The following is a 144179-nucleotide window of genomic DNA, read 5'->3' as shown; positions in this document are numbered from 1 at the left end:
AACGGCACTAATTTTTTTATCGCATTAACGCAAAATAAAAAAAATCACAGCGATTGGCAGGCGGGATGTTGAGGAATATTGGTTCCTGCAATGCACTCCCTTCCCAGACCCCTTGTTAGCCTGTTAGGATGTTTTAACACAAAAAATGCTGGAAACGTATCCATACGCTTTATTAATATCGAACGCCGTACGCGCGAAGCGTATGTATACGTTTTATACGTTTTTTTATTGCTTACTGTACATCAACGTCCTATGCTCCAGGACACCGAGGAAAATAACAGCGATCGTCTCCAGGAAGCTCCAATATGTGATCCGGGAGTAAAAAGCCCCTCCCTCCTGAAAAGAGGTCTGTCTGTGGCGAAGACGCTCCCTCCTCCAATGCCTCCATTACACGTATGGGTCTGCACGGCAACGGCATAGACCAACGCAGATGTCAGGGCATCTAAAATGGAGTTACCCATACTCTAGTATTAGTCTAGTGTCTGTGAATACACTCGATTCCCCCTCCCCTCCTGTTTCTACATGGTTTCTCCCGAGGAATCTTTGTGGGGGGAGTCTGAGTCTCTTCTGCCCGGATCGCATTGCAGTTTGAGTTCCCTGGCCCCAGGCCACACTGCGCCTTGTAATCGCCTTGCACCGCTCTCTCATTCTCGGAAAAAGATATAACGCAGTCGTGTCGATTTGCCCTCTGCCAGTATATAAACCAAGAATAATCTTCAACGATCGCCATTTCATAACGTTTTCAACACGCACACGGCACACGCCATGATCAACTAACTGCCTGGCTACGTCTTCAGTCTTCACCAGCCATCGCTATCCGTTGTGTGGATCGCCATCGCGTCTTCACTTTGTTTGTTTGGGCAAGAAGCACGATCAGCGATGGAAAAGAGCTTTATATCCACGGCAGATAAGTAATGACGTATTATCGAAGGACCGCCATGATCAACTTACTGCCTACGTCTTCGTCAGCCAATGCAGCCATCATCGCTATCCGTTGTGTGATTGTGGATGTAGGCTATATCCACGGTATCGAGAGAGACGCCCGGCTGTGATATAGGTCTTATCACTGCAATTATAATGAATAAAAAGGCTACAATCACACAACGGATAGCGATGGCTGCATTGGCTGGTGACAACGTAGCCTCGGTCCCAGGCAGTTAGTTGATCATGGCGGTCCCTCGATAATACGTCATTACTTATCTGCCGTGGATAAAACTCTTTTCCATCGCTGATCTCTGCTTCTTTGCCCAAACAAAGTGAAGATAGCGTTGTCCAACAAAGCAGCCAGTTATTTGATCATCTCTCTCTCCTGTGCTTCTTTCCTCAAACATGTCCAGACATGTCAACCTCAACCACTAAACTCACCGATCCAGTAACGCATCTCACCGTTATACTATCGTTCTGAAGGCAGATATAAAAATAAACATAAATAAATTATTGTCATATACATACTACACACTGAATGAAAGCCCTAATTGTCTACTTTTAGGAGGAAAACAAATACATAATATTGATCCCATGTACAGTTTGTCAGTAGGATATTGAATGCAGTTGTTCAGGTCCAACTATTATTCACAAAATAAGGCCTATAGCGACATGTACATATTATATACCGTATGAAACAGAAGACCCTCTGCTTTCATAAGAAAAAAACTAATACTGTAATAATAATAAAAATCACACCCCTGTGAAGTGAGCATTTCCTCATGAAGTTATCATAGCGAGTTATAAAGGTTTAAAGTCACAGAGATTGACAGGCAGATATAAACATAAATAAATTATTATCATATACATACTACACACTGAATGAAAGCCCTGAATGTCTACTTTTAGGAGGAAAACAAATATACAAATATATACAAATATAGTTTGTCAGTAATTGGCTATTGAATGCAGCTTGCGCCCACCAGAGAGGATTTCAGAAAATGCATGGACCAGAAGAACTATTATTCACAAAATAAGGCCTATAGCGAAATGTACATACTATATACCGTATGAAACAGAAGACTCTCTGCTTTCATAAGAAAAATACTTCTACTGTAATAATAATGAAAATCACACCCCTGTGAAGTGAGCAGTGCAATGTTGCGCAACATTGCACTGCTCACTTCACAGGGGTGTGATTTTCATTATTATTACAGTAGAAGTATTTTTCTTATGAAAGCAGAGAGTCTTCTGTTTCATACGGTATATAGTATGTACATTTCGCTATAGGCCTTATTTTGTGAATAATAGTTCTTCTGGTCCATGCATTTTCTGAAATCCTCTCTGGTGGGCGCAAGCTGCATTCAATAGCCAATTACTGACAAACTATACATGGGACCATGTGTATTTGTTTTCCTCCTAAAAGTAGACATTCAGGGCTTTCATTCAGTGTGTAGTATGTATATGATATTATTTGTGTTCATTTTTATATCTGTCTGTCAATGTCTGTCAACTTCAACCTTCCATATCTCTGCTGTTTTTTCAAGCGAGCAGCGTGCCTTCAAAAGCAGGTTTTAGAAAAAGGTCAATATCTCCAGAATGGAAGATGGTAGAATCATAATTTTTTTTTAAAATTGAAGTGGACATGTTTGGCCTACTTTTTATTTATGCGATGTGATTCTAGCTATAAGAGGCCCCTCGCTGTGGGCCCCTAAAAAGTTCAAAAGTCCAATGTTAATCGCTTAGCACCAGCAAGCCTGAGCAAATAGAAAACTCTAGCATACAATGTGTTAAGAGGAGTAACAGCCTTCCATTTACATTTCACAAAGGTTTTGCTCGTGTCGTACGCTCCAGTCCAAAAAGAAACCTGTGCAATTCATCCATGCAAAAGCAAAACCCCCGCTGTTAATGTTGCATCGCATTGTAAACAGCTGTGCCTCGTTATAGCCAAACACGTTCTAACTTGCGTTCACAGTCGTGATACTTTTCAGTTGTGTGGTACTTTTAAATGGATTTAACTGTAACAGAAAGTTTTATCCAGACAAGTATCCAGAGTCGGACAGTCCCATCTCCCAGTCACGGAGCTGGGACTGACACACAGAGAGACGAGTCGAGAGCAGCACAGACCAGCTAGCAGTAGCTGCTAGAAGGTGTTGCCAGTATAACTCTATGGCAGAAACAAGCAACCTAGGTCTATACAAAAGAAGCCAAAAAGAAGCAACACCGGTCGTTTCTGGCCAGTGTTGCCACATCTGCTGTTTATAAGCGATTTTGTAGATTGAAAAAATATTGGGGGTCCTTTGCTCTTGGCATGAAAATGTTTGAGAACCACTGCTCTAAAACAATATTAGACAAAGTTTGAGCCACAAACACATTGCTCTCTCTTCTCCTTTTGTATAAATTAAATAGGCCTATTCATGATTCTGCCCATGTTAGTTTGTTTTATGGAAACAGTTGTTTGTGTTGAATGTGCCAATTGCACAGAATTATTCAAAAGAGAGAAAATGGGCAAGCCATAAAATAATGCACATTGCACTTACGTCATTTTGCCATTTTCATAATGTGGCCCACATGTTCAGCTATTTGAGTATCCCTGGTTTACTGTGTCAGAAAAGGACACCAAACTCACAGTTTGCAAGGTGTGTGATTTCACGACGCTGTGATCGGTATCGGCAGTTACTGCTTCCAGTGATCGGTCCCAAAAAACCAGATCGGAGCATCTCTACAATACACCGTTTTCTTTCAGTTCAACATTGAATTTAAAGCAAAAAGGTGTTTGCGATTAATTGTGAGTAATCGCACGATTAACTACACAAATCATGCGATTAATCCCGATTTAAAAATGTAATCACCTGACAGCACTAGTTTTACTACATACTGTACAAGAAAAGGGCATTTCGACTGTATGAGTCATCATGTGTGATTTTATGACTTGTGCTAACAAAGCCTTTATCACAAACTATACAAGAAAAGGGCTTTTCCCCTGTCTGAGTCTCTGTGTGACTCTTCAGCTGTTGCTTTAAATTTAAACTCTTTGCCACACAGTGTACAGCTTAAACTTGTATTAGTTTCTGTGTGACCCCTAATGAAGTCCTTCGGTAAGAAAGATACACTGACACAGAACAAGACAGGAACGCCCAAAAACGTCACATCCGTTTTTTTACCCTGGGCAGAATTTTCTATGGCTTAATCACATACGGACAAACATCTATGCCGATAATATCTATCTTGCGGAGGTAACGTGCCTTGTCCACGGGCAACAGATCTTTCAACGTATGGCATTGCAAATACGTTTGATAATCGCTACTCTGCGCAATATTGTTTTGGAAATGCCGCAAATTGCATTGCAGTGAACGAGAGCAAATCACAACTTACCCTGGGGGTGGTGACGCGTTTTCGTGTCAGTGTATGGGCGGGGTGGAAGTAGGGTGGATTCTGTGAAATAAATAAGCAGTTTCCAGGTCAATAACAAGCTAAATAGCCATGTACATTTATTTCTGTTTTTACCAGATCAGTTTGTAGAATGGGTACAGTTAAACGAAAGTAAAAAAAAACCTGATACGAGGAAAAATAAACAAAAACATTGTTTACATCAGGGTCCATTTTCAATTCACCCGAACATTTAATGACATAAAACTAAAATTGTCTAAATATAAACTACAACTAATCTGGGGAATCTGTAACATGGAAGAAGACAGTAGCCTACATTTGGTCTAACTGGCTACACCTATACTGTTCTTTCCTAGTCATTTATCTGGAAACTATTGACTCAGTGAATAAGTAGTAGTACTAAAAATCACACCCGTGTGAACTGAGTGGTGCATGCTAAGTTTACTTGCAATTATACCAAGGGTCATTTCGAAGAAGCAATATCTGATTGGTTGAAACAGCATATTTCACCAATTACTTTGTAATGTGACTTTAACCAGCATAAATGTACCCATGAACTATTAGTGAAATACAGAATAACAGTAATTATAACTGCACCACTTGTTATTCAGAGTTGTGCATACTAGCATTCAAATCAAATCAAAGCAAATCATCTCAGTTAATATCTTTCCAATAACGTGACCTCTTTTCTGTGAGTGACGTCATCACAAACAGCGACGTGCAGTCTGACATTGGTTGTGCTACACAGTGCTATTAGCTTAGATTAGCTTAGTTTAGCTATACATGTGGTCACAGTTGAGTAAGCACTACAAAGGCTATTAATGTTCTTTCCCCCATTAAAACACACAAAAAAAGAGTGCAGAAATAGCATTAGACTATGTATCTACAGGGTAACGTTTTCCCACATATTTACCTGGAACAGGGGAGAATAGTTTTTTTAAACGATAAGCAGACGTACTGTGGCACTGTGCTGTATTGTTGGGCAGCGTTGTTGAGCTTCTTCTTCTTCTTCTTCTGTTGGGATTTCCGGCAGTGTAGACGCTTTTGCGTATTACTGCCCTCCACCGTTCATGATGATACTCCGCTCTGTGCTCTATATCCTCTTATAGAGGTCTGTATTGTGGAGGAAGGCTAGGACGCTCCTCTCCACAGCATGTTGCTCCTTTCCCCGGCTGAACAGGGTCTTGTACTCCACAGTGGGTATCCCGATATTGGCTAGTTCCTGTTTCTCAAGCCCCTCCTTTGTGGCACAGTAAAACTCAGGTTTGCCCAGCAGGATGCCCACATCTATGTGCTGCCTCTTGAGTGACATTCTGGCCAATTTATCAGCTATTTCGTTCCCCTCTACCCCTGCATGCCCCGGGACCCAAAGGAAACCTATATCCACCCCCACTTTCTGTATCCTATACATGCTTATCATGGCCTCATTCACCAGGTCGGCTCTGGCTCTAGATGTCCCACTCCTCAAGGCCATCAGGGCGGCAGCTGAGTCAGAGCAGATTATAACTTTGCTTGTCTTAACTTGTTCAATCCACCAAAGTGCCCAAATGATTGCCATTAGCTCTGTGGCAAAAACAGATGCTCCGTCTGTGATTCGCAAGCCTTGCTGGACTTGAGGCCCCACCAGGTAGATTCCACACCCTGCCCTTTGGCTATCTGGGTCCTTAGACCCATCTGTGAAGATCTGCATGTGTGTCCCCCATGCCACATTTATGTATCCTTCTACCTGGGAGCTCGTGATGCCCCCCTCCTGCTTCCAGTCTAACAGAGTTAGATCTACAGTGGCCTCTGGGAGTAGCCACACTGGCACCGCTGACCAGAACGCATGCACTAGGCCTACTTTATCTCTATCTACTCCCACTCTTTCAGCCAACTCTCCAGCACCAGCTAGGAAGTTTCCCTTCTTCTTCCCATCGGCAAACTCCCAACTCTTGTTCACTAGACACTTGGCTGACAGACTCAGGCTAGATCCTTTCAGTTTGGCCCAATAGTGCAGTCCTAGCTTGCTGCGTCTAATTCTAAGTGGCCACTCTCCCGTTTCCACCAGCAGGGCTCTTCCTATTCTGAACCCATTTTGGTAGTCAACAAACACTCCTCTTGTTTCTAGAAAGTACACCAGCCTGTTGGTTACCATGCGTTCCATTATTTTGCACACTACTGACGTGAAAGCTATAGGGCGATATGAATCAGGCCTTGATGCATTTTTACCTGGCTTCAGTATTGGTATTATGACTGCGTGCTTCCATTCTGCTGGCAGACTCCCTGCCTCCCATACCACATTAAACAGCGCTAATACCTCATCAAGCACAAGGTCATTTAAATGCTTTAACATGTCATAGCACGGCCCAGGCCGTAGCGTAACGGTCTGGGCACCGGACTGGTAATCCAGTCGCAGTGTGCCGCGGGTTCGACTCCCGGACCCGACACGGCCTTTACTGCATGTCATCCCCCCATCTCTCTCCCGTTTCCTGTCAGCCTACTGTCTGTCCCTTCAAAAAAAATCAATAAAAGGCATAAGCCGCAAAAAAATATCTTAAAAAAATAATAAAAAAAAAAAAAAAACATGTCATAGCACAGCCTATCTCTTCCTGGGGCAGTGTTGGCCCCGTCCTGAATAGCATCTCTCAATTCCTTGAGTGAAAAATGCAAATTAAAAGGGTCACTATTTTCATGGGAGTGGTTAAGCTTCCATTGCTCGTTCCTCAGCACCTCCGCTCTTTCCCTCACCCCTTCTTCTCCCAAGGCTGTTGAGTTGTGCACAGCCTGGAATACTCTGACACACATCGCTCGCCTTCTCTCCGCTGCTTACTGCCTCCCTTAACCCGTCATTCAGAACTGGCATTGTGTACCTCTTAAATTTCCCTGCCATTCTGTGGACTCTTGACCATACTTCCCTCAAGGGGGTGTCCGGGCCTATTGTGCCACAATACTTCCTCCAACAATTCCTCTTGGCTTCCTTAATAACTTTTCTTGCAACTGCTCTCAGCCTTTTGTAATCAATCGCCTTACTTTGCGAATGAAGTTTCCTTAGCTTTCGGTAGGCCCTATTCCTATCCTTTAGGGCTACATCACAGTCCTTGTTCCACCACGGGACAGCTACTCTGTCTTTAGGACTCTGCCTTATGGGGATTGAGTTTTGTGCTGCCGTTAGTATAAATGAGCTTAATGACTCATTAAAGGCGTCAATTGTTCCGTCACTTTCGACTTCCCCCACTAGGGCTGCTGTCTCTGCTTCAAACTTTACCCAATCTGCACGGGCAAAATTAAACACTTTGGGCCTGCCCTCCACTCCTATTGTCAAAGCCCTGCCAAACCCACTCAGTATAGGGAAATGGTCACTGCCCATTGTGTTTTCCTCTATGGTTTCCCACCCCCCAACTCTGGCCAGCAAGTGTTAAATCCAAGCATGTCAGCTTTCCTGTCTCTATCTGGATTCTAGTGGGCCTACCATCGTTCATGACTATCAACCCGTGCCTTTCTAGAAACTCCTCCAACGTGTTTCCATTCCTATCCCTCTTTTCACTCCCCCACAGTGGGTTGTGGGCGTTGAAGTCCTGAATGACTGAATGACTGGGGAGCTGACTTGCTCCATGATAGCGTCTAGCTCCTCAAGTGTTAACACCTTGCATGGGTTGTAGAAGTTGACTACCGTGATTTTCCCCTTAGAGCTCCATATCTCTGTTATAGTCCAGGCAAAATAGCATTTCCAGACAGACTAATTAAAAGAGATTTTTTTTCACCATAGATCATCTCTATGAGGTGTCTAGAACAACATACAAAAAGTCCTAAGAAATCCTAGATGCGGAAATATGTTTAATTCTCATCAATTCAAGATGTGTGCTAATACCTCGAGAAAACTAAACACCCTAATGGGGATTTTTTTTTCTTTTGTCCTATCACAATGAAACTTTCCACAATGAATCTTAACATGAAAACTAAACTTTTTTGTATTACAAGTTTCTCTGAAACTTAATTTGAATATGCAAATTAGCTTAATATATATTGAATATGCCCACATTTGCATATCACGAAAATTACTTTTCCCCAACATGTATAATATTTACATTGTTGTTTGTTAATGATATCAAACACACTGATCAGACGTTCATGAACCATTTCATCGAAATATTGTGACTTCATAGAATAAAAAAAACACCATTCATATGTATGACAAATGCATAAATCCGTCAAATCTTCCTCCAACCATCCTACTGCTAATGGTTGATGGCAATGCTGCTTTTGGACTGGCCTCTAACCTGAAACCTGCCGGGCTTGGTTGTACCTACCGGGGGCATAACCCCCACCAGCAGTGTCTCAGTCCATCCCAGTCTTCTTGTTCCTGTACTCTGCAGACACGCCTGAAGCTGTTGCAGGCCATCTCCCACCCCAGGTACACTCCATCACACAGCTCTGTCTCCTCCAGGTAGACTCCATCACACAGCTCTGTCTCCTCCAGGTAGACTCCATCACACATCTCCCACCTCCAGGTAGACTCCATCACACAGCTGTCTCCTCCAGGTAGACTCCATCACACATCTCCCACCTCCAGGTAGACTCCATCACACAGCTCTGTCTCCTCCAGGTAGACTCCATCACACAGCTCTGTCTCCTCCAGGTAGACTCCATCACACAGCTCTGTCACCTCCAGGTAGACTCCATCACACAGCTCTGTCACCTCCAGGTAGACTCCATCACACAGCTCTGTCTCCTCCAGGTAGACTCCATCACACAGCTCTCCCACCTCCAGGTAGACTCCATCACACAGCTCTGTCTCCTCCAGGTAGACTCCATCACACAGCTCTGTCACCTCCAGGTAGACTCCATCACACAGCTCTCCCACCTCCAGGTAGACTCCATCACACAGCTCTGTCTCCTCCAGGTAGACTCCATCACACAGCTCTGTCACCTCCAGGTAGACTCCATCACACAGCTCTCCCACCTCCAGGTAGACTCCATCACCCAGCTCTGTCACCTACAGGTAGACTCCATCACACAGCTCTCCCACCTCCAGGTAGACTCCATCACACAGCTCTGTCTCCTCCAGGTAGACTCCATCACACAGCTCTGTCACCTCCAGGTAGACTCCATCACACAGCTCTGTCTCACACAGCTCTGTCTCCTCCAGGTAGACTCCATCACACAGCTCTGTCTCCTCCAGGTAGACTCCATCACACAGCTCTGTCACCTCCAGGTAGACTCCATCACACAGCTCTGTCGCTACAATTATGTTGTGTGTTTCCTACTCCTTAAAGGTTTCACATGTGACATTAATTCATTTATTTTTAATGTCACAATGACACAATCCCTTTAATGTTTTGCAAATTCATCCATCCATTCATCTTCATCCGCTCATCCGAAGTCGGGTTGCAGAGAGTTCCAGACTTCTCTTTCCTGGGCCACGTTAGCAGGGGAACCTCCCCTGTTGTTGCTACCTTGTCGTGGTGGTGAGGCTTGTGTGCCTCTGTGACCCTGAGGACTATACCGGTGGGGGTTATGCCCCCGGTAGGTACAACCAAGCCCGGCAGGTTTCAGGTTAGAGGCCAGTCCAAAAGCAGCATTGCCATCAACCATTAGCAGTAGGATGGTTGGAGGAAGATTTGACGGATTTATGCATTTGTCATACATATGAATGGTGTTTTTGATGTTATTCTATGAAGTCACAATATTTAGATGAAATGGTTCATGAAATACTGATCAGTGTGTTTGATATCATTAACAAACAACAATGTAAATATTATACATTTTGGGGAAAAGTAATTTTCGTGATATGCAAATGTGGGCATATTCAATATATATTAAGCTAATTTGCATATTCAAATTAAGTTTCAGAGAAACTTGTAATACAAAAAAGTTTAGTTTTCATGTTAAGATTCATTGTGGAAAGTTTCATTGTGATAGGACAAAAGGAAAAAAAAAGCCTATTAGGGTGTTTAGTTTTCTCGAGGTATTAGCACACATCTTGAATTGATGAGAATTAAACATATTTCCGCATCTAGGATTTCTTAGGACTTTTAGTATGTTATTCTAGACACCTCATAGAAATGATATCTGTTGAAAAAAAATATCTTTTAATTAGTCTGACTTTTGGGTCTAAAATGGGCTAGATTGCCTGGCCTATTAACACACATTCAAGGTTAGACTGTATGTCTACTGCCTTGTCTACACCCTTGTCTACACCCTCCACCTGTTCCTTCTTCCCTATCCTTCCTTACACCTTCATAGCCTGGCATTACGAAGTCAAGACATGGCTTCAGCCAGGTCTCTTGAATGCATATTAAATCAGGCTTATCCTCTCCAATGTCCACACATTTCTTAAGCTCTTGTCCATTTGCAATAAGGCTCCTTGCATTCCATTGCAAAATACTAAACATGATAATTATTTTAATCATCATCTCCATCAACACCACGTAGGAAGCCATCGTCACATTTGGTTGCGTCTTCCACCCACTGACGCGTTTTAGGCGGAGGCTGCACCCTTGCCTGGCTGCCTGTCCTAGGCCTGCTACGGTTGTTACTTTCTGTCATAGGACACCCCCTCTCCTGCATGTATTTATGCAGCGCTAAAGGATCACATAGTTCTCCTCCCAAGTATCTCCCAGCTGCCTCAACCACCGCCCTCAAGATGTCAGACTTGCTTAAATACTTAACTACCTTATCCTTTGTACCCACGGTAGCCACCACCACATCAGTTATAAACGCTATTAGGGTTTCTTTTTTTACCACAATTGAATCCGCAGGTACTGAGGGTTGTGGGGAGCATGGGATTGCTCTCGGGGACATCTGAGCAGAGCCAACATACACGGACGTGTTGTCACCTTTCCCGTCTACCTTCCTTAGCGCCTCCGCATACGAAATATTCTGCTGTTCTTTAATGTCCTGCACACGCTTTGCCCTCTCAGAGTGAGGGCATCCCCTAAAGGATGCCATATGAGTGCCACCGCAGTTGCAACATTTCGGCTCGCCATCCGCTGCTTCGCATTTTAACAGATCATGCCCCCCCCCACATTTTGAGCATCTCTGATTGCCGCGACACGACGCAGCAATGTGGCCAAATCTCTGGCATTTGAAGCATCTTAGCGGGGGCCTCTCATATTTTCTCACTTGGAATGAAAAGCACCCAATAAACACTCTGGGCGGCAGGCTGTCACCTTCAAAAGTTATCATAATCGGGGTGTCCGGATTACCCCCGACCCGTGCTTTAAATCTCTTCACTTCTTTGATTTCGACCCCCTTCATTAGCTTGATCACTTCTTCCTCAGATATGGCAATACTGACATCATAGATCACTCCTTTGATTCCCTCACTTCTGTTTCCGATAGCCGCCTCTACTTTTTGCCCTGCTATCTTTTTGATACTAAGGGCTTTCTTTTGCGTTTCCGCACTTGTGCACGTCGCCATGAGCGTGCCATCACCTAGTATTCTTGCCTCTACTTCAACACCTTTCAGGGATTCTGCAATCTTAAGAGGATGCAATGCTCTAAACCCCCCGTTCCCTTTGGGTCACTCAGTTTAAACACTACTTTAAACTCGGCACTGTCAGTCTTCCTCATTTTCCCTCCAGTTGCGCTCTCTACTGAGGCGCTTCGCTTACTTCCAGTTCTCACCCCCCCCTCCCCTCCCCTGGCCGTAGCCATACAAAATTCTCACACTTGTCCTCCTACAATGCAGCTTATTTCTACCCTGAACAGATATAGAAGCTCCGTTAATGATATCAAACGGCCAGAATACAGTTCATGAAAGGGTTCGACTTAGCGTTCGCTCTCTGACAGCTAGCTGTCAAACCGGCGTCCGACGTCACTCCTTCCTCCAACAACCAGCATGCAGCGCGGCCCCCAGACGTCTCGGAACGTCTATAGTGAGCAGATCTAATGAACAGATTTAAGACTTCCGGTGGACGATCTCTTCAAAATAAGAGTACCCTCTAGAGTATTGAAAAAAGTTTCATTTGCACATTCAAACTACAAATTAAGCATTTAAATGATGCTATATGATGCTATAAGACACACATTATGTTTCTGTCCTTGTTGGGTGATTCTTAACGAAAAGAACACACTTTTACACTAATCATGTATTGTAATAGTTATTTAATTAACGAATTAAAAAACCTTATTTTATTCTGAAGGCAACCGGATGTCTTAAATCTGCTAGCTCTCAGACAGGAAGTTCTAAATTTGCTCATAAGACGGAGCCTGCGTAGAGTACGGCGCAGGCAAGCTGAATGCATGAGCAATCGATCGATCTCACAGACATTACTAGTCAATTATCTTCACTGTAAGCTCAGTTTAAAAATGTATTATTTACAAGCTCACAGTGCCACACACAGCTGCTTGTAAATTGGCTATTTATGTTACTTTTTGACTTTCCCTTTTACACATTCAATATACAATTTATTTTCACCTGATGTTCACATCAGGATGGGGACAATTATTTTAGCACTTGAACAGCTAGTGACTGCTCCTTTATACTGAACAGGACATTCTATTTGAATATGTAGTATAATGAAAGGTCTTTCTACTAGTGATTTCCACAGAGCACCGCACAGAGAGGTGTACAGTATCTAGAGAGATGGCCTCCAAAAGACATTCAACGTTGTCAGAGGAACAGCCAGAGATGGATCAGAGACCTGGACTGTTTGATGCAAGGATGCAACCTGTAGTAAAATTGTACAAGATATGTATGTAGTCTTTTATTTACTGTGGTTTAAACCTGTAGTAAAGTTGAATACAATTTAGGCATTTAGCAGATGCTCTTAATCCAGAGTGATTTACAGTAAGCAAGAAAGAAAACATGGTAATACATCAAATGCAGACAATTGTCATCAAGAATCATACGTAAGCTAAGAACCTAACAGTGGAAAGGGCTGGGGCGGTATGGGATTTTTATTACCGCGTTTATTGCCGGCCCCCATACCGCCGGTATGGCGGTTATTACAAGAGGGCTAATAAAAGTTACAGGTATGGTGTGTGCGATATTAATTGTGAGATTACCATAATGACGGTAATCATTAAAGGACCACTTTTGAACCTATCTTCATATAATAGGTCCTCGACTCCTCACTAATAGTCATGATAAAATGGCACGTTTCTTTCTACTCTGTCTGTGTCACATAGGAGGCCTAATCTAATTGAATACCCCTGCCATAAAGCATTACACTTGTTTACAAGAGGGTCCACCATTTTCAATTCATCATATCATTTTGTACACTATGCACTTCTATAAAACCAAAAACAGGAAATCATCATAAAGGAGGTAAAAAGGGGGAAAACGTATACAGTGAGGGGGGGAAAGGGGTGGGTGGAGTCAAGGGATTTACATCTTAATGACAGTTTGTAGGGCGTTCCACATTTTTGTGGCATAGGAGTGAAATTAATTTAGGTGGACCCTCTTGTAAACAAGTGTCCACTCACAGTTAACAGTCTTTGTATTGAGTTGTGCTTGAAATGTAGTGTAATTCTGCAAACTGTTAATAAATATTTTAATCAATCAATCAATCAATCCTTGTTTGTGCCGAATCTGGGTTGCACATGGTTTTTTGAACTCCCTCTGGTGTTGTTGTGTTGCTGGCATGATTAGACTGACTGAGCGTCACTGTTTATTATGATACACTTTTCATTTCATATTAAAAAAAAAATTACCGCGGTAATGAACCCGATACCGCGGTATGCGTTACATACCGGCGGTATGGCGGTATTGCGGTTATTGCACCCAGCCCTAAGTGGAATACAATACAATGAAACTATGTGATGTGTATACACTAGAGTGCAATGACTACATAAAATGCTAATGCTATCTAAGTTACGTAAGTTTAGCCTTTGCATAGGCCTGTAAGGTTGTTGAGGCTAGGGCAAGTGCCATGGACTAAGATGGAGTCTGAAGTGGTGGTACAGTTTGTCGGGATCGGGACTCGAACCCGCGACACACTGTGATGATGGATTACCAGCCAAGTTGTCTGGACCGCTAAGCCGGCCCAGGCCCATTCCATATTTTTGGAGCCAGAAGGGAGAAGAGTTTGGGACCTGTGGAGCGCTGTCCCGGCGTTTTTAGTGAATGTACTTTCCAGCTTCCCTGCGTTGACTGATCTGAGCATGCAGGAGGGTTTGTAGGGTCCGATAACAAGAATGCAACGCAAACCCCCCAAAAACATGCTCACTCCGGGTGTGGTAGGCTACTTAATTGTGTGTAATCATGAGTCATAATTTGAAAGCAGTAGTTTTTGAAACATCAAAGTCATGCAAGGTAACACACATCACAAAATTCCAGCCACCAGACCACAAACATATCAATAACGCAAAGGCTATAGGCCTACTAGTGCAGCGCCATATCATATCATTCAAAACGAGGCGTTTAAGTGTAAATGATAAATGTGCTACAATCGATAATATGCCTTCTCGTTCTTACAAATTTGTTGCATTACCTCAAACGACAGTCCACAGCGTGTCTCATCACAACGCACTGTGAGGGGTAGCCTATAAGAGAGGACCTACAGAGAAGCTCAGGAGACTGGTGGGGGAGACCACGAACGAGAGATGTACTGGGAGACAATGTTGAGTGATACAGGCTAAGCCTGCTAGACTGAGAGATGTGGTTTGCTTGTTGCTGTTCTTCTGAATAAACTTCTAAGATATACATTCACCCAGATCAGGGGTGAATGGCAGGGGTGAATGGCATGCGGCATGCGGCTCTAGAGCCGCATGCCGCATGCGGCTCTAGAGCACACCCCTAGTGGCTCCCTGTAGCATTAAAAGTAGCAATAAATTATTTTTAATTTATGGTTTCTGTAGGAGGCCAAACGTGACAAGCATTCTTAATATTTATTCTGCACATTTTTACAAAATCGGAAAGCTTAACTAAACTAAAATTTGCGTCATAGCATGCGACACACTCAGTGCCGTGCCAGCCAGGTGTCTATTATAAACAAACCGGTGGGTGTGTGAGGCTGCTGCCTGCTACGCTATGGCTTCTACAGGGAGAGAAATAAAGATAGCCGACGAAAAACAGAGGATTTAACAGTTCGTGGACAGGCTTTTTTGCCTTCACAGCCAATGCAGATTGACTGCCTGTATGTTTAATCTGCAGTGAGAAGCTATCAAACAACAAAAAAAGTAATGTTGAACGACATTTCCAGGGAAAGCATGCTAAATTCTGCTAGTTTCGTTGCAACCCGGGAGATAATAAAGTTTGGCAAGCTGCATTACAATGCGTAATTTTCTTTGCGGCTCCAGATAGATTTTGAATTTATTTTTGGTCGAAAATGGCTCTTTCAACATCTTGGGTTGCCGACCCCTGACCCAGATGGACATATTCCCATAACAGTTCTTAGCTTATGATTTGTGATTACTATTTTTGTGGGATAAGGCGTACTTTCCTGGGATCTCTTGTACAAACTGTATGATCTTCGATGTACCTTCTGCTAAGTCACTCTCGGAAATTGTTTCTTTCAAAAAGCAAAAGATAGCTGCCACCAACAGCAACCAATGCTTTAAGAATGTGGTTGGCAAAATGTTATACAAGACAGGAACACTATAAAAGAGGAACCAACTTCGGCACTCTGCAGCCTTCCATTTCTGAGCAACATTAATGGTTCTTGGCACTCTTGGAACATCAGAGGGGGGTTTTATGGACAGCAATCTCTGGTCCCCCTGGTCTTTGGATGTACCTATGTACCAAGGACTCTTATGGTGCTTACTATTAAACCACAGGTCCAAGAACTGCTTAGTCTTTCCCAATAGAACACAATGCATGTAATCAACAGGAAAACTATTGACCATGTCAAAACCAGTAGAGGGATGCAAAAGGATTAATGGAGACACTGGGTAACCTCAGTCTCAATGGCATGCCCCACATTCTACAACATGTTTGTGAGTTCTTCTCTCTGCCTCTTTAGGTGGATATACTCTTGTGTGTCCATTTCCCTTAGCTACGACCTGTACTTCATTTAGGCAGTGCCCACAGCCATATGCACCATTGAACTGATGTATGCCCTGAACCGTACATCGGGCCACTGCATCACAAGAACAAAGCATGGGGAACACTTTTGAAACTATTTTTTGTTTGAGGATGCAACCATTTCACTCCAATTGTATTTTATACTATGGATGTCATCTACAAACTGCTTGAGGTAGATGGACATGGGTTACACACCGCCATTCAGATGTCAGGTTTGCCCTTCCCAAACCAGTGAAACCACACACCTGCAAGTAGCAGGTGTGCTACGAACATTGGCTGGCAATTCATTTATCACCGCTCTGATTGGCCACATGCAGTGCATATGATGAAGATTTAAACACTGGGACTCCATCAGTGTTCCACAATAGTGACACATCATTATTTACCATGGGGAGTGTCTGGCTAACTGACTGGCTGGCTGGCTGGTTGGACTGAGTGGCTGGCTGGCTGGCTAACTGACTGACAGGCTGGCTGGTTAACAGACTGAGTGGCTGGCTGTCTGTCTGTCATATACCTATTAGGCCTATATAGTATTATCATTATTATTATTATTATTATTAGGCCTATTATTATTAGACCTATTATTATTAATATAGGCCTAATAATAATAATGATAATACTAATAGGCCTAATAGGTATATGACAGACAGACAGACAGACAGACAGACTGTGACTAGATCGGTAAAATGGAGCATAAATTCGTATGTTGGTGAAATATTAACATTTAAAATGGTTCAATAATAATTAGCATGTATTATTATTAACGAAAAACATATACTAGCCTACTATTTTATTGGTCTAGTTGGCTCTGCATGCATGCTGCTTCTGCATCCCGATTAGTTTAAAAAAACTGAACTAGACCAATAAAATAGTAGGCTAGTATATGTTTTTCGTTAATAATAATACATGCTAATTATTATTGAACCATTTTAAATGTTTATATTTCACCAACATACGAATTTATGCTCCATTTTACCGATCTAGTCACAGTCTTGTCTGTCTGTCTGTCTGTCTGTCTGTCACATACCTATTAGGCCTATTAGTATTATCATTATTATTATTAGGCCTATATTAATAATAATAGGTCTAATAATAATAATAATAATAATAATAATGATAATACTATATAGGCCTAATAGGTATATGACAGACAGCCAGCCACTCAGTCTGTTAACCAGCCAGCCAGCCAGCCACTCAGTCCGTTAACCAGCCAGCCAGCCAGTCAGTCAGTTAGCCAGCCAGCCAGCCACTCAGTCCAACCAGCCAGCCAGTCAGTCAGTTAGCCAGCCAGCCACTCAGTCCAACCAGCCAGCCAGCCAGTCAGTTAGCCAGTCAGCTATATAGCCAGTCAGCCAGCCAAATAAAAACATGCATGGCACTTAATTTAAAAGAGGTTGCAGACCCCTGTTATATGCGCTTCTTTTGGGATTATTTTTATAGACCTATTTACTTGTTTCTATGAGACATGGCAACAGCGCTCTCGAAGAGAGAGGAGAGAGGCTTTGAATACTTTGGTAAAATGTTGAGATTAGAAACGACTATAATTCTTTAATTTCTCAACCTTAAAAATAAATAAAAACATTTCCATAATCCTTGGGAAGTTTGCTTTCATTCGCTGTATGATACATTATGCTATCATTGAGTCTCTTTTAAGTGAAGTGCCATGTTTTTATTTGGCTGGCTGACTGACTATATAGCTGACTGGCTAACTGACTGACTGGCGTGCTGGTTAACGGACTGAGTGGCTGGCTGGCTGGTTAACGGACTGAGTGGCTGGCTGATCTGTCTGTCATATAATAATAATAATAATAATAATGGATTTTATTTATAATGCACTTTACATTCTAGTGAACCTCAAAGTGCTACAATGAAATGAAAACAAAACAAAAATCAATAAAAGGAAAACATAACATATAGGCTAAGGCAGAGGGCAGTTAACAACAAATTTATGGAAAAGCTTTACTAAAAAGGTGAGTTTTAAGTCCTCTCTTAAAAGTGTCTGTAGACTGTGGTGCTCTGAGCTGTTCCGGAAGAGCATTCCATAGGTCAGGGGCCACTGAACAAAAGGCCCGGTCGCCCATGGTTCGCAATTTGGTTTTGACGGGTTTGAGGAGGTTGGTGTTCGAAGAGCGGAGGTTGCGTGATGATGACTGAAGGGATATGAGTTCTTTGAGGTAGGGGGGGGCGGTACCATGGATGCACTGATGTGTCAGCAGGGAAATCTTGTACTCGGTCCGGGATGCGATGGGGAGCCAGTGAAGTGATTTGAGGATGGGTGTGATGTGTTCTCTCTTACGCACCCTCATCAGGATCCTGGCAGCGCTGTTTTGTATGTATTGGAGCTTTCTGAGGCTCTTGCCAGGGATCCTGATGAGGAGTGCGTTGCAATAGTCCAGCCTGGAGGAGACAAAGGCATGGACGAGTTTTTCGGAGTCGGCAATGGTGAGTGAGGGGCGGAGTTTGGAGATGTTTCTGAGGTGGTAGAAGGAGGTTTTGTATATGTAGTTGATGTGGGATTCAATATACCTATTAGGCCTATATAGTATCATTAACCCTCGTGCGCTCTGCAAGGCGCACGGGGCTGCGCAGAACCCCTGTGCGCTCTCCGATCTGCCGTTTATAAAACCAATACGTTCGTTGCATGGGAGGTCCCATGCAAGTCCCATTCAACCATAGCGCATATTTTCTGTGTGATCGCCTCTGTTCTGGTTGGGTCACATCTCCTCCCCGCGAACGCTATAGCATGCCAGGCAGCGTTGATTGTGCTGCTGCACCGGACTGACCATTTAAGTGTTGACCATAATGGAATGGAATAATATGGTTATATAGTGGTCTGTGACATGTCAGCGTGCGTGCGTGAAAGACAGACAGAATACCTCGCAATGACATGTCAAATTGTCAAAGCGCTGCAGCACTTTGAGCAGTTGATTGTTATTATTAAAAGTAATATCAATCGACATTTCGGGGACAAATGAAGGCAGCGTCTCCGCAAAGGAGACACACATCTGCAGAAATCCTTCATGTTCCATGTTTATATACATCTGCTGGTGGGGGGTGCTGGGGTGCTGCAGTGCTGCTATATGTTGATTGCCCATTTGTATGCGATAACACATATTATATAATATAGGTGCGTGTATGGTGCGTGTATATATAATAGGCCTACATTTAAATGACCACATTAATCAACAATAGACTACTGTTCATTGAAAATAGCTGCAAGCTCACTATAGTTGTGATGGGATAAAGTAGACCTTTTAAGTAGTTAGTTACCATTACTTATAATTACCATTACCCTATAGCTGTGCATAAGCAAGTTTTCCTATAGTTTTCTATAGATGTCTGACAGACATGACAGCGCTGGCCTGCTTCAATGAATCCGCAAGCTCAACTTGCATCCCGCGATGCTGAGCGTGTGTTCCAGCTAACCCTAAGGGTATAGGTCTATAGATGTTTAGGGTTAATTAGTAGGACCCGATTTTTAATTTCATTCAGAGGGAGATTCATGGTATTTTATATATAGTGAAACATACATTTCATCCAGGGCGTACCCATTTTGACCCGGCCATATGAATAACAATTAAGTGTGACTTTGTGTCAATCATTGCCTTGACGGTATCCTTCATCGTCTTCATTTCTTTCATAGTTAAATCAAGTGCTAAGTGGTCTATTGTCTAAAAAAACACACACACAAGCAACAGTAGACTACATCTATTCATCATTATTTATTTCAAATCAAAATACAATGTAATGCACCACTGTCACCAACTCTCTCGAAGTTCGCACGCACGCATGCGACACACGCACACACACACACACACACACACACAAACACGTGCGCGTTGGCCGATCCCCAGGCACGATGCGCGCGGAAAAAGGCCTGCTGGGACCCCCGAGAACCACTCCACGAGGAAAGGCACCCTTTCAATACCGTGACGAGGCCTAATACGTCGAAGTATTATAATATACGTCGCAACGTATTATAATATACGTCGCAACGTATTATAAAATACGTCGTTAATTCCGACGTACGCCACGACGTATTTAAATCGCCCAGACGAAATTAAACCGTCGGGGCGAATTATTATTTAAGCCGCGACGTATTGAAGAATAAGTCACAACGTAAAATAATACGTCACAACGTACGTCGTCCGCCGTGCCCGGATTTCGCTGTCTCTCCCCTCTGCGCGTCCCTGAATTATAATGTTGGGTTTGATGTTATAATATTAATAATACTGTTATATAATCCCTGAATTATGTTGGGTTTAATGTTATAATAATAATAATAATAATGTTATAATATAATCCCTGAAGTATAATGTTGGGTTTTATGTTATATTAATAATACTGTTATAATATAATCCCTGAATTATGTTGGGTTTGATGTTATAATAATAATAATAATAATGTTATAATATAATCCCTGAATTATGTTGGGTTTGATGTTATAATAATAATAATAATAATAATGTTATAATATAATACCTGAATTATGTTGGGTTTGCTTGACTGAAGGTTTTATTATAATGATATTGTTGCGTTTGATTGACTGAAGGTTTTATTTATTCAGAATGGAGACATTTATAATGTTGGGTTTGATTCACTGAAGGTTTTATTTATTCAGAATGGAGACATTTCATTAGTGTTGGGTTTGATTCACTGAAGGTTTTATTATTATAATGTAGGGTTTGATTCACTGAAGGTTTTATTCAGAATGGAGACATTTCATTTCAAAGGAGGTTAAAAAAATGCTCAGCAGCTCCACCTGGTGGATCATTTATGTAATTACATAAATGATACAGAAACACAGGAGGTCACAGTCAGTCCCTGTTTGATGGACAGGTTGATTATGTGGCTGGCTGGCTGGCTGGCTGGCTGGCTGGCTGGCAGGCAGATATTAACTGTCCACATGATGGAATTAACGGAGAAATGAAGTAGTGACATGAGCATGTTTATTTTATTTAATTATAGGATTATAATGTCACATCAAAGACATCATTTAAATGACATTAATGATTCGATAATAGCTAGGTTTGATAGAGCAATGGTTTTCAAACATTTTCAAATTCCGTTATTTAATCGGCATTTGAGCCACGGACCACCATTTGATGACATTTAGCCTCTCAGACCCATTTGAGCCACGGACCACCATTTGATGACATTTAGCCTCTCAGACCCAAAACTAAAGAATATTTTGTGGATTAGATTTTGTCCACAATTCCATGCTGTATTGATACATTAGGAGAGATAACATGGTGTTGGTACCATTAGGAGAGATAACATGATGTTGTACCAGGAATGCTTGGCTCATCCCTTCTTTTGGTCAAATGAGAGGTACGATAGAAACGATAGAAACAAAATCCTTCCACATTATTGTACATACATTCACTGATATTTACACGTTATTATATTTCATCTTCAATCAGTTTTATCAGTAGGCTACGTATATATTCTACAAATATGTTCAGACTCAGAGTAGCCTAATGTTTTCAGTACTTTTTCCCCCAGGAGAGTAGAGTATACCTGAGAAACATTGGAAGTTGAAAATGAAAGGAAGTTCAGAACTATCGAAATGCTGACAAGGACCTCATCAGTGCATTAGACCAGTATGCTGAGCAGGGACAGTTCAAATAGTGTGAGAAAACCACTATTTCAATTCAACATTTGTCTTTTATTTGTCTAATTTATTTATTCTATATATTTATTTAAATGTTTTTGTATGCATTTAAATTAGTTCATGAAATGTGCTATACTAATAAAACTAGTTTGTCACTGTAACAACATGTTTCCATTTTATCTTTAAGTTGTATGTTTCCAGTTCCCACCTGCGTTGGTCCAGCAGATGAATGGCAAGAAGCCCTACCATGAGCACACATTTGGACTGCTGCGCTTCATACGCAATGCACGTGAGCACAAGTAAGTTGAGTTAAGAACAACACAAAGGAAAGTCACTCTGGTCAATATGTGTAATTAAACACAAATATTTGGTTTCTTTATTGCGACTGAAGGTCGCAGTTAACTATGGAATCGTGCATTTCCCGTCAGTGTGTCGTTTGGTTGGTTGGTGAGAGAGCATGTGACATCACGTGACATGATCAGGCATGGAGATCTCTGATGTCATCAATATTAAGTACATATATGGAGATCCCTGATGTCATCAATATTGGCCAGCAAATCTACATCTGACCTAAAACCTCAAACCCTTAGATCTCCATATACGTATGGATCTGATCTGTTCTGACATTCCATATGTTGATCACCCATCCTTCCTCTTCGATGTCTCCCTTTTGACTGATACCTGTCCATTTATACTCTAGTCGGGCCTGCCCCAAAGTTATTAGTGCAGCCGCCCCCGGCAACCGGCGGCGGCGCCAACCGGCGTATACTAGAGTTCTCAACAGGCCCAAAAATTCACCCCATTCGACCGGTGTCTCCGCATTGGATCGGCGAAATCATCCGTTAATCAGCACCTTCGCCTAGGGCCATTATGGCAATACTGGCATACTCACTGTTTCAGTATGTCATTATCACCTATTGTGACGGTGCGGGTGATAATGTCACTGATGTCCTGACGGAGGCGCGCCGTGTCTGGTGAAGGCCACCAGACCCGACTCAGCGCCGTCCGAGTTACGTCCCGATAGGCAGAGAATAGAGGGTATGCGCATGCTTAAAGTGAATGGCACATCGAGTGGCAAAGCGAGTGGCAAAGCAACATGCAAAGTGAGTTTAACATTGTAATCAGATAGGACTTTTCTGTTTGGATGTATGGGCTGTCAAGGCCAGAAAGTAGTTTTTTGCCACTCGGTAGGCATTCCTGCATAACTTCCGGGGCTTGATGATGATGTCACGTGCATACTCTCTATAGTATACAGGTATATTAGTAGCCCCTAGTTTCCATGCGCTGACAATAGAGTTGGAAATGACACGTCCAGCAGGGGGAGTCCTTGACCTGCAGGCTATGTTCAGCCAAGGGTGAGTATGCCAGTATGGCCATACTGGCCCTATGCGAAGGTGCTGATAACGGATGATTTCGCCCCCATGCCAAAGCGCCAGTGCTCGACTAGCAGTCTGCTGTCACCCAGGCGGATGTGTGCACGCGACCTCAGGGTCTTACTGGTTAATAATAACCAGTAAGTGTGGACTGTGTGGAGCACTCAATCGTCCTGGAGCACTTCCTTTGCTGTCAAAACAAAACGTTCTCTGTTCTCTATTTATCAGTGAATTTTAGAACCATGATACAAAGGTACTTGGCATGTACAGTAAAATATCAATTTACTACCAAGGAATCAATCAACCCATTGTCAGAGTGTTTATTTGCAATTCCTTATACAGGTTTACGTTTACCCCATGCAGTATGTGGCGTTGCAGACAGTGATATTACTGTGTTATTACAGAATATAATGAGACTTACTTGAGTGACCACTGCTCTCTCTGTTTACAGTGCTGCGGAGGTAGCTCATCTCGACCTGATGGAGATGTTTCCTGGTCTGTTTGGACGCGTTTACATGTTTGGCCAAAAACAAGGCTGGCACTCGAGGACCACCCTGAAGGAAATGGTTAAAAGAGAAGATGTCGGCACCGCCAGTGAATCTGGACTGAAAGACTCAGTGACTTGAAGGACTGAGGGAGCGTTTGATATACTGTATATTGACGTATCTGTTGTCTGTTAAAGTTAACTGCATGAATTAACTGAATCAATAGCCTCATGAGCAGAGTTACAGTATGTTCTATATAGTGGCTTTGCCTGCCCTATTTAGGGCTCTACATGGAACACTTTCACCTCTTTTCATAAAAGTTACAGTCTGTCCTGTTTTTACCTTGACGCTTGCAGAAATAACAGGGTTATCATCACAGACATTGTGCTCCATTTCAGTTTGAGTCACTAATGTATGTGCTCCCTCTCCTGCATTGGACTCCCTGTCACTTTCCAGTTCGTTGTCTGTGTTTTGTTCAGTAAATGAGCTACCTGTGGTTCTGTTCACTACATCAGTGTTTTCACTATCTGCTGCTTGGTTCTGTACCATTTGTCTCACTGTTTTTGCCATTGAGAACCTCATCTTGAACACGTGTGTGTACCTTATTAAGCCTTAAATTATGTACTCTAACAAGGATACCACCATGTCTTACAAATACAACAGCCCCATCCTGACCAATAACCACCCATGGTCCCTTCCACTCTGTACTGTCAGCGCGTTTGTAATAGACTTTGTCTCCTGTCTCATACTTTTCATCTGTGGGTCTGAGCTGCTTACGTAGTGCTCTCCTTATCCTCTCTGAACATTAAGCTTCAGTGAAAGCTTTCCTAGAAGCATGCACCGCTGATATGTGTTGCCCTATACCCTTGCACTTACTGTAGTGCCTTCTACTGCAGGTAGTCTATCAATTAATACAGAAGGAACGTTAGGGTTTTGACCAAATACCAGTTGATGAGGGCTATAACCATGACCACTGTGCACACAGTTCTAATACCAGTTGATGAGGGCTATAACCATGAACACTGTGCATACAGTTCTTAGCCATAAGACCCCAGTCTAGGGCAGTGTGCCAGTCACATCCGTTCTCCTGTCTCACCTTCAGGAGGATGTCGATGTGAGTCTGATTATGTCTTTCCAACAGCCCGTTGCTCCAGGAACTGTATCCTGCTGTTGTTTTCCGCCATATCTCTGAACTCTGCGTTATTGAACTCCCCACCATTGTCGCTGTACAGAATCCGAGGGGGACCGTGAACACTTATCCATGTGTGGATGAGGGAGTTGACTATTTCAGAGGCTTTCTTCGTTTTCACAATACTCGTGCAGGTCCACCACCACCGTTTCATTATACTCTGAAGCTAGAGGCAGACCAACAGCTGGCTTCGGCTTCGTTTTGCTGTATCTCTGACATATGTCACAATCATGTACTATTTGTTGCAAAATAGTGAGGCATTCCTTGTCTTTGTTTCCCGAGCTCTGGATTAGCCTCTGCAGCCTCTCTGCAGATGCGTGGCCAAACTGTTTGTGTAGCTTGAGAAGGACTTTGCGCTTTTCGGCTGAAGACATGTTTTCCGTCACAGTCAGGACTTCATCTTCAGCTGTCGCTGCAAGTATCACGTCATCTTTCATTCGCTGTGTTGTGTCGTCTTTGTCTCTTGACTCTCTTATGTCCACACAGTAGTGTCCTGAGCTAGTGAAGTCAAGAGGAATCTGCTGCTTAAACATTACTGCTCTGTCATTCTCCATGTCTAAAACTGTTCCTGCCTTCTTCAGTGAATACTCAGTAACAGTGGAATGTCAGCGTTGACCACTTCTGTCTCAATGTGACATTTTGTGTGTCCTATTTTGGCAGGTAGTTTCACTTTTCTGGTGGAATATACCATCTCCAAAACGAAATGGTCTGGAACTAGAATATTCTGTCTTTATCATTTTGTCTGCCTGCTCTTGACTAAGAGCAAACCATCCTCTGCTACCAATGTTGATCAGGTCTTAATAAACACGACGTTTATTCAGTTGTAGATCACTTTATTCACCGTACACCGGCTCGACATGCAAATGCTGTTCCCTCCACAATTCACATCTGATTACCTGCGCCCACTGCGCATATCCCTCAGAGAGTACATTACCGTAAAGGAGTACTGTCTGAAAGTGGAACACAAGTTAACACAAATGAGTAAAAGTATCAATACTGCAATATATAAATACTCCATTACAAGTAAATGCCCAGAATTCAAAATTTACTTGAGTAAAAAGTACAAAAGTATTGTCATCAAAATGTACTTAAAGTAATCATTGTGCAGAATATGCCCTATCTCAATTCAAATTGTCAAATGTAGCCTATAAAAATATTTTCAAAATAGCAGATCTACAAGCTCGACGCATTGTGAGCTTGTAGATCAGCTATTTTCAAATGACCGAAATATAGTGGATAATGTATGTTTTGTAATAATCAAAATCTAAAAAGTGATATAGTCACTGAAGTTTTCAAATAATAGTAGTGGAGTAAAAGTACAATATTTGCCTCTGAGATGTAGTGGAGTAGAAGTAAAAGTATTGACATTTTGAAATGCTCCAGTAAAGTAAAAGTACCTACAAATTGTACTTAAATGTGATTAGTTACTTTTCACCACTGGCTGAGGAGAATCCCCAAATGAATATTGGAGCATAGAAAAGTTAGAAAACCCTAACAGTTTTCATAATTGTGGTCATTGTTTGCACAATAGTTTTGTACGTAGGGAAATTAAAAAATAGTTTTTTTTCCTCCACAGAGCTTTTAGAGCAGGGATATTCAATTGGCGGCCCGCGGGCCACATGCGGCCCGCGGAGCGCCCCCTTGTGGCCCCTGGAAGATTTTTTTTTTTTTTTGAGAATAATAAGAGGGATAATAAAAGTTACAGGTATGGTGTGTGCGATATTAATTGTTTGATTACCATAATGACGGTAATCATTAAAGGACCACTTTTCAACCTATCTTCATATAATAGGTCCTCACTAATAATCATGATAAAATGACACGTTTTTTTCTACTCGGTCTGTGTCACATAGGAGGGCTGTGGGCAGTTCAGAAACCCACCCAACAGTGACATCAATGGAGAATCCAAGCTAATAGAAACTGCAGGCTTTCTAGTCCTGAAAAGTTGCAATGCGAAAATGGAAGCCATCATTCTCACAATAATAAACCCTGTTAGGGTCCATTTGGTTCCATTTGTACACAGTTACAGTTACAGACCCATAAGGGTCCATTTGGTTCCAAACCATCATTTCCCTGGGGACCCCCTGGAACTGCCTCCAGGACCCTGGGGGTCCCCGGACCCCGAACCCCACTTTGGGAATCACTGCTCTATGTAATCTGATCTTTATAGTCTGATTAACTATTCTCACGTAAATAAATCTTGTTTAAAAAACAATCTGCCTAACGATGATGTCACTGGTGGTCGTGGACGGGTTTCTGAACTGCCCACAGCAGAGTGAGTGTGTGTGTGTCTGTTTGTGTGTGTGTGTGTGTGTGTGTGTGTGTCAGTCCAGTCGTTAATGTCAAAGCAATGCTGTTTATGCACTGTCAAATAGGTCTAGGCCTACATCTATTCTAAGGTGGCATATACCTGTATAGACATATTATCCTGCTCATTACTGTGCGGAAATATACATACATCTTCGTGTTTGAGCACAAAAAGCATTTTGAGAACCCACAAATTTCCGCGCTTCCCGCGCACACTGTGCGGCCCCCCACACACAATAATTCTACAGTTGTGGCCCCCGGCCTAATCTAATTGAATACCCCTGTTTTAGAGCATATCCGTCATCATAGGGCCATACTTAACAATCTATGCCAAAACAATGGGAAATTTTCGATTTTGCTGTATTTTTATATCAAAAGTCCATAAAAAGCCAAGTTAACCAAACTGGAATTTTTTTTATCTTGATTTCATTCACCTGTTTGATTCCCATTGCTGCACGTTCCTCCAAACACAGCTGATGTTGATCACAGAACTACTCAATTTTTTATCTCATTCAAGATGACATCCAGACAGCGTATTACTCGTTAGGAAATCACTCCTTTCGTTCTGTGAATCTGTGAGTTATCAAAAATCTCTGATACAAGTCTGCAAATGTCAGTATTTCTTATGCACTGTATACACACTACAAATATAACTCCATACATGTAAGAATCTAACTTGGGAGGGCTGTCCCCACTTGGGAGGTGTCTCACATACATGTAGAGATAACAGACATGACGTACACATTAACATCCACAATGTTAATTTAACTTAATTTGAATGACTAGCAATCTTTTCGAGTTGGTGATTACTGAAAAATAATTAGCCCCTGTTCAAGGTGAAGCAATGACCATTGTACATTGTCTTGCTTAGTTATCACACGCTTACTTATTTTGTGATTAAAGTTATTAATATTTATTATAAATTATTGATATAAAAAGATTTAATTTCTGTGTGGAGTTTGCATGTTCTCCCCGTGTCCCCTAGGGTAGGTACCCTCACAAAAAACATGCAGTAATCCTGGTCACTAAACTGCCTCCCCCTGGCCAGCCGGGGCGCCTGATGGAGGGGAAAGGAACTGATTGGAATAACGTGTTCCTTCCACGCGCTACGTCCAACCAGGGAAACTCCCCCCTGTCAGGTGTAAAGGAGCAACTTGGACACTCAGGCATGAAGGAAGCATGAGTTCAAGTCCGTTGCTCTCCGCTTGTCCCCCATATATGGGGACTAGGTTGGTGGAGGGTGTGTAGAGCCCAGGATCACATTAGATGATTGACACAGGGGTGAAAAATGGGTTACAAAATCGTGGGATAAAAAATATATAAAAATAATAATAATAATTTTAAATCAAGGTTCAAGTGTGTACTTAAGTCCTGTTTCAGACCACATGGTGCTTCTGGTTGGCTGCTGCTTTGTGTCACTCACCGCACAGCGGCAACGGAACAGTTCAACGTCTCTCACCTCTGTGTTGGCTCCGCCTCCTGCCGCAGCGGCTTTGTGTTGGCACAGGCACAGCGTTGAACCCCACCCCGTTCTCAGCACGTGGAAGCAGAATACCACCGCTGGTGTGAAGGTGTGTGTGTGTGTGTGTGTGTGTGTGTGTGTGTGTGTGTGATCAGTTGTCCAGTGCACAGAAGAGGGCCACTCCCCGTTTGATCCAGTGTCCCGGAGGGAGATCGGTAGGCAGTTCCACAGCCATCACATAGTTGGTGGAATGACCGGTGGTAGACAGCGTCCCTGTTGAAGACAGAATTAGAAACAGCAGTGATGATGTCCCTTTCACCATGTGACGGTTCCCTGGATATCTCACCCAAACACGGCGAAATAACACGGTTTGGCAATGGCAATTACGTACATAAACCACTAGAAAATCCCTAAGTCTGTACATATTACACTGACATTTTCACCACCAGACCACCGTCTCGAGCGAACTTGAGCCACAAGAGCCACCACCGAGCGAGCTAAAGTTCCATTGAGCCGACTCAGCCCCGTCCGAGTTGTAACCCAATAGCACAGAATAGTAAATGATGTCAACCTGGCGTGCGCCTGGGCGTCCACGCCCTATAAAAGCCTGTTTCCCCATCTCTATTAATTTGACCACCACAGAACAGGTCTACTATTAAACTGTAACTGAACGAGTGGTAATAGAACATAATACAACACAAGAGCAAGCACTAAAACCCTCAGCCACACTTGCAAAACCAGAAAATCACACCCGTGTGAACTGAGTGGTGCAATTCCCCCCCCCCCACACCTCTCTCTCTCTCTCTCTCTCTCTCTCTCTCTAGCATGCACTATCCCTCTCTGTTTCTGGCGCCCCCTACTGGTACTAATAAGTCATATACTCTAGTCTACACAGACGTGTGTGCACGCATGCGCACACCACTGGTGCTCATGACCACGGCTACATAGGTACGCACGGACATTGCTGTTCCTTGGACTGGTTGCACCACTCAAAAACAAAACAAAAACGGGCCAGTTGTGTGTTCCGTTTACTGTGTGAGCACTGACCAGCGCGTGTGAGGGTTTTGTAGACAGGGCAGACGTAGGCGCCAGTGGTGGGAGGCTGGCGCAGGGGCTTTGGAATCATCCAGATGACAGACATCTCAGCGTGGAGCTCTTTGGGCCGGGCCTCGGCCAGCCGACCCGTCGCCGCGTCCCAGCGAGCCCCTTCCAGGAACAGCCCGTGGATGTAGCAGCCCACGTTGGGCCGCTCTGTCATCTCGCCTGGCGTCTTCGCCATCACCTGACGGGGGGAGAGAGAGAGAGAACCAGAGGAAGAAACCACTTTGAATCTGCCGTGCCCATTTTTTGGGGGGAAAAAAAAGTAAAACAATGCCCAGGCATGCTGGCTGGCGCAGCGGTCCGGGTGCACCTAGCCTGACGTTTGCAGGTTCGAGTCCCGATCCCGACGGTTTTTGCTGCGTGTCAGTCAACATCTCTCTCTCTCTCCCCCCATTTCCTGTCAACCTACTGTCCTATCAATAAAGACATAAAAAACGTTTTTAATAATAAAAAATCACACCCGTGTGTCTCCCCCTGCCCCCTCACCCTCTCTCTCTCTCTCTCTCTCTCTCTCTCTCTCTCTCTCTCCCATTAGCAGGCAACAGTGCAGCACTTTTACCCCTACTGGTACTCATAGTCACATAGTCACACACATTAACACGGACATTGCTGTTCCTTGGAGTGGTTGCACCACTCAAAAATAAATAAATTGTGATAATAAGAGCTATAAGCTTGTTTGTGAGTTTGTGACCGATATGGCTCCCCCATATCTTACAAGTATGATTGAACCCTACAAACCCTCCCGCGCACTCAGATCAGCCAACGCAGGGAAACTGGAAGTACCCTCACTAAAAACGCCGGGACAACGCTCCACACGTCCCAAACTCTTCTCCCTTCTGGCTCCAAAACTGTGGAATGCACTTCCCATTGCAGTCAGAACTGCAGCATCACTCCCAATCTTCCGCCGTAGCCTGAAAACCCACCTTTTCAGACTCCATCATGGCCCATAGCACTTACCCTAACCCCTTAGATAGCATTTCTGTTGGCTTAGATAGCATTTGACACAGACTTATAGCATGTTATGTAGACAGCACTATAATTGTATTGTATATAGTCATAGCACGCCATGTGTATAGCATAGTAGTAAATATGTATAGTTTATATGTATAGTGTATGTATAGTTTCATTATATAGATATTCCACTGTTACTTTCTTAGCTTACGCATGTTTCATGATATTGATAAATGCTTTTATGTGATGTATTCCCATGCTTTTGTTCTTGCTTAAATGTAAGTCGCTCTGGATTAAGAGCGTCTGCTAAATGCCTAAATTGTAAATTGTAAATTGTATGTCGTTAAAGTCTTTTACAAACAATAAAAATGTCAACATGTTAGCATAACAAAACGTTCATGAGCATAAATATCAGTCTTTAAACCCAGAGCGGGCCACTAAACACCACCGCCGCCCCCATCCCGGGGAGCCCCCATCCGGGGGCGCCGCAGAGTCACAGTGATATCCCCTAGGGGCGGCGGTGGCTCAGGGGTAGAGTGCCTGGATGGTAACCGTAAGGTTGCCAGTTCGAACCCGGGCTCCCCCAGAGTTACTGTCGAAGTGTCCTTGAGCAAGACACTGAACCCCTAATTGCTCCCGATGTGCTAGTTGGTGCCTTGCATGGTTTCCGCTGCCATCGGTGTATGAATGTGTGTGTGAATGGGTGAATGTAATGCACAATCTCTGTAAAGCGCCTTGGATAAAGGCGCTATATAAATGCACCATTTACCATTTATCCCTGTGGCATAGTGGTTAAAATGTTGGCTTTCCACGCGGGATTCCCGGGTGTTACACATGGCTGACCTGGAAGTGGAAGCCGATGGTGTAGACGGACACTGTCCAAGCCCCCAGAACGGTTGGCCAACGTAGAAGTACGTAGAGGTATCACAAGAGCAGCGCGAGGAGCCAACCAATCATATCAACGCTAGAGAGGTACTATAGCCTACCGGAAGACTTTGTCGGTCTTCCATTGAGCAACTTCCATTGAAATGAGGGGCTGTCGCTCCCGGTCCGCTCTCTAGTATTATAATATCAGTGGTTCCCAAACTTTTTCACGTCAAGGACCCCCAAATTGGCACTAATTAGCCCACGGACCCCCATTTGAAGAGATATGCCATAGAACCCCATAAGAGAAGATTTTTACGGCTCTAGCAGTGATTCTCAACCCGTTAAATTTCAAGTTTGACATGCATTAGTCTACGGGCCGCCATTTAATGGCATTTATATCTCTGAGACCAGAGATATAAATGCCATGCCAATGTATATTGTAAAATCAATGTCTGAGAGTGTATACAAAAATGGAACCAAATGGACCGTAACGGGTCCTTTTGGTTCCATTTATACACTTTGAGTTACAGACCCATACGGGTCCATTTGGTTCCAAACTATCATTTAGCTGGGGACTCCCTAAAGGACCCCTGGGGGTCCCCGGACCCCACTTGAACCACTGTTATATAACTCTATCATGACACCGACCTGGAATTGGAAGCCGATGGTGTGGATGGAGACGGCGGCGCTGCGGGCGTAGTTCTGCAGGGTTCCGGTGAGGAAGGCCTGCGGGAAGAAGAAGCCGCTGATCCAGAAGGCGGCGGGGACGCCTCCGGAGACCCACGCCCGCAGGAAGCCCACCCTCCGGAGCAGGTCACACACCCAGGAGGACAGAGGCTTCAGAGACGGATAGGCCTGCAGGAGGGGAGGGCACGCACACGCACGCACGCACGCACGCACGCACGCACGCACACACACACACACACACACACACAAACAAACACAAACACACACACACACACACACACGTCAGGCGTGTGTGTCAGGTGCGTAGCCGACCATTTAAAACAAAGGCGGTTTGCATGCTATGGTTTGCTATACTAAACAGAAATTTGCATGCACAAGGGCTGCCAAAGTAGGCTATCTTTTGTTGTTTTTCTTGTTTATTCGCCCCCTCTCTTCGAAGTTAGACTGGGCCAGCTCTGGTGTGTGTGTGTGTGTGTGTGTGTGTGTGTGTGTGTGTGTGTGTGTGTGCGCGTCCATATCTTGCCTTGCTCTTCCACACATCAGGCACAGCGTTAATGAACAGACTGCTGGTCATCAGCTCCAGTTCTGATGACATCACCACCAAACCCCTCAGAGCCTTGATGATGTCACCGAGACTCTGAGAGATGACCCCCAGCAACCTGTTGTACCTGGAAGACCAGACAGACAGACAGACAGACAGACAGACAGACAGACAGACAGACAGACAGACAGACAGACAGACAGACAGACAGACAGACAGACAGACAGACAGACAGACAGACAGACAGACAGCTTGTAAATGTTCAACATTGGAATGTTTGAATTCTTTCTTTTTAACCCATTAACACAATATGTGCCAAGCCACGAACATGGATGTGCGCATGGAATGTGTTAAGATCTGAGGCTGATTCAAAAAAAATATTCTAGATCAGTTTTCTGAAAAACACATGTAGCTATAATCAGTGGTGGCTCAAACCTTTTCATGTCAAAGACCCCCGAAATATTTTGTTCCAGGGGACCAGAAGCAAAGATGAGTAAAAAAAAAATATATATATAGACCTGAGGCAGATTCTAAAAATGCCTTCTAACACCTAACCTAAGGTTTCTGGAAACCGTCACATTCTTATTCAAAAAATCACACCCGTGTGAAGTGAGGGGCGCTAATATATTAAAGTCTTAACTCATTTTGCTATGATTAGATACATGATGTAATGGTGATGTAAAACAAACATTACATTCTCTTTATTGTTAAATGGTATTTAATGTTTGTGTTAGGGACAAGATGACATACATTTTCCCTTCATTGTCAATGGTGTTTTTAAAACAAACATTGAACTGAAAACAAACATTAAACCTGTAGGGCTAGCGCTCCTCAAACATAAAATAAAATAATTATGTTGCTACGTATAGCAACAACTGATGAGACACAGAGTTAGCATCCGGATTGAAATGTATAACAACAACGTATAGGCTGTTGCAACAGGTATAAATGGGTTAAAACAATCATCTAGTAATAACAAGTGTACAATAAGTTTGGTGTTATACCTGATGACCTCCTGGATCAGTACCGTGTTCATGGACTCTTGGTAGAGGACAGGGTATTTAACCACCACCTCCTGGACATCGAAAGGCCCGGGGATCTGCTCAACGATGCCTTCCACTATCTCCTCCACCATCTACAACATGACATTGAGACCAACCAGGGGGGCAGTCAGACAGATATTCTGTGAAGCCACTAAGGAAATCGGGACTTCCTGAATGTTCATAATTATAATGGCCTGTTGTGGTGCTGTCATTGGGCCCAAAAAAACCCATATCTCCATAGAGCTCCATGTATTTGGGCCCAACTTCACCTAGACTGTATTACATTAATAAACATGGTCATGAATACTTTCTGCTTCCAGTCACTAGTTTAAAGTCTCATTTCATAATATTCTCTTTGGTCCCATTTATTAAAAAGATTACCACCTGGACTGGAGTCATCACCCTGTGAACTCTCAGAAGCCCTCCATATGACACCATATACTGTACTGTACATCCCCATATCCTCTTAGACATACACAACTTCCCTACTTTACTGATCCCAAAATAATATTTGGGAAAAGTTGGACGCAGGTCATTCCACTACAAAGCTCCATCTGGCTGGAACAATCTTCCTCTATCTCTCGGATCTGTTACCTCTCTTGGCCACTTCAGGACTTCCTTGTATTCACCATCTCCAAACAACCTGTTCATGTTATTAACACTGCTCGTACTACTGTTCATTTCTGACTTTTATACGAGTCATTGTGCTGTGTGTGTTCTCCATTTCTTTGTCTAAATGAGTTGAGGGCTGGGGGTGTGGGTGGGAGAGGATGAGCAAGATAAGTATATATGTACATGTACATGTGTGTATTGTGTATAATGTACTGTGTATTTGTATTGGAATTTGTATGTAATGTTTTATCTGCTCCATTTCATCTGCTCCATTCAACCGCTTATCCGTAGTCGGGTTGCGGGGTGTGTATACGACCCCCTCTAAAATGAGATGCTGCATCTCAAGGGGCCATCCCATCCTCTCATTAAATTCTGACCAAATTCTGACCTCAAGCATGTACTCAAGTACTAGTACTTGAGTAAATGTGATGAGTTATACTTTCCACCAGTGTACAACAGGCACACACCTCCTCCCTGGTCCTGCCCCCGCTGGACGCGGCTCGGGGCTGGAGTCGAACCAGAGAGGCCAGCAGGGCGAACGTCTCGTTCTGGGCGAAGCTGATGTCCGCGTTGTCGTGGAGACCAAAGATTTCAGGTGTGTCGTTGATGGGCAGGCCGCGGGTGTACTCCAGGTAGCCCTATGGGGTGACAGGACAGTTACCATGGCAGCAGGCCATGATGTCACGCACATTCAGGTCACACGGAATATAGTCTAAAAGAGGGATCTAATTTCCACTACGAAAGGTAACCCAGAACCTATTACACAAGCTGAAACCTTCCAGAACCAGTGAAATTCAGTGATACGTTATTTTTGTTTTAAGTTTCCAAAACACCATACAGAGCGCCATAAGTAAAGTAAAAATTGCCTTTCTACAAGCTTCTACAACACATCACAATGCAACAATTATTTATATAATAAATAGGGGCTTCTAAATCTGCACCGGGCATAAATTACGGCAGAACTGTATATATCCTAAAGCCTGGAATTCCTAAAGTAACGTAAGTAATTTATGCTTAAATGGTTAAACCTAATCTTATTCCTAACCTTAACCTCAGCGGGGGTGGCACGGCTCAGGGGTAGAGTGACCGGATAGAAACCGCAAGGTTCCCAGTTCGAATCCGGGCTCCCCCAGAGTTAGTGTCCAAGTGTCCTTGAGCAAGACTCTGAACCCCCATTGCTCCCGATGAGCAGGTTGGTGCCTTGCATGGTTTCCTCCGGCATCGGTGTGTGAATGGGTGTATGTATGTACAATCTATGTAAAGCGCCTTGGATAAAGGCGCAATATAAATGCACCATTTACCTTTGATCCAAAACAGTGCCAAAACCTAACCCTATTCCTAAACGTAACCCCGGTGAAACTATGCCTAACCATGAAATTATTTCTAACCTTATTATCAGTAAAACAACTTGTCAACTGGTATTAGAACTGTATGCACAGTGTTCATGGTTATAGCCCACATCAACTGGTATTCCTAATCCTAACCTTCCTTCTGTATTAATTGATAGACTACCTGCAGTAGAAGGCACTACAGTAAGTGCAAGGGTATAGGACAACACATATCAGCGGTGCATGCTTCTAGGAAAGCTTTCACTGAAGCTTAATGTTCAGAGAGGATAAGGAGAGCACTACGTAAGCAGCTCAGACCCACAGATGAAAAATATGAGACAGGAGACAAAGTCTATTACAAACGCGCTGACAGTACAGAGTGGGACCATTGGTGGTTATTGGTCAGGCTGGGGCTGTTGTATTTGTAAGACATGGTGGTATCCTTGTTTTCAATTGGACTTTTCTTCTTTGACCTTGGTTTATGGGATGGCTGAATGTATTTATTTCTATTTTAAAGAAAGAAGAGGGAGATTGTTAACTTGTGTTGCCCTCTATTGTACACTACGACAGTTCTATACAGTTTCCTTTACAGGCAACACACACGAGGACATTGTACGCATGTGCAGTGGGCGCAGGTATTCAGACGTGAATTGTGGAGGGAACAGTGTTTACATGTTCAGCATGTTCAGCGTTCGGTGTACGGTGAATAAATTGAGTCAAAACTAAATGAACGTTGTGTTTATTAAGTCCTAATCAACACCCGTTACCCTGGCTATACGTCTCACCTTCACATCCAGACCAGGGTCTATCTGGCCATACGTCTCACCTTCACATCCAGGCCAGGGTCTATCTGGCCATACGTCTCACCTTCACATCCAGACCAGGGTCTATCTGGCCATACGTCTCACCTTCACATCCAGACCAGGGTCTATCTGGCCATACGTCTCACCTTCACATCCAGGCCAGGGTCTATCTGGCCATACGTCTCACCTTCACATCCAGACCAGGGTCTATCTGGCCATACGTCTCACCTTCACATCCAGGCCAGGTCTATCTGGCCATACGTCTCGCCTTCACATCCAGGCCAGGTCTATCTGGCCATACGTCTCACCTTCACATCCAGGCCAGGGTCTATCTGGCCATACGTCTCACCTTCACATCCAGGCCAGGGTCTATCTGGCCATACGTCTCACCTTCACATCCAGACCAGGGTCTATCTGGCCATACGTCTCACCTTCACATCCAGACCAGGGTCTATCTGGCCATACGTCTCACCTTCACATCCAGGCCAGGGTCTATCTGGCGGTACACTCCAGACGGGGAGTAGACGTGGTGGGCGTGGAGCACCGAGGGACAGTAGAAGTCCTCCAGGATGTTGAGGAGACAGCGTCTGTCCCAGTCGTCAGTGACACGGCCGCCGTAGTTAATCTCTCCCGCAGTGTATTTTAACACCTGTACACACACACGCACGCGGACACACACACACACACACGTTTTAAGGTTGCCTACGCCTGCTCTAAAGCATTCGTCTCCAAGAGTCTTTGTCTCTCTCTCTCCCAACCTTGTAGGGGACGTCCTGGTACTCGTCCAGGAACATTTTCAGCTGGCTGATGCAGATGCGCAGGTCTCCATCGGTGAACTCGTACGGGATGTTGAAGCCCAGAGGGCCAAACTTCCTGCGTTCAATAGCATTCCCATGGAACAGGCACAGAGAGAGCAGCAGGGACCTGAACTGTGCTGCCTGGGAGGGGAGAGGAGAGGAGAGGAGAGGAGAGGAGAGGAGAGGAGAGGAGAGGAGAGGAGAGGAGAGGAGAGGAGAGGAGAGGAGAGGAGAGGAGAGGAGAGGAGAGGAGAGGAGAGGAGAGGAGAGGAGAGGAGAGGAGAGGAGAGGAGAGGAGAGGAGAGGAGAGGAGAGGAGAGGAGAGGAGAGGAGAGGAGAGGAGAGGAGAGGAGAGGAGAGGAGAGGAGAGGAGACAGTATCATACGTTATGATCGACAGTGATTACAGGAAATCGATGATTTAAACCCGGGGACCGTATTTTGGGCATGTGAAAATATACGTGTACATTGTGAGGATACCAGACCTACAATTTACAAACGTACATTTTAGTTTAGGAGACAGAGAGGCAGGCAGGTGCAGTACTTAGTTTAGACCAGTCATTGGTTAGACTAGTCTGACATCAACAACCTATCGCTAACCCTAACCTAAACATAACCGCAAGCACGGGAGCAGCGCAGTCCGACCATTGTTTCTTGCATGTCGGTCTGTAATCTTAACGTATCCGCAGGCAGGCAGGCAGGCAGGCAGGACGGACGGGCGGGCGGGCGGGCGGGCGGGCGGGCGGGCGGGCGGACGGACGGACGGACGGACGGACGGACGGACGGACGGACGGACGGACGGACGGACGGACGGACGGACGGACGGACGGACGGACGGACGGACGGACGGACGGACGGACGGACAGACAGACAGACAGACAGACAGACAGACAGACAGACAGACAGACAGACAGACAGACAGACAGACAGACAGACAGACAGACAGACAGACAGACAGACAGACAGACAGACAGACAGACAGACAGGGCCCACCTTGGTGCAGGACGTGATGAAGTCGTCGTTGAGACTCAGGTAGGTCCTCAGCAGGTTGGCCTTGATGCCTCGGGGAGGCTCGATGGTCATCTTGGAGCCGTTCTGCAGGATGGATGCCGGGAACCTGTTGCTAGGCAGACTGGTGAGCCACAGCCGGAAGTCTCTGTGCACCTGACGAAGAAGGACCGGGTAGGGAGAGCACAGGAGATGATGGTGACGCCGTTAAGTAACCATTATCTCTAATGTTGTATGAAGTGCATTTCTGTGTGTTCATGTGTGTGTGTGTGTGTGTGTGTGTGTGTGTGTGTGTGCGCGTGCGTGCATGCGTGCGTGCATGCGTGCGTGCGTGCGTGCGTGCGTGCGTGCGTGCGTGCGTGCGTGCGTGCGTGCGTGCGTGCGTGCGTGCGTGCGTGTGTGTGTGTGTGTGCGTGTGTGTGTGTGTGTGTGTGTGTGTTCTATACCAGTGGTTACCAAAGTGTGGCCCGGGAACCAAATGGATCCATTTGGTTCCATTTGTACACTCTCAGAGTTAAATTAACATTGATTTTACAATATAAATCAGGGTCTCAGAGATAGAAATGCCATTAAATGGGGGTCCGTAGACTAATGCATGTCAAACTGGGGGTCCTTGAAATGGGTAACAAGACAACTCACCCCGTTTCTGTTTTCCTCACCGAATTTTGAGGGGTGGGAGAAGCTGGACAACAGACAGCTGGACTTTGAATTTCTCTAACTATAAACCTTCATGACAGCAGACAGCCTAAGTACAAATATAATTTATGAAAAGCTACTACAGTGAAGTTTGTCCACAGACGTTGTTGTAGGATATGTGGGGATTATCTGACGAGGTACCATTTGAGTGGGCAAAACCTTAATTAATACTAAATTGTTTATAGGGTCAATATAAGTAAAATAATATAGCCTTTCCACATGAGTATCTTTTTATATTTTTCCAAAAAGAATACAAACAGTCAATAGCATATTACAAAGTTATCCCCCTCATGGTGAAAATTCCGGGAGGAAAAACGGGCAAGCACCGGGGTGAGTTGTCCAGTATTCCTTGAAATGTAACGGGTCTATGGCATATCTCTTCAAATGGGTCCGCGAGCTAATAAGTGCCAATTTGGGGGTCCTTGACGTGAAAAAGTTTTGCAACCACTGTTCTATACCTTATCCACGCTGAGCAAGACCTATGCTGTAGATGCTATCATATTTTGGGGGCGGAAGTAGCAGGATTTTGACGGTAGTACCGCTCAAGGACATTACTAATATGTTTACCTCTCCTTGAATGTGTTGTGATTGCATGGTCCAAACAAATATCGTATCCCGGGGGAAATACATCTGACGGATGTTTCGGCACCCGACAATCCCGCCGATAGCGTTTTTGCCTTAGGTTGTGACCAGGCTTTTGTCTTCGCAGATGAGCTAAGCCTGGGACCGAGGCTATACCTTATCTGGGTCAATGTTCTCGATGAGGCTCTCCAGAGCGGGCATCCAGCTGGGCGCCAGGTGGCAGTTCTGGAAGAATACCCACTTCCCTTCATCCATGGCACTGTGCATCATGGCCTCTGCATAGGGCCCCTGAGTCACACACACACACACACACACACACACACACACACACACACACACACACACACGTACACGCACACAAACACACACGACACATCAGCCAATAATCCCATTGGATTATTTTACACCCTAATACTGTTGCCAGTCCGTCTCCCAATCATAGTTCCACTTTGATTCTTCATAGGGAGGTAAAACAGCACTGGTGGATTTATTTTTCCTTTTCTTTATTTTTAAAGTATCAATACTGCCATGTAGAAATACTCCGTCCAGTAATCACTATGTACTAAGTAAGACTCTAGACTATAGAGTCTAGATGTAACATTTAACAACTCAGCAAAAAACGTGTCGTCCTTTAAGTCTTTAAGCGACAACGCACACTGGTTTTCACAGGTCTTCTCTCTTTTGCATATGAGATCCAGTAGCCTTGAAGTAATTTCTCCCTGACAGCATGTTCACAGCACCATCTACAATTTCATTGCTACAGAATTGAAAAAGAAAGTATAGCCAAACGGAGAGAGAGAGAGAGAGAGAGAGAGAGAGAGAGAGAGACGCGGCCGTATAGAGAAGTGACCTCTGACCTGCCCCTGTCCCAGAGAGATGGCGCTCATCCTGTCGGAGAACGCCATGGCGTCCGCAAACTTGTAGAGGTCAGCGGCGGGGTCGGTGCCCGAGGACAGCACGAAGACGAGGGGGGTGGACGGACACGAGTCCTTGAACACCGCAGACAGATCCCACGTCTGCGCCAGAGAGAGAGAGAGAGAGAGAGAGAGAGAGAGATGGAAAACACCGTCAGTCAGCTATACGCGCTATTCACAAAAGATGTCTAGAACCAGTGGTTCTCTCAACGTCACGGTCCTTTTCTCCACAGTGATGTTGTTTTTTCCTTCTTTGCGACAATAAGTAGGCCTATAATGCAGCGGCCTTTAGAGCTGGCGGTCACGGTGGTGAGATAGAACAACAAACAATGAGACAAAGAGATGAGATGCAGCTTTACGGCCAAGCTACACGTAAGCGCACTGCGCGCACAAAGTATGCATGCTAAATGCCCCGGCTACACCAGATCTGTGGCGTGCGGGAGATTTGTGAGGGACCTTCCGGGAGGATATATAGATACGCGCGCACGTGTAGGATGGCCTGCGGTATACGTGTGTCTGGTGTAGCTGGTATATCTTTGACATATATTGGTCCTATCCAAACGCACTGTACGCGCGCAGTAAACGCATACGCACGTGCGCAAAATTGCCTGGTGTAGCTTGGCCGTTACGAGGAAGGGGTCCAAATAGTCCCTTTACGTTACAGGTCTATAACTAAGAGAATGTACAAATGTACATGTTGTACAATACACAGGATTTTACACCAAGGGTCCTTGGAAGCAAAGTCTTATGCACACCTAATCGGCTCAGAGACAGGTTCGTATATTCAGGGATCAACGTAGAGAATGAAATAAAATGACCTGCAATTGCACTTTTATTTAATACAATAAAAGTGTTCCTATTGTGGGCTTTATTGGCATGAGTTTACATTGCCAAAGCAAAAAGTGGAACAATACAATCAAAACTTATTAAATGTATGTATAATTGAAAGTCAGAATCTTAAAATAAATCGAGTACACTCGATGCAGCGTGCATGCACGCCCGCCCGCCCACACACACAGACACACACACACACACACACACACACACACACACACACACACACACACACACACACACACACACACACACACACACAATTAATTTACTTTTTCCATCGGTTTTCCAAAAAACACGTCCAGTGTGCAACCACCTTAACTGACTGAATTTTTAAAACAGGTCAGCTTGTTCCAACACATCATGTAAATATATATACCCTGGCAAAAAGATAAATTATAATAACAATAAAATGTGTTTCGGGATGGATTTCAGTCAGGGATAGTTAGTTACTTTATTCTTTTAAGCCTTAGTCAATTTTATGTAATGACATGTAATGAATGAATAGAGTAACATCCTCTCCTTGATTATTATTGTAACAGTTGAGCTGCATGTTTTTTATATCCATGTTGTATATTACATGTAGGCCTACAAGTTTTCTAGTAGGCTATCAAACGTAAAATTGATTTACTCACACGCACGCACGCACGCATGCATGCGCATGCGTTTAAAATAATAATAATTGCGCGTGTGCACGCTAATGCACACGAATCTCTCCGATACCTGACAGCCACCTTGAACATGCAGTATTGGAGTATTTTATATTATTTTAACCGGATCAAAACTACGGATCCTCAAAAGGCGCTCAGCGCCTGAAATCTCGATAGATATGGACTCTGATCATTACTCATGGGGGTTATTTATTTTGCTCACAGCCCTATAATCTCCTCCCAAGCTGAGCCATGACCTGGCCCTGAACCTCCAAGCCCTGAAACCTCATTGACTTTAGTGAGGTCAGCTGTAAGTGCTTGAGGCCGAGCGGCTGCAAGGGTCCCAAATTGTTGTGACAGGAATGGGACAGCACTTTGAAGATGAGTCCGCCATTCATGACACTTTGCATCACTTTATACAAACTGTCCTTGTTCACAGCCAGTGCCTACATTACTTGGCCTATTTATACATGTCTATCGTGTCTATTTTAGTATTTAAGCTGATCGTTTTATTATTAGTTTAATAAATACACTTTCCTGTGTGATAGGGGTTGTAATATTATTATTGTTATTAAATATATAGCCTATCCTTCCATTCCGTCTCCCTTTGAGAACAGTGAGAAAGCACTATTGTGTTTGTTGACATTCTAACCGCGATGCATTACTAATTTGCGATATCATCCGCTCCAGACCGGTTCACACGGCACTTTTGGAACAGAGACCAGGCTAGGGGCGGGGCTAAGCCCTCGCAGACTTCACATGAACGCGCAGCTAAGTCAGTGAGGGCTCATTGAGTCAGCAAGGAAGTGGATTGGGATTGTGTGTGTGTGTGTGTGTGTGGTTGGTGTGTGTGTGTGTGTGTGTGTGTGTGTGTGTGTGTGTGTGTTTGTGTGAGTGAGTGAGTGAGTGAGAGAGAGGGGTGAAATAGCTGTAGCCTGGCACAGCCAGACTTCACCCGCCCCTATTGCATATGCATAATGCCTCCACGTATAGCCCAGCTTGGTGGTATATTATAATGCCTCCACGTAGCCCAGGCCAGTGCGGTGGTATATTATAATGCCTCCACGTAGCCCAGGCCAGTGCGGTGGTATATTATAATGCCTCCACGTAGCCCAGGCCAGTGCGGTGGTATATTATAATGCCTCCACGTAGCCCAGCGCGGTGGTATATTAGTATCGCAACGCGGGGCTAGAATAGCTGCACATAAAATAATTGAGCTGTGGGTCATTTGCTGTCACTTCCCATCCATCAGCTCATTTCCACTCTGCTGGCTGGGGGGTGAGTCAGGTGACCAGTATGTCCAGCCCCCTGGATGCTGACCCTGCAGATCTCTATGGGTGTCAAGGAGGTGCAGGCACAAACGCACACACATGCACGCACATACACATGCGACACAGAGTCACACAAGCATGCACCATCGGCTCCTATCAGGGGTAATACTGTATGACTGGGGTATTCACAAAAAAGTAATGTGGGTTCTCACTCAAAATGCATTTTGTGCTTAAAGGAACATTTCCGCCCTAGCCGTTTAAAAATAAATCTAGATTCTGTTGATAATGTGTATATTGAGCAAAAACAAACAAAACATTTCATATAATCTATAGAAACAAATTGCACGATTGAATGAGAGTTCTAGCATTTGACCCGCACGGATGATAGTGGTTTGAGCCCATGAGTCCCTTGATCGTCAAAGTGCTCTTGGGAGGTTCCCTCGTCAGGAAGTGCCCCTCCGGCTGAATCAAGTTCCCTTGATTAGGGTGTTGGGTATAAAAAACATTTTGGAACGCACTCGCCCTCCTTGCATAGCCACACCATTCGTTGCCATGGTTCCACAAGCGTGTTACCTGTTATTTTGTTTGTACCGTTATATTGCATGGTTCCACAAGCGTGTTACCTGTTATTTTGTTTGTACCGTTATATTGCATGGTTCCACAAGCGTGTTACCTGTTATTTTGTTTGTAGTTATATTGCATTCCATCGTGTATTTGATTGTGTGACACGTGGATTTAATTTACAGTATTTCCACGGTGTCTTTGCACTTGGTAAATAAAGAGCCCTTGTGAACATCAGTTGGAGCGTTGTCCAATATTCAGCTATGGCCATCCTTCTTGTGAATGGTAAGGTTTGTTTAATTGTTTTGACTTCTCGGGTTTACATTTAAGTTGCATGTTACATTTGCATGTTACATGAGTGTAATTGATCAATTAATTATACTATCGCTATATGTGGCCAGTGAGGTACATTTTTCCATGTCATCATGTTTGTATGCTGTATCGTTGGTGATTATTCCGATCATGTCTTTATTGTTTTGTGTGTCACCAGTTTGACGTTGGTCTTTAAGTGTTGAAATTGCTTAATAAACCACTAGTAAAGAAAACAACCTGACTCGTCTGTGAGGGGAGTGACTTACCTCATGAGCCACTGTCTGCTGCCCTGTCACAGTTACTCCATTGGATTGGACATGTCATGACATATAGGCACCTCAACTTTAAGGCGTGCAAGGGTTGTGACTTGTGAGTACATGTGGACAATCAATAAATGGACATGGATCCAGATAAATTCCTTGGTTACAAGTTAAAATATGAATATTTCCTGGTTTGGGCCTAATTATTACATACTTTATGCAAATGAGGAAAGGTTGCATAATTTAGTTATGGCAAGAGATTAATGTACGGGGGCGCCTGCTGGCCTATAGGCCCAGATTAACGTACAGGGGCGCCTGCTGGCCTATAGGCCCAGATTAACGTACAGGGGCGCCTGCTGGCCTATAGGCCCAGATTAATGTACGGGGGCGCCTGCTGGCCTATAGGCCCAGGCAAATACCACATATAGGCTTTGGCCTGACAGCGTGTCGCGTGTTCGAGTCCCGTTCATGACGACCGTTGCTGCGTGTCTCTCCCCTTCTCTCCCTCCCACTTTCCTGTCTGTCTTCACTATTAACTATCAATAAAGGCAATAAGCCAAAAAAACTAATCTTAAAAAGAAAGAGATGAATTTATGTATCAACAAAGATGTAGACTCTAAAACAACCTTCATATGTTGACTAAAAGCAATAATATAGCTAATTCCTAATTTGTACCTATGTTTTATATAATTTATGCAAATTATGCTAATGAAGAAATGTTGAATGACTTTACCATAATAGATTCATTTCTGGATATCACAAACATGGACTTTGACTCTTAAGTCACATTAAAAAAATCATAGCCATTTCCAGTTAATTTGCTCATTAAGCAAACAACCTTGATATATATGTTGAAAGCAATAATATAGCTAATACCTAATTTGTACCTATGTTTTACATAATTTATGCAGATTATGCTAATGAAGAAGGGTTGCATGCAGACTTTACCATGATAATAGATGCATTTCTGCATATCACAAACATGGACTTTGACTCTTAAGTCACCTTGAAATAAATAGCCATTTCCAGTTCATTTTCTCATTGCTCATGCGATTTATTTTCTCATTATGCTAATTACACAAATATAACACCAACAGCTGGATATAGGAGGGGCTAACGCCCCTTAAAAAATATAATAAGCCATTTAACATATCATATAGGATCCAACTGTAAAAGATTTAAAGATTCTTTTCTCCTTTTTCATCTCGGGAAGAAAATATATCTCTCTTGTTACGTTGGACGTCTGTACATACAGAAACAACTTTTAACAGTTTTTACGTTTTGTAAGTTATTTCCGTGGGCGATAACCTTCAGCAGTCGTTTCCCGTGGATGTGGAAGTCTTCTCCTTGGATTCCGGACCGGTGTGCGGCGTGTTGACAACGTGGCCCGCTTACGCAGGAGCCACGGACGATGTGGACGAAGCAGCCGAAGAAGACTCCGAAGCCTCTTCCGCCCCTTCGAAGGGGTTCTTTCCGCAGAACATGGTGGTGATCATGCACTCGCGGAACTGCTTGTTCATGCAGACGTAGATCAACGGGTTGTAGATGGCTGAGCTCTTGGCAAAGAAGGCCGGGATTGCCATGGAAACGGGAGTGAACTCGGCGCCCTGGTTGCAGAAGACCCACCAGGCCATGCTGGCATAGGGCACCCAACATACGATGAAGGCGATGCCCATCATGACGCACATGCGGGTGACCTCCCTCTCGGCCCTCTGGGTGGTCTCGGACTCCTGCTGGGCGGCGGCGGCCGCCTTGACCGCGCAGACAAGCTGGCCGTAGCAGAAGAAGATGATGACGAAGGGACAGCAGAAGTGGCAGCTGAACATGTACATCACAAAGGTGTCGTTGTTGAGGCCCTCCGCGCGCGTGTAGTAGTCGATCCCGCACGAGACCTGCATGCCCTCGGGGATGTAGCGGGACCAGCCGAACAGCGGGGGAACGGAACAAGCCGTCGCCATCACCCAGGCAAAGGCCAGGCCCATGATGGAGTGCTCCTCTGTGAAACGGAAGCTGGAGATGGGCTTGCAGACGACCAGCCACCTCTCGACGGACAAGACGACCAGGGACCACAGGGCGACCTGACCGCCGTGTGTGGCCATGAAGCCCTCAATGATGCAGCCCAGTTTCCCAAGGACGAAGTAGCCATGCATGCAGGTGTATATGGTGGTGGTGAAGCCGCCCAATATCATCAGGAGGTCTCCCACCGCCAGGTTGAGCAGGATGTAGTTTAGGGGGGTTCGCAGCTTCTTGTGTTCGATGGTGACGTACAGCGTGAGGAAGTTGACGGGGAAGCCGACGAGGATGAGGAAGAACATGTAGGCGCCCAGGCATGCGAATGCCGCCGGATTGACCAGGTAGTACTGGGGATACTCGTAGGGGCTGCGGACTAGGCCCGATACGTTGGTAATGGGGATGTAGAACGCATCTCCCTCTGTGCCGTTCATGGTTGCGGTCTAGCGGGTGCAATCAATCAGGCCTCTCGGGTGCTCGGCGGTCTCTTCTTGAGCGGAACAGAACCGTGGCGATGTGGACGAGCCTTTGAAAGTGGAAGTGGAAGTGAGTGGATGCATTTTGGCTTTTAAAGGGCCACGTCGGATTAATTTCACTTTCCAAAGCCGTCAGCACAAAGTGATTTAAGCCACGGCTAATATTGTAATCCATATTCTGTCGTACTTACTGTAATCCAGCCATGTCTAGACGCCTATCGAGATATTAAGTCTACCCCATGGTTATACATACCTATGCAATGTTTGCTTAAACAAAAGCTTAAATATTGTTTAGTCGATTAGGTGTGGTGAACCATCTTCAAATTGATTTATTTGTTCATGGCTCATTGGGGAGAAACCTTCCCTCCTTTTTTCCATCATATATTTCGGTTATAATTCTCAGGTCCATAATCTCCTCCGACCTCCAAAAGGCTCGCACATCTCAACCTCATTTTAATATAGGCTTTACAGGGTCTACAACAGTGGTTCTCAAACTTTATCATGTCATGGACGTCCAAATTGACAGCCCACAGATCCCCATTTGAAAATATATGCCAGGGACCCCCAATCCCCATAACTAACAATACATTTACTGCTCTAGCAGTGATCTTAAATCAGTTTAATTTCAAGGACCCCCAGTTTTTTACCTGCATTAGGCTACGGAACGGAACCCCATGCAATGGCATTTCTATCCCTGGGACCCCCATTTATATTGTAAAAATATTAATTTTAATTTAACTCTGAGAGTGTACAAATGGAACCTGTTAGTTAAACACCCATAAGGGTCCATTTGGTTCCTGATTATCTATCATTTAGTTAGGGAGTGGGGACCCCTGGAACTCCCTCAAGGACCCCTGGGGGTCCCCGGATCCCACTTTGAGAACCACTGGGCTAAAATATGGAATTCTCTGCCATTATATCTATGGGAGTTGTCTTCTCACCAATTCAAGAAATCGCTTCTCTTAACCACCAAATACTTCCCATACGGTCTGCCAAATGAACCCGGGCCCATTCAATATTTTCCCTTGTAGTCCGGCAGCCGACAGGCTTCTTTTGTTTAAAGTGGGAAATTTGGCATATAGTCTTTTTTTATTGGTCTAAAATATTGTCTATATACATACATTCGTGAATCCACTTGCTGACTGGCTGTCGGTATTGATAAACTTTTTTATAGGGGTTTCTTGTGACCCTACCATTAACATCCTATGTAAGGCAGTGGTGGCCTAAGGGTTAGAGGAGCGCCCTTGTTGCAGAAAGGTTGCCCGGTTCGATTCCCCAGACGGGCAGGAACAATCTGGGTGGGGAAGTGATTGTCATCACTCGCCCAACACCGCTGAAGTGCCCTTGAGCAAGGCACTAAACCCCCAATTGCTCCCCCTGGAGCTGCTTAGTGGCCAACAGTATAAGACTGTGGTTGTACTGGTCAGCTCCCAGGTTTTAATGTGTGTGTGTGTGTGTGTGTGTGTGTGTGTGTGTGTGTGTGTGTGTGTGTGTGTGTGTGTGTGTGTGTGTGTGTGTGTGTGTGTGTGTGTGTGTGTTTCTATGTTTCTAAGCGCTCTCCCAGCTGTGCTAACGAGGTGTCTATACCTGAGGCTGTATGAAGCGCTCTCCCAGCTGTGCTAACGAGGTGTCTATACCTGAGGCTGTATGAAGCGCTCTCCCAGCTGTGCTGACACGAAGTCCTGCAGGCCCTGGCTGAGTCTGTCTGGCCTCAGGCAGCGAAGGACCAGCAGCTTCTGGAAGGAGTCCAGCCTGCTGGCCAATTCTCCTGGGAGGGGCTCTCTACAGAGACACACGCACGCACACACACTTTCATTTTATACTCTGTTGTCACCACCTTACACTATTTTAATCGTTTCGCTGTGGCTAAACTATAATGACACAATTGTCAATTTAGGCATTTAGCATACACTTTAGCATATACTGCCTACATTGTCAATTTAGGTATTTAGCATACAGCATACACACTATAGTAAGCAAGAACAACAATTACATAGAAATAGTCATCAAGGATCATAAGCAAGCTACAGTAAGATCCTAGCTTCCGTCTTAACAGTAGAATACTATTGAGCTATGGGGCCCAGCCTCCTATTGAGCTATGGGGCCCAGCCTCCTATTGAGCTATTGCGCTGAACAGCACACAAACTGTACTGCCATGACCAGTGTGCTACACTACTACCCACTCGTAACAACGCTCACATGCGATGCCATGCCATGACATAATTACATTTATTACACGGCTTGGTTGAATGCTTGATTCTGGTTGAATTCAGCTGTGCGTTATTTCTTAACACACAATGTCATTCAACTAAACGTTGCTCTCAAGAATGTTTTTACTTTCATTACCATCACTTTTGGGTCAATTCTAATTCATGTATTATGTAGCCGTGAAATAAGCGGCATAATGAATGGCTAGGTGGTCATTGTTAATGTTTATAGATACATCGCCCTGTCGGTGATTTAATCAACAATGACCATGCACCTAGCCATTCATTATCCCTTGCATAATTAGGTGTAATGTGTGCGTTATGAACCTGTGAGGCTGGCTGCTGTCAACGATGTTCTTGAAGGCCGCCAGGTGACCAGGGAAGCCCTCTGCCAGGCCGCTGAAGGCGGGCAGAGTGCTGAGAGCCAGGACGTCCTGCCAGGCGCGCTCTGACAGCCAGCTCACCGCTGGGTTGGTCAGCTGCCTCGCCGCCGGCATCCCCCCGGACAACAAGTAGCGCCACTCGGCCTGGTGCACGCACGCACACACACACGCACACACGCACGCAGGCGCACGCACACACGCACACAGAGAAAACGTTTTCGAGTGGTGCAACCAGTCCTATAGACAGCTATGTGTGTGGCTGAGTCCCTGTGTCCGAGCATGACAATAGCTTTATAGCGTTTGTTCACCACCAAGTGTCACTGTTGCACAGCCTAACACACAGGCCAGGGAGGAGGGCTTGTACAGTACAGTACAGTACAGTACAGTACAGTACAGTACAGTACAGTACAGTACAGTACAGTACAGTACAGTACAGTACAGTACAGTACAGTACAGTACAGTACAGTACAGTACAGTACAGTACTGTAACTGTACCACTCACTTCAGACGGGTCTGATGTTTTCAGCAGTAGCAGCACCCTGACTGTTTGAACTGAATGGAATACAACCTTAATAAATGATAATTGGTAGCAACTGTTCACCATATGTCAAAATGGCTGCTGCATGAACAAGGTCTATTGTCAAGACATGCCATTTCCACATGAATTATGCCGATTATGTATGCCCTTTTGATGCCCTTGATTGTGACCTTGTCCTTTGACCTTTTTGAACCAAAGGTTAGCGTTATTCTGCTAACAGGCAAACAAACAAACTAAAAAACACACACACACAAACTAAAATAAATAAAAATAAACTGACACCATGGCACTTATTAACCTTGTAAAAAATAAAAATAAAAAGCTTTGAAATGCCTTGATATATGTTTGTACTTTAATGTAATATATGTATACATTGTAAAAACCCTGAAACATTTTCAATAAAGTATATATATAAAAAGTGAAAAGGGTAGCCTGATTCGCTGCGTTCCGAGTGACAAAACGGATTCACCGAACGCAGTGATTCTGTCTGGAACACATGCAGGCTAGGAAAAGGAGCCTGTGCGCGTGTGTGTGTGTGTGTGTGTGTGTGTTGTGCGCGTGCGTGCGTGCGTGCGTGCGCGCGTTGTGTCACCATGTGGATCTTGTGTTGGTCCATCATGATGCGAGCGGCCAGGAGGAAGGAGAACATGAGCTTGTGCTTGTCAAACAGGCTGCGACACACGTTGCTGTAGAGGCTGAAGGTGAAGAACCCGCTGATGTTGGCCGTCCTCTGCTCCACCGTGGCTGTCATGATGGGGGACATGGACAGCAAAAAAAAACCAATAATAAGCCCCAAGAGGCCTTGTGTTGTGCCAAGAACCCTGGTCTAAAGGGCAGATTCACACCGAGTCCGTTTGATTCAAACGGTTCCCGAATAGCACTCATGCCTGGTCCCCGCTGGCCATGATTCACATTGGCCTCGATTCTTCCGCACCCGAGTACACTTCGTTCAATTGTACTCTAGTGCTTTCACATTGCAGCGATCCGGATCCAGAGCACACTTCACTCGGTCCCGATGTGGGACCGAGCGATCCGCTCCCGGGAACGCTATGCAGCATTCAACACTATACCACGACATCTGCCAATTGGTCCAGAGTCTAGTCACCTGGGACTATAATGTGAATCTGCCCTAAAATCACTACAAACCTCTGCTTTGTATTGCTTATTGCTTTTTATAAAAATAATTGTCGACGTGGCAACATGAAAGTCATAGACATTTCCCTAAAAAAACAGTTTTTTCAGGACGTCATTTTGTAAAGTATAAATCAGTTTTTTGTTTGGGAAACATGTTTTCACCGATCCTTCTGAACCGTGTCAGTGAAACCCCAGAGTGTGAATTGAACACCAAGAGTGTACAAGTAGAACCAAATGGACCCATGGCGAGGCAGCTGAGCCATAATGGAGACCCATAAGGGTCTCGGTTGCATTATCTGTACACTTTATTTTAGGCGGTCACTCAGACGGGAGCTCACCCGCTCTCTCCGAGTCGCCGACGGCAGCGAGAAAGACGGCCAGGAACCACTCCAGAGAGTACTGGTACATGGGGTCCACGTTGGCCAGGTCCGACACGCAGAAGAAGAGGACGCGCGCGCGCACGGCCACGGGCGCGTACTGCAGGCGCGTGGCGTCGATGTCCCGCTCCGTCTCCTCCGCCGCTGTCACCTTGGCCTGGCGGTGGAACGTTGGCATATCAACGACACATCGACACAAGGGTGTATATATATATATATTATATTTATATATATATATATATACACACGCACATCATGCTGGACGGGGCAATGTCGCACAGAACTAGTTAAAACAATTACTCCGATTCTCAAATCACTTGAACAAAGTTCCACGGTGATAATAGTGGCATTGTGACAATGTTATGTTATGTTATGTTATGTTATGTTATGTTATGTTATGTTATGTTATGTTATGTTACCGTATATTATATTATATTATATTACCGTATATTATATTATATTATATTATATTAATGATACATTTTGTGCTGTGCCAATGAAATCTTTTATCCACACCAATCTGGGATTCTTTTGAAACACATACTAAGCTAAGGGGTCTGCTTTACACCGCTTTGCATATAAACAAAGCTACGATAGGCTCTTGTCTATATATAGTAAAAACATGCTATTTTCAGCAAGTGTAAAAACTAAAAACTAAATCAACTGTATAGATTTAGTCAACTAAAATCTCATGATATTTACTCGACTGAAACTATAGACTAAACACTAAAACATTCCAGGTGACAAAAAAAAAAAAAAACCTGACTAAAACTCAATGAGAACTATTCAAGAGACCTATAATGACTGAACTAAAGATCAGAGCCGCCGACGACGACGGGCCTGACCTTGATCTCCCCGGCCTTGACCTTGGAGGCGGCCAGCACGCGGATGAGCTCCAGGTCGTCCACGGGGTTCCCCTGGGAGGAGCCGAGGCGGAGCAGGATGCGCTCCTCCAGCTCCGCCAGCTGCTGCTTCATCAGAGCCACGCTGACCACCAGCTGGCCCTTGGCCTCCTCCAGGTCCGGACGCTCCTCGGCCACCACGCGGCCCAGGAGCTGCTGCTCCAGACCACTGGAAGCACACAGACACACACACACACACACATACACACACACACAGACGCGCGCGCACACACACACACACACACACACACACACACACGCACACAGACGCGCACACACACACACACACACGCACACACACACGCATGCGTGCACGCACGCATGCGTGCACGCACGCACGCACACACACCACGCGCGCACAAGAGAGAACATTTTAAACCGCTAAATAAAGCGTATAAAATGTGCGTAGTGTATATAAATTATATAATGTTTTTTTTTTTCTTCACATAATCTAAATGTGTTATGGTCATGATTCACCAGGATCCTGGATGGCTTGGTTCTAGGCTTAAAATGATTGCTATAAATATTTTGATAAATCTCTTATGGGGAAAATGACATGTCGTCACAGCAGAGCAGCATGTGACGTCACAGATAGAACCTGTGTGTGTATCATCCATTAAGGCCATTTTGGGCGGGAACCCCTTTTGGTGTTAGCATTATGCTATGCTTTAGCTATTGAAAAATAGCAGATCTACAAGCTCATAGCGCGCCACCGAGTGGCGAGCTACGAGCTACGAGCTATTTTTGAAAAATCGAAGATCGACTGACATAGAAACAGCTTTTTCAGAAAACTGTCAGGATGTAGAAGACATTTTTAGAATCTGATCTCAGGTCAGAATGGGTTAAGACTGTGTCACCTCATAGCTTTCAACCACTTTAACCACTGTTTTAAACTTTAGCTGTTGAAAAACAGCTGATCTAAATCTTGTAGATGTGCCATTTTCTTTTAAAGGTATATTCAGTGATTTCACTCAAAAAACCTTAGGTTTCGTTTTTGGCTGTGGGACCCAGCCTTTCGTCCAATCAGGATAGAGAGTCAAAAACGAAACCTAAGGTTTTTTGGGAGGAACTCCTTATATGGTCAGCACACTCTATAGTAGGGAGGATTATCACAACAAAACAAAAAAATAAGTGATATTTGAATTAAGTGAAATCACTGAATATACCTTTAAATAGTGAACATGTGTACAAAATAAATCTTTGAATATATATTCTTTCACAGTGCACGTTTTTTTAACTAAAATATTTTCTTCTGGGAGGTCTCCCTGGAACGACATATCCTTGTCCTTGACGTAAAAAAAGGTTAGAGAGGCACTGGTACATTATTTTCTCAGAAAACTGTCAGGATTTAGAAGACATTTTGTAGAATCTGGTCTCTCTGGACCCATTCTGACCTGAGATCAGATTCTAAAAATGTCTTCTACATCCTGACAGTTTTCTGAAAAAGCCATGTTTCTATGTCAGTCGTTCTTCAATTTTTCAAAAATAGCAGACCTACAAGGTCGTAGCGCGCCACTCGGTGGAGCGCTATGAGCTTGTAGATCTGCTAATTTTCAATAGCTATAGCATAACATAATTAACCTGACGCTGCCAGATCCAAGAAGCTTGCTACACAAATTTGTTTCACAGCTTATTGGGATCTGGGATCGCGGAAGCAAATTCGATGACGGGGCTGTTCCTTTTTTTCAAGATACTTGGTAGATGATTGGATGGGACCGTCTGTCTATCACCGTGTGGGCGTGCAAACACAACCAATCATATTGACGTGTCTATATAGCTTCACATCCGGTTTCGCACATATCCCGCCCTTAGCTCACGCTGATTGGTTCGGTACGGAACAGATTTTTGTTAGCTCAACTCCCTGAGAGATCCCAGATGAGTGCTGTGTTGGGGAACATGGTTACCCAATACCGCCCCCATCTGGCAGCGTCAGGTTATAACATAATGCTAACAGCAGAAAAATGGGTTAACGTGTGTGCAGGAGGGGCCAGGGGAAGAAGTCAAAGAGACCCTCATTGGACTCGCAGCCACAAACGGAGTGCAATGTAATCAACTTGTCAAGTAGGTCCATTACAGACACATGCTTAGCAGCTCTTAGTAAGGGCTTGTCTTTTGTACCTACTACCCAATGTAATGATTTTGACACTTTAGTAGACTTTCAAAAATTCTTCCGCAATCTTAGACTGAGGGAATTCTTTTCTAATGTAAACGGTAACAGGGTACAGGAGGTTAGCTCAGAAAATACACAGCCTCCATTAGTTAACCCTGATGATATTGCTGAGCCCAATATAGGGCCTTTGAAACAGTTTAAGAAAAGATCTACATTTATTCCACCTAAACATAGGAACTCATCCATAGACACATATTGCAGACTGGTTGAAAGTGAAGTGTCACAACTCTTATCTAAGAAACAACAGTATAAGGTCACTAATAACATGGCCAAGTCACAACGTGATGCTTTGTTAGAATTAAAAAATGATAAATCTGTTGTTGTACAGTCTGCTGACAAAGGGGGTGCTATTGTCCTCTTGGACAGAGTAGCATATGTTGGTGAAATACATAGACAGCTCAATAATGATGTGTTTTACCAAAAATTGAATGGCAACCCCACTATAGAGTTCAGGAACTATATTCACAGAATTCTTGAGCACTATTTAGAAACAGGAGATCTCAATAAGAATGAATTCAACTATATGAAGGTTGACTGCCCTGTTACACCAGTGATATATACCCTGCCCAAAATTCATAAAAACTTTACTGATGTACCTCCAGGCAGACCTATTGTTTCAGGGATAGGCTCTCTTACAGAGAAGATTTCTTCATTTATTGATTATTTCCTTAAGCCACATGTTTTTGCACTACCCTCTTACTTAAGGGACTCAAGTGATTTCATTCAGGTCCTACAAACCATAGAATCAGTTGACAATGAGTCTTTTCTTGTTACACTAGATGTGGAAAGTTTATATACGAACATCCCACACCAAGGTGGTCTAGAGGGAATTGAACACTTTCTCAATCAGAGGGTTGAAGTTATCCCCAGCACTAAATGTTTGAAAGATCTCACTGAAATAGTGCTTACTAAAAACTTTTTCTTGTTTGAAAATGACTTTTACTTACAAAAATGTGGTACAGCTATGGGTAGTAAGATGGCACCCAATTACGCTAACCTTTTCGTTGGGCTCCTTGAAACTGAGTTTATTTTAGATTCCAGTCACAATCCGTTTCTACAACACATTCAGTTGTGGAAACGTTATAGGCCTATAGATGATATATTCCTTATCTGGACTGGTTCTTCTACAGAGTTGACAGCCTTCCACAACTTTTTAAATGACAGCAGTCATTCTTTAAGGTTCACCATGGCCTCTGATCGTTGCCGAATGAATTTTCTTGACATTCTTGTCATTAAAGAAAACAACAGACTAAACATGGATCTGTATAGGAAACCGACAGACCGAAATGCCCTGTTACATGGTGAAAGTTATCATCCGACCCCATTGAAGAGGGGCATCCCTATGGGTCAGTTCAAACGGGTACGTAGGATCTGCAGCTCAGATCAATCATTCACTACACATGCAAATGACCTCCAAAATCGTTTTGAACAACGTGGGTACCCAGATGAATGGATCAAACCTGCCATAGACAAATTCAGTGAATGTACCCAATTAGATTGTCTTAAAACAAAGGAGAAGACTGATAAAGCCCAACAAATTAACTGTTATACACAGTATTCTCCATTAGGGAGACATTTCGAAGCAACGATCAAAAAGCACTGGCATATCTTGAGGTCAGATCCCTCCCTAGGAAGAACCTTTTCTGCCCCTCCTCGCATAGTCTACAAAAGACCACCTAATCTTAAGAACCTCTTGGTTAGGTCACATTTACGTCAGGAGACACCCACACATTTTTTGTCTGATGTTCCAGATGGCAATTACAAGTGTGGCAGATGTGCACAATGTGGTTTCACATCTAAATGTCATACATTTAATCACCCTACTACAGGCAAGACTTTTAAAGTCAAGGGCATTATCAGCTGTACGACAAATAATGTGGTCTATATGCTTAAGTGTGTGTGTGGGCTTGCCTACATAGGCAAAACTCTAAGACCCCTTAAAACCAGAATTTCGGAACATAGGAGTGACATAAGAAACAAAAATTTCAAAAATCCTGTAGCCCTACATTTCCACCAAGCCCAACATTGTATTTCCTCCTTGAGGTATATTGGTATTGAAAGGGTCCAACTGCCACCTAGGGGTGGAGACATTGATGTTCTACTCCTTCAGCGTGAAACTTTTTGGATGTCAACCCTCAATACTGTTAATAAGGGCTTGAATGAGTCTTTCGACATCAGACCATTCCTATAATTGTACATTTATTATGAGTCTCTCAATCCAGTATACCTTTGAGTACATTTGTGGTGAATTTATCCCCCTTTTTACTTGAAGGTTTTTAACATGATTTTAACTCTTGCAGTAGTACAGTGTGCATGCCCCACACTCTATTATGTTTAGGCACTCACCTGTTGTACTATTTGTATCTCACATGTTCTCTTTCTTATCTGTAGGTTGTCGGATGATGTACTCTGATGGAGTGCCCCTCCTGAAGAACTACTAGTCCTCATCCTCATTTGTTCTCAGCATCGGACACAATTGGTGATAATTAAAGTAATGGTCTCAGCTTCCTCACTAGGAGCTTTGGGACTTTATCCCTTTTTTATTTTCAACATCAAACAATTAACAAATGAGTCATCTGGAATTTCAAATAAGATTTTTGTTATCCATGACAATCTTTTTGTGTCCTATCCTGAAATCAATGTGTATTATTGTGCTTAAATATTGCATATTGTGTACACATTCTGTACCTGTTGTATTTTTGTATTTGTGTATATTTAAACCTGTCATGTTTATTATTAGTATTGTGACATTGGAAACTGGCTAATTGGTTTGGGCTTAGGTGGCATGAGTCACCACCCATCGTTAGAGCCAATCAGTTGTACCCCTTCCTGTATATAGGTACACACCCATTCCCTGTCACACTATTCCTGAAGAAGATCCTAAGGGATCGAAACGTTGAATCAAATAAACCAGTGGAGCTGAGTTTTTCATACCAGTGTTGCAGACTCTATTTTTTCTATCTTAACGTGTGTCTTACCTGGGCGAGAGGGTGAAGTTGATGAGGGTGACCTTGGTGCAGATCTCTGGGGAGTAATGTGGGTTGGCCAGCTTGGTGGTGATGTACATCCTGAAGTCAGCGTGGTACGGGACGATGGTGTCGCCAAGCTTCAGCACCACGCCACCCCGCTGCTTGAACGTCTGAGTAGCGCACGCACACACACACACACACACACACACACACAGACACAGACACACACACATGGAGTGCACGGAGTGTGAGTTAAATTAAATGTCTATGTGAGTTAGCCTGGGTTCCGGCCTGATTCGCTTTCATTTTGTGATTTGTCTTGTCACTTCGCTACTCCAGTCTGGCCAGTCTCCTGTTTGCATTTCATAGCGTCACCTGTTGCGTATCCGCGTTGTTGCCGATACGCCACCAGCCAGCGGAGCGGTATCCATGCTTTTCTCACTGCTGAAAATAACAGCGCCAGTTCGAGACTCGAGAGCAAAATCTATAGTTGTCCACGATGTCAGATTCAGTAGTACAAAAAAAAAACCCGGACTGCTGTGTGGGGTGAGTTTAGTGAATAATACATAAGTTGCAGGGCAACAGCATTGGTGCACATTGATACGATGTCACACTAGTGTTTTATAGTAGCGAAGTGACATAACAAATCACGGAACGCAACAAATCAGGGTATATGTGAGATACATCATGAACGGCAGGGGAAAAGTGAAAAAGAAAGACTCAACTATCGACCATCGCAGCAAGAGCGCCGACATTCCGAAGCACTGAAAGAGTGCTAAAACGGTGAAAGACACAGGTGAAGCTTCAAATCCCCGAAGGTTAAGAGTCGACCTCCGAGAGGTCACAGACAAGGCCAGTTATGCTCCACCTCTGTTTCCATATAGCGTTAGGTCTCCTTGACACTATGCGTCTGACTGTACGAGTGTACGTGCAATTTCCTCATTCGAATGCATGCGGGATCACAAATGTACTTTAGTTAAAATAAACAATTTTATCGCTACTCAAAGAAACAGAGACAGGGTTTAAGGTGGCAAATGCCCACTCTCCGCAGTGGGAAGACCTCCACCTTCTTTTCTGTAAAACCTACTTTTCCGTTATAGCGTTGATGAAAAGCTCCCAGCGATATGGACCAGGGCTAGTTATGCTCGAATGCTGGCGAAACCTTCGACACACACACACACACACACACACACACACCACACACACACACACACACCACACACACACACACACACACAGTACAATGTGTGGCCGAGTGTGTAGTACGAATCACCTGTCTCAGTAAGACGGGTTCCAGGGCAGGATCCAAGTCTTCTCCCACGTTCTCCAGTAGGCAGGGTTTGCCGAAACGAATGGCGTTCTCCAGGCTACGGAGGAAGTCACGGTCACTGAGCCTCATGGTGACCAGTCCAGTGTCACGCTCCTTTGGGAGAAAACGGGACACAGGGGAGTCACTTCTCGCCAACGTCAACACGACTGAGTTGACCCCCTTTGCCATCCATGTTCCTATCCTATAGTGCTGGTTTAATAGATCAGGTCATCAGCTGACAACAACAAAAGAACGTATAGTGAGATAATAAAAAAAAATAGAAATCATAGGTGCCGTGCACTATGCAAGTAGTACATGTGTATGTATGTATGTATGTACTGTACTATGTTTATACTACGTATGTATGTACAGTATGTATGTATGTATTATGTATGCATGCACTTATCCGTGTGTATACTGTACATACAGTATGAGTGTATTATGTGTGTGTACAATCATAGATTTAGTGTCGGATCCTTAGTTTTCAGTTTTTCACCATGTTTTTGATCCACTTGTTGGCCTGTCCCTGTGGGTCGATGAACAGAGGCCAGCGCTGACAGTGCTGCGTTATCACGCCATTCTCCACCGACAGGCTGTCTCTGGGCAAGCCTGTTATCTGCACACACGACCAGACAGACAGACGTACGGACAGACACACACAGGCGGACAGACAGACAGACACACAGACAGACTTATACAGATTATACATTTGATATATTTGAGTCGCTGTTGTCCGGCAGAAACCCTGTATCTCTATATTTTAACTTATGTTTTTTTTCTTTCGTAAATTAACAGCCCTCCTCGATTATACTACAGCGTCACACAAAAGTACCAAAAGTAGATCGGCAAGCTGCAAAAACGCGGCACGAAGCGACGCGTTTGGAGCTCGTCGATCTGCTACTTTTTTCATTTGAATCCTGAAAAGTAACTGTTCTGTTTTCCACCCGACAGAGACAAAAGTAACTGTTCTGTTTTCCACCCGACAGAGACAAAAGTAACTGTTCTGTTTCCACCCGACAGAGACACAGTGTTGGCAAAATATTACTTTAACACTAATATACTACTTATTACTTATTACTTTAAAAAAAAGTAATAAAGTTACACTACTTATTACTCCCTGAGAAAAGTAACTAGTTACTTATTACTTTACTTATTACTTTTTTCTCTCGCCCCCAGTAATTGCATATTTTGTCCCCAAAAGTCTTACTTTGCATTTTCAACATTAGCAGGCCCCCCTCCCCTATTCTGCAGTGTTTATTTAACTCATGATGATGGATCCATTTGTACACATAGATTAGAAGTAGATTTCGACGTGGAATATAGCTTCTTCCGTATGCACAACTTGCAGCGGACAATAATGTTCATTTCGTCTTGATCACGGACATACTCAAAATAATGCGAATAGTTCCAAGTATTGAATGTTATATAACGCTTTGTTGTGCCGGTGTTTCTGTCTCCTCCACCTCCTCGATTGTTAGTTTATTTACATCTCTTCTCTCTAACAGTGCAGTCTAACGAGTTACACACACTAGTTTAGGTTGTTGTTCCGTGTTCCGGACGGTTTAAGGTCCGCCGTTCTGCATCCAATACTTCCCTCATACGTACCGACGAGTGTGCATCGTTTCCGTATCCGCTCTAGAGTCTAGATCTAGAGCGGATCAGCAGTCTGCAAAGCAACTTGACTTCAACCCAGTCTACTATTATAAACAAACACTCAAACCCACAGTTCCACCAAGGCTCGTGAAAATAGTAATAATATTACTTTTGAAAAAAAGTAAATGTAATATTATTACTCAAAATGTGAAAGTAACTAGTTAAGTTACATATTACTGGAGAAAAGTAATAATATTACTGAAAGTAGTATATTACTTAAGTTACTTGCCAACACTGCAGAGACAAAAGTAACTGTTCTGTTTTCCACCCGACAGAGACAAAAGTAACTGTTCTGTTTTCCACCCGACAGAGACAAAAGTAACTGTTCTGTTTCCACCCGACAGAGACAAAAGACATATACAGTATGAAGTAACTGTTCTGTTTCCACCCGACAGAGACAAAAGACCAGTATATATACAGTATATTGAATCTAAACATATCCCATTAAAGGCTGTTAGTGACCAGCCAGGAGCGGATCTGGACCGGGTATCCCAGGGTACTGATCAGAATATAATTCATCTTTTTTTTTTTTATAATGTTTTATTGGGTTTTATCCATTTTTAAATAAAATACATAGTACACAAAACAACAAAAAACAACAAGAACAACAAACATGACAAAACAAAACCAACAATAACGTATACCCACCCACCCACCCACCCACCCGCTAGCCCTGAGGGGAGAATAGACAGAGATAAACAACACTTACAAAAAAATGATTAAGAAATAAGCTTGTGACCATATAAGAAAGGAAAGAAGAGAGAAGGATATTATTAATCAATTGCAGTTAAAGAATATAATAAAATTATTATAAAATAAAAGGGTCCCATCATTGAATAAGTTCTATAGAGAAATGATTCAATTAGCCTCTAGTTGAGAATTTGCATATAAGCATATATTTAATCTAAACACATCCTATTAGCCCAACAGCCTGGAATAAACTTCCATTCGAGCTCAGACACGCACCCTCTGTAGACATTTTTAAATCTCAACTCAAGACTCACCTCTTCACTCTTGCTTTTAGTTGAGTTTTACTATGCACGTTCCTACCCTGCCCTGACTGATTGCTGCATGTGGTGTTTTTATTTGTTTTTATTTGTTTTTATTTGTTTTAACTTATTTTATGTTCTTATATTCAATTTTGTTCTTTGCCATTGTTCTATCATTTTAACTACTTGTGTTTTATTGTATTATATTTTTGTGTCCTGCCCTGTGAAGCACTTTGAGCTGAATGTATGTATGAAAGGTGCTATACAAATAAAGTTTATTGGAAGATGCTTGTCGATATTGGCCAGCAACTCATTTTTCCACCTGAGATTGCTTCCACCAACCTTAGGCCAGACATGGTACTCTGGTCCCCTTCACGCAAGTCTGTCTACATAATAGAGCTCACAGTCCCATGGGAGAACTCTGTTGAGGAGGCCTATGAGCGCAAGAAACTGCGATACACAGAGCTGGCAGCAGACGCAATTCAGCGTGGCTGGAATGCAAAAGTCTGTCCAGTCGAAGTGGGATGCAGAGGATTTGTGGCTTCTTCCACCATCAGGCTACTGAAGGAACTTGGCATCCATGGACAGGCTCTGCGGCAGACAATCAGAACACTTTCTCAAGCAGCTGAAAGAGGCAGCCAGTGGATCTGGATTAAAAGGAAAGACCCTTGCTGGGCTATAAGAACATGACCCCCCCCCCCCACACACACACACACGCACACACACACACACACACACACACACACACACATCTGAGAACTCCATTCAAACCCCTCAAACATGAGGGCATATGAGGTATGCGGTCAGCTGTATGGCTGGCTCAGGGAAGAGGACGCCCCTGCCTTGCATAGTCCCATGGGAGGCAAATCTCAATGATTGGGCATGGGACACAAGCTAAGGCTTGATCACCCTTTAGCTGGCCACCTTTGATGAGGGTGTATAGTGTTGGAAGGCCGAAACACCCGCTGATTCAAAGGCACACTACTGAGGATGTGTCCCAAAATTGACATCATACCCTAGTTGAAATACACCTCCTGATGCCACTCTTAACATCAAGGCAATCTCATGTGAGCCCACACCATCTATTGGCACAATGGACAGTCTTAACATCACGTCCCGTGTTTTATGATTCTGATTTTCTGGACTCGTCCAGTGACCGCTGTGAAAGGACAGCTGACAACATAGGAAAGTCTGTGTGACAGCTTGGAGAGACTGCTGACTGGAGGGAATAGACCCCACTGGGGCTGTCATGGGCTAGCTACCCATGCCGGCAGTCTCCGACGCTGCTTCAGTATGTTGGAGACACCCGCTAAATGCTACAGAAAGTCAACAAAGGAACATACCCCTAGAGCCTGCGAGAGCTGGGGCGCAAGATGGCTCAACGATTGATCACACGGCTACAGACCCAGGACCGGAAACGACTACGATTAAGAAGAACACAGCACATGAGACGACCACAGCAGCAGCAGGACATACACTTCAGGTGTGCAGATGTGGTTGGGAGAAAGTAACATCGGAAAGGGGGTTGAAGAACCACCAAGGGAGGAAAAAGTGCTTGGAGGAGCAGAGACAGGGACCTCGCATTGACCGGTACTTCTTACGAAGCAACCAGTCAAGTCAGTCGATTGAAGCACAGCGACGGGACGCAAACCAAAGTTCGCAGAGCATCAGTACCCCTGTAATTGAGGAGGATAACACAAGCACGGAAATGCCTGTGGACGTGGAGAGTAACACAAGTACAGAAAGACCGGTGGACGAACTCACCCAACCACAGAGACCTCCAAAGGAGGAAAAGATCAAAGGACACAGACCGAATGTGAAGTGGCCCAAAGCTGTTGAAAAGAAAGAGTGGGAAACAATCAACAACGACCTGATAAAAATCCTGGAACAACAGGTAGGAACAGCAGAGAAAAAGCTTGAAAAGATGGGAGACATCATATACAACTACGGAGAAGGGCGCTTTGGAGTAAACAAAAGGAGTGGAAAAGCACCACCAGCCCCAACCAAATCTAGGAGGCAGCAAGAGATCGAGAGTCTTGTCAGAGAGAGAAGGCAGCTGAGAAAGCAGTGGAAAAAGGCCTCTGATACAGAGAGAGAAGGTCTCATGCTACTCCAAGCAGACATCAAATGTCGGCTGGCAACCTTGCGAAGAGCAGAGAACTTAAGGAAACTTCGTAAGAAGAAGGAACACTCAAGAACACGATTCTATAAAAACCCCTTCAAGTTTCTCAAAGACATCTTCACTAAGGAGAAGAGCGGAATCCTGAAAACTCCAAAGCAGGAACTGGAAGAACATCTGGAAACGGTCCACCAGGACACGAAAAGGGATGAGCAGATGAGCATCCCACGTGATATCCCACCTATTCAACCTCCGGAATTCAGCCTGGACACTGACCCTCCAAAATGGAAGGAAGTAGAGAATGTAGTCCGGCGAGCAAGAGCGGCATCGGCTCCAGGGCCTAATGGAGTGCCATACAAGCTCTATAAGAACGCCCCGGATGTTCTACGCTTTCTTTGGAGACTCATGAGGATAGTGTGGCAGAAAGAAGTAATACCCAAGGCATGGAGAAGGGCTGGTGGTGTGCTAATTCCGAAAGAAAAGGATGCGACAGACATCAGTCAATTTCGACCAATCTGCCTTCTCAACGTCGAGGGGAAAATCTTCTTCAGCATAATAGCAAAGAGGTTGTCCACTTACCTGGAAAGGAACAAGTACATTGATACATCTGTACAGAAAGCAGGAATTCCTGGGTTCTCTGGTTGCCTGGAACATACAAGTATGATTTGGCACCAGATACAAGCAGCTAAGAAGGACAAAAGGGACCTCTATGTCATCTTCCTCGACCTGGCCAATGCCTTTGGCTCAGTTCCCCATAAACTCCTTTGGGAATCCTTCAACTTTTTCCATGTACCAGAACCCATCACCACACTGGTAAAAGCCTACTTCCAAGACCTGCAACTGTGTTTCACAACACCTGACTTCACTACAAAATGGCAGCGCTTGGATGTGGGCATAATGGCAGGCTGTACAATCTCACCTCTGGCCTTCACTATGGCCATGGAGGTCATCATCAGGGCGTCAAGATGGGTGGTGGGCGGCGAGCGAACTAAAAGCGGGATCCGTCTCCCACCTATCCGAGCGTACATGGATGACATGACTACAATTACCACAACTGCAGCATGCACCAGGCGACTACTTGGAAAACTCCAGGAGAACATCCAGTGGGCCCGGATGAAAATCAAGCCAAGCAAATCTCGAAGCATCTCCATTGTCAAGGGACAGCTAAAAGATGTGAAGTTCCATATTGGAGATGACCCGATACCAACCGTGTCTGAGCAACCTGTCAAAAGCCTGGGCAGATGGTACAATGCAAGCCTCAAGGATAAAGATCAAGTGCAGCAATTAAGGCAGGACATCGCCAATGGTCTGGAGAACATCAACAAGACCCTACTGCCTGGGAAGCTTAAACTTTGGTGCCTACAGTTTGGCCTTCTCCCCCGGGTAATGTGGCCACTCACCGTCTATGAGGTCCCAATAACAACTGTGGAGAAGATGGAGCGAACCATTACTTCATACGTGAAGAAGTGGCTAGGTGTCCCACGATGTCTAACCAACATCGCCCTCTACGGCAAAGGGGTCCTTGAACTACCTCTCACAAGTCTGACGGAGGAGTACAAGTGCTCTAAAGTAAGACTTCAGATGACATTGAAAGACTCCAAAGACCAGACCATCAGCAAGGCTGCACCCCCCCTACTAACGGGACGGAAATGGACTCCATCCAATGCTGTGCAGCAAGCTACATCAGCCCTGAGACACCAAGACATTGTGGGAAATATCCAGCATGGAAGAGGAGGCTTTGGCCTGGCAGCAAGCAAACCAACTTGGCATAAGGCATCAACATCCGAGCGGAGGAAACTTGTGGTCGAGGTGGTGCGCAGGGAAGAGGAGACCGCAAGAAGTGCAAAGGCTGTGTCTCTTTCCAAACAGGGGCAATGGATGCGGTGGGAAGGTGTGGAGAGGAGAAAGATCAACTGGAGTGAGCTATGGCAAATGGAAGCAAGCAACATCAGCTTCATCATAAGAGCTATATATGATGTGCTGCCATCACCAAAAAACCTACATCAGTGGTATGGCGAGGATCCAACCTGCCCCCTCTGCCCAGCTCCAGCGACTCTCAGACACATCATGTCTGGTTGCAAGACCAGCCTCACACAAGGCCGCTACACCTGGAGGCACAATCAGGTCCTTAAGAGCCTGGCTGCAGCACTTGAGATCAAGAGGAGTGCAACAAACTCCTTACCCCCAAGAACAAGCAATCCCAGCAAAACGACAATATTCATCCGGGAGGGACAAAAAAAGCCCAAGCATCCTTCAACAAAGCCAGAAACTGGACACCTAGCCATGGCCCGCGACTGGAAGATGCTTGTCGATATTGGCCAGCAACTCATTTTTCCACCTGAGATTGCTTCCACCAACCTTAGGCCAGACATGGTACTCTGGTCCCCTTCACGCAAGTCTGTCTACATAATAGAGCTCACAGTCCCATGGGAGAACTCTGTTGAGGAGGCCTATGAGCGCAAGAAACTGCGATACACAGAGCTGGCAGCAGACGCAATTCAGCGTGGCTGGAATGCAAAAGTCTGTCCAGTCGAAGTGGGATGCAGAGGATTTGTGGCTTCTTCCACCATCAGGCTACTGAAGGAACTTGGCATCCATGGACAGGCTCTGCGGCAGACAATCAGAACACTTTCTCAAGCAGCTGAAAGAGGCAGCCAGTGGATCTGGATTAAAAGGAAAGACCCTTGCTGGGCTATAAGAACATGACCCCCCCCACACACACACACACACGCACACACACACACACAAACACACACACACACACACACATCTGAGAACTCCATTCAAACCCCTCAAACATGAGGGCATATGAGGTATGCGGTCAGTTGTATGGCTGGCTCAGGGAAGAGGACGCCCCTGCCTTGCATAGTCCCATGGGAGGCAAATCTCAATGATTGGGCATGGGACACAAGCTAAGGCTTGATCACCCTTTAGCTGGCCACCTTTGATGAGGGTGTATAGTGTTGGAAGGCCGAAACACCCGCTGATTCAAAGGCACACTACTGAGGATGTGTCCCAAAATTGACATCATACCCTAGTTGAAATACACCTCCTGATGCCACTCTTAACATCAAGGCAATCTCATGTGAGCCCACACCATCTATTGGCACAATGGACAGTCTTAACATCACGTCCCGTGTTTTATGATTCTTATAGTGACCTGCCACCAGGAGTGGATCCGGACCGGGTCTTCCAGGGTACTGATCAGGATATAATTAATCTAAACACATCCCATTAAAGGCTCTTATAGTGACCTGCCAGGAGCGGATCCGGACCGGGTCTCCCAGGGTACTGATCAGGATATAATTAATCTAAACACATCCCATTAAAGGCTCTTATAGTGACCTGCCAGGAGTGGATCCGGACCGGGTCTCCCAGGGTACTGATCAGGATATAATTAATCTAAACACATCCCATTAAAGGCTCTTATAGTGACCTGCCAGGAGCGGATCCGGACCGGGTCTCCCAGGGTACTGATCAGGATATAATTAATCTAAACACATCCCATTAAAGGCTCTTATAGTGACCTGCCAGGAGCGGATCCGGACCGGGTCTTCCAGGGTACTGATCAGGATATAATGAATCTAAACACATCCCATTAAAGGCTCTTATAGTGACCTGCCAGGAGCGGATCCGGACCGGGTCTCCCAGGGTACTGATCAGGTCAGGCTTGTCCGTGTGAGGAACACCGAGCCGTTTGAGTCCGCACAGCCATTCCTCCACCATGGACTCTCTGTACTCCCCCTGGTGGACACACAGACACAATGCATGGCATCACGTGAACGCAACTAACCATAATATTTTAAAGGTTACTTACTTCCCGTATGTTAACCAGTTCCATAGTTTGAACACAAGGGCTAGTGTAGCTGATCTTAAACCACCACACCTAAAACATAAGGTAGGTAGAAGCTCATTTAAATATACAGGGCAGGAGGATTGGAACAAAATCCCAAGGGAAATTAAATTTGCCCAGTCTCTGAACATTTTTAAAATTATGTTGAAAAAGTGGCTGATGGGCAAGTTAGTATAGTGCTGTATTTATCTATTTATATCTATTTATTGTCTTTTGTTTACTGATCAATGATGGCCTGTTGTAAATGTCATTAGTATTGTGATGTTCTTCTTATCATATGCTGTAACTATTTATTTATTTGGAATCCTGATGTGCAATCCTGACAATTCTGTACTGCTCATTTATGAATTGTATCGTGAATATATCAAATAAAAATTAAATACAAAAACCAAGGAACGGGATGCCTAATATTTACTTGCTTACTTGGAACCCATATATAGAGTTATTTGTCAGGCATGCCCAAATATGGAGTATATGCAGATGTCAGAAACATCATTGTGATGTCGGAACAGGCCAGCTCCATATATGGAGATGTCCAGAGCCCGCCGCCCGTGCCTTTGTGCTGCTTTTCTGGACAACCGGCGATACGAAAACCAAACCAAATTGGGCACACTGGCTTACTTGGAACGATGCAAGTTGGGAATGCATGCCCCACCCTAGTTATTATCACTGTGTCCCGTCGTGTATGCCCAGAGTTATTTGTCAGGCAGGCCCAAATATAGGCATGCCTGAGGAAGGCCCGGAGGGACCGAAGCGTTGCTTCGTTAAATAAGACAATACTCACGCGCCGAGCAGATGCACAGTGTGCGGGTGTACCTTATTGCTTTCATATAGCTTATCAAGAGAGAATGACATCCACCACCGGCCCCACTTACAATGAACGGTCCAAGGTAGGCGATGTATCCTGCAGACAGTAGCACGTCTCCTGCTACGTTATTGACCATGTAGTCCAGATGATGCATGCTCTCCGTCCAACGCACCTTCTCATCCGCCAGCCCACCTAGAAGCTACAGAGAGGCAACACATCATCACACTGGATCAGCCACATAGGGAAATGGGCTTAAATGACAAATTGGGAGGGGAAACAGGGGGGTAACATTTGTGTGACCTGTGTGAGGTTCAATGTTTGAGACAATTACACGTTGTATTGTTTGATTGTTTGGCATGTTCATGTTTAACTGGTTGCCACGTCACAATTCAAATCACACCTGTGTGAACTGAGCGGTGCAACTATGCAGTTATTGTTATAGTTATACGGTACTGTACTGTGCTCTGTACTGTATAACTGCGTTACTGCATGGGGGTCCCCAGGGTCCCCGGAACATCCTTGGGAATTCGCCCAAGGGGCCGGCCCCCGATTCCGGCGAGCCTTCCCGCGTCCGAAACGATCGAAAAATGACATAATTAAAGTGTGGGGGTCCCCGGAACATGCAGACTCCCAGGAACACTGTTACGGCAAGCCTATACCAATTTCCAATTTACATATAACTTTGGTGGTCCTTGACATGAAATAGTTTGAGAACCACTGGTATAGAAACATAGGGTTTTTCAGATAACTGTCATGATTTAGAAGACACTTTGTATAATCTGGTCTCAGGTCTCAATGGGTTACATTATCGTCTGTCACAGTGTTGATTTTGACAGCAATTTTTGATTTTGGTTTAGTCTCCGATAGTCTCTGATAAGACATTAGGTTTTAGTCATAGTCTCTGATAAGACAAGCAATTGAACATCACAGTATATGTTGCCAAACATCATCTTATGAATCAAGAAATAAAATAGAAGATAAATGCTATACTAGCTGGAGATTACACACAGACTGAATATGAATGTTTAGTATTAGTTGACTAAATATCATAATATTTTAGTCGACTAAATGTTGATTGAATTGAATTTATTATGGCGGGCCTTGATGTCTTGATGTAGGCCTTGATGTAATGACTGATTTTACACTTGCTGAAAATAGCGCCTTGTAGATCTGCTATTTTCAGCACGCAGTGTAAAATGACTTGGATCTCTTGTCCACTACTCCCTTCCTTTTAGTCTAGTTTATTAGTCTACTAATATATTTAGTCTTATTCTTTGTCATATCCATAGTTTTCTAAGTTTTCGTTTAGTTTCCATTTAGTTTTCGTCAGTGAAAAAAAGGCAGTCGGCGAACATTTTTCGTCATCGTTTTTACTCGACGAAATCAACACTGGTCTGTCGTTGAAATATATCAACACTGGTCTGTCGTTGAAATATATCAACACTGGTCTGTCGTTGAAATATATCAACACTGGTCTGTCGTTGAAATATATCTGACCTGGTCTGCTCGGACCAGGCGGCCCTCACAGAGCTGACACTTGCCGTCCAGCTCGTCCCTCTTGGCCAGACAGTGGCGGTACTTGTCCTGCAGGGCGGCGACGCCCTCCTCCACCGTGGCCAGCTTGGCTTTGGCGTGCTCCACGATGCTCTGGCTCACCGCCAGCTCTTCCTGAGCCTCCCGGAGAGCTTGCTGTATGCACGCGCACACACACACACACACACACACACACACACACACACACACACACACACACACACACACACACAGGCCCGGATTTATTAACAATGGAACATAGTGGAGCTTAAGAAGCTCCACTATGTTCCATTGTTAATTAACAATGGAATAGCTTGCAGGGCCCTGTGCGAGACTTTCAAATAGGTACAGGTGTTGCTTCCGTCGAAACCGTATCCATAGCTCACATATAGGTTCATAGGTGTTTTGGTCGCCCAACAGTTTCTTAACCACTCGGTGGGAGGAGGCTCAAAAATAGTAGCCTGGCAATTTTTTTTTGCCAACGGCTGATTCAGTCTGGCTTATTAGCCAGGCTACAAAAATAGAGGGTATGCGCGTGACATCATCACCATAACCGGAAGTTATGCAGGAATGCCTACTGTGTGGCAAAAAAAACGACTTTCTGGCCTTGATAGGCCGTACATCCAAACAGAAAAGTCATATTTGATTGCATTAAATTATGCAATGTTAAATTAACTTTGTCACTCACTTTGCCACTCTATGGGAGCAGCCTTAATAACTCCATGGGAGCAGCCTCATAACTCTATGGGAGCCGCCTTATAACTATGGGAGCAGCCTTATAGCTCTATGGGAGCAGCCTCATAACTCTATGGGAGCCGCCTTATAACTATGGGAGCAGCCTTATAACTCTATAGGAGCAGCCTCATAACTCTATAGGAGCAGCCTTATAACTCTATGGGAGCAGCCTTATAACTCTATAGGAGCAGCCTCATAACTCTATAGGAGCAGCCTTATAACTCTATGGGAGCAGCCTTATAACTCTATGGGAGCAGCCTTATAACTCTATGTGAGCAGCCTTATAGCTCTATGTGAGCAGCCTTATAACTCTATGGGAGCAGCCTCATAACTCTATGGGAGCAGCCTTATAACTCTATGGGAGCCGCCTTATAACTATGGGAGCAGCCTTATAGCTCTATGGGAGCAGCCTTATAACTCTATGGGAGCAGCCTTATAACTCTATGGGAGCAGCCTTAATAACTCTATGGGAGCAGCCTCATAACTCTATGGGAGCAGCCTTAATAACTCTATGGGAGCAGCCTCATAACTCTATGGGAGCAGCCTTAATAACTCTATGGGAGCAGCCTTATAACTCTATGGGAGCCGCCTTATAACTATGGGAGCAGCCTTATAGCTCTATGGGAGCAGCCTTAATAACTCTATGGGAGCAGCCTTAATAACTCTATGGGAGCAGCCTCATAACTCTATGGGAGCAGCCTTAATAACTCTATGGGAGCAGCCTCATAACTCTATGGGAGCAGCCTCATAACTCTATGGGAGCCGCCTTATAACTCTATGGGAGCAGCCTTATAACTATATGGGAGCCGCCTTATAACTCTATGGGAGCAGCCTTATAGCTCTATGGGAGCAGCCTTATAACTATATGGGAGCCGCCTTATAACTCTATGGGAGCAGCCTTATAACTATATGGGAGCCGCCTTATAACTCTATGGGAGCCGCCTTATAACTCTATGGGAGCAGCCTTATAACTCTATGGGAGCAGCCTTATAACTATATGGGAGCCGCCTTATAACTCTATGGGAGCCGCCTTATAACTCTATGGGAGCAGCCTTATAACTCTATGGGAGCCGCCTTATAGCTCTATGGGAGCAGCCTTATAACTATATGGGAGCCGCCTTATAACTCTATGGGAGCAGCCTTATAGCTCTATGGGAGCAGCCTTATAACTATATGGGAGCCGCCTTATAACTCTATGGGAGCAGCCTTATAACTATATGGGAGCCGCCTTATAACTATATGGGAGCCGCCTTATAACTCTATGGGAGCCGCCTTATAACTATATGGGAGCCGCCTTATAACTCTATGGGAGCAGCCTTATAACTCTATGGGAGCAGCCTTATAACTCTATGGGAGCAGCCTTATAACTATATGGGAGCCGCCTTATAACTCTATGGGAGCCGCCTTATAGCTCTATGGGAGCAGCCTTATAACTATATGGGAGCCGCCTTATAACTCTATGGGAGCAGCCTTATAACTCTATGGGAGCCGCCTTATAACTATGGGAGCAGCCTTATAACTCTATGGGAGCCGCCTTATAACTATGGGAGCAGCCTCATAACTCTATGGGAGCCGCCTTATAACTCTATGGGAGCAGCCTTATAGCTCTATGGGAGCCGCCTTATAACTCTATGGGAGCAGCCTCATAACTCTATGGGAGCCGCCTTATAACTCTATGGGAGCAGCCTTATAACTATATGGGAGCCGCCTTATAACTCTATGGGAGCAGCCTTATAGCTCTATGGGAGCAGCCTTATAACTATATGGGAGCCGCCTTATAACTCTATGGGAGCAGCCTTATAACTATATGGGAGCCGCCTTATAACTCTATGGGAGCCGCCTTATAACTCTATGGGAGCAGCCTTATAACTCTATGGGAGCAGCCTTATAGCTCTATGGGAGCAGCCTTATAACTATATGGGAGCCGCCTTATAACTCTATGGGAGCCGCCTTATAACTCTATGGGAGCAGCCTTATAACTATATGGGAGCCGCCTTATAACTCTATGGGAGCAGCCTTATAACTATATGGGAGCCGCCTTATAACTCTATGGGAGCCGCCTTATAGCTCTATGGGAGCAGCCTTATAACTATATGGGAGCCGCCTTATAACTCTATGGGAGCAGCCTTATAACTATATGGGAGCAGCCTTATAACTATATGGGAGCCGCCTTATAACTCTATGGGAGCCGCCTTATAACTCTATGGGAGCCGCCTTATAACTATATGGGAGCCGCCTTATAACTCTATGGGAGCAGCCTTATAACTCTATGGGAGCAGCCTTATAACTCTATGGGAGCAGCCTTATAACTATATGGGAGCCGCCTTATAACTCTATGGGAGCCGCCTTATAGCTCTATGGGAGCAGCCTTATAACTATATGGGAGCCGCCTTATAACTCTATGGGAGCAGCCTTATAGCTCTATGGGAGCAGCCTTATAACTATATGGGAGCAGCCTCATAACTCTATGGGAGCAGCCTTATAGCTCTATGGGAGCAGCCTTATAACTCTATGGGAGCAGCCTCATAACTCTATGGGAGCAGCCTTATAACTCTATGGGAGCAGCCTTATAACTCTATGGGAGCAGCCTTATAGCTCTATGGGAGCAGCCTTATAACTATATGGGAGCCGCCTTATAACTCTATGGGAGCAGCCTTATAGCTCTATGGGAGCAGCCTTATAACTATATGGGAGCAGCCTCATAACTCTATGGGAGCAGCCTTATAGCTCTATGGGAGCAGCCTTATAACTCTATGGGAGCAGCCTCATAACTCTATGGGAGCAGCCTTATAACTCTATGGGAGCAGCCTTATAACTCTATGGGAGCAGCCTTATAGCTCTATGGGAGCAGCCTTATAACTATATGGGAGCCGCCTTATAACTCTATGGGAGCAGCCTTATAACTCTATGGGAGCAGCCTTATAACTCTATGGGAGCAGCCTTATAACTCTATGGGAGCAGCCTTATAACTCTATGGGAGCAGCCTTATAACTCTATGGGAGCCGCCTTATAACTCCATGGGAGCAGCCTTATAACTCTATGGGAGCAGCCTCATAACTCTATGGGAGCAGCCTTATAGCTCTATGGGAGCAGCCTTATAACTCTATGGGAGCAGCCTTATAGCTCTATGGGAGCAGCCTTATAGCTCTATGGGAGCAGCCTTAATAACTCTATGGGAGCAGCCTTATAACTATATGGGAGCCGCCTTATAACTCTATGGGAGCCGCCTTATAACTCTATGGGAGCAGCCTTATAACTCTATGGGAGCAGCCTTATAACTCTATGGGAGCAGCCTTATAACTCTATGGGAGCCGCCTTATAACTCCATGGGAGCAGCCTCATAACTCTATGGGAGCAGCCTTATAACTCTATGGGAGCAGCCTTATAGCTCTATGGGAGCAGCCTTATAGCTCTATGGGAGCAGCCTTAATAACTCTATGGGAGCAGCCTTATAACTATATGGGAGCCGCCTTATAACTCTATGGGAGCCGCCTTATAACTCTATGGGAGCAGCCTTATAACTCTATGGGAGCCGCCTTATAACTCTATGGGAGCAGCCTTATAACTCTATGGGAGCAGCCTTATAACTCTATGGGAGCAGCCTTATAGCTCTATGGGAGCAGCCTTATAACTCTATGGGAGCAGCCTTATAACTCTATGGGAGCAGCCTTATAACTCTATGGGAGCAGCCTTATAACTCTATGGGAGCAGCCTTATAACTCTATGGGAGCAGCCTTATAACTCTATGGGAGCAGCCTTATAACTCTATGGGAGCAGCCTTATAACTCTATGGGAGCAGCCTTATAACTCTATGGGAGCAGCCTTATAACTCTATGGGAGCAGCCTTATAACTCTATGGGAGCAGCCTTATAACTCTATGGGAGCAGCCTTATAGCTCTAGGCACGTGAAGTGTCGTTCTTGTTTGTCACGCGTGTGCATGGGGACTTTTGATTTGGTGTAGCTCCAGGGCTCTTGGAGGGGTTGATTCGGCACGCACGCACGCACGCACGCACGCACGCACGCGCGCGAAAAACTACTATAAAAGAAAAACTAAGATTCAACGGCGCTCACATACACAGATACATTACACAGTGAACAAGGAAAGACTGCTTTCATCTTTTATGGCCCAGACATTATGGAACAAACTCCATGACTCTGAAACTGGATCTGTCTCTGTTGTGAACTTGTAATCGTGTTGTACTCAGGTCATCCTTGCAAAAGAAAGCGAGCTCTCAAATGGTCCTCCCTGATTAGATATAGGCTAGGTCAATAAAGAAAAAAAACACAGAAAATGTCTTGCGTGTATAAACAAGCGAGCAATGAAGGTTTACCCTTTTGGGCTCCACTGCCTTGGCTATGAAGTGGTACGTATGCATGGCGCGCACCCACTGGCACATGGAGGTACAGGCCTTGGACACCTTGGCGATGGATGGAGGCTGGAACTCCTCGTTGTCTATGTAGGGTTGAATTGATCTGATCACAGCATCGGGAATATTATCCTGCAGGAAGAAAACAGAACACTGTTGTTATTGATCATTTACAAACCCTCTATATAAAGAGCATCGCAGTCCCGCCCCCCGACGAGTGGCCCGGAAGACAATTTCTTTAGATAAATACTTTCTGAAATGTCTATGGGAAAAATGAATTGGAAATTGTCTTCCGAGCCGCTCGTCGTCATGAAAGGGTGCAGGACTGCGACACTCTAGCGTTGTACTGTAGTTTACCAAATGTGCTGACGGTAAACTATACAAAACCAGACACTCTCCTACTCTACACTCTGTATGAAACCAAGCCCCCAGAAAGGCTGGCCAAGCCGGCCAAGCTGGTTGAAGCCGCCAAGCCCACTGGTCAAAGCTGGAACTGCAGGCGGGGCCTGTGCATTTAGCACAAGTAAATCACGCACTGCTGGGGTTTAACGTTGAGCACTCGTTTGCACTTCCGCATTTGGGGAAGTGGAGCGTTCTTCCGGGTGCTTCAAAACGTCACTGAGCAACTTCCATCGAGATGAATAATAGCGGTCCGCACTCTATCCATTATAACTCTATGTATGAAACTCCCAAATATTTCACGTATATATTCATCCAATTTGTTTTTACTGTAGTGTGGCAAAGAACACCCAAAAATAAGCTAAGATATGGATATGGTTTCAACCCGACAGCAACGATTATGCTAGATACCGTAAAAAAAAAAAAAAAAAGGGGGTTGACTTTGATCTAGAAATCAGGAAAAAGTGGAGATACTGAAGCCAAACAAAAAGTACGAGAACCACTGCCCGACCTTATCAAACTTGAACAGGCCCTCCAGGAACTTGGCAGGATCCTGCAGCAGGCCTTTGCCAGGCTCCCAGTAGTCGTCGACCTTGGCGCTGGGCCTCTCTCCGGGCACCCTCTTGGGCTTGATGCCTTTCATGATGCACACGGCCTCGATGACCAGCCTCACCCCCTGGGGGGGGCGCTGCAGGGCTCGTATCTAAAGAAAACACAGACACACGCACACACGCACACAGACACAGACACAGACACACGCACACAGACACAGACACAGACACACGCACACACGCACACAGCCCGTCTGTGACGACCACTTTGATGCTGATTGACCGCCAAGTCGTGTTCTTTAACCCGTTCTGACCTGAGATCAGATTCTAAAAATGTCTTCTACATCCTGACAGTTTACCGTTCTGACCCGAGATCAGATTCTAAAAATGTCTTCTACATCCTGACAGTTTTCCGTTCTGACCTGAGATCAGATTCTAAAAAGGTCTTCTACATCCTGACAGTTTTCCGTTCTGACCTGAGATCAGATTCTAAAAAGGTCTTCTACATCCTGACAGTTTTCCATTCTGACCCGAGATCAGATTCTAAAAATGTCTTCTACATCCTGACAGTTTTCCATTCTGACCTGAGATCAGATTCTAAAAATGTCTTCTACATCCTGACAGTTTTCCATTCTGACCTGAGATCAGATTCTAAAAATGTCTTCTACATCCTGACAGTTTTCTGAAAAAGCCATGTTTCTATGTCAGTCGTTCTTCGATTTTTCAAAAATAGCAGACCTACATGCTCGTAGCGCGCCACTCGGTGGTGCGCTACGAGATTGTAGATCTGCTATTTTTAAATAGCTAAAGCATAATGTAATGCTAACACCAAAAGGGGTTAACAACCAACGTGAACACTGGCGTCCTTATTCTGGGCGTGTCATAACAGGCAAACATTCTGCGTTTAAAGAAAATGCAGATCTACAAGCTCAGTACGCTTCGCGACGTGGCTGTGAGCTCGTGGAGATTTGGAGTACGTGGAACAAACGGTTAGGTGGTTAACCCATTTAGACCTTTAGATCTAAAAGATGTCTTCTAAATCATGACAATGTTCTGAAAAAACCTGTTTCTACTGTGTGTTTCTATCAATTGTTCTCGCACTATTTCATGTCCAGGACCCCCAAAAACCTATATCTAATTGGCCACCGACGCCCATCTGAAAATATGTTGTTCCAGGGCCCCTTCCAGAAGCAAAGATTTGAGTTGAAAATGTTCGCTTTAAAGAATAGCCTACTATTCAAAGATTAACATTCAAAGATTTGCGCCACATTTTCACGATTTTTCAAAAACAGCAGACCTACAAGCTCGTAGCACGGCACTCGGTGCCGCACTACGAGCTTGTAGTTATGCTATCTTTCAATAGCTAAAGCGTGACATAACGTTAAAACACCAAAAGGGGTTTCCTGGCTCCCTGATTGGGTTCACTTAATCAAAGCATGTCTAAACCTCTGACCTCGGTGATGTCGTTCTTGTTGAGGGATTTGAGGCTGGCCAGCGCGGCGTCCAGCGCCGGCAGAGCCTCGTCCAGGTCCTTCTGGGCGTCCTCGGCGATGGCCGCCGCGACGCCGGCCTTCTCCGAGGCCTTGGCCTCCTCGGCGCGCACCGCCGTGCGAGTCTCCTCTGCCACCGCCGTGTCCTCCTGGGGAGAAACAACATCCACGCACGCACGCACGCATGCACGCACGGCGCGGCCAATTAAGACACATGCCGTCTCACATCATCAAGGCTGCATGGGGGGGGGGGTTTGTAATTTTTTGGGTTTTGGATTTTGTAACCCATTTTTCACCCCCGCCCATGTCAATTATCTAATGTGATCCTGGGCTCTACACATGACCCTCCACCAACCTGGGGAGAGCAACGGACTTGAACTCATGCTTCCTTCATGCCTGAGTGTCCAAGTTACTCCTTTACACCTGACAGGGGGGAGTTTCCCTGGTTGGACGTAGCGTGTGGAAGGAACACGTTATTCCAACCAGTTCCTTTCCCCTCCATCAGGCACCCCGGCTGGCCAGGGGGAGGCAGTTTAGAGACCAGGATTACTGCATGTTTTTTGTGAGGGTATACCTACCCTAGGGGACACGGGGAGAACATGCAAACTCCACACAGACAGGCCCTTTCGCCAACCCCGCCTTCGGGTATGGGCACTGTAGACGCGGAGGAGGAAACACACACAAACTTCCATCTTGGACAAACATTAAATTCCCATTGACAATGAACGGTATGAACAGTAGTATCACCCCCTGAGTACGTTTAAAATGAGTAGAAAGTCAAAGATGGAGTGCCGTGATTTTATTTTTATTTTTAAGGAGGAAGATCTCAACAGCATTTGCTAAAGTCGTGTAATCTCCTTTGGGTGGAACTCCGTATATGGGCAAAGACCAACAACGTCCCACCTGAGGTCATCCAATAATAGGCAGGCCGTGAAGCCAGTACGATGTCACAATGACTCCATATTCGGGCATGCATCACATGGCTTCAGTCCAGTCTAGCTAGACATTTAAATACCTAATAAAGATGTGCAGTACACGTGGGAGCGCAGGTGGCTCAGCTGGGAGTGCTAAGTGCCGCCACAGACTGAGAGATGTCTGGTTCAAGCCCCACCCTTGACTGTCTGCCAGGGTAGGCATGGCTCTGGCCGCACCGCCCTAGGTGTGGGTGCGGCCCGCGCCGCCAGCGGTCGGACCGTCACTGTGCGGTTGGACCGTCTCGGACCGCCACTGGCACGCGGAAATCATTCCCCGTGCCAGTCCGACGTTCCTAGTTTGGGTGTCCATTGGCGCCCCGCCCCTCCTACGCCCTGACCCCAGGTCAGCCACCCGTGCACCCACATTTTATTTACCAGTTACATTACAAGTTAAAAAAAAAGACCAGAATTAAAAATGCACTTAACCCATTCTGACCTGAGATCAGATTCTAAAAAATATCTTCTACATCCTGACGGTTTTCTGAAAAAGCCGTGTTTCTATGTCAGTCGCTCTTCGATTTTTCAAAAATAGCAGACCTACAAGCTTGTAGCGCGCCACTCGGTGGCGCGCTACGAGCTTGTAGATCTGCTGTTTTTCAATAGCTAAAGCATAAACTAATGCTCACACCAAAACGGGTTCCCGGCCCAAAATGTGTTTTAAGTATAGTATAAAATGGGATTTTTAATGTTTGTCTAGAGCACTTATGACGAAAATCGTTTGCCAGCCAAGTCTATGGACTTAAATGTTTGTTTAGGGCAGTAAATGTCAACGTGCCACCGAGTGGCGCGCTACGAGCTTGTAGTTCTGCTATTTTTTGAAAAATCGAAGAACGACTGACATTTTTATAATCTGATCTCAGGTCAGAATGGGTTCATCAGACCAGTGGAAAACCTCGTATGAATCTGTGGCGCGCTACGAGCTTGTAGTTCTGCTATATTTTTTTTTATCGAAGAACGACTGACATTTTTAGAATCTGATCTCAGGTCAGAATGGGTTCATCAGACCAGTGGAAAACCTCGTATGAATCTGATCTCAGGTCAGAATGGGTTAACTAAGGTCATGTACGGCACATGTCCCAGCATCTTACCGTGATCTTCTCCATGGTGAGCACGGTGTCTTTGGCCGCTTCCTCCAGCATGGGCCTCATGGTCTCCAGCTCCTCTTGCATCTTACTCACGTCCTCTGCTGTGCTGAGGAGCTACACATGCATGCAGGAACACAATAGAGCGCTCATTAGCCCATTCTGACCTGAGATCAGATTCATACAAGGTTTTCCACTGGACACACACTGGTCTGATTAACCCATTCTGACCTGAAAATGTCAGTCGTTCTTCGATTTAAAAAAAAATAGCAGACCTACAAGCTCGTATCGCGCCACTCGGTGGCGCGATATGAGCTTGTAGATCTGCTATTTTTAAATAGCTAAAGCATAACATGATGCTGACACCAAAATGGGTGCCCGGTCAGAATGGGTTAGACACCACGTTGGTCACACAACATCTACGCGCATACAGGAACACAATAGAGCGCTCATTAGCCCTCTAAGACCCAGCGTTGCTTTTTAGCAACAATTTTATTTTATTTAATTACTAAATTATTATTATTATTTTCTGTTCTTTTTTCACCTAAAGGTCATCAGTGATGTTCATTGCAATGCCATTGGTCATGATATTTGCATATAAATACCCCCCACAGAGGCTGAAATTCACACAAATAAAAAATGTCTGAATTTTTTTTAGCCTAAGACTTTACCCTAATAAAAGTAGGTAAAATAATTGTAATATATGTTTTTTGTGATCATTAGAATGTCTATAACATGTTTTATTCATTATTGTGAAAGATATCCCCAAAATGTAAAATATTAATGTATTATATTATTATATCATTATTATATCATTATTATAAACTTTTCATCAAACTTTATTTTTTTATTTTTTTTAACATTATTTTTTAGTCTTAGTCCTAGTAGTACAAAGTAGTAGTAAGGTTGAAATCTATTTTTTGCAAGTAGAAATTAATGCGGGTGTTCGAGGGTTAGACACCACGTTGGTCACACAACATCTACACGCATACAGGAACACAATAGAGCGCTGCTTAGCCTTTCACTGCGGCCGGGTCACACTGTCCAACGTGATCACCTATATACGTGCACTATACTGATTCACGTAATCACATTCGGCAAAGAAATTAGCAGCTTTGCCAGCTTGTAGATCAGCCAGAATGGCAATATGGATGGAGATAGTTACAACTAACCCATGGCGGGTTAAAGATCTTCGTGTGAGGTTAGGGTTAGGTTAGGGTTTTGGGTAGGACTAATAGTACGTCGGTCCACTCCAAACACATGCACAAGAGGGTGCCATCAAGTCCCTAAAGCCAGAACAGGGTCTATGCAGCACACTGTATAGACATATAGACATGATTACAAAAGAAAAAACTAAATCAAGTTTCAAGAGACAATTGAAGAGGCATCTTGAAACCCAATAACTGTAGGGCGCTCGAACGCGCACGGACACACACACACACACACACACACACACACACACACACACGTCATGATCATGATTAGGATAATATTTTCAATTTATCTTATTTATATATCATTGTCCTGTAATGACATTTATGTCGAATGTCATGTTTTTATGTTCTGTGTGGACCCCAGGAAGATTAGCTGCTGCTATGCACCAGCTAATGGGGATCCTAATAAAACTCTAAAACATGCACGACAGACCAGACCAGACCACACCACACCAGAACAGACCCCCTTCCAGACGGATAAATGAACGTGCGATGACGGTGGGATATGGGTTAAAGGAGAATTCCATGCTAGAATGCTTTCTTACCTTTCTTAGTAGTTGTTACGTCCCCACCAAAGATGTCCAGGTGTTTTTTTGTGCAAAAGCTCCTTATTGGCTATTTCCCCTACCATAGGCGCTCAATGAATTGCATTGAATTGAATGGGAATTGAATGGGGCTATGGGGTGTTGTGCTAATTTGCTTATTTCCATCGAAATAAGTAGTAAACTGTGCCGCTTTGGATATTATTTACATTATGAAGAGAGGATATATACAAAATTATTATAATTTTGAGCGATGGGAATAAGCTAATTAGCACAACACCCCATAGCCCCATTCAATTCCCATTCAATTCAATGCAATTAATTTAGGGCTTATGGTAGGGAAATAGCCAATAAGGAGCTTTTGCACAAAATAACACCTGGACCTCTTTGGTGGGGACGTAACAACTACAAATAAAGGTAAGAAAGCCTTCTAGCATGGAATTCTCCTTTAAACATCTACAAAGTTGTCCACAAACACTTGCAGAAGGAACACACAAAAGCCATCACGATCGACCATCTCTGTATGGGGGGTTTTTCCCCTGCTATCCGGGCGACTGACCTTGTCCAGGCCGGTCTTCGTGCGCTGGCGGGCGCCGTGGAGCTCCTGCTTCTTCCGGCCGATGAGAGCGGAGAAGATGCTGAGCAGCTCCAGGTAGCTCTTGGGCGTGACGTAGTTGTGACGAGACACCTGGGCCAGATACTGCTCACACTTCCTGGACACCATCTGGTGGATCTCCACGCACATCGAGGTCTGTCGAGGTGAGGGGGAGAAGAGGAGAGGTCACACAGAGAGGTCACAAAGAGAGGTCTGGTGAGGTGAGGGGGAGAACGCGTTCAGGAGAGAGGTCACACAACACACATTTCCTTAGTGGAACCACTTAGCTAACCCATCAGGCTTAATATACAGATCTACAAGCTCGTAGCGCAGCACTCGGCTATGAGCTTGTATAGATCTGCTATTTCTCAATAGCTAAAGTATAACATAATGCTTAAAACACCAAAAGGGGTTCCCGTCCTCATGAATTGAGTGCGCAAAACCATATACCATACGTGATTGCACACACGAATGATTTATTGTGCTAGATGAGAGCGTAGCATACGGCAGCCGAAAGGCGAACGGGACAAAAACAAAATAGGAAAAATTCAGAGTATTCTTATCTCGCCCCGTATATCATTGAGGATGCGCTAGGACGTCCTCAGACGTTCTTTGTACAGCTCGGTTCGAATCCCTAAGACGTTCCCATACGTTTGATGTACAGATTGTGTTAACCCATTCTGACCGGGCACCCATTTTGGTGTTAGCATCATGTTATGCTTTATCTATTGAAAAATAGCAGATCTACAAGCTCATATCGCGCCACCGAGTGGCGCGATACGAGCTTGTAGGTCTGCTATTTTTGAAAAATCGAAGAACGACTGACATTTTTTTAATCTGATCTCAGGTCAGAATGGGTTAATAATGAAACTGTCAGGATGTAATAGACATTTTTTTAATCTGATCTCAGGTCAGAATGAGTTAACGTTCCAATTTTGGAGCTCTGGCTCATGGACCATAAGAATTGGTTCTGAACTGAACCGGGTTCCCAAAGCGGTGGAAAAGGGGCCTCGGTGCGCGACGTCCCCCGGCGGTCAGGACACACACATGCACATAAAGACACACACTCCTCACCAGTCCCTCCATGGCGGTGCCGCTGCAGGCTTCCAGCCCAGGCAGCTCGTGGAGGACGGCGGAGGCCACAGACTGCAGAGCCTCCTCGGGCCAGGCGCTGAACCAGTCTATGGTACAGCACGTCACCAGGGAGGGGAACTGTCTGAGACGCGCACGGAACACCTCTCCCATGGGACTGGGGGAGAAGAACAGGGACATGGGGGGGGGGGAGGAGGAAGAGTGAGACGGAAGGGACGATTCCTCATCCCGAGGCGAGCTGCCGCGGTGCCGCTATATGGATGTCGTTATGTGATTCTTCCACTCGTTGATGGATATAATGACATCTGACCTGAGATCAGATTCTAAGAATGTCTTCACGGTGACAGTTTTCTGAAAAAGCTATGTTTCTATGTCAGTCGTTCTTTCGATTTTTCAAAAATAGCAGACCTACAAGCTCGTAGCGTGCCACTATAGTTCCAGACTCACTCCAGAGGGCATTGCAATATGGTATCCTGTCAAAAATAGCAGATCTAGACACGTTTTGAGCCTGTAGATCTGCTATTGTTGTTATGAATTGAAATCCAGATTTATTTATTTTCTTTTTTTTTGCTATTTCTTTATTGGGATCCATAATTTCAAATGCATTTAGTTATAGGATGTATTATAGTTATATTGGACATAAAAAAAATTGTACTAGTCCTTCAGCTACTAATACAGACTGAAGTGCTTAAAGCGGGTCATGTTTGGCATTGTAACAGTTGAAATAAATAATATATATCAATATTCGGATATTAACCTGCGGGGCCACATTATGAAACTCACTCAAGTGAAACTCTGAGGCCGACGCATGTTGGCTTCAGAGTTGCCCTATGTATGTTCTTACTATTTAAGCAAGAACAAAAAAGCATGGGAATACATCACATAAAAAGCATTTATCATGAAACATGCGTAAGCTACGAACGTAACAGTGGAATATCTATATAATGAAGCTATATACATATATACAATGCTATGCTATACGTACTATGACGTGCTATGACTACATGCAATTATAGTGCTGTCTACATAACATGCTAGCCACGGGGAACGCCTTCACCTCATGCAGAGCACGGTGTGGATGTTCCTGCGGACCCTCCGGACGTACTGGGCCATGAGGTTGGCTGCGGTGGGCTGCAGGCCCAGCTCCTGCACCAGCGGCTCCATGGCGCTCAGGATGCGCTCCTGCTCGTCGCACGTATACAGGCCCGGAACGTCGCCCGAGTTCAGGATGCTGTTCACGTCCTCCAGGAAAGACTCGCTCTTGATCTGGAGCGACGGCGTGGACACACGGACGCGACGCGTGACAAAGGTCAAAGTCATACGATTTGTCACACACTGTTACCGCAGTGAAATTTGTTCTCCGCATTTGACCCATCTCTTGGGGCGGTGAGCCGCAGCCTAAGGAGCGGTGAGCTGCAGCCGTGCCGCGCTCGGGAATCATTTGATTAGTTGATTTGACCCCCCAATCCAACCCTTTGATGCCGAGTGCCAAGCAGGGAGGCACTGGGTCCCATTTTTAGAGTCTTTGGTATGACCCGGCCGGGGATCGAACCCCGACCTCCCAGTTTCAGGGCGGACACAAGGCCACTGTCTGGTACGATACGAACAAAGCTGTGGCAACGGACAACGGCTGTTGAATTTTTGGTTGCATATTTTGATTTAGTATTTTGAATAACATTATTATTATTATTATATTTTAGTTTTACTATTCATCTCAAAGGTTTTAGTTTTAGTCTAGTTTCAGTCGACTAAATGTCATGAGATTTTAGTTGACGAATATGTATTTTGGCAGGCCTTGATGGCGTCGTAATGATGAATGTGGTTGCATGCTAGAAAATAGCCTATCTACAAGCTCACAATGTGTTGCACTGCGACGCGTTGTGAGCTTGTAGATCAGAGCGCGAAACAAAAAAATTACTTTTCTCTCTATTTCTACTGGATCTCTTCTCCACTAGTCCCTCCCTAACATTTCACTCTAGTTTTTATTTGTTGATGAAATTGTCAATGTAGTCTTAGTTTTAGCAATGTCCCGTCCAAATAAACAAATAAAGTAAGGCACAGTAGTTTTAAATTAACACCGGCTGGACAACAGGTCTCAGGGTATCTTCACGAGTGGAGAAAAGGAGGCACTGGAGCAACTCAGACAATTTAAGCCCTTATTTTATTATCAGGTAATATTATCAAGTAAAAAAGCGACAACGTTTCGATGTTTCAGTTACCCTGACAATAAAATAAGGGCTTAAACTGTCTGAGTTGCTCCAGTGCCCCCTGTTCTCCTGTAACCTGTCCTGCCTCTGAGATGCACCAGACTGGCCTGCCATAGCAGGCTAGAGGCGCGCTCGGAACTCCCTTCTATATCTTTACGAGTGGATTGCAGTCTAACGGAGGACTTTACCTGCGTGTCTACAAAGAGGAAGGTGATCTTCTGGTTGTGCAGGCCAGCCTTCAGCATGATGCTCTTGATGTCCTCCCTCCACTCCGAGTGGCCGTAGCTTTTAGACAGCTCGATCTGGAAGCACTCGTAGTCTGACCTAATAATGTGGCAGGACGGACAGAGGCACTGTGAAGGCTGCCTGGAAACAGCATTCATAAAGCAAGCGTATAAAAGTGCTGCAGTGAACCATAACTTTTCCATAACCGCATGAGCACCAAAATGTTTGTTTTTTTTCATTATGGATTACCACATTAACCATGTTATTAAAGGTATATTCAGTGATTTCACTCAAAAAACCTTAGGTTTCGTTTTTGGCTGTGGGACCCAGCCTTTCGTCCAATCAGGATAGAGAGTCAAAAACGAAACCTAAGGTTTTTTGACCCCCAGGGGTTAACTGGGGACAGGGAGGAACTCCTTATATGGCCAGCACACTCTATAGGGAGGATTATCACAACAAAACAAAAGAATAAGTGATATTTGAATTAAGTGAAATCACTGAATATACCTTTAACCATTATAACTGAATATGCGGCAACAATAACCAAAATATGGTTTAAGTGGTTAGAAACAAAATAATTTAATTCTATAATTTTCTAACAATGTAGGTATGACTTATCGTGCAATAAATGCACCGAATCTCTTTATGTATGTACGTAATCCGCGTATCTCAAGAACCGCTCAACCGGCCGACTTAAAATTCGCCATACAAACCGCCCGACTATACATGTATATGGCCCTAAAAACAGACGGCTACCGCGGGTATACTCTGACGCAGTGTTTCTATTTTAGTTTAGTTAACTTCATTTAGTTTTAGTCACATTTTAGTCACCTGGAATGTCTTAGTGTTAGTCTAGTTTTAGTCGACTAAATCTACAGTTGATTTAGTCGACTAAAATGTATTTTGGCGGGTCTTGATGCCGTCGTAATGAGTGTTTTTACACTTGCCGATCTACAAGCTCACAACACGTCGCGTTGCGACGCGTTGTGAGCTTGTAGATCAGCTATTTTCAGCATGCAACCAAGTGTAAAATTACTTATTACTGGATCTCTTGTCCACTAGTCCCTTCCTAACATTTTAGTCTCGTTTTTATTTGTCGACGAAATTGTCAGCATATTTAGTCTTAGTTTTAGTCATCGTAGCTTCGTTTTCATTTAGTTTCCATTTGTTTTTGTCAGTGAAAATAGGTAGTCGACGAACATTGTTCGTCTTAGTTTTAGTCGACGAAAACAACACTTCACTCTGACGGGTGCAATGAAACCAAAGGAATGTCTCACATGTACGAGGCCAGCTTGGTGAGGGACTGGCGCCCGCTGCCGCCCACTCCCAGCAGCAGGGCGTTGCCCAGCGGCTGGCGCAGGATGCGGCTGATGCGGCACACGTGCTGGATGGCGTCCGTGAAGAGCACCAGCTTCATCTTGGCTTCGTCGCTGACCTGGTTGTAGTCCTCCATGTATTCCTCCATCACTCTGACCAGCTACGCAGAGTACATCATTTACAATTGACAATTTAGGCATTTAGCAGACGCTCTTGATCCAGAGCGACTTACATTTAAGCAAAAACAAAAGCATGTCATACATCACATATATAAAAAGTAGTTATCATGAATCGTGTATAAACGAAGAATGTAATAGTAGAGTATCTATGTCAACTATACATACTATACTATATTATATATCATACAATATACATACATACTTTAAAGTGCTATGACTACATAAGATGCAATTCTAGTGCTGTCTACGTAACGAGCTAGAAGTCTGTCTAAAATACTATCTAAGTCGACATAAAATGCTATCTAAGGGGCTAGGCTAGGGCAAGTGCTACGGGCCATGGTGGAGTCTGAAGACTCCACCATAACAGTGAGGCATCACGGACAGCACAAAAAAGATGCATTGTTGAATTACTCGAATCAGCTAGCTCCATCTAATAGGGGTTCGTTAGCAAAATGTGTGGCAAATCTGCAAAAAAAAAGAAAAAAATGCTTACCACTAGCTTTCTTCACAAAATGTGTTTCATTTAATGTGCACAAAAAGGGTGTCTACTATCACCTCTCAATTTGATCCAACCCAACTCCCTTGGGAAACGTTGTGACAGCTGCTGAAAGTTGGGGTACCATTAACACATTAACCTATATAAGGCAAAACATTTCCAAATTTCAGTATGCTTTATGTAGCATGTGGTGTGTCAAACTAGGGGGTTTTCATGATTCTGAATCCATTCACACTCCTTGGGCTAACTTCAGCTATAGCCGGACTTTTACTTGTAAAGGAGAGTTTATATATATATATATTGCAGTAAAAAGAAAAAGTACTTTTTCCACCACTGTCAGATCGCGAGTGAAACCCGCGGCGTCACCTTTTCTCTGTCGTCCATTGACTTGTAGACCTTCTTGTCGGCTCCAGGGATCATGAAGTCTCCGTAGAGAACGGGCTGGCGGGGCACGGCCTCTTCGAAGCTGCAGCCAAACTGGGCCTCCTGCACGTGGGTCCGCAGCAGCGTGTGGAACCAGGCCCGGTCCTCAGCGCTCACCAGGCGGTCCTGGAACACCCTGCAGCTCTCATGGTACCACAGCCGCAGCAGCTGGCGCCGGTCCTGAAAATAATCACGGAAAGGATGGGCATGCTTAACAGTTCGCGTGCTAAAGACGTGTCCACACGCCACACGTCCTCTTAATAAAAACCGCAGGGTGCTAAAGACGCATATAGGCATCTTTAGCTCCTTTTTAATAATGATATAAAATGGGTGTAATCCATTTTTTGACAGCTCCCGTTGCTAGTTAACATGCACCTTGCACACAGCTCCTGGACATGTTTTGCGCATCATGCGCACAGCCGTTCACTTCCTTGTTTACGGGCCGACAAATGCTCATATCTCGGAATCTATGGCGCTCTCCGTGGTTTCGATCAGAACGGCAATGTTCTGTCCTCATTTCTGACTTAACCAAGCATCTCGTTTGGAATATTAACGCTTCTAAAGAGAGCTCAGACGAGGTAGCGCCAGGTAGTAATGGGACATTATAACCTCCCGGTTTTGGAGGGAAATGGAAGGCAGGGCTTTTCAGAGTAAAATCTGCCTCATCTGCTTGGCACTCTAGCGCCTTTATTCTGACAAACTCTGGCAGCATCATAAGTGTTCATCATACTCTTTTTACAGACAGACAGACAGACAGACCCTCATTGGGAGCTTGTAGATTGGCTATTTTCTGTGATTTTTGCAAAACGGCAACATTTTCAGATCTGCATGATGGCTGAAAGGAGCTACAACTACCTCTACGGTGCCTGCGTCGGCCATGAGAAGGCCCTGGAACACCTTGGAGACGTCTCTGAGGTTGAAGGTGTAATGGGACTTGGCCGGTGTCGGGAGGAGCTGGGAGGTGATGGTGGAGTAGACGCTGATGGTGGCGTCGACCAGAGGCCCATTCAGTGGCTGGATGGCTGGCACAGCCTCTGGTAGCACGCACACACGCACGCACACACACACACACCCAATATTCAGTAGGGGTGGGACGATTCACTTACCTCCCGATTTGATACGATATCGATACCTATAGGGTGCCGATTCTTAAATATATATTGCGATTCGATATTGCGATGTATTGCGTTTTTTTTTTACTTTGCTTTTATTATACTAGAACATTTTAAAGCAATCCTCAACAATAGACGATGAAAAGTTCAATTCAATGCAGCCAGATAACGTCAGTCAGTCTTTCTGACAATAAATAATAAATACATAAATATTAAAACAAAATCGATTCTGAACATGGCAATTCAATATTCACTGGCTGGCCAGACTAATATAACTGCGTAGGGGCGGTTACAAACAGATTCCAACGTCACAGCAACAGAGTCTCACCAGACCCAATCTGCTCACACACACACACACACACACACACACACACACACACACACACACACACACACACACACACACACACACACACACACACACACACACACACACACACACACACACACACCCTCTGGTGATGACACACAGATTAGACTAGCGTAGAAGATAATCAAATGCATTGTCACATGAAAACCAGATGGTTCATCTCAAGGGCTTATTCCTAATAAAGAAGTGGGTGTGTGTGTGTGTGTGTGTGTGTGTGTGTGTGTGTGTGTGTGTGCATACGCGGCACGTGTGTTTGTGTGTGTGTGTGTGTGTGTGTGTGTGTGTGTGTGTGTGTGTGTGTGTGTGTGTGTGTGTGTGTGTGTGTGTGTGTGCGTGTGCGTGTGTGGCACGCTCCTTCATTTGTCGTTTGAATCATTATTACAAACCATTAATTACCCACTGCAGCCCAAATGTTGGAAAGATTCTTGATAAATGCCATATATTACATATGAATATGATACCTTGTGTATGTTACTTTTAGTACTGTAAGTATTATGCCAATACCTTTGCACTTTTACTCAAGTACATTTTGATTACCAGACTGTTGATGACAGAGTGTTTCTACATTGCAGTATATTGATACTTTTACTCAAGTAAAGAAATGTACTGTAGGCCCAGGCCGTAGCGTAACGGTCTGGGCACCGGACTGGTAATCCAGTCGCAGTGTGCCGCGGGTTCGACTCCCGGACCCGACACGGCCTTTACTGCATGTCATCCCCCCATCTCTCTCCCGTTTCCTGTCAGCCTACTGTCTGTCCCTTCAAAAATCAATAAAAGGCGTAAGCCGCAAAAAAAAAAAAAAAAAAAAAAAAAAAAGTACTGTAGTACATATTCCACCACTGCATAAACATGGCGCCATGAGGCGAGATTAACATAACAGTATCAGCAGATGCAGTGTTCATAAGGGCCAGTTCCCTAGCACAGTGTAAGAACAAGTATGGGACAGATACAGACCTTAAAGTATAAATATAATAGAGACGTCACCGAGAGGAAACCCTGAGTCCTGGCGAAATGGACATAGTGGCCGGATTTGGTACTGCAGCTCGAGCCAGCGCTGGGCCGTTGACTATCATTGCGCACGTTCATGTTATTGGGGCCATGACACGTGAACGCTGTTACATACGTGAACGCACGCAAATGGCGCAATGATAGTCAACAGCCAGCGTGTTCATGTGTTTGGCCCAATCCATCCCAGAATGCACTCTGTTCCTACCCGGAAGGAGGAGTGAAACCGCCTCATGCACTTTTGAGCAAATGTAGTTTTTAGCGTAGGTTCAATAAGGAAGATCCTTTCCATTCGGCCTTCAGCTTCCTAATAGTCTACGTCATTTCCATTTCCGCGCTGTCAAAGCTCGTTCATTCACAAAACCAAGCGCGAGCACTTTTCGCAGCAGCCAACCAGCGATTAGGCTCGTTCTTTAAAAGGCCTTGTCTCTAACCTGTCATTCTCCTTTCAGCCAGCGACCAACCCACCTCCATCCCCAGCCCCACCTTGCTAAAATCCTGGAGCCGAAGGGGAAGTGGGCCTTGCATCTGCTCTACCACCATCAGCGTCTAGAGTCCATGGGGGGTTCTCTCCCTATCAATTTTATGCTTGCTAAAACGCTTATGGAGTCTAATCGCCAAAACAATCATTCGCAATAAAAAATGTGTTATTTTGCCCGCTCCAATGCTGCCAAAAGATTCCTTTCTAATAAACATTGTTATATCCTATTGGTGTGATCTCTCCTTTATTGAACTTAATGCAAGTGGATGGTAGGAGAAATCCGGTGACGTCTCTATTAGTATATACTCTAAGATACAGACACATAAGGTCTTCATGCAACAACAAAAGGTAGATCCACAAATTGGAGGTCAGGTGGAGCTAAATAAGAAAAGGTAAATCCACGTAACCTGGCCAGGTGGGAAATTAACCCATTAAGACCGGAGAACAGATTCTACAAATGTCTTCTAAATCCTGACAGTTTTATGAAAAACTATGTCAGTGGGTCACAAACTATTCCATGTCAAAGACCCCAAATATTATATGAAATTGGCCGCCAACCACCATCTGAAAATATGTTGTTCCAGCCCCCCCCCCCCCCCCCCCCCCCCGAAGCAAAGATAAGAGTTAAAAATGTTCGCTGTGAAAAAAATATATATATTCAAAGATTTGCACACATTTTCACGATACATTTTCATTTTTCATGAAGTGACACACATGCGTCCTCATGGTCTAAATGGGGAGAAAACACACGAGCGACACTGACTCACCCATCCAGCTGCCCAGGATGGCGGAGAAGATCTTCCTCATGCTGTCGTGGTCCATCTCCGTGAAGGCCAGCAGGTTGAAGTGGCGCGTGAAGCGCTGCGTGAGGGGGTTCCGGCCTCCGCCGGGGGTCCCCATGGCACACGCAAAGTTGATGTCCACCACGTGTTTGAACGTCCCTGTATAGCATAATGGAGGCAGGACGAGAGACGGTCCATATAGGCTTGTTTCACAAAGCCAGTATATAGGGCCAACTGGCGGCCCGGGGGGGCCCACATGGGGCCCCCACCTTCACTTAATTATGTGGCCCTCAGGTTAAAGGAGAATACCATGCTAGAAGGCTTTCTTACCTTTCTTTGTAGTCGTTACGTCCCCACCAAAGAGGTCCAGGTGTTTTTTTGTGCAAAAACTCCTTATTGGCTATTTCCCCTACCATAAGCCCTCAATGAATTGCATTGAATTGAATGGGAATTCAAGTGTGCCGCTTGGGATATTATTTACATTATGAAGAGATATATACAAATTTATTTTTAATTTTGAGCGATGGAAATAAGCGAATTAGCACCACACCCCATAGCCCCATTCAATTCCTATTCAATTCAATGCAATTCATTGAGGGCTTATGGTAGGGGAAATGGCCAATAAGGAGCTTTTGCACAAAATAACACCTGGACCTTTTTGGTGGGGACGTAAAAACTACAAAGAAAGGTAAGAAGACCTTTTAGTATGGAATTCTCCTTTAATATCAGAATACTGATGTATTATTGATTTGCAAACATGACCCGCTTTAATTACTTCAGTCTAAATTAGTAGCTGATCTACAAGCTCAAAATGCGTCGCACTGCGACCCCTTTTGAGCTTGTAGATATGCTGTTTTCAGCATGCAACCAAGTGAAAAAAGGCAACTGGATCTCTTGTCCACTAGTCCCTTCCTGACATTTTAGTTTAGTTTTTATTTGTTGACGAAATTGTCAATATATTTAATCTTAGTTTGAATCATCATAGCTTATGTAGTTTTCATTTCCATTTAGTTTCCGTCAGTGAAAAATAGCTAGTCGACGGAAAAAAAATTCGCCACAGTATTAGTCGACGCAGTCATCACGGCCTCTCTCACCGATGTGTTTCCTGTCGTACCATCCTCCGTGGTCCATCCACTGGCGCAGCAACTCGATGGGAGGCTGCGCTCCATAGGTCTCCAACATGGGCATGTTCACGTCATCTATGAAGAAGATCAACTTCTTTCCCAGAGGAGGCCCAAACACACCCTTACGCCTGGAACAAACGCATAAGTACTGTACAGTATGTGTGTGACGTGTGTCATTAGTCGAGATACAACTATTATAACTAACTAATTTATTATTAACTAACTAAACTATTATTTAAAGCAGCTGTGTGTGTGTGTGTGTGTGTGTGTGTGTGTGTGTGGCCCCTTTTCCACCAAAATAATTTGGTTCTAGAACTGGTTTCGTGACTTTTTTTATGGTGGTTATTATCTTCCAACCAGAATAGTGACACGTCCAATTTGGTACCACTTCAGGGTAGTATTTTTTTGGTTCCAGTTCGAACCAACTTTTAGGGACCTGAATTAATTTGCTTAAAAATTGGAAAAATATCAAAAACATTACCGTCCAAAGGGCTGTCATGGGGGTTAATCCGTCCGTGTTTGTGTGTGTGTGTGTGTGTGTGTGTGTGTGTGTGTGTGTGTGTGTGTGTGTGTGTGTGTGTGTGTGTGTGTGTGTGTGCGTATGCACAATGTCCAATGACTGAAAACACTCTATCATCACCAAATCACAAGACCATGAAGTCCATGAAACTTCATTGTAGAGTTTTAACTCAATATCTGACAAGCTGACCCGGACCGCTAGGCGCTACCTAGGCTCCAATGTAGACTGACAACAATACACGGGTTCGAGTCCCGATCCCGACGGCCGTTGCTGCGTGTACGTACACCCCATCTCTCTCTCCCCATCTCTCTCTCTACTTACTGTATACTATCAATAAAAGCATAAAAAGCCCCAACAATGATCCGTTTGGCTGCCAGCATTAATTAAAGAATGATTACTATATGCCAGGATATCCCCCACGTTCAACCCTTATTTTGAAGATCCAAAACACCACGACCGGAACTGGATGTTGACTGAATGGTGTGTGTGTGTGTTGTCGGATTAGGTATTGATCTCTCACTAGCTGATGAGAAGTTCAGGCTGGCGCCATTACAGCGATCACTATGCTCTGTGCAATAAGCGTTGTTTTGACCAGAAATGTTGCCTGGGATGGGAAATTGGAGATAAAAGCGACTGAAAGCGTGTGTGTACGCGAGCATATGGGTGCACGCGTAAATAAAGATAGCGCAGTCCAGTGTTATGGCTAACAAGAGATAGCCATCCGAAGCTAATGTGAGTAGCCTTTCGACTAGATCGGATCAAAACATCTATACAACTGAATTAACGTAACTTAAGTTTATTGGCGCTTGCCGAGACTAATGATTAACAGGTTACGTTTTTCGGCGTGGATTGTGTTAATTGACATGCACACCTCTAGGCTGGTCTTGCCGTACTGTTGACCGAGTCCAAATAATTTTGTTGTACACTAGATTCTGTTCAATCAGGTGGAGACCCTTCATATCGTTCCTATATACTGTTACCTTTTGTTCAGCTTGCTGTCGATGTAATCCTGAGTCTGGTTGGCGGAGGTGTGCGCTGAGAACATGAGGAAGTGTGAGATGTATTCAGCAGGCGTGTTGTTCAGCAGATGGTCTGAGATGGTCAGCGTCTTCCCAGTGCCAGTCGGTCCAACACACAACACCTGGCACACACACACACACACACACAAAAGTGTTGTTTTTTATTTTAGTTTTAGTCATAGTCTTTTGAATAGTTCTCATTTAGTTTAGATCTCTTGTCCACTAGTCCCTTCCAAACATTTTAGTCTAGTTTTTATTTCTTGACGAAATTGTCAATATATTTAATCTTAGTTTTAGTCATCATAGCTTAGTTTTCATTTAGTTTCCATTTAGTTTTCGTCTGTGAAAAAAGGTAGTCGACGAACATTTTTCGTCATAGTATTAGTCTACGAAATCACACACTGCACAGAAGGCAGTGGTTCCCAAAGTGGGGTCCGGGGCGGGGACAATTGTTATTCAGTACTCACAGGTTTCGTATTGGACAACAGCATGTCCATGAGGAAGGACATTCTGACCGTGTCTGGGGTTGGCACGACGATGTCAGCGTAATCCATTTCTGGGGTGATTATCACACTTTTGGCGTACTTCATCCAACTGACCCACTGAACCTATAGAACACAGAGACAATCAAACTGTTACTGTACATCCAGGGACGGATTAACACCTCTGAAGGCCCCTGGGCACTGAAGCTCGAAGGGCCCCCCCCCCTTCACATGCACACGTAAGTCTTGGGCCGTTTTTATGCCGTTATATTGGCCTATTTCCGGTCGCCTACCCCCCGCAGAGTGACAGCCAATCTAGCGCATTGTTGCTGCTTTACACACAATTGCACTTTTCAGCTGCCTTCTCACCAACAATAAAACACTAATCTTTTTAGACACCATTTATTTCATTCGGATTAGCAGGGAAAATGTCTGTGGAGCAAAACAAAAAGAAGATTATTTCTTTCTTTTTTTGGGGGGCACGTGCCCAAAGTGCCCATATGGTAGATCCATCCCTGGTTACATCCATCCATCCTTCTTACACCGGTTGATCGTTAAAACTAATTTGTTGCGTCATAATATCTGCGTGTAAATGTTCAGCATTATTATCTGCTTACTTTCCCCCCCTTGTCTTCCTCATCTTCATCCTCCGTCAGGTTACTGATCCCAGAATCATCAAGCCTGTAGTCATAAACCAGACCTTGCTCTGGAAAACACAGCTTGATCTGCAGGAAAGATATACATTTAGTATGAACACAATATACTATTGCAAAGCTAGGCATAAAACGTATGCTCAGTTACACACAGAACTTAACAGTAACGCCTCATTTCCACTGAGCTCTGTGTGATGTTCTGATGTCTTTCTGTAATAGTAATTGCCCGAGTTTATTCCAGATACACTTTTTTATTCTGTATAAACCTTTTAAGCCCTATATGACTTCTATGTGTGTTCTGTGATACATCATCATCATACTGCTCGAGGGAAAGTGAAACCACACTTGCAATTTTCTAGTTCCGCTTGTTCCTGCGGAATTATACCTTTCAGTCCATTTGTATGTTGAAAAACATGACCCTTTCTATGGATTTTGGAGAGACTGTATGCATTGTGTGCCAGGAAACAGTTGTCAATGTTAACATATTTCATTTATAGAGTGCTTTTCAGGATACTCAATTACACTTGAATTACAAACACGGTTTTGATTCATCTGTAAATAACACTTGGAAATATTACATCTATGAAACAAAATGACGTATAATCATAAATCACACTAGGCCTGCCCTCGATTAGTTGACAAACCGATGGGAGTGTTGAGCCCAAACCACACCGGTAGGGACTCCTTGGGACAAAACCGTTTATGTGGTTGACCTTAAAAACGTTGATGTTTTTTTTGTTGTTGCATGATTTGACTAATTTGTTACATTAATCAACAAATCGTTAATACGTAACAAACGATAGGCATTAATAAGCTACAAGCTTCAGCCTATACATTTTTGATCAGATGTGTCTCACTGAACAAAGATCGGATTAAGCCATTCGTTCATGTTAAGCATGCAATCCTCAAAGCAGTGACCCTGAGTTGGCGGTCTAACCTTCTCCGCTGTCATTTTGTCACGGAGCCAGGCGCTGAAGCGCTGGCGGCTGGCGGCGTCCCCCGTGGCCCCCACACTCCACACCAGGGAGAAGATGAACCAGGGTTCCAGCAGCTCCTCCAGGCGTTTCACCTTGTCTTCTGGGGGACGTGGTCTGTCCACCTAAACACAACACAACACGTTGTTTAGAGCAATGGTGGTTCCCCCAAACCATGAGTCATTTCTGGTCGAAACCCAAAATAAGAGAGATTATGGACGTTTGCCCCGGGGACCCAATACTGGTGGGAATAGCAGATCTACCAGGTGCACCATGTGTTGCTTCACACAGCATTGCAAGCTTGTAGATCGGTTATTTTCACTATACTTCTAGAATCTCACAGGTGCTTGAGCAGGGTAAAACGCATTATTCACTGTATCGGTGTACTTTAATGCGGGAGATTTGTAAGTTGCAGACACACCTCTCTGTGGACAAAGGGGCTGAAGAAGCAGTCCATTAGTTTCAGCAGACTGAAGGTCAGGTTACTGTCCATAGAGGTGATGACCTCCTTCACGGACTCACGCACAAACGTGATGGAAGCCTGAGCAAAGAGAAGAAAACGGAAAAAGGCCCCGACACAAGATATCGAACATAAATGTCTTTTACACAAAAAATGTGTGTAGTAGCCAAATATTTGACCACTTTTTTCCACTTTTCTCCCAATTGAGTCATTATGCCAATTAACCAATGCCACACATTTATTTTTATCTTACATTTTTATCCCATGATTTGAATAGACGATCTACAAGCTCACAACACGTCGCGCTGCAACGTGTTGCTTGTAGCTTGTACTGTGGATCGGCTATTTCCAGTACAAGAGATGCTTCTATGGAAGACATACAGTACTGCTGCTGCTGTGGAATCCCAAAGACTGAATCGAATGAATTCCGTCGTGGCGACCGAGGACTTCAATCCATGAGCTGTGTCATTCTTACCTGTAGGAAGGTGCTGAAGAGGGAGTTGAGCTGCTCGGTGTGTCGCTTCAGGGTCTCGGGCAGCGTTTTCAGCCAGCACTCTGTGAAGGCCGCGAGGCCCAGAATACTGGGCTCCAGGTACACCATTCCACAGCGAGAGACGGTCGCTGGGGACGCCACCGCCAAGTCCTGCACCTCGAACATCATGGTCATCGACTGCGGGGAGGTTTCGCAATGTTTTGAGACTTGACAGAGAACGACAATGACACTAATAGCAATCCCATAACGTTGTACACTTCAAATCGAATCCTGTGGCTCCTGGGATCTGCAGTGCAGACAGTCAGACAAATTGATGATATGTGACCTCCAAATATGGGCACGGTGTCAGCCCAATCAGAGCCCCATTGACTTCGATTCAAAAAGTAAAAAACATACAGTACATTATTATGGAAATAAAACTGCCTAAATGGCAATGTGGACAATACATGATTTGGCACTGATTGGTCCAGCGGTTTGGAAGATTAGCGACAGACAGACAGACAGACAGAAAACTAGTCTACTGCAAAATACGCCTGGATGGTGTTGCGACAGGTTTATGAGCCTGTATATCTGCTATTTAAACACATTTCGACACGCATTTTTGTTTTAAAGATCTCCCATCAATGACATGCCCAAGAAGTCCTTACGTCAGTGAGTTTGATGATCTCTCCAGAGCTCAGGCAGAGTTTCTTGTTGTCGTCCAGAACGGTGTTCATGTTCTCGATCCACACGGCGTCCACCGGCCCGTCAAACATGTACCACCTCCTCTCCTCGCCCGCGGACGCCACGCCTCCGCGGACGAGAGACGACAGGATGCCGTCCGTCCTGCAGAGACGGGTGAAGTGCATTTTTATAGTGTAGTACTCAAGTACTCAAAGCGCTTTACAATGGTCCGTTCATTCAGTCATACATTGGGGATGTTCTCCATGGAGAAGTGGAGGTGTTTGTACTTATTATTAATAATATGAAGACGTTTGGCAAACTAACAGTGTCATTTCACAACTGTATGACTGCACAACTCACTCTTATCCAGGTATATATGGAATCTTTCTATCAACAACCCAGGTTAATTCGTCTTGCCTATTTCCTTACATTTTTCCATTATTTTTAAACACACACACACACACACACACACACACACACACACACACACATAAAAAACAGACACCGGAAAGTATGAAGAAAGAAACAAAACGTTCACTTCCATACCATTCGTGTGTGAGCGGGTGGAAGTGGCCGTAGAGCTGTCCCATGGTGACAGACTTGGGGTTGAGGACGTACGTCTGGACCGCTCGGTACACGCCGCCACTCACAGAGGGCTGGCCCTCCAGAGCCGTCATGGCTGCTCCTAGTATCTCATAACACTGTCAACACAGTGTTGTTTTTGGCAGTTTTAGTCACATTTTAGTCACCTGGAATGTCTTAGTGTTAGTCTAGTTTTAGTCGACTAAATGTCATAAGATTTTAGTCGACTAAATCTACAGTTGATTTAGTCGACTAAAATGTATTTTGGCGGGTCTTGATGCCGTTGTAATGAGTGTTTTTACACTTGCTGAAAATAGCCGATCTACAATCTCCCAACACGTCGCAACGCGATCAGCTATTTTCAGCATGCAACCAAGTGTAAAATGACTTATACTGGATCTCTTGTCCACTAGTCCCTTCCTAACATTTAGTCTAGTTTTTATTTGTCGACGAAATTGTCAGTATATTTAGTCTTAGTTTTAGTCATCGTAGCTTAGTTTTCATTTAGTTTCCATTTGTTTTGTCAGTGAAAATAGGTAGTCGACGAAAAGATTTAGTCTTAGTTTTAGTCGACGAAAACAACACTGACAGCACTGTCATTGTCACAACACACTCTGTATATTATGCACACTAGTCTCGCGTTACCAGACTGTTGACTCTCGCAATTTCCAAATCATACAGTCTTGACCAACGGAAGAGCCGTCATGAGTAAAATATAAATATAATATAATATAAAATATAAAGTGGAGCCTCTTCCCCACTTCCGTTTCGTCTTTACAGTCGCACAAATGTATTCTAATTCTAATATAAATAGAAATCATCTAAGCATATATAGCTTGTTGCTGAGCGGAAAAGAAAATACAAAAAGAAAATGTAAAGATATTTTAAAATATATCTTCGTGAACGGAAATGGCAGCTTCCTTACTCAGCTCACGGGGGCTATAGTTCCAGACTCTATATAGCATTCGGAGATTGTGGAATGGTTGTCTGGCTACACGAGACTATATGCACAGTTGCACACAGAATTACTCTTCCTACTTCCGGGCTACTTCCTTCACAGGTGTTACCACTGATACAAATTAAGGCTCTGTTCCATTTCGGTGTGCAGTGGTTCTCAAACTTTTTCTTTTCCAAGGACCCTCCCCCATAACTCGGACCCGTAATCCATTTGTACATTCTCAGAGTTACACACCCGCACGGGGCCATTTGGAACCCATTCAAGGACACTTTGTGTGTTTCCAGTGAGCGGCCAACATTCACAATCGCAGCACCCTGACTCTGTTTGACCAGAATGGAACAGAGCCTTCATTAGTATCAGCGGTAAGTTGGTAACACCTGTGAAGGAAGTAGGGAAGGGGCCCAAGTTCTTTTCAAAATGGCGTGCATGCATATAGCCCATTGCCCAGCAGCAGTTTAAATACAGTACGTGATATTCTTATCGACAGTTACAATGTACATTGTAATATATCACTTCTGTTGAACTAGACATAAACATGGTGAATACTAGGCCAGTCACTTATTATGACATACTGTAGGCTAACCGTCTAACCGCAATCATTTTAGATAATCGCAACTGTTCAGCATAATCGTCACAATGCCACAATGCTATGCTACGGACCCCCATGAGAGAATTTTTTTATGGCTCTAGGTAGCAGTGACTCTCAACCAATTTTGGATTTGAAGTACCCCCAGTTTGGCATGCATTAGGCTACGGATCCCCATTTAATGGCATTTCTATATCTCTGGGACCCCAATTTATATTGTAAAATCACTGTTAAGTCGGTCCATTTGCTTCCATTTATACACTTTCAGAGTTACAGACCCATAAGGGTCCATTTTGTTCCTGACTATCATTTAGCTGTGGACCCCCTGGAACTTGCTCAGCGACCCCTACAGTACATGGGGATGGATGGGTAAGAGACACTCACTCACCTTGGTTTTCCCAGATCCACTCGGCCCCACCAACATCAGACCATGTCTGACCACCGTGGTCTCAAACAACTGAATACACTTAGTAACATATCCTGTCAGGTAGAAGACACACATCGCAATATTGTCATCTATACAGCCTCAACAGAGAACAGATATATTTATTATTTACACAGTTATTCAATAATTGCCAAAATACAAGCTCACACTGCATTGTGAAGCAACTCTTTGTGAGCTTTTAGATCTGCTATCCTATAAGGAAATGGCTAATGGGTCAACCGGCGGGCGTCACTATGACTTGGACGCAACTATACCATACATGGAGTTCGGCATGACTCCGACATAACCATAATGACCAGCCAGTCAGTAGCTGGGTGAACCTGAAACTGAATTTCCCCCACGCGATTAGTAAAGGTCTCCCTTGTTCTGCCCAAAATAAGGACAAACAAATCAGTTAAGACACTGACCGTCCACGTCTTTGAGGTTTTTCTGGGCACAGACATTCCGTATGGACTCCTCTAAGGTGCCGTAGTCGACGGGCTCCTCTTTGATTCCGGGGAAGAGGTCCGACACGATGCTGTTGAAGAGCTTCAGGTCGTCCTGGAGGAACTTGGGCACGTTAACGTCTCTGATGGCCCGCAGGCAGATCACCTCCTGTGGGGTCAAGAAAGAACAGTAGCTGGTACAAGTAGGTATTCAGAACTTTGGGTACACGTGGTGTAGGGCGACCCCGTCCGGGCGGAGGGGCCTCAGAGATAGGTTCCGACCGGGACCCAGAGACAAGCGGCCGGACGCGGCGTGGTGCGGGCCCCCAATAAGGCGAGCCGAGGCCGGCGGGGCAAAGCCACCACCGGGTCGCCGGGGGGACCAGACGCACGTCCGGCATGGCGGTTGAGCGGCCTTTGGGTCGCCACGGACCGCGGCAACGTTGGTTATGTTTTATTATACATTTACTTATTTACGGCAACATTGGTTAATATGTATTATACATATATATTCATTATACATTTACTTATTTACTTTAGTGGTGGCGGTGGCTCAGGGGTAGAGTAGCTGGATGGCAACCGCAAGGTTCCCAGTTTGAACCCGGGCTCCCCCAGAGTTTGCGTCGAAGTGTCCTTGAGCAAGACTCTGAACCCCAAATTGCTCCCGATGTGCAGGTTGGTGCCTTGCATGGTTTCCCCCATCATCGGTGTGTGTGTGTGTGTGTGTGTGTGTGTGTGTAAATGAATCATTTATCATTTACTACGACTACTACGACTGGATTCAAACCCAGGTTGGCTGAACAAGGACTGAGCCTTAATGCATTTTAAAGATTTCCATAGAAGCTACAGTACTTCAGAGCACAGAACAAAACAAAACAAAACAGGAATACGACCTCACCTCATTCACGTCGGAATTTTCTCTCTTCAGATTTCCAGCAGCTGAGATCACAGTTTTCACAGCTCTCATACCAAAGTCATAGTGATCCTGCATTTTAAAAACACAAGCCACGTCAACACATAATAGTATCTATATTTTATATCATAATTACAGAAAGGTCCCAACATTAAGAATCACCCATTAGTCCTCTATACAGTACATTCACTGCTGCTCTTTCCATATCCTTGAACTGTATATGTGAAATACATATGCTATGCAAATACTCTTGTCTCTTCTTTGCCAGCTCAATTTACAACATCCCACCAAGTCAGATTTGCAGCATAAATTATGTTAAACGTACATACCGTACATAGAAATTATCCAACATGTTACTTATCAGGCATAGAAGTGTTCTGGGTTCGTACCTGAGAGCTGAGCTGTTCAGAGGAGAGCTTGAAGGTGATGGTGATCTTCTTGGAGAGGACTTTGGCATCGCTGAAGCCAAACGAGTAGAGGGATATCTCTGCAATCATCGCATAGTCCGGTACCATCATGGCCACAGGACGGAACAGGGCCTGTGGAGGTAGACGGCCGAAGCACGCGTGTAAAACAACCAGTATCTCCAACACTGAACTGAACACATGTACTGTACATTGGAAATCTATTTCCAGCTGAGAACCTTGAGGTTGTCCGGCAGTTCAGTGCGGCCGGCATAACCAGGGTTCATGGTGATGAAAACAGCACAGGATGCAACGAGAGGGATCTCCGCACCTTCAAACACAAAGCGCTCTGCCTGGAAAAACAGCAACAATTAAAAACAACTAAAAACACAGAAGCCAACCGGGTGCTCACGTGAGATTAAAATATCTTAAAAGTGTATGGTTCGTCTAGGATCAGCGGGAAATGAATGTAGACCAGTCGAAACATGTTGGCATTTTTCGTAGAGTAACTGTTTTAAAGTGATATTTTTTGTTAAAAGGTTAAATCACTATATTCTAAAAGTAATCATTGATATAGAGTGTGTGTTCAGTAACAGAGGTCTCCATGTCTCTCCAGCTCTTTAATGAACCGAAAATACATGTTCAGAACACCAACAAACAGAACACCATCAAACCCAAATGTTTGGTCAAACCATGTGACTCCCATTGGAAAAGCATTGTGGTGGACATAAAAAAAAAGTGTTGGAGTTTGGAAGCACTCTGCAAATTCGAAACAGGTAGTATGCATGGGCCGTTCAGTGATTTCGACGAGTGCTCACCGCCTGCACAGAAATTCTTGACAGAAAGTAGCTCATAACATGTCTACGGTGGCTTTTTATGAAACAAAAGCTTGGCAGATTGAAAGAGGATCATTCAAGTTTGGCCTAGAGCTGCAATGTTGGTGAGTTTAACGTCGTTTAATACAAGCAGATCGCAAAAGCAAATTGGATGAGTGGGGAGTCAATGGAGGGTATTGCAACAAACTTGCAAATTGTGGCTAGATGCTGGTGATCCGTTTGTGACTCACTCTTTGCTGTAAAGCTTTCTGGATGGTGGTGATCTGTTGTGCCACCACAGAGAGCACCTCCACGTCGATACGGTTAAACTCGTCAAAGCACGCCCAGGCCCCGGAGCTGGAACGGAACATGGAAACTGATCATAATGGGCTCTGTGCACGCACGCCATTTTGGAAAGAACTTGGGCCACTTCCTTTTCTACTGTTTACCGCTGATACTACATTGGAACTATAGTGGCCCTCTCCATTGTCAAAGCTGCCCACCTGGCCAGGCCCTTGAGGAACTTGCCCATGGCAATGACATCCAGCTGGTCGGAGCAGTTGAAGACCACCGTCTGGACGGCCAGGGCCTTGCCCAGGTCTTTGGTGGTCTCCGTCTTTCCCGTCCCTGCCGGACCGGCCGGCGCGCCTCCTAACTTCAGGTGCAGAGCGCCGGTCAGGGTCAGGTAGCATCTGCAAGGAGATGGAGTAGGTTTTCAGCATAGGTCGGAATCAGACCGGGAGCCAAAGAACGTGATTGGGACATCCCTAGTTTTCAGGGAATCAGCTGAAGCGTTTAACAGGACACGGTAAAATCCTGAGTGTTCATTTAAGGCCAGTAAACTAAAGACCTGGAGACGTGATCAATGACATTTGGCTATTCTGAGTGGCCAAAAGAGCATTGACCACGCCTCCAGGTCTTTAGTTTACTCAAGTTAGGGAATAAGACCTGGTACTTAAGACACGCAAAATACAGCCCTATAGTGCCAAATATAGGGCCGCCAGAGTATACAAAATGGAACAAAAAATGCCCCAAAAAAAAAACAGTCTCAGAATAAGGAGTTCATGGTTTTAATCTTTAGCTAATACGTCAAAGACGTGCCTGTCAGTGAGCGGTGTGATAACCAGACGTCCAGAGTTGCCCAGATACTCGTATCCATACAAGAACTCTGCATTCACTGCTCGCACGTACAGCTCATCTCTGGTCCAGTAATATCTGCAAAGTGAATACCATATGGTTTGTTAAAGATGGAATCCATAACTTTTATGACGGGATTCAAAAGGGGGGTTATAGTCCGACATGCGTGGCGGGTTAAGACTCACCCGTGGCTCCGACATGCGTTGCCGGTTAAGACTGCGTGTGCGGTTAGGGTTATAGGTTAGGGTTTGGGGTATAGGGTGTCAGACTATTGACTATTGGGTGTCGGACTGTTAAGGGCAGCCCATACTGTCTCCGACCACCGAACTTTTCGTCGGAAAGATCAGACTTTTATTTTTTTCTCCGAAGTAGAGTTCGGAGAGTCACAACATCTGGGAGTGCAGCTTTCAGAACAAAAATTCGGAGAAATGCGTTTCAGAAGTTGCAAGTGACGTCATGTTGTAGTTGTACCGGAGCTTTCCGACGAAAAGTTTGGTGGTCGGAGAGAATATGGACTGCCCTTTAGTATGTCGGACCAAAGATATAATGCAGCCATTCAAAAGCTGGTCGCCTGCCAGAGAGACCAAATGACTAATGCCCATTCAAAAGGTGTGGGTCCCAACCCGAGTGTACAACTGGAACCTAACGGGTCCATTTGGTTTCATTTGTACACTCTCAGAGTAAAATTTACTTTGATTTTACAATATAATAATTGGGGGCCCAGAGATAGAAATGCCATTAATTAAATGGGGGTACGTAGCCTAATTCAGGTCAAACCTGGGGGTCCTTTAAATGAAAATCGGGGAAAATCACTGACAGATACGTAAAAATCTTCCCTTAACATGGGGCTTCCTTGGCATATATTTTCTAATGGGGGTCTAATGAGTGTCAATTCGGGGGTCCTTAAAAAGTTTGGGAACCCACTGGTATACTATAAACAAACAATAAACGCAGTTAGTATATAGTGAGTACCGGTACCTGAGCTGACTGATCCATTCGAAGTCATTCACACTGGAGACGTTCTCCTGCAGCAGCTTGGCCGCAACGTCCTTGCCATGGACCTCTGTGACGATGAGAGCAGACAGTACAGCCCTCTGCATCCCGCTCAGACGCCCTCTCACCAGCCGCACCAAGTCTTCCAGCTATACGCCAAACAACCACAAAACATCAGCGCTAAATATAGCTTTATTCACTCTAATTAACCGTTATTTTGCTATGATTTCATGCTTTCATAGAAAGAAAACAAACACAATGACAGTCATTCAAGTATAGTCACATTTTGCCTTTCAAAAATTGAAAGGCAACACAACAGACTACACTAGAGGATATTTGGATATTTGGGACATTAGGACATTAGCATAAGTGTTATATAAAAATATAAAGATCGGATGGGGAAAGATCGGTATTGGTCTCAAAATCAAATGATCGGAATCGGATCGGGAGCAAAATAATCGTGATCGGGACATCCCTAATTAGTATCAAATAATTTGATTTTAAATGGGCATAATGGGTACTTTTATGTTTGGTACAGTAAGTACATTTTGATGACAATGCTTTTGTGCTTTTACTAAAGTAAAATTTGGAGAACGGGACCTTTACTTTTAACAGTATCTCTACATGGTATTGCTACTTGTACTTGCAAACTTTAATATAAGCCCTATTTCATACTTTTTCTAAATGAGCTAGAAAAAGCTCTTTAAGCTCACTATGCTGCGCAGTGTATGCACTGCAACACAATGTGAGCTTGCCATTTTCAAAAGAAATCTGCAAATCCTTTTGCCTATGATGCCAAAATATGGACAAAATATGGTTGAAAGAACCAATGGAGTCCCAGACCTGTGTCTGAAGCTGTGGGAAGAGGCGGCTGGCCAGGTCTCCCTGCTCCAGGGCCTGTGAAACCTCACAGGTCCAGAACACCTGACAGCCAGCGATGACCACCTGTCCAGGCCACGATAACACCCACTCTGTACGGGCCTTCTGTTGGAGGGGCAGAAAAGATGTACACACACTGAGCAGCTATACGTTTCTCCAAGCAAAACCTTGATATCGAACTGTGGCTACAATGCTTTGCTTACACTGTATAATAATCCCCAGTGTTAAGTAAATGCGTCCATTTGGTTCCCATTGTATGCTGAGTTAAATGAACACTGGAGAGTTTACCATGTCCCATAAGACCTGATTCAAACAGCATACAACTTATTGGAGTTTATTTTATTGGCTTATTGGCACTAGAGAGATTATGCCATATGGGACAATATAATGAGCACCTGAAAATATTGAGCTAAAAGCAATGTACTATACATTTTGTACATTAAAGGTTGCGGAAACAAATCTGGATTGGAGGGTATGCGCATGCATAAAGTGTAAATCGAGTGGCAAAGATACACAACAGTGGCAGAAAGCATGCAGGCAGCCGCCGGTCTGTGGCGGATTAGGAGGCTTTTGCCGGTGGCAGAGGAAACACTGAGGAAACGCGGGTGTTGTCGGCAATATTGGCGGCGACGCCGTGGCTGCTGCCACTGCCGGAGAATGCACTCGCTGCTTAGGACTTTTCTGTTTGGATGCATGTATGGGGCTGTCAAGGCCAGGAAGTCATTTTTTGCCACTCAGCAGGGCGTTCCCACCTAACTTCCGAGTATGATGAGGGCACGTGCATAGCCTCTATTAAAATGGAAACCTCCCACTGAAGAATATACAGAACAAAACAAACATAATGGTACGTAATGGTACTATTTGACACAGGTTTGTGTCTGTCTGTCAGACAAACAGACAGACAGACAGACAGACCTCCGGGTAGGCTCTGAGCGAGCGCTGGATGTTGTCCCTCACACTGGCCTTCATGGAGCCCTCCACCTCTCTCAGCCAGTCCTCCACGTCTCCACTGGGCCTCACGGGACACGTGAACGTCACCTCCTCGCCTTCGCCAGAGTACATGTGCGTTATCTGGAGATCTGGCTGGAACTGGAGCTGAGAAATTAAATGCAGCAACACACCCCACACAGCACACACACACACGTCATGTTTCCATGTATGCCTCTATACATTCCAGAAATATGATCCAATAATCCAATTGTGTTGCTTTATGACCTCCACTATGACGTTGAATTGTGATGATTTACAATGCTTAACCCATTTAGACCTGAATTAAAAACATTCACTTTGAAAGAATATATATTAAAAGATTAGCGCCACATTTTTATGATTTTTCAAAAATAGCAGACCTACAAGCTTGTAGATCTGCTATTTTTCAATAGCTAAATTATAACATAAAACACCAAGTTTCATACAGATCGGCCCGTCTGTTCTCAAATTATTTTGTACACGCAGGCCACATTCAGCCTGGATTGACCACGCAGACATACTCATTCTCTTGTTTTTCCTGACTGACCACAATGTTAAGAATGTAATTGAGATATCGTCGTTATTTAAACAGATGCTAGGTTCATTGTTTTGGTGTCCTATATAATAGTTTCAATGCACAGATTGTTATTTCTGCCTAAATTGTAAATTGCAAATTGCACTAACAGGGATGATAGGGGCGGGGGTGGCTCAGGGGTAGAGTGGCCGAATGGGTTCCCAGTTCGAATCCGGGCTTCCCCAGAGCAAAGGTGGATGCACACTGGGCGAGCTTTTCGGAAAACCGACGGAAAAACGCCACTAAAAATCAGAAAAACGCAGCCAGTGTCGAAGTGTCCCCTAATTGCTCCCGATGAGCAGGTTGGTGCCTTGCATGGTTTCCGCCTCCATCGGTGTACAGTATGAATGTATGGCTGAACGTAATGCTCAATCTGTGTAAAGCGCCTTGGATAAAGGCGCTATAAGTGCACCATTTACTATTTATCCCAACACTCTCAACGCGTTGTGAGCTTGTAGATCTGTGATTTGTCTAAAAGTGCCCTATTACGGGATGTCAGCCCCTGCCTCTCTAACACTCTCTGCACGTCCCTGGACACAGATATACAAAACAAAATGAAGATAAATCGAACCCTGGCGATGTTCTCGAAGCACTTGCGTAGGTGAGGCTGAACAGCCATGGGGTCTTTGGTCTGAGAAAGAATCTCCAGCAGCTCATCGTCTGACAGGAAGTAGAACCTACAAATATCCAAGACTGGAAACGTTATAGTTACACAATAACAGAGAGAGGATCACAATAGATTGAAACAATAGAGAAACTGCTACTATGAACAGGATGTTTGTGACCATGGAATCATAATAGTCTTCATCGTGAAGGCCTATTCATACTAAAAAAGAGAGGTGCATGTGTTTGGGTGAGCGGTGAGTCTCTTATCACCGCAGCATGACGTCATACACTATTTAATTTTTCGGTGGTCACCTCATCACCTAAAACTGGAGTATGAATAGGCCTTTAGACAATCTTATGTCAATACATTAAGGCATGAGGCCGATTCTACATAATGCCTTCTAAACCAAACAGTTTTCTGAAAAACATGTGTTGCTATCGGTGGTGGTGCTCAAACTTTTTCATATCAACGACCCCCAAAATGTTATCTATTCGGCCGCCGAAGTATTCATTATCTATCTCATAATATTTTGTTCCAGGGACCCCTAGAAGCAATTATTTGAGTTAAAAATGTTCCCTTTAAGAAAGAATGTCAACAATTTACAATTTTACAATTTAGGCATTTAGCAGACGCTCTTAATCCAGAGCGACTTACATTAAGCAAGAACAAAAAAAGCATGGGAATAGATCACATAAAATACTACGGCGGAAGATTGGGAGTGATGCTGCAGTTCTGACTGCAATGGGAAGTGCATTCCACAGTTTTGGAGCCAGAAGGGAGAAGAGTTTGGGACGTGTGGAGCGTTGTCCCGGATGTCACAGATGCTTTCCCAGTTTGAATGGGTTAAGCCATTCTTTGTTGTACAATGGAGCGCAAGAATCGCCGATCTATACAAGCTAACAGTGTGCATTGTGTGCATTTTCGGTGCTGAGGTGACCACCGGAGCTGAAATAACATTGAGCGGTGGTGAGTAAAAACAGAGAGAAGGGCTGGGGCAGTGGCTTACTCTTCACCGCGGCTCGTGACGTCATGTTGTAGTTCGGAGGTCACCTCACCACCGAAAATCCAGACTATGAATAATGCTTAAGTTGTATACGTGTACCTTGGGAAGGCTCCTCTCTTGCTCTCCAGGTAGTCACTGAGTCCTTTCTGGACCAACTCTAACTGCTGGTTGCAGAACCTCAGACTGTTGAGCAGATGATCATCTGAACACAGCTCAATCACCTGCACGCACGCACGCACGCACGCACGGGAGGGGGGGGGGGGGGGGGGAGGGGACCAGGGAGAAAGCTTGTCTCGTCAAACCATGTGACTCCCATTGAAAATGAATTGCCACACAGAAGACACCGGGGAGACAGCTGTCTCTTGGGTGTGAACAGCCCCTAAGTAATCAGGTTAATCCACAGAGCAGTGTGGTGTGGTGTGTTGTGTAGTGTTGTTGTCAGGCTCCGGCATGCTCTGGGGCTTCTCGAAGCACAGAGCAGTGTGGTGTTGTGGCAGAGGGAGTGCAACGAACCATGTACAACCCAGATTCGGCACAAACAAGGGACTAAATTATTTTCGCTCCTGTGCCACCAGAATGTGGAACGCCCTACCAACAGTCATTAAGACATGTGAATCCCTTGACACCTTCAAAACCGCTCTCAAAGGGCACCTACGGACGGCTGCGAAACTGGCCCCCGTAAAATCTGAATCTGGGGCTTCAAAAAGCACAGAGCAGTGTGGTGTTGTGTTGTGTTGTACTGACCTGGGGCTTCTAAAAGCACAGAGCAGTGTGGTGTTGTGTTGTGTTGTACTGACCTGGGACTTCTCAAAGCACAGAGCAGTGTGGTGTTGTGTTGTGTTGTGTTGTACTGACCTGGGGCTTCTAAAAGCACAGAGCAGTGTGGTGTTGTGTTGTGTTGTACTGACCTGGGGCTTCTCAAAGCACAGAGCAGTGTGGTGTTGTGTTGTGTTGTACTGACCTGGGGCTTCTAAAAGAACAGAGCAGTTTGGTGTTGTGTTGTGTTGTGTTGTGTTGTACTGACCTGGGGCTTCTAAAAGCACAGAGCAGTGTGGTGTTGTGTTGTGTTGTACTGACCTGGGGCTTCTAAAAGCACAGAGCAGTGTGGTGTTGTGTTGTGTTGTACTGACCTGGGGCTTCTCAAAGCACAGAGCAGTGTGGTGTTGTGTTGTGTTGTACTGACCTGGGACTTCTCAAAGCACAGAGCAGTGTGGTGTTGTGTTGTGTTGTACTGACCTGGGACTTCTCAAAGCACAGAGCAGTGTGGTGTTGTGTTGTGTTGTACTGACCTGGGGCTTCTAAAAGCACAGAGCAGTGTGGTGTTGTGTTGTGTTGTACTGACCTGGGACTTCTCAAAGCACAGAGCAGTGTGGTGTTGTGTTGTGTTGTGTTGTACTGACCTGGGGCTTCTAAAAGCACAGAGCAGTGTGGTGTTGTGTTGAGTTGTACTGACCTGGGGCTTCTCAAAGCACAGAGCAGTGTGGTGTTGTGTTGTGTTGTACTGACCTGGGGCTTCTCAAAGCACAGAGCAGTGTGGTGTTGTGTTGAGTTGTACTGACCTGGGGCTTCTAAAAGCACAGAGCAGTGTGGTGTTGTGTTGAGTTGTACTGACCTGGGGCTTCTAAAAGAACAGAGCAGTTTGGTGTTGTGTTGTGTTGTACTGACCTGGGGCTTCTCAAAGCACAGAGCAGTGTGGTGTTGTGTTGTACTGACCTGGGGCTTCTAAAAGCACAGAGCAGTGTGGTGTTGTGTTGAGTTGTACTGACCTGGGACTTCTCAAAGGCACTTTTCATCAGTGCTCTCCACGCACGCTCCATGCTCTGGTACCTCCGGGCCTCCGCGGGCAGCTGGCGGGTGATGTCATCGGAGCCGAAGATGGGCTCCAGATAGAGCCAGGACCGTTGGCATGTCAGCCACTCCTCCAGCACATCCTGCAATATGGTATATAAATGGTGCATTTGATATAGATTGTGCATTATACATTCACCCGTTCACATGCACACACACATTCATACAACGATGGCGGAGGAAACCTGCACATCGGGAGAAATTATGGGTTCACTAACTCTGGGGAAGCCCGGAATCGAACTGGGAAACTCACGGTCGCCATCCGGCTGCTCTATACCGGCCACTACCCCTGAGCCACTGCTGCACCCCCCAGCACCCCTATTTCCCCAAGCCATGTGTGTGTGTGTCTGTGTCTGTGTCTGTGTGTGTGTGTATGTGTGTGTGTGTGTGTGTGTGTGTGTGTGTGTGTGTGCGTGCGTGTGTGCGTGCGTGCGTGCACCTGAGCCGTTCTGAGCTTCTTCTCCCAGGCGCCGATGCGTTCCTCAAAGCTCTTCTTGTGGGGAGAGAGAGACATGCTCTGAGTCATGACGATGTGGTCGTCCAGCAGCTGCGAGGCCTCGTCTGGACTCTTCAGGATGTAGCTTCCCGTCTCCTTGTAGGGCAGAACGTCAAACGCCACCGTCGACCACTCGGCCTCCATCTTGTCCAGAGCCTGGATGGTGGTTGGAGGAGACAGAAGAAATGCATTACAAACTGTGTGGTTGGGTCATGCCGCGCGCACAGTAACTTGTTGGTGTTAAATCACCGTGACTCAGAGCTGACTAAAAGGATTGTTTTAAGGATTATGTTATACTTTAGATATTGAAAACTAGCAGATATACAAGCTCATAGTCAATTTAACAAGGGTGCAGATGATCAGAAATCATCAGAGAGAGAGAGAGAGTGACGTTTGCGCTACTGTATGCCGATTTCTTTCTCCCTGGAAATAAAAACGTCTGTGTTTCCGAGGCTAGGGTTGAAGAAGTGGTTAATGTCTGGAATTAAATCGGGAGAGAGACAGACACAGTGACAGCGTCTAGTATTATACCTGCTCGATGGCGTACTCTTTGGCGGCCACCTCGGCCACGTGCTCCACCTCAGCGATGTGTCTCTGCAGGCCCATCTGCAGAACGAATGAATTAATGAATGAATGAATGAATGATTTTATGTCATGTGTCATGCCACCTTGTGGCCCATCCCTCATGGGATTATATGACACCTTTTCACACAAGTTACAATAAACAGTTATACACTTCTTACCGATACTACTGATGGCATACATACAACAAATCAAAACAAAACAAAACATAAAACTAAATACAGCGTACTAGCATACATATCCCTTACTGGCTGTACATAGCCTTTTTCCTCAGATCCCAGGCTATCTCTAGATAATTTGACTACTTTAAAAGTATTTTTCAACTAAACGGTTAATAGATTGTGCATCATTCATTTCCATCATATTAACATATGTTTATATTATTAAACAACGCTTCTCTAACCGTACCATGAAAATAACAATACAACACAAAATTATACTCATTCTCTATTGCATTGAGATCACACATTTGGCAGATTCGATCTTCTTCATCTGGCCCAACATAACGACCTGTTTCAATATAAAGTGGCAGTATACCTCCTCTAATCTGGGCACAAAGTGATCTTTTTTTCTTTGGCAGATTAAATAAAACATAGTTTTCAGTATAATAGTCATGTTTTATTTATTTATGTACGTAATCTTGGTTTTCTCCAGATCTCTTCTGCCCAAGTATGTTTGACCTTATCAAAAAGTATCTCCCTTAACTGCACAATACTAACGACCTGCTCCAATCCAAGAAAAAAAATCCTCAATTCCATATTCACAGAGCCTTTCGTTAAGTATAGAGGAATATAACTTGTAAACTGTACTCAACAGACCGATCCCTCTATAATTAAGGGGAACCCTTGGGTCATCACTTTAAAAAATAGGTGTTATAATGGATCTGAACCACATAGAGGGAATTCTTCCCATTTCAAACAGACCAAAGTAGAGTGTGAGAGATAGCATTGGTGATGTCGTCGAGATCTCTTCGGGCAGGTATTCTATGCCTGTGGCTTTCCCTGTCTTTGCTTTATTAATTGCCAACTGGACTTCTTCTACATGGTCAGCTCAGTATTAAGATTATCATTAGAAGGATTGACCTCCAGACAGCCGGAGAAGGTCAGGCTGGCCTTAGGCATGACGTGCATGCGGACGCGCTCGCCCAGCGTCTGCCAGTGGCGCATCCTCATCCCCGGGCTCCTCAGGGCCTGGATCAGAGGCACGTTGGGGCGGAACCGCTCCACCCTGCCCAGTAGATCTGTAGCCACCATCTGGCAGTCTGGAAAAGGAAAGTGAGTAATGCTCTTAAACTCTGTGTGTTCTTGGAACACGGCAAGCCTTTTGCTCATCCGTGCCTATGGAATGAATCACCTCGAATCACACAGTGTCTGCATCAATTCTATTCTAAACAATCCGTTGCTTTTTTGGAATTATTAATGAGTCGAATAACCGAGAAGTGCATCTCTATTTGTTTCGAATATTTGTGTGATATACATATATGTCAACGAATTGATGCAGAAAATATCGAATGAAAATGTCAACTTGACACATTAAATAGCAGATCTACAAGCTCACAGCATGTCACATCACAACCCATTGTGATCTTGTAGATCAGCTATTTTCAGTATTCAACCAAATTACAAGTTTCTATCATTTCACCCAAAGTCAATTATTTTATTCAAATCTTTACAATCCTTACGATCGATTAGTTTGATTATAGGGGCTGTACCCCATAGATTTCATGACTTACCAGGGACGTCCTTGAAGTGTTTAAGGCACTTCTGCATGGTCTTGAAGGCGTCTTGGACGGCGCGCTCCAGCTGCTCGGCGTCGACGGTCAACAGAGGGTCGCCGAGCCAGCCCTCGTGCCAGCGCAGCCAGTCGGACGCCGTGGTCCACAGGTCCCTGAACGGCTGGAAGTCCTTCGTCAGCTTCTGCAGGCGGTCGTACTGTGACACGGCAGGAGCGGGAATAGTTAGGGGAAATTAGCAAAAGTTGTGGCAAACCTGCAACAAAAGAAAATGCTTACCACTAGCGTTCTTCACAGATGTGTTCATAAAGGTGTCTACTATCACAAAACAAAAATTCCCCAAGCCAACTCCCTTGGGGGACTTTGTGGTAGCCAACCAAAGTTGGGGTACCCGGAGGGCCTAGGCTAAAAACAGGACATTTTAAAATGTGGGACATGGGTAAATAGTTTTTTTTTTGGGATGCTGAATCCGTTCCAACCATTCATTTTCAGTAAACATGACTACTGGCCATAAATTCGGTCATGCCTGCTTTTGTATGTTCCAGACATGTGTAATAACTAATTAGCATATGCATATGTCAATGGATGTCTATGGTGTTTTATTGTTTTCTTTTCTGTTTGTGTGCTGGGGGTGGGGGTGGGGGTGGGGGTGGGGGTGGGGGGGGGCATATTCAAATATAAAAAGGATTTTATTAATATATCACAATTGCATCGTAATTGAAACTAACTGTTGAAACAGAAGTAGGTGGACAATCTTTAATGGATTTAACTGATTTATTGTTTTCAGAATCAGAAAGACTTTATTCTCACACCTTAAAAAAATATTAATAGTAAAATAAGGGTGAAATTAATGTGCCAGGGCTCCTCAGACTTTCAGTTCATTAATGAAAATAAATAAACAGAATATGGCTCTATATCACTATATATAAAAAAAGATAAACACATAATAAAAAAACGGAGGTGCTAAAAAGAAAGCATGCTTTTGTAAACAATAAATACAAATATGAATAAACATACAACTATCTCTACTCTTCCAACTCCCTGGCATCGCCCTCACTGTTCTTGTCCTCTGGCTTGATGTTCTTGCAAAATGTGCCATGCAGTTACAACAAGCAGAAATGCACTGTGCACTGCAGTGTGCACAGTCCCCCTCATCATACTATAATTAACCGAATGTCTGAGTGTCTGTCTGTCTGTCAGAAACAGTGCCGTAACTCCTTACTGCCTGCACCAATCACTCCCACTTTCACACATTGACCATATGCATGTGGAGGGCGTAACGAAGCCCTTTTTTCGATTTGACACATTAATGATTATTTATTTATTTATTTATTAGTCAATTACAAACGTACCCTTCACGGCCACAAGGGGGGGAAAATATCTCATAACGGGTAAGGACTAGTAGTTACAACTGACTAACTTCAGAAGATAGTGTGGTGTGATGGGGTCTGTTCATTGACGGTACAGGTTCATAGCCTTTGTCACCAAGCTTCGGTCCATACTACAGTACATGATGCACTGGATTATGGATGGAAGCTTGGTGGTGGTACACTGGATGTACATCCAGTGATGGACTTCGCAGCAGCAGCCAATCTCTGGTCTGGATATAAGTTCGGAGAGAGTGCTGTGCTGCGGCTCCTGGGCAGTTTTTCTGGTTTTATACTCCCAGTATAGCGGCCCGCTTGCTGAAGATGTCAAATCTCCAGTCCCCAAAACGTTTGTGCGATTTCCCATGGAACATGAACTTGAATAGTTCACAGTTGGCTGTGATGATGTCCTCCTTGTTGGCTTGGATGTCCAAAAACGTCCATAGCCCTCTCCACTTTGTCAGTCTTGCAGAACTACAACTGCTACTAGGAGTATTGAACCAGAAAAACAGCCTCCGACAACAGGAGCCGCAGCACAGCACTCTCTCCGAACTTATATCCAGACCAGAGATTGTCTGCTGCTGCGAAGTCCATCACTGGATGTACATCCAGTGTACCACAAGCTTCCATCCATAATCCAGTGCATCATGTACTCTAGTATGGACGGAAGCTTGGTGACAAAGGCTATGAGTCTGTACCGTCAATGAACAGACCCCATCACACCACACTATCTTCTGAAGTTATTCAGTTGTAACTATGAGGGGGACTGTGCAGTGCATTTCAGTGCACAATGCATTTCTGCTTGTTGTAACTGCATGGCACATTTTGTAAGAACCTCAAGCCAGAGGACAAGAACAGTGAGGGTGATGCCAGGGAGTTGGAAGAGTAGAGATAGTTGTATGTTTATTCATTATGTATTTATTGTTTACAAAAGCATGTTTTCTTTTTAGCACCTTAGTTTTTTATTATGCGTTTATCTTTTTTTATATAGTGATATCATAGAGCCATATTCTGTTTATTTATTTGTATTAATGAACTGAAAGTTTGAGGAGCCCTGGCATATTCATTTCACCCTTATTTTACTGTTAATTATTTCTTAAGGTGTGACAATAAAGTCTTTCCGATTCTGAAAAAAATGAATCAGTTAAAACCATTAAAGATTGTCCATCTACTCCTGTTTCAACAGTTAGTTTCAATTAAGCTGCATTTGTGATATATTAATAAAATCCTTTTAATATTTTAATATGCCCCCCCTACATTGCGGAGGCAAATAATATATGAAGATAGGTTGTAAAGTGGTGAAGTGGTAAAACATGAAGTAAAACATTTGAGACGAACATTTTTGCGAGGAAAGCGGTAAAATGAGACTTTCGTGGTTGTTTTCGTCTCAGATTTAGTCCGACGGAGCGTCACAGTATAACTCTATGGGGGACACAAAAGCGACACAAAAGTAGGACCCGGAAGTATCTCAGGAGGGGGCGCTCACGTCACAGCTAAAATACTGAATAATATTGTCTGTCTTCTCCCCCCCCCCCCCCTTCATTTCTTGGCTCACATTAGTGACAGGGACTCCGAAGAGACGTTCTCTGTTGTTGTAGGTCTGGGCCATGGTCTGGGAGTCCTTCAGCTGCTTGGCCACACGCCTCACCTCGTTGGCTATCTCGTGGGCACGACCTGCGTCGACGTGAGCACTGAACCCGGCAACCAGCATCTGGAAAAATCCAGTCCAACAGCAGTGACAGTCACACATTAGCACTCATCGACTTGACAAAAAAGAAAAAGGAACCGTAAACAACTGTAAATAAACCTAAGCCGCTGTATGCCATTGTAGGGGTTTCAATGACCATTTTGATCAGATGTAAGGGTAATAATTTGAGTCCCTGCCTTGCTTCAGTATATGCCTACCGTATGTGACCTGCGTAAAATGCAAGTGTTGCACCGTGATTGGCCTGTTTCGATTCACTGAAGAGCCCATAGCTATGATGACAAACGCCTAGTGATGACCCACGAAAAAACTACTTAAAAATGTCAAGGCATTCTGGAGTCTCGGCAGACCTGCAGAGAGTCCAATCGCTCCTGGAAGTTGTTCTGGTCGACGAGCTGGACCTTGTGGAAGCGCTCCTCGCTCTCCACATGTTGGGCTTCAGTCACTGTCACCTGCTTCATCAGGTTCTGAGGCCAACCGGCGGCTGTCCACCTGCAGAGAGGAAACACAAAGGACCCTCATTAGAGGGCCATTTCACAGCTGGAAAGAAACTGCAGTCACTCAATGTTAATAGTAAATTTGTAGTAAGGTAACAGTAGCACAATTTTTAATGTGCACCTTATATGGCCAGAACAGTAATGTAAGGTAAGGTAAGGTAATTTTATTTATAGAGCGCCTTTCAAAACAGTTGTTACAAGGTGCTGTACAATAAAATAAAAGGAATAAAACAAGAACATCTCAATCAAAAATAAACCAACAATGAAATAAGAAACAGAGCAGCAAAGACAGTACCTAGAAATAGATAAGATAGAACAGTACATAGAAATCACTGGAGCAAGCCAACCAAGCTTTTAATATTTAATATCATATTGTCTATGTCCCTCAAAGTTATTTCTAAAGGTTTGAGCCTCAATCACCACTCTGATATAACCAGTCCTTGTCATTTCTTTCTGGACTTTTAAAGCAGTTTTAGCTGCAGTACCACAATGTCCTGAGGTGGTGGGGGTGCTGATATGCAGATTATTTAATACATGAGTCATTATAATACTAACGCTAGATAAAAACCAGGCTTGTTTCCATTCCATGCCAGCTTGGAAAATCAACAATGGTGGACATTGTAAACAAAGTGGAAATGCTAATTTGGACTGAAGAAGAGGAGGAATTATACAAAGTAGGGTGACATTGATGACATCACGATGAGGACAAAATCAGTTGAGCTGTTCCTGAGAGCAATTTCCATTAAAGCACCTAATATGATATGAAAGCCTGATTGTTCAAAATTGGTTATTTGTGGTGGATAGAAAACACATATGGGAGCCCCAAAAACACAAAATAAATGGAAAAAGTTAAATTTTATGTTACAGGTTTTAAAGATGCCAACAGACACAGCGTTTCTCAAGCAGAGTGGTAAATCATTCCACAGCGTAGGTGCAACAAATTCGTAAGCTCGGTCTCCTTTGGTTCGCAGCTTAGTGGCGGGGATAATGAGAAAACCTTTGTCTGAAGACCTAAGGTGCTATTTACACGAGGATGGTGTTCATAGAAAACGGCAAAATAAAGTACCGTTTGCTGTGGTTGTTTAGACGAGAACCGTGTTCTCATGAGGTGAAAACGCAACAAAGTGAAACCACCTTCCAGAGTGGAAATCTTTGAGAACGCCGTTTTATCCCTTCTCCGTGTAAACAGGCAAAACGGTGAATCCGCAAAACTTATGACATCATGGCTCACGTTGGCACGTTGTTTATTACATTGATACATATAATTATGATATAATGGAGTTCCTGAACAAGCCTCCCTCCTCGCCTACAAAGTGCTGCTCATCAGCGATAGTGAATGTAAAACCATGATGTAAATGAAAAGCCTTGTGATAGGTGGCAGCCGCGGCAGCAGCGTTTATGTAGCCTAATGTATTATAAAATATATACCATCCCTTGGTGGCCCAGAGCAGTGTTGAGCCGCTTGCGCGGCACTGTTTTTTGGCAAATCTAAGCTAGCAAATTTAAGACCATCTCTTCAAAATAAGAGTATCCTCTAGATTATTGAAAAAAAGTTTAATTTGCACATTAAAACTACAAATTAAGCATTTAAATGATGCTATAAGACACACATTATGTTTCTGTGTTATTTAATTACTTATTTTTACACAGAAACATAATGTGTGTCTTTACAATAGCTGTAATGTAATAATAATACTAATAATGTAATGTAATCATTATTTAATTAACTTTTATTCTGAAAGCAACCGGATGTCTTAAATTTGCTAGCTCTCAAACAGGAAGTTCTAGATTTGCCAAAAAGACGGAGCCGTGTTGCGCAGGCTTGCGTGAAGGGGTTCTTCTTCTTGTACGTGGGTGACCTGTCTATTTGGCAGCCCGTTATCGCCACCTAGCGACATTATAGCATAATAGCACATTATAGCATAACGTGTGCGTTCTCGTGTAAAGGGTAAGAAAAAATGAGAACGCAACGGGACTTTGCCATTTTCTATGAACACCATCCTCGTGTAAATAGCACCAAAGTTGTCTCATATTCCCCTTGGGGTGCATCAGCCCATGAAGAGATTTATAAGTAATTAATACATTTTTAAATTGAATTCTGGAATCGATTGGTAGCCAATGCAAGGATGCAAGCACAGGAGTGATGTGTGACCTCCTTTGTGTGTTGGTTAACAGTCTAGCAGCCGCATTCTGCACAAGTTGGAGGCGGTATATAGAGGAGCGAGCAATGTAGTCTGTGTGTTTGACTGGATTGTTTAATTCCTACATTGACCATAATGATTTGGTGCACTTGTGGTTGGGAGACACCCCATGTGGGCTGTCTTACTGAGACAACATGTATTCCAGGTAAGAAGAGAGACCACATTTTCATGACACATTATTGGTCATGAACATGGCGTCATGACTAAAATATCTAGAAACACACATTTAATACACACATAAAAAACCCCAGGAAAGTGTTTCTTGTGTCCTAAACATCATTCAAATATGATCTTGTTGCAAAAAGGGGTGAAGTGGCCACTTTAACGTCTGAAAACGGTTCCCAAAAATGTAGATGGATCATTGTCAAATCATGGCTTATACAGTATAGTTACTTTATGTTGAAGTCCACATTTGGCAGGCTGTAGGCAAACGTGTCAAGCATCTCATAGTCTGACAGGATCTGGCTCATCAATTCCTGTTGTGAGAAGATTAAAGAAAAACGTTGAATATACATATCGAATAATAAGACATGAGGTAAAAAGAAATAATACTATAGCTAGGTTCTTTTCTATGCACCTCGTGGCTCTTCAGCTGTTCTGGGATCTGTTTCATCCAGTTCCTCTGCTCTGTCAGCTCCTCAATGCTGTTGGGTGTCTCATACAGCTTGATACTGGTGGCCTTACACGCTTCACATGCCTACACACACAATAGAGAGAGAGGTGGCATATACCAATACCAGTGGAAGCTGAAATAACTAAAATTAACTGTTTTAGTTCAGTCAGATAACTCACAAATAGATTTAACCAATATTTATTATAGAATGAGAATACAAGTGTGCATATAATATTTTATCTTGGCGTTCGGCTCTGCTACATTTTTCTCCCTGCTTGGCACAATTAAACACCATTATTAAACATTAAGATAGATATACAACAACAACCCCCCATGGGGAACAGAAGGTGGGAGCAAACATCACATAACAACAACCAGGAACCATATGCAGAAGGAAGGCAGGAAGAAGCATGCAGTCTAGCTGAGCTTAAATACCCCGCCAAATTGGTCAGCTGACTGCCAAATCAGCGAATGACATGTGGGTCTCGCAAACACTGAATACACCCACATAGTAATGCAGCATATTAACCCCCCCGAGTATATGTATGCGCTCTTGAGCACAGCATGAAGCCGCTCGAGTATTTCCGACTGATATATTTCCACCTACTAAGCTCACCTACAATGCTAAAACCGCCTCGACCCTTTGGTGTGGTTAGGGCTTTACGTCATGGAGCTGCCTGCGCAGCCTGCAGGCGAGGCGCTGCAGTGGGAAACAGTGACTTACGTCATGGAGCTGCCTGCGAGGCGCTGCAGTGGGAAACAGTGACTTACGTCATGGAGCTGCCTGCGCAGCCTGCAGGCGAGGCGCTGCAGTGGGAAACAGTGACTTACGTCATGGAGCTGCCTGCGCAGCTTGCAGGCGAGCCGCTGCAGAGGGAAACAGTGACTTACGTCATGGAGCTGCCTGCGCAGCTTGCAGGCGAGCCGCTGCAGTGGGAAACAGTGACTTACGTCATGGAGCTGCCTGCGCAGCTTGCAGGCGAGCCGCTGCAGAGGGAAACAGTGACTTACGTCATGGAGCTGCCTGCGCAGCTTGCAGGCGAGGCGCTGCAGTGGGAAACAGTGACTTACGTCATGGAGCTGCCTGCGCAGCTTGCAGGCGAGCCGCTGCAGAGGGAAACAGTGACTTACGTCATGGAGCTGCCTGCGCAGCTTGCAGGCGAGCCGCTGCAGAGGGAAACAGTGACTTACGTCATGGAGCTGCCTGCGCAGCTTGCAGGCGAGCCGCTGCAGTGGGAAACAGTGACTTACGTCATGGAGCTGCCTGCGCAGCTTGCAGGCGAGCCGCTGCAGAGGGAAACAGTGACTTACGTCATGGAGCTGCCTGCGCAGCTTGCAGGCGAGGCGCTGCAGTGGGAAACAGTGACTTACGTCATGGAGCTGCCTGCGCAGCTTGCAGGCGAGCCGCTGCAGAGGGAAACAGTGACTTACGTCATGGAGCTGCCTGCGCAGCTTGCAGGCGAGCCGCTGCAGTGGGAAACAGTGACTTACGTCATGGAGCTGCCTGCGCAGCTTGCAGGCGAGCCGCTGCAGAGGGAAACTGTGACTTACGTCATGGAGCTGCCTGCGCAGCCTGCAGGCGAGGCGCTGCAGGAGCGCGTCGGCCAGCGCTCTGTGTTTCTGGGCCAGAGCCTGGCGCGCCGGCTCCACGCCGACGGCGAATGCTCCGATGGCGATGGAGGTCGGCAGGGACGAGCACAGCCGCTCCATGGCCTGCAGGTGCTGGACCACCTCCCTCTGTACCTCCTGGGACGTCCCGTCCACCCGACTGTGGTGGGCTCTGGAAGACCAACGAATGAAAATAGCAAATTAACCATATGAATCCTATAGCGTCCATGTTCTGGGGTGAGCATTTGGCTGAAATAGCTGATCTGCAAGCTCAAACGACAAAGACATTTGGCGTAGAGCGGGGGAAAACAAATCCAGTCAACAAAGTATAGGCTTTAGAATCAGAATCTTCACTGTCACATCACAGGTCTATACAGGGTTAAATTAGCTTCTGTGCAAGCGCCATTATTATTATTATGATTATTTTCCAGAAAGGGAAAGAAACGAAAGAAGTCTTACTGGAGAAAGGTTTCTATGTCTGAGTTGTGTAGCTCCAGATATTCGTGGTACTCGGCAGCGTAGGCCCTGAGGGGTACGGCGGCTTGACGCAGGGCAGCGCGGACCTCCTCTCTCAGCTGGGACACCAGCGGCTCCCACAACGCCACCGACTCCAGCACAGGCTCGCCGCCAACAAACAGGTTCTGCATCACAAACTGAGAGCAGCGCATTGGGTCAAAGTCATCATCATCATCATCACCACCATCACCTTCCTCGTGATTCTCATCATCATCATCATCATCATCATCATTCCCATCAAGGATTAGAATGGAATAGCTTTTTTAAGCTAAAGACTGGTAATGGTACAGTATGATACAGTTGAAGAAGGCCGTTGGCCGAAACGCGTTCGTTGTTGTGCTGCCTGCAGCACGCCTTACTAAAATGAAACAATAAAGTGCCTTTAAATATATATATTTTATCCCACGATTTTGTAACCCATTTTTCACCCCTGTGTCAATCATCTAATGTGATCCTGGGCTCTACACACCCTCCACCAACCTAGTCCCCATATATGGGGGACAAGGGGAGAGCAAACGGACTTGAACTCATGCTTCCTTCATGCCTGAGTGTCCAAAATAAAGTGCCTTAAAGGACTAATCCGTGAGTGCTGCTGGTATTCTCCTTCTTCAAACGACGTCCTGACCGTTGCACCCGGTAAAAGGCTGGGAGTCATGTGTGCTTCCTTCATTTATAAAGAGTATGATGCAGGACTTGCAGGTCATCATAATACACACACAGTATTGCATCTCTTACTTACCTTATCCGGCTGTGGAACACTGTGTGTGGCCAGAATGCCCTTATCAAACAGGTTGATGAGGGACAGCTCAAAGGTCTCCAGTGGAGTGCTGTAATGGACACCAGTCTGGTCCAGAACCAAGTCCACCAAAAACAGAGGGTTCTTCTTAGGCCTAGAGAGGTAGTGGATATTGGAGTAAACAGTATACGCAAACACATGTAAAAGGCCAATTTATGCTCCGCAGTACGACGGTGTCTGCAAAGTGACAGCATCGTGCAACGGAGTGTATAAATAAAGACACAAAACACATGGCATGTTCATTGTTACGTTAAAGGAGAATTCCATACTAAAAGGCTTTCTTACCTTTCTTTGTAGTTGTTACGTCCCCATCAAAGAGGTCCAGGTGTCATTTTGTGCAAAAGCTCCTTATTGGCTATTTCCCCTACCATAAGCCCTAAATGAATTGCATTGAATTGAATGGGATGTATGGGGTGTTGTGCTAATTCGCTTATTTCCATCGAAATAAGTAGTAAAGTGTGCCGCTTGGGTTATTATTTACATTATGAAGAGAGGATATATACAAAAAAAATCTAATTTTGAGCGATGGAAATAAGCGAATTAGCACAACACCCCATACATCCCATTCAATTCAATGCAATTCATGTAGGGCTTATGGTAGGGGAAATAGCCAATAAGGAGCTTTTGCACAAAATAACACCTGGACCTCTTTGATGGGGACGTAACAACTACAAAGAAAGCTAAGAAAGCCTTTTAGTATGGAATTCTCCTTTAAAAAGATCACCAGCACTCCAAGTGAGCACTGGTGAACTTTTCAACTGACGAGTGCTCTCGTTCTCTTTTTCCATGTTCATCAGTGCAACACAAACACCAGTCAAGTCAATTTGCCAAAACGAAGCTCACCATATTATGAGAACAAAGAAGATACATTCCACACTCTCTAGAGGACTTAATGCCCAAACAATACCAAAGGGTCGGGTCAGGACAAAACGTTTTTTTAAGGTCAACCACACCAAATCAACCCCTTGCAAATCAAGGAGTTCCATTGGTGTGGTTTACACAAGAATGTCACATAAGATCAAACAATAAACCACAATACCAGATTAATTCACGTTCAGCATTCATCATATGAGGCCAATCAGTGAGAGACGTGGGAGTGTGAGCGAATTAATGCGCGCGTGTATGTGCATGCGCGCGGTAAATTAGACATACCGACAGTCATGAGTCCGACACCCTACCCAACACATGTCGGGAGCCACGGGTTAGTTTTAACCCGCAGCGCATGTCAGGAGCGACGGTGTTGTCCGACTGATGACTGTAGGACTGTTGGTATGTAACGTATGCAACCCGCGCATGTGTTCCTACTTGTAGGGGCTGGTGATCAGGTCAGGTCCCCAGACCATGTCCAGGGGACAGGTCAGGACAGCGCGGCAGGCGTCCAGCACCAGGCGCGTCAGGCTGCCCAGCGAGTCCAGCACCAGGAAGCGCAACGAGTCCTGCATGTGGTAGCGAACCAGAGACAGCAGCCTGCAGAGCTTGGACATCCTGTACACGTCCCAGCGAGACTGGGTCAGGTCGTACCAGCCCGCTCCGATGTCCCTCAGCTCAGAGCGGATGGCGTTGCACAGAGACGTCATCCACGAGTTGCACAGATTGGAGCTGACCTGCAGCGTGTGGCGAGAGGAGAGCGCATTGGGTTAAAAGCAAAAATAAAATGCCATGACTGAAAATATATATGAAGTACTAATGTGTGATTTGTTTACTTCCGCTGTCAGCGGCCCCGAGCAGATCGGAGGGATTACGATTCGATCATTATACACTCACACTAGAGTGACTAGACGATAATTTATGCCCGCGAATCGCTCCCGATTGAGTCGGGCACCCCCCCGATTATCGGCTAGTGTACGGCCACCTTAAGGAGAACAGACTCTACCGTTGCATAGAAGAAGCTGAGTTTGGTTTGACAGGGGAGGTTGGAGTTCCATACACCGGCTACGTGCCCCCCTAATATGTTATTTATGAAAACAGTATGCAAGTGTAACGCCCGGGATTCGAAATCTGGCCTCCCGCGTGAAAGTCCAACATCTTAACCACTAGCCCAAAGCAATATCCCTCTGGACCGGGGGAGATATTAGACTTTTGAGGCCATCAGGCAGAGGCTCTAAGCCACTGCTACAAAAGGTAGTACGGGTTTTATGCCGTTCAAACGGCAATGAATTTTATGGGTAGGCCTCCCATTGGCTTAGGAGGCCGCCAATCATGGCTAGGTCGCCAGTAGAGATAGATCAACATGTTGTCCAGCCGCTTTGAAAGCAGTTGGCAAAAACACAATATGTAAAATTAGGATGTTTTAGAAATATTGTTCCTGCTGTTCTACATACTGCCAACCAGGTGAAGTAATCACAGACGGAGGCATTGCTTTTATGCTGGTTTGGGCGATGCAAATGACAAAATATTACCTGTGCATGTGTCTGAGACTGGGTAAGTTCAAACTCCTCAAGGCGCAGTGACTTGGTGAAGGTGACACGGAACAGACTCATGGCCGTCGCCCTGTTGCACGCAGCACGGACTTCAGATAGCACGCGGATCACCTCTGGCTTGGTCAGCAGGGAGTTGAAGGTGAACGCAGCTCGGTTCTTCTTGAAGGAATAGTCGGGGACTGGAACCAACCCTGTAGACAGGTGGTAATGTAAGTGACCATATGCACACCGCAGCCCTCTTGCCATTAAGTAAATGGCAGGGTGGTAACTATCCGCAATTTCCCATTGAGCCCATACATCCAAAGGGAAAAGTCCTATCTGATTGTGTTAAACGTCAAACTCACCAACATTGCAGCTGTACAAAAAGCTTGAATTATCCTCTTTCTATCTGCAAAGTGTTTGTTTCATAAAAATCCACTGTAGATGTTATGAGCTACTTTCTGGCCTTGCAGGTGATTGTTTTTGTGTGTTGGAGTTTGGAAATGCTCGTTGGATATCACTTGACGTCCCTGTGTACCACCTATTTTGAATTTGCACATAATGGGGTATGCTAGCGCGGTGCCGCGCTACAAGCTTGTAGATCTGCCATTTTTAAATTCTGAAAATGTGGTGGAAATCTTTGAATATAATATATTCTTTCAGAGCGAACATTTTAACTCAAATCTTTGCTTCTGTCGGGGGGGGGGGGGACATATTTTCAGATTGGGGTCGGCGGATCGGCGGCCAATTACATATAATTTTGGGGGTCCAAACGGGTTAACAGAAACAACCACCGATCAAGCTAGCTATAGCGTTACCTTGGTGTGGCACACATTGGGGTTCTTTCTGCGGTAGTGAGATGTGACAGAAGTCCTCTGGGCGGGACGCCACCAACTTGTCAAAGCTGAGGCGGTTCATGGTGCGATCGTACTCCAGCTTAATGTCCTCCTCAAGGCAGTCCATACCACCGTGCAGGCTGTGAATGATGTATGTAAAACAGTCTTCTCTGTTAGAGCCTCCCATCACTGGAACAGTCTCCCTACAGAATTAAGAGAGACCTCCAACTATCTGACCTTCAAATTCAACCTGAAAAGGTGGCTAAAAACAACTCAAATTTGTAATCACGAGTAACTAACTATCAGCACTATTTAGTATTTATCACCGGTGTCATTTCTCACTTCACTTGCCATTGTTCTGTCCCCTGTACCATGTCGATCTGTTCCCGTACTGTATTGTGTTTTTGTATGGACGTAGTGTTGGGTGCTTGCACATATGCACACATGGCATCAACGCATGGTGTTGTGTGCAGGCACACTACACTTTGTCCTTCTTTTTATCATTCATTCATTTTTTAAGAGCCTGCCCAGGGACTACAGATGAAATTTAGCTTCGGCTAACTCTGGCCCATTTACATTGATGTGAAAACTGACATGTTGATTAATGAGCTTTGTCCCTGTCAAATAAATAAATAAATAAATAAATGTATAACACACCATTGTAGTCCCGTCTTTTGCTCCAACACTGTTTATTTTTGTTAAAACACCGACATGATTCAGGACACAACGTTTCGCTGTGAATAGCCTTCATCAGGTGACATTATACTGTCACCTCACGGCGACACACGAAAGGGGCTAACCACACCCACCAATTGGTCGGGTTGGGAGGACAAAACGTTTTTTTAAGGTAAACCACAGCAATGCAACTCATTGAGTTGCAGTGAGTTGCAGGTGTGGTCTACCTTAAAAACAGTATTGTCCCAACCCGACCCTTTGGTGTGGTTTGGGCTTTAGATGAGAGACCGAGCATCTAGTATCTAGTACAACATATAATGCAAGTAAGGCACTCCTTTAGTTAACCAGTACGGGCCCATTTGTTTCCATTTCCATCCTAACTATCAAGTTATTTTAGCTGTGAAAACCCCATGGCACCCCGTCACTGTCCCCCAGACCACACGATGAGAAGAACATGGTGCTTTTCGGAATAAAAGCAGCTCAAACTGAGTGGTGCAACACACCCTCTCCCCTCCCCCGCCTCCTCTCTCTCTCTCTCTCTCTCTCTCTCTCTCTCTCTCTCTCTGTTTCTGGCAACAGCGCCCCTACTGGTACTCATTATACTGGCTCATTAACACATACATACTAACATACATACATACATACATACATAGGTGAACACATAGGCGGACACGGACATTGCTGTTCCTTGGAGAGGTTGCACCACTCAAAAAGGAACGGGGAGAGGGAAGGCATGTGAACCCTATAACAGCGATGCTTACGTCTCCAGTGCGAGGCCGGGCGTGGACAGGACGTGCCCTCTGATATGCTGGAGGCGCCGGGTGTCCATGGAGGGCATGGCGGCCCAGACGGGCATGCAGTCCACTGCCAGGTGGTAGAACATCAAAGCTTCGGAGCTCTCCCTCAGGCGCTGGGCAAAGCAGACGCGCTCTGCAAAGACACGCGGGTCCTCGGCACAGAACAACAGCCTCACCCTGGGCACCCAGTACTGGGCGGCTGTCGGCACATGGGCTACACCTGTGTGTGTGTGTGTGTGTGTGTGTGTGTGTGTGTGTGTGTGTGTGTGTGTGTAGAGATGGAGGTATACAGTATAAGAGAAGGGGCCCTATTTCTTTCGTACTTTTTTTATGTTGATGGTTTTGCACGACAATAGCCAATCTACAAGCTTTTGAAAATTAATGCAATTTCTTTTGAATATTTTCTTTTACATTTAGATTTCTTTAAAAAAAAATGGGGGGGGGGATATGATGGCTAAAATGGGGCGATACCTTGAACGTGATTAGACAAAGAAGTATGCATTCGGAATCAGAAAGCATTCGATAATGTGCGATTACAGAGGCATGTGGTACAAAGTTCTGCATTTATTTTACACCCCTTGACAAGTGCAACGGTACTATAGTAGAACTTGCCTGGTTTGTATCCTCCATTTAGAACAGGCTTTCCTTTTCCATCGGTCACTCTGCCGTTCCCGTCGGCCTTCTGGACGAGGTACCGCCCTTTGTCCCGACAGTAGTCCAGGACCCCGACAGAACACCAGCCGTATTCTAGGTCGGGGGTTCTGGGGTCCACTTTGGGAACAGAACACGGCCAAGAGAACAGCACAGAAAAGACTTTCTTAAAGCTGCAATCTGTGAACTGGTCTGGATGTACTACTATTCGAACTCCCACAAGTCTCCCATGCCATGAAAGAACCACTTGACCAGGGGGAGATATTGCACATTGAGCTTCAGGCGAGCAGCACCTTTCCTACCCAAATACAGGATCTACATTGCTCAATGGAAGTTGTTTTTATTTTATTTATCTGTTCTGTATAGAGGTGAATTAAAAGCCCATTGAGACCAAGATCTCTTTTACGAGGGAGCCCTGTACAAATACTTTATATATTCGTCTGATGCTACAAAAAGGGAAAGTTCTCTCCTCTAGGCCTCTTAACTTCTCCTGCTCACTATGGTATGGTATTTTATATCTTCTGTTTTTAACGCTTTGTGTGCGAATAAAAACAAAAAACAATAAAACTAGACCACCTGAAACCACTGCAGATGATGTTATATTGTACTTTTTACATTTAGCAGCCTCTACCATACAGGTTAAAATGACATTTTATTCACAAAAATAAGTTTAGGGTGCGGTCACACCAAACCTCTGCCTATGCGAGTGGATTCTGCTATTACGCTTCAATGGAAATGGAGCGCAGTTTATTTTATTTTTTATTGTATTTATTCTTTTACGAAATCCGCGAATGGCAACAAACTGCTCCGTTCCCATTTAGAAGCATTGGCAGAATCCGTGCTCATAGGTGTAAATTGTAATTCAAGTTCAGTCTGACTGTGCTATATACGTACCTGGTGGAGCGTTGTCAGTTGCAGGCAGAAGGGCTTTCGCAGGTATAGGTTTGCGATCAGGTGATCCTTCCGTCCAACCCAGAGCCATCCACTCTTCAGGTGTGCGGGGGTCATAGTCCTCATTGTCAAAGATCTGTGGTGGAAATAATCGTATATGCAAAGATTGTTGTATTCTAAATTAGACAATCTGAAGTGATGAGCTTGTAGATCTGTTTCGCTATTGTATTTAGCCGGTTTTAGGTTGTTAATGTACTTTCCCCCCTTCCTAGTAATGTATGTATGTATGTATGTATGTATGCATTTGGTTAAAATGGGTAGGGTTTAAAAAAAAGGCAAAAGCATGCTCTGTTGCACTGGCCTAAAAGTGGGTCCTTAAAAAGTGCTTCAACTTCTGAAATGTATGTATGTATTTGGTTAAAATGGGTAGGGTTTAAAAAAAGGCAAGAGTTTGCTCTGGTGCACTGGCCTAAAAGTGGGTCCTTAAAAACTGCTAAAACTTCTGAAATGTATGTATGTATGTATGTATGTATGTGTGTATGTATTTAAAAGGGGGGCTTTATGTATGTATGTATACATACATAATTTATGTGATGACCCATCCTGTTTGTGTCTGGTGTTAATGCTGTTCTCTGTTCATGTGCAGGAGGAGGGGACCAGCTTGCAGGGGTGTGCCTAGATGAGGAGGCACACCTGACTCCAATTGGGCTCAGCCTATTTAAGCAGGCTGGTCAAGGCCATTTCCCTCTCTCTCCTGCCTAGGGAACAATGTCTATTCTTTGACTCCTTTAAGTTAGTTTTGACCTGCGTTGCTGCACTTGCACACACACTACACTTTCACACATCCACACATGCAATACACTACTGATCCAACTGATGACACACACCCCACTTCACCTGTTAAGTACATTTGCTTGATTGGTGTTTGGTACGTGTGAATGAGGCCTCATGCACACGTATCAAACAAATATTCTGTGCTCTGTCTGTGATTAATGGCTGCCACAATGCAATTCCAATGGGAGTCACATGGTTTGATGGCGACTCCCATTGCAATTGCACATGGTTTGATGAGGCAGCAATTGGCAATCAAACACAAATGTCTGGTCAAACCATGTGACTCCCAATGGAATTGCATTGTGGTATAGCCATTACTTACAGACAGAGCACAGAACATTCGTTTGATACGTGTGAATGAGGCCTCTAGTAACTCCCGCTCACCTCCAAGGACAGGTAGTTTGACACAGGTGGGACCCGGTGTTCTGACGTGGTCACGTGATCAGGTAGGACGGTGTTGTCAGGGGCGGTCACCTGACCATCCCTGCCCCAATGCCTTGGCATCAGCAGGTTCACGTCTATGCCTTTCTCTGCCAGGAGCTGGGCTATGTCTACCTGCATGTACTCCCTCCTGCGTCTAATTGGAAAAGAGACGTTTTTTTGGTTCATGCACAGTACAAAAATGATATTTTTTAACTCCCCATTTGGGTCCATTTTTGACACTCTTGAGTTCAAAGGAATTACACACAGAAGATGTTGCTGTGTGTATCTGGATTGGAAACTCTCTCTCTCTCTCTCCCCCTCCCCCCTCCCCTCACGGAATGTCATAAGGCAGACAATCTATTGTCGATCAATTCATGCGTTCATTCATGTGTGTAACTAGAAATGCTAGCAGCTATTATTATTATTATTATTATTATTATTATTATTGAGCCTTCCGGGGTTAGGTGTAGTAGACAAACCCTTATTCAAATTTTAAATTCCTTTCATCTGTACCTTGACACACACAAACCTGTACCTTTCTATCTCCAGCTTGCGGGGAATCTGTCCTGGTACAGTTTGGAGTGGCAGCTGGACCTTGGGCGCATATCCACCAGGATAGAAATCAGTGATCTCTGGTTGCTGTGTTGTAGGTCCATGTTTATCACTTTCAACCAGGCTGGACAGATCTAGTGTGGAACAAAATATCAGTTTTCTAAGATAATCTACATTATTAAACAATACGATAACAGTTTGTAGCCCATTATGCCAGAAACGCATAATATTAATACCATACCTGTTGGAGTGTTGTAGTACTCTGAAGCACGTATAGAAAGTAAACTCTGTTGAGTCTCTGCTCCTTCTCTGTAACTCTAATTAATGAACCAGATTTACGTTCAGTGGAATAACAGCAATACACAAACTGTACAAGTATATTATGGGCATTGGATACAGTAATTACTTTGATTTTAGGCTTGGCAGCCGGAGAGATGAGTTGGGAGTAGAGCCCGTGCTGCTCAGTGACTGGGCTTGTCCCGATAGGAGGGAGTGTGCTCCTGGGACGTACAACTCGGGGTTTGGCTTGTTGCGGAGGTTTGTTGGGCTTCTTCCATAACCCTAAACCAGGCAAGCGCTTTCCCTCCTCCATTCTGTTACAGACCAAATAATTTTAGACTCAGTTAAGAGGTAACTGACATTACTACTATTCACCCCTACTTTCTTTTTCCATTTAACTAATTGTTGTGTCAATAGACGGCGTCTAATTGGCATGTTCTGCTAAAATAATCACAGTACGGCACAGTTATTTGGCTTGTGATGAAGAAAAAACATAAAGGTGAATGCAAGAGGTTTAGCAATCTCACATTTTCACTGTGCATCCAACACAAACCAAGGATTTCTACAGACACAATGTGTTGTCGTTACATCATGAGTAGACTGTACTATCTTCTGTTATCTAATTACTAAAATAAGAATGCCTAAATAAATAAAGAGCATGACCCCCTGGCCCCTATATGCAGAACAAACAAATGTAATACATTATTGTTTATTGGTCACTTATTGGTGGTCAGTCACCAATAGGTTATAATCTCTCAGGCCAGGTTAGTAATGCTAAATCATAGACATAAACACAACCTACGTTTATACAGGCTATAGTGCTAATACAACAGTCAACAGTCAAGAACAAAAATAAATGAATACATCTTTATTACACTGTTTTGTTTATAAACGTGTCCTGTATGAAGTCTGACACAACACGACAGGCCTATTATAGCCTGCAACTGTTAACCTGACATTAAAGTTACTGGAAGTGGAACTAAAAACTCAACCTGTCACAACAAGACAAATACTAGATAAAGTGCCCCTTGGGGCACAGGTCTCCACCAGGCCAGGTCAGGTTGTGGCCTCCTGGTGGCGCTATAATAGTCCAGTGTGAAAAGGGTGCAATTTCTTCTTACCTTGGATGGCAATTGGATGATTTGAGGCATTTTGTTCCGAAAATGTGTTTTGCAAAAATCCACCTGTTGGTGGCGTATAACAGGCCAATGTGAAAAGGGTGAGATATATTCCTCAGCCTAGTAGGAAAGTCTGTGAAAGACTTTGAAAGCCAATTTTTGAAAGCCACATGACTATAGAGATACAGTGTAACGATTTGCGGCATTCTTTGGAGGAGTAATAGCAAAAGTCATGGTGGCGCTATAACAGACCGTTCTGGAAAATTTGGGGCATCCAGGGGGTGTGCGTGCAAAATTTGGCACAGACCGGGTTAACAGTGCCAGAGATTAGCTGGTAACAGACGTGCAAGCGCGTGCACACACACACACACACACACACACACACACACACACACACACATACACACACACACACACACACACACACACACACGGAGTGCAAAACATACTCTCTCAGTCTCTCCCCATGCCTTTCGGCCTGGTGGAGACAAACATAGCCTACTCCCTACTCTCTCCCCATGCCTTCGGCCTGGTGGAGACAAACACTCTCTCCCCATGCTTTCGGCCTGGTGGAGACAAAAACTCTCTCCCCATGCTTTCGGCCTGGTGGAGACAAACACTCTCTCCCCATGCTTTCGGCCTGGTGGAGACAATAATGTATAGCCTAAGTTATAGCCGACATCCACGTACCTTTCCACACATTAAATGTGAGTGCTGTTGCTTCCCTCGTGTTGTTTAACGTAAAAGTTAACTTCTTTGCCCACCTGGCTGACTCAGGTCAACTCAAATCTCGGTTTCCAACTACAAAGTTGGACGCGGTGAGCTGGCAACAGTTGCTAGGGAAGGAGAGGAGGGCGCCTATCAAACCGCCACCAGATGGCGACATAAACGAAGACTATCCAAAGAACTCCCAATAGAAAAGAATGACGGGGTTACCAGCAACAACACGTTAAATAGACCAATTATTTGTTTACAAACATTGAGACTGATCGCACGGGTGACTGTTTCATGTAATCAATAACCAACAGATCTCAAACCTGTTGTTTCGGGGATTCAACCTCTCTTATTATTTGAAATTTCACTAGAGGATACGGATAGGCCTACTCCCTTGAGTTGCAGGAACTCGTTTTCAAGGGGGTCCTCTCTGTGTGTTGGGCGGCTAACAGTATTGCACAGAGAACAGCTGATATACAAGCTCACATCGCGTAGCATATGCCACTGTTGTGAGCGTAGAGGTCTGCGTGCGCGACACCATCGCGGGACGAAGCATAAATTATACTTGACGGGCATCATGGGCTGCAGGTGCGCCTGCTGCCGTGATCATGAGCGCTAGCCTGAGCGCACCGGTGTGGTTTTGAGGACTGCTTTGAATTGGCATTTGGCAGAATTGCTATTATTGTTCACACAGAAACCAATGGATTATATATTTCAAGAGTGAGAGAATACAATACAAATCCTAATCATTCATCTGAAAGTTTGAGGGGGATTGTTTAACACGTGAGTGCAGCTATAGAACATTCCCATTGCATCTTATGAGAGGTGCGGTGTTCTTGTGCTGCTGGCCTGCTCAAGCCAACCGCACACCGGGAGGCGGTACAATAAACGGTAAACAAACAAGAAGAAATAAAGCGACCAAATCGGTCAAACAAAGATTAAAAATACTTAACGGCTTCCGCGCCACAGGAGATATTCGCACCGGGATGTATAGCTACTTAAAGTTACCGAATTCAGAATAACTCAAGGAAAATAATGGCGTCACATGCCGCGGGTCCTATTTTAGAGAGAATCTCCATATCCGCATATAGGAATTTCCATACGAAAGTACAGTAGCGAGCAGGGACCCAACGTAAAACTCAACAAAATATCAAAAAAGTTTTACGTAGGGTCCCGAAAGGGGCTACCAGTAGGCCTATGCCTGGCAAACCGGGCATACTTAACTGTAGCCTACATTAAAACATAATTTTAACACTTTCTGTACACCTTTTTGAAAAACATATTTAATTTCTCCTATAGTATAACCATAGTACCTGGTGATCATGTTTTTTTGGGGGGGGGGGGGGGGGGGGATATGGCACTCATCTTTGAGAGAGAGAGGAGAGGAAAGGGGAGCTGAAGTTAACTGAGGTGAACTGTATGATGCGCAATGAAAAGATTCATAACCAAACGAAAAGCTCAAGTTTAAAATGTTTACTTATATCAGTGCACCAATTAGTAAAAGAAATGGCAGTCCAGGACATCATGAAAAAGAAGTTAACTAAGTCCTTGGCAGTCATTGAGTATTATCGCCCGCCTGCCTCTAATTGGCCTACCGACACTGCCCATCTTGACTATGTCCTCTGAGGTGGATTCTCAGCCTGGGCACACTTTAGATTCCATGCGCGGACAGAAGAAGCTGTGTTTTGTGTCATTTCCGTTTTTTTTTAGACAGCTGGTGGATAGAAAAGAAGCTCCACCCACGCGGCAGGTTGCCGCTGGGGCAAGCTTTTCAGCATGGGCACACTTGAGCCGACAGGCGCGGCCAAAGGAAGCTGACTGCCGACGTCTTTTCCGGGTTTTTAGACAACTGGTGGATGGAAAAGAAGCTCCACCCACGCGGCAGGTTGCCGCTGGGGCAAGCTTTTCCGGGAATCTGGCCGACGCGGCAACCTACCTGGCCACCGCGTGGGTGGAGCTTCTTTTCCATCCACCAGCTGTGGAACCCGGAAAAGACGTCGGGAGTCAGCTTCCTTTGGAACATGGAACATGGAGTCTTAGATGTGCCCATACCCATTGCTGGATAGTCTGATGCGAGGTTACTCCAGGGTGGGTCTTAGATGTGCCCATACCCATAGCTGGATAGTCTGATGCGAGGTTACTCCAGGGTGGGAAAAAATTGAGAACTATAACTTGTAACTTTACTTATTATTTTTGTAGAAGAGGCAAACTAATATTGTCTATGCCGTTTGCTTTGATGGAATAATTGATTTAACATGTACGCCATAATATGATTTGATTTGGGTGTGTTCTAAATAAAGTGTTGATTATTGTGTAATGTATTTGTATGTGTAAGCTTTATTGTAGGCTACTGTACTCAATTATTCAATCAAAGCAAACAATATTAGTTTGCCTATAGCGCGTGCCAAGCTCAGCTGTACGTCATTCTCTTGTATTATTTCCCACAAGCCTTTACGAGGGGAAGTAAGGACACACTTTGGCCTTTGAAAGCCCATGTCGGATGAATATCATTTCCAAAGCCGTCAGCACAAAGTGATTTAGGCCACGGCTAATATTGTAATCCATAGTCTGTTCTTCCACCACTTAATTGTCACCACTGTAAACATGCACACTCATCAAGGTTACTCCAGGTTAGAGGCCTACATACAGTACCTATCGAATGTTTGCTTAAACAAAAGCATAATTATTGTTTAGTCGATTAGGTGTTTATGCAATAACATATATGGCACAATACAAAATTGTATGTTTTACATTATGATATTTTTTGTATTATTATGATTATTATTATTATGCCAGGCTCCCATGCTGAATTGACTGGCTCAAAATTGGGCCCGTTCCCAATTGAACATTCGTAACAATGAGCGTACAGTATAATAGTATATTGGGCCTCAGCATTTCTATAGTTTGGGTTGTACAATCATTTCGCAGTTGTTTATATCCCAGTCCGCTTGTTCTTTACTGGCTCTATATTTTGCCCGTGCATTATTTCGACGTCTGTACTACAGATTAATTAAATCAGAGTTGTTCCAAGTTTAAATGTCTACCCTTGACTATTATATTTCCAAGGAGCATATTTATCAATGTAATTGTAAAATGCAGGATCTAAATGGAATCTGCTCATCAGGAATTTTATACTGTTTAAATAAGTTTCAAAGATAGTAATAGGCCGTGCTCTGACCCAAGAAAAAGTGCCTAGAAAATAATTTTCGTTCCCACGTCTTTGGCACTACTATTTCAATGCATTTTTGCATAGACAATACCCTTCTGGACAGTATTTAGTCACAAGCCAGATATGTATACAAGTGTATAAAACTGTGGAATGCACTTCCCATTGCAGTCAGAACTGCAGCATCACTCCCAATCTTCCGCCGTAGTCTGAAAACCCACCTTTTCAGACTGGCCCATAGCACTTACCCTACCCCCTTAGATAGCATTTCGGTAGACTTAGATAGCATTTGATAGACTTATAGCATGTTATGTAGACAGCACTATAATTGCATTGTATATAGTCATAGCACGCCATAGTACATATGTATAGCATAGTAGTATAGATATAGTTTATATGTATAGTCTCATAATATAGATATTCCACTGTTACTTTCTTAGCTTACGCATGTTTGATGATAAATGCTTTTTTGTGATGTATTCCCATGCTTTTTGTTCCTGCTTAATGTAAATTGCTCTGGATTAAGAGCGTCTGCTAAAATGCCTAAATTGTAAATTGTATAACTAAAAAACGAAAATCGTATGCTTTTGCTTATAAAATGTACTTCTATTGATTTTGGCAACACAACATCTTTCTCAAATGTCATAAATACATATACCAAACATCTGAAACAAGTATTGGTGCCATAGTTTACTCATATGTGAATATAGATCATGAAATGTAGCAAATGTAAAAAAATAAAAACCCACTTAATTGGCACCCTGCACAATGAAGCATAAACATAGGAGATTTAGCCAAAAGCTTATGTTTCATAGATAAAAAAATTCTCAACCTACTGTGTAATGAAATGCATTAAAGAAAATCAGCTCACCTCAGCCCAACATGACTGATAATCTATCAAAATGTTACCAGAGCCCCCTAAATTGGAATAATGCAAAAAGATATGCACAAGAGTACAAATGAATGCACTAAAGGTCAGAATTGTTACATTTATTCAAATACCACAAAGTGTCACATTTGTACATGTAATGAGATTTGTCATTTGTAAAAAAATAAAAGGGGGGGGGGGGGGGTCCAAACATTTTGCATAAATGCATTGCACTTAAATGGATTGTAGGCATGGTGGCATCACTTTGTAGCATTATAAATCCTCTATCCAGCTTCGCACTGTACATGCTTCAGCATATTATGTGTACTTCACAAAAAACATATGCCAGTTCTGTTTGGCAGCAGACACAGTGTTCAACCTGTATGTTTCTGCCTGCAATGGAAGACTTTCATCATGAAACAAGTTCTGTGGCCCTTGTCTTTAGACTGTTGGTATTGTTGTACATGATGCTAGGAGGTGCTTTTAATGTGTGCCCAGTGTCTCCTCCCCAAAATCAATGTTACCCCACACCAGTATTGTTGGTACCTTCTTTGAGAATCCCTTTGAGAGGTTGTGGTTGAGCTAGGCTAGTGTCTAGACTGACAACGGTGTTGCAAGAAGCACAATGTCCTAATCTATTCAGTAGTGACAGAACATTGGATGAACAAAACTGTTAAATGACGAACAGTTAGACCAAGACACAGTGAGGCGCCTGCTTCCGACCTTTAGAAGCAAGATACCCAATGTCTTGACAAACAGAAATAACTTTTAGGTACACATCTAACAACACTTATATCAACATAACAGGCTAGTGTTGGTGCCTCTGATGCACCAATAAGCCAGGCAGTTACATTGAATAGTTGTCCTGGCACTTCTTACACATTAAAATCCTCTGCTGTAGGAGGCCAAAGGGCAATTCATACCGGGAGATTCACTTGAGTGCATCCTTCTGTGCTCTGTAGTTTGCTGTCCAGAAGTACTATCTGTGTGTTCATTGTCACTTTCAGCTTGGTTTACCTGGGATGACTCTGTTGTTGTGTCTGATGGATGAGGTAGCCTGTCTAACAGTTTATCTGCTGTTAATGTATCAACAAAAAACATTTTTAGAGATGTTGCGCTTGCAGGGCAATGAAAACACCAGCTGGGGGAAATCACGGGCCAACCGCCTTTTCAGTTAATCCTGCCTGCAAAATACAATTATAGAGAAAAATGAGCACAATTAAGTGTATAAATAAAGGGATTATTTTTTCCACAACCATGCATCCATCCAGTTTTATTGTGTTTATTTAGTTTTATTTAGTTTAAACAATATATAGCCTTTCTTATGACAGGATAATTTCATTCATTTTCAGGATCTCTTGGTTATCTACAATCCTTTGACGGATGACTCGTTCACAGAAGATGTTATAGCTGACAGCAAAGGGTTGTTCATTTCTGAAAACACACACGTACCGTACTGTACGGTACGTGTGTCCGGTCCGTACACACAGACACAAATGCTTAACATGTGCAAAGAGACAGACAAAAAGCATGTTGTTGCCTTACTTTTGAAACGTGCATTGTGTTGAATGCAATGACATAACTCACACTTCTTAATCTGTGACTGCAGTACTGGTGCGTGTTATTATTTATTACAAGAAAAAATGGGGCCTTTCTGTGTGGAGTTTGCATGTTCTCCCCGTGTCCCCTAGGGTAGGTACCCTCACAAAAACATGCAGTAATCCTGGTCTCTAAACTGCCTCCCCCTGGCCAGCCGGGGCGCCTGATGGGGAGGAATGGAACTGGTTGGAATAACGTGTTCCTTCCATGCGCTACGTCCAACCAGGGAAACTCCCCCCTGTCAGGTGTAAAGGAGCAACTTGGACACTCAGGCATGAAGGAAGCATGAGTTCAAGTCCGTTGCTCTCCCCAGGTTGGCGGAGGGTGTGTAGAGCCCAGGATCACATTAGATAATTGACACAGGGGTGAAAAATGGGTTACAAAATCGTGGGATAAAAATTATTAAAAAAAAAAAAAAAAAAAAAAAGAAATGGGGGGAGGGAAGGCAATGGAATAAAATGTGTGTGTGTGTGTGTGTGTGTGTGTGTGTGTGTGTGAGAGAGAGAGGGGGAGAGAGAGAGAGAGAGAGAGAGAGAGAGACTTCTGGGTTGGGGTGTCTAAACAAAGGGGCCATGCTGTGACCTCCCTGGCATTCATACCTTATCTTTTTTGGCAAACTGTTAATATAGTACCTGCTGATTGAGTACTATATTAGCAACACATTTTTTTATCAATGATGAGCAATGTAGGCACTGTATATTTTGTCATTAAAAGTTCAGATTAATTGTATATGAAGGACCCCAGCAACGGAAACAAGCCAATAGGGAATACGCTTTCTTGCAGTGGCGGCTCTACAGGGGGGGGTATTGGGGGGCATTGCCTCCCCATATTGGACTTTGTGTGACAACTAAGGCTGTCAAAATTATCGCGTTAACGGCGTTAATTAATTGTTTAAATTTATTGTATTAATTAATTGCGTTAAAATATTTTAATGCAATTAATGCATGTGCAGTCTTGACCCGCTTAAATCCCATAACTCAACCCACGGGCCACCACGTTGGCGCATCCCATGGAGTCTCGCCTCTCGGCTAGAGAGACGAGAAGAACAGTGGAGGGAGGAGGAGCTAGCGGAGGGAGAGGTGTTTGTGTGTGTGTGTGTGTGTGTGTGGGGGGGGGGTGTATTTGTGTTTACTACGACAGTCATGGCGGCGCCCACAGCACATCGTGTTTCTACAGTCAGCAATGATTATGTTTGAGAGATATATCATTGCTGATGTCATTGTTGTGTTTTCAATTAATGTATGGGACCCAAATGGAAACAAGACCACGAGGTCTTTCTTCGGTGCTGTCCTTTTGGACCATTTGTGCTCGACTGTACCCCTGTACTGTTTGCATTTCATTGTCTGATACGCGCACGTTTGTGTTGGCCCCGGCCCGCAACTCCCGCTGCGCGTGAGTGTGATTGATTGATTGATTTAAATATTTATTAACAGTTTGTAGAATTTACAGTACATTTTAAGCACAAACTCAATACAAAGACTGTTAACTGTGAGTGGACGACCCAATTAAGCATTACACTTGTTTACAACAGGGTCCACATTGTTCAATTCATCAAAACATTTAGAGACATACAAATAGACACTTCTATGTAGCTAAAGAACAGAACAGGAATTCATCATATAGGAAGCAAAAAGGGAAAAGATACATATACAGTGAGGGGAAATGGGGTGGGGGGGGGGGTTCAGATTTTACAGAGGCCAGTTTCGAATTGCAGCCATCCGTAGGTGCGCTTTGAGAGCGGTTTTGAAGGAGTCAAGGGATTCACATGTCTTAATGACTGTTGGCAGGGCGTTCCACATTTTGGTGGCATAGGAGCGAAAATAATTTAGTCCCTTGTTTGTGCCGAATCTGGGTTGTACATGGTTTGTTGCACTCCCTCTGGTGTTGTGGGTGTGGACTTCGTTTACATTAAGGAAGTATTTAGACAGGTACATGGGTATCTTGGTGGTGTATCGAATCTTGTGGACCAGACCCATTGCAAGATGCTGTACTCTGTCGTCGACCCTAAGCCATCCCAGCCTGTCAAAGTGGGCAGGGGTGAGGTGGGTTCGGGGGGTGAGGCCAAGTAGGAGCCTGACCAGTTTGTTTTGGGAGGTCAGGAGCTTTGTTTTAAGGGCCTTTGAGGTGCTGTGGTACCAAGAGGTGGATGCATAGTCAAAGAAACCTTGTACGAGGGCTCCTGTTAAGGTCTTCAAGGTGTTTTTGCTGACCAGTGAGGAGATCCTGTAAAGGAATCTTGTTCTTTGATTGACTTTTTTGATTACGTTGGTGGCCATCTTATCACCGGAAAGATTGGCCTCCAGGATGGAACCTAGGTAGGTAATTTGATCTTTTCGTGTGATAATATTGTCACCCACCCAATATTGTCACGAACAGGAACAAGTTGCAGTCACAAGCTGAAGTCATGTCGTTAACATATATTAGGGACAGTAAAGGCCCTAGTATGCTTCCTTGTGGGACGCCACAGCTCACTGGGAGGGGAGGGGACAGTGTTCCGTTCACCTCCACCATCTGTTCTCTCCCCTCCAGGTAGGATTGCATCCAGCTCACTGAGAGAGAGACAGACAGGGAGAGAGTGTGCGTGTGTAATAATCAAACCTATTCATTAATTGTCTTATTTTGGTCTTACTTTGTTTATACATCCAGACCACCACCGATTTTCATACAACGTTCAGTGGAGAAGTGGAACCCTTGTGTTGTGTTGTTTGTAGCCTTCTCGTGTTGTTGTTTGCTATAACAATTGTATTGATAGCAGGCCATATTGATATTTCCATTTCCACGACAATGGCAAACAATTGCATATTTTTGGACATGGTTAGAATGGTGATTAATCATGATTAGTTCATTTTGAATCTGTGATTAATCTGATTAAAAGTTGTAATCATTTGACAGCCCTATAGCGACAACATAATTGCATGCTGCTGCATAATTGTAGCCTTTACATAGGGGGGTTTGGAAAAATATGCCCCCCTGCTGATTTGTGCCTGGAGACGGCACTGCTTTCTTGGGTTTTAATAGCAGACCTTGTATTTCATGTACTTTACTGTGCTTTTTTCTCAATCAATCTCCTTTACCAGTCTAATTGCTGAAGTAGGCTAAATGCTTGCTAAACATGGTTGTTTCACACAATAGCCTACACACAATAGGCTAAGTACATTTCAATCCAAAAAAAGAATGGCCTAATTACCCTTTCTGCCATAACTCTGTATCGCGTGTGAAAGCAGGTTGCATTTGACACACTGGCAGTCTCTCCACCTGCAGCAATAATGTTTGTGTCCCTTCGACAGTGACACGACGCTGTGGTTCCTGCATCGGGAACATGTTGGCATTCTTGGGGGCTTCTTGTCTTCTTGAGCAGGTGAGGGTCCAGGGCAGGCCAGTAGTCCATCTGGCACTAGCCTACTATGACATACAAACACTTGTCGAAAGACGCGTCCACGGTCCACACGTCCACGGTCAAATAAAGAAGACTTGAGAGTTACTTGCTCTGCCGAGAGGCTTCTCCTGGGCCTATAATCACATTAATATATCACACTCTGCACCCGATTACTGATTAGACCATATATATGGCCAGTGGCGTGAGGTATAGGGCTATTGCCCCCCCTGGTGGCCGAGGGCCAGAAGGCAGCTCTGGCGGGGCATGTTGATGTTACTCATGTCTGTGAAAGAATGTATACATATATTATAAGATGCATTTTAGGCCTAGCAATTGTACTAGCATTTGTACAGTAAATCACACTTAAATCAACACTGGCTTTTGACCATGTAGATTGGGGTCCTAGAGGTGAAAAAGCCTAATTTCGATCAAATTGGAGGTCCATTAAAATGGTGCTGTTGGAGGAGCAAAAGGAGCTGTTGCTCCAATTATATGAAGATAGGTTGAAGAGTGGTCCTTTAAGTAAGAAACAGGGCACATATCAGCGAGATGTCTTACGTTGTCATTTACTGCCCTAAACAACAAACAAAGTCCATAGACTTGGCATTAATTTCAGAAAGCCATGCATTGGTGGGGATAGGCTTCCCGTTTCTTAGATGTTTATAGTGTTGTGATGACTATTCTTTTATTTCATGTATTTGCTTATTGTAGCACTTTGAGATTTGCTATAAATAAAATCCACGCATTGTTCAGCTGAGGAGGCTGTCTGTGCTGTCCTTTCCTTCGGCTTTCTGTGATTTATCCTGGGTTGTTCTTTCGCTGTGGTTTCTCCCTGGTTCCCTTTGTTTCTCCTTGTTTTTTTCCCCCCTTTTTGTGTCTCTCTTCGTCACATAAAGTCCTTCGGCCCAGACCAGAATTTTCACTAGTGAGGGACATTCAAGGTGGCAAACGCTATCATTTTTTTAAGTTCTATATCCCTAGATAATAGTTCAACATGATAGCAGTTCCCAAGTGGTAGCTTAGTTGCAGTTAACTGTTTGTGCTGGTGGCCCCCCTCATCCAGTCTAAAATAGTATACCTATAAGAATAAGAGATGACATATGTCATATCAGTTAGGACTCGGAGCCCAAATGACTATGAATTTCAGATTGCTGGGAATGGGGGGTCAGATCAACATACTGTATGGAATAAATTCTGTACTGGCCATATATGGAGCGTGTATTGAGTGTACAGGGTTTGATGAGGTCAGATCAACATATGGAATGTCAGAACAGGTCAGCTCCATATGTGCCAGAGATCTAATGGTGTCTTGAGTGTACAGGGTTTGATGAGGGCCCAGGTCGGGCCCTAACTTTCGGGCCTGTTGAGAACTCTAGTTTTCGCCGGCTGCTTGGCTCGGCTGCACTAATAACTTTGCGGCAGGCCCATCTAGAGTTTAAATGGACAGGTATCAGTCAAAAGAGAGACATCGAAGAGGAAGGACGGGTGGGGGAGGATCAACATATGGAATGTCAGACCAGGTCACCTCCAGTTTTGAAGCTCCATATATGCAGATCTAGGTGATGATAGAGTCTTCTCCATGTATAGCTATCCAGGGTTTGATGAGGTCAGTGTCGTGATCTATATATTTGGAGACGTGAAAGTGTTGGAGGGTTTGCTGATAAACTTTCAGCTCATATTTGGTGCTGGTACTTGACAGGAACTTATTTTTTCCTGACAATTTCCCATAGGTGTCTTGTCTTCCACATGATGGAAGTGAGGGCTACCCTGGCATCTCTTCCATTTG

General features: G+C 44.5%; 2 protein-coding genes across 2 annotated transcripts; both read right to left on the bottom strand.

Moving 5' to 3' along the window:
• Positions 1 to 28841: 28841 nt before the first annotated feature.
• On the bottom strand, positions 28842 to 131865 carry LOC310877803 (dynein axonemal heavy chain 1-like; the record flags this gene model as incomplete). The annotated part of the gene is made up of 78 exons (XM_083791752.1): positions 28842 to 28963; positions 29738 to 29972; positions 32258 to 32464; positions 32820 to 32964; positions 33842 to 33972; positions 34960 to 35130; positions 37096 to 37272; positions 37382 to 37561; positions 38413 to 38583; positions 39862 to 39993; positions 40563 to 40721; positions 48631 to 48775; positions 49528 to 49727; positions 50714 to 50865; positions 51594 to 51789; positions 52478 to 52703; positions 57683 to 57843; positions 58947 to 59096; positions 59479 to 59598; positions 67180 to 67236; positions 67362 to 67487; positions 68472 to 68603; positions 69902 to 70093; positions 75005 to 75172; positions 75951 to 76142; positions 77444 to 77629; positions 79543 to 79653; positions 81852 to 82043; positions 82962 to 83136; positions 84037 to 84245; positions 85375 to 85510; positions 86689 to 86888; positions 87770 to 88006; positions 88682 to 88860; positions 91562 to 91735; positions 92671 to 92828; positions 94201 to 94361; positions 94707 to 94847; positions 95339 to 95446; positions 96312 to 96473; positions 96770 to 96889; positions 97284 to 97478; positions 97949 to 98126; positions 98511 to 98665; positions 100479 to 100570; positions 100943 to 101129; positions 101859 to 101945; positions 102263 to 102412; positions 102517 to 102630; positions 103344 to 103449; positions 103596 to 103784; positions 104194 to 104307; positions 105208 to 105371; positions 106066 to 106206; positions 107017 to 107196; positions 108216 to 108321; positions 109354 to 109475; positions 111021 to 111185; positions 111542 to 111754; positions 112130 to 112204; positions 113263 to 113441; positions 113913 to 114111; positions 116835 to 116990; positions 117335 to 117476; positions 120076 to 120158; positions 120260 to 120379; positions 121067 to 122075; positions 122363 to 122556; positions 123159 to 123309; positions 124521 to 124819; positions 125615 to 125826; positions 126433 to 126590; positions 127887 to 128121; positions 128535 to 128693; positions 129468 to 129600; positions 130683 to 130875; positions 131257 to 131315; positions 131680 to 131865. 78 exons carry the CDS (start codon positions 131863 to 131865, stop codon positions 28842 to 28844), a joined length of 13296 nt encoding a protein of 4431 aa, XP_083647878.1.
• On the bottom strand, positions 45556 to 47038 carry LOC310878027 (rhodopsin-like). The gene has a single exon (XM_083792077.1). The coding sequence runs from the start codon at positions 46949 to 46951 to the stop codon at positions 45899 to 45901; it is 1053 nt and encodes a 350-aa protein (XP_083648203.1). The 5' UTR covers positions 46952 to 47038; the 3' UTR covers positions 45556 to 45898.
• Positions 131866 to 144179: the final 12314 nt, after the last annotated feature.

This window comes from Protomyctophum parallelum (genome assembly GCF_964188405.1).
Source record: "Protomyctophum parallelum genome assembly, chromosome: 20".
Lineage (NCBI taxonomy): Eukaryota > Metazoa > Chordata > Actinopteri > Myctophiformes > Myctophidae > Protomyctophum > Protomyctophum parallelum.
This window is presented reverse-complemented; position numbering and strand designations above follow the sequence as displayed.

Bases quoted from the DNA above. Each gene is read 5' to 3' on its own strand.
- LOC310878027 (XM_083792077.1), bottom strand. From the start codon at position 46,951: ATGAACGGCACAGAGGGAGATGCGTTCTACATCCCCATTACCAACGTA.